This window comes from Aethalodelphis obliquidens, unplaced genomic scaffold, assembly GCF_003676395.1.
Source record: "Aethalodelphis obliquidens isolate GAN/ISIS:26980383/991018 unplaced genomic scaffold, ASM367639v1 scaffold41, whole genome shotgun sequence".
NCBI lineage: Eukaryota > Metazoa > Chordata > Mammalia > Artiodactyla > Delphinidae > Aethalodelphis > Aethalodelphis obliquidens.
This window is the reverse complement of record NW_020837985.1, coordinates 6,682,681-6,826,859: the sequence shown is the minus strand read 5'-3', so window position 1 is coordinate 6,826,859 and position 144,179 is coordinate 6,682,681. Positions and strand designations below refer to the sequence as shown.

General features: G+C 40.1%; 1 long non-coding RNA gene across 1 annotated transcript; it reads left to right on the top strand.

Annotated features, from left to right (window-relative positions):
* Window positions 1-47,103: 47,103 nt before the first annotated feature.
* LOC113633791 (uncharacterized) lies at window positions 47,104-114,743 on the top strand. Its single transcript, XR_003438337.1, has 3 exons — window positions 47,104-47,276; window positions 110,299-110,421; window positions 114,561-114,743. It is a non-coding gene; the product is annotated as an uncharacterized LOC113633791 (long non-coding RNA).
* Window positions 114,744-144,179: the final 29,436 nt, after the last annotated feature.

Here is a 144,179-nt window from a genome sequence, read left to right as displayed (position 1 = left end):
GTAAGTTCGCATAGTCTTGGGGCTGTCAGCTCAACCTTTCCTTTTATAAATTCTCTACCAGTCTAGCCATGCAGCTGCTTTTGGCTTCTTACCAAGATGGGTCGCTCACTGGCTTCTTAACAATTTCCTTTCCCTCTGAACCTCTCTAACAGAACGTTCTTTCTTACTCTGAAATGAAATACATATCCTTCATCTTATCTGGGCTCATTCCATGTTTTATATGAATAATTTGGTCATTTATATATGTTACAAAACAAATACATATTTATGTTATTATAAAAGAAATACACATCTGGAAAATACTGGAAAATGATGAAGAGCATAAAAGATAATAACCAGTAATCCCTCTATTGGGAAATAACCATTTAATAACCTGTTACCATGGATATTTCTTTTCTATCTTTTTCTTTGCATATATAGTAATAACAATGATAAAGATGATAGCTGGTTTATTTAGTGCTCATAATGTTCTGGGAACTGTGCTAAGTGGTTTTTTTTAAAAAATAAATTTATTTATTTGTTTTTATTTTTGGCTGTGTTGGGTCTTCGTTGCTTTGTGTGGGCTTTCTCTAGTTGTGGCGAGTGGGGGCTACACTTCGTTGCGGTGCGTGGGCTTCTCATTGCAACGGCTTCTCTTGTTGCAGAGCATGGGCTCTAGGCATGCGGGCTTCAGTAGTTGTGGCAGGCGGGCTCAGTAGCTGTGGCTCACGGGCTTTAGAGCACAGGCTCAGTAGTTGTGGTGCACGGGTTTAGTTGCTCCGTGACATGTGGGATCCTCCCGGGCCAGGGATCAAACCCATGTCCCCTGCATTGGCACGTGAATTCTTAACCACTGCACCACCAGGGAAGCCCCTGTGTTAAGTGTTTTAAATGAATTATTGCACTCAGGAGATAGACGGATATAATTAGAGAGATATGGATATATAACACATGCATAAGTGTTAAGATTGTAATGTATATCCAGTTTTTTTTCTTTGTGTCACTTAATACTATATCATGAGCACTTGTAAAAATGAGAGGATTTAAAACAAAATGTAGTTACCACATGGACAGATAATGAAGAAGGGTCACTTCATTCCTTTTGCAGAGAGTGTCAAGATGTGTGACCTTGGGTAGGTCATTTTTCCTCTTAAATCTTCAGTTTCTGCATTTGTAAAATGTATATAATATAATATCTACCCTGCCTACTTTACAGGATTATAGGGTCAACGATAACATCAGCAATAATAAATTGCTGCCCATGAAACTCTGCTGTGTTTCTGACTCACACACATTTTGTCATGATTATGATTTTACCAATCCCATAAAGTGGGTGAAGTCTTGTTTTCCAGAAGGGGGACTAGAACCTTAAAGATATTATGTGGCTTTTCCAAGGTTACATGCATGGTCAGCTGGGTGATAATCATGGAGCCCATGTCCTTCCACTGCACTGTGCTGTACCAAGCCTGTGGGATTCCGAACATGAGAGAGCTGCCCGCCCTTCACAGGGCTATAGTGTCTTAGCAGCAAACGTTTGCTCCTGTCATTTTCCAGGATTAACTTTCCACAATTTTAGTTCTTCAGAAGACCCCTTCTTGTTCATGTTGTTTGGTTCTGTAATATATGTCACCCACTGCAAGAACTCTGGAGCTCCATTGAAGCAGCATCCAGAGAGAGATGAACTCATTAAAATGGACCTGCAACCATTTAGGATTTCCAACTTTTAAAAGGCTGAGGAAGGGAAAGAATACATTTTAACATTTGCCTGAGCTTCACTTATTTAATCTGTGCCACAACCTCAATTTCCTTGATATGTCTCGCAAAATCCATGACAAAATATGACTTGAGCAACTAATTTTGTGAGGCTATAATGGATGCAGAGAAGTTCACTCCTCAATTTTCCCTTCTGCTTTTGCCTTCAGAAAGTGTAGAGATCCATTTTCTCTTGAAAAACTGTAACTTCATTCAATCCTTTTACTTTGTCAAGTCACTATTATGGCTTTGCTGTCTGAAGTTTTCCTGTGAGAGTGTTGCACTTTCTCACTCCCTAGGCTGGACCTAGCCTTACTTTGGGGCCAATGAAATGTGAGAAGACCAGCCCTGAGCAGAAGCTTTTAAAACCACTGCAAGTTTTTCACAGAACTAGAACAAAAAATTTCACAATTTGTATGGAAACACAAAAGACCCTGAATAGCCAAAGCAATCTTGAGAAAGAAAAACAGAGCTGGAGGAATCAGGCTCCCTGACTTCAGACTATACTACAAAGCTATAGTAATCAAGGCAGTATGGTACTGGCACAAAAACAGAAAGATAGATCAATAGAACAGGATAGAAAGCCCAGAGATAAACCCACATATGGTCACCTTATTTTTGATAAAGGAGGCAAGAATAGACAATGGAGAAAAGACAGCCTCTTCGATAAGTGGTGCTGGGAAAACTGGAAAGCTATATGTAAAAGACTGAAATTAGAATACTCCCTAATACCATACACAAAAATAAACTCAAAATGGATTAAAGGCCTAAATGTAAGGCCAGACACTATAAAATGCTTAAAGTAAAACATAAGCAGAATACTCTATGACATAAATCACAGCAAGATCCTTTTTGACCCACCTCCTAGAGAAATGGAAATAAAAACAAAAATAAACAAATGGGACCTAATGAAACTTAAAAGCTTTGCACAGCAAAGGAAACCATAAACAAGATGAAAAGACAGCCCTCAGAATGTGAGAAAATATTTGCAAATGAAGCAACTGGCAAAGGATTAATCTCCAAAATTTACAAACAGCTCATGCAGCTCAATATCAAAAAAACAAACATCCCAATCCAAAAATGGGCAAAAGACCTAAACAGACATTTCTCCAAAGAAGATATACAGATTGCCAACAAACACATGAAAGGATGTTCAACATCACTAATCATTAGAGAAATGCAAATCAAAACTACAATGAGGTATCACTTCACACCAGTCAGAATGGCCGTCATCAAAAAGTCTACAAACAATAAATGCTGGAGAGGGTGTGGAGAAAAGGGAACCCTCCTGCACTGTTGGTGGGAATGTAAATTGATACAGCCACTATGGAGAAAAATATGGAGGTTCCTTAAAAAACTAAAAACAGAACTACCATCTGACCCCACAATCCCACTACTGGGCATATACCCTGAGAAAACCATAATTCAAAAAGAGTCATGTACCACAATGTTCATTGCAGCTCTGTTTATGATAGCCAGGATGTGAAAACAACCTAAGTGTCCATCGACAGATGAATGGATAAAGAAGATGTGGCACATACATACAATGGAATATTACTCAGCCATAAAAAGAAACGAAATTGAGTTATTTGTAGAGAGGTGGATGGACCTAGAGTCTGTCATACAGAGTGAAGTAAGTCAGAAAGAGGAAAACAAATACTGTATGCTAACACATACATGTGGAATTTAAAACAACCTAGGTGCAGGACAGGAATAAAGACACAGACGTAGAGAATGGACTTGAGGACATGGGGAGGGGGAAGGGTAAGCTGGGACGAAGTGAGAGAGTGGCATGGACATGTATACACTACCAAAGGTAAAATAGATAGCTAGTGGGAAGCAGCCACATAGCACAGGGAGATCAGCTCAGTGCTCTGTGACCACCTAGAGGGCTGGGAGGGAGATGCAAGAGGGAGGAGATATAGGGATATATGTATAGCTGATTCACTTTGTTATAAAGCAGAAACTAACACAACATTGTAAAGCAATTATACTCTAATAAAGATGTTAAAAAAGAAATTAAAAAATTAAAAAATTAAAATAAATAAATAAAATCAAGGGGAAACAGATGCCAAGATGACCCAGATGTTGAAATCAGAAAATAAGGACTTTATAACAGTAATTAGAAATGTGTTTAAGGACTTAAAATTTAAAACAATGATAAGGATTAAAATCTTAGGAGAGATATAGACACTATAACAAAAAACAAATACAAATCCTAGAATTGAAAATTACAGCATATAAATTAAAAAATTTTCTGTGTCCTTAACAGCATATCGAATGGTGTAAAAGAAAAAATAAAAGCAGTGAATTTGAAGACTGGTAAATAGAAATGATCAATCTCAAGAACAGAAAGACAAAGAATTGGGAGGAAAAAAAAAGAAACAGACCTTCTGTGACCTGTGAGATAATATCAACTAAACTATCATATTTGTAAGAAGAGTCCCAAAAGGAGAGGAGAGAGGGAAGGAGCAATATACATTTTCTAAAGAAATGACAAGTGACAATTTCTCACATTAGGTAAAAAATCTACAAAATCAGTAAGTGTAACAACACCAGCAAGATGAATACACATACACCCACACTCATTCTTAGGCATATCAAAGTAAAATATATGAAAAGCAAAAATAAAGATAAAAATTTTAAAAGCACTGAGAGAAGAATAAAAATGACAAGTTACATGCAAAGGAACAAAAGAGACCGGCTGCCTTCCTTTCAGAAACAGCGGATTCTAGGAGACAAAGGAACAACAATCCAGATTACAGTATTTTGAGAAATATTCATCAAAAATATTGGTGAAATAAAGACATTTTCAAATATTTGAAAGCTGAGATATTTTGCACTCCATTTTTATTAGATTTTATGTATAACTGACATACAGCAAAATGCACATATTTCAACAGGTAAAAAAAAGAAAAAGAACCAATGCAAATCTCTGCCATATTCCATTTTCTCTGCCCCTAGGCCATCATGCCTCTGGTAGGAGATATTCCTTCAGCCTTTGTTCTGGAATGAAGAAGACAGGATCAGAGCCATAGTTCTTGAGTTTCAACATGGGTGAGAAACAAACCTTTATTGTTGCAAGCCACTGAGATGATATTGGGCTTATTTGTTACTGTTGCATGTCTTATGCATTGCTGACTGATACAGAGGGTTATGTCTTTTCTTTCACTCAATCAGTTGCTATTATTGAAGTCCTTAGAATACTTGTGACTGTGCACTGTGTGGTGCTCTATGCTATAGCAATGGTTTGTAACCTTGGCTACCCATTAGAATAATCCAAGGAAGTTCTGTCGGTTTGGTTTATGACGAATCCCTGGGCTACATTCTGGATTAATTGAATTAGAATCCCTGGGTGTAGGTCGAAGCATTGGTATTTTAAGAAGCTCTTTAAGAGTTTGTAAAGTGCAACCAGGGGTGACAACCACTGCTTTAGAGGGAAAGAATTTTGAATTCTTCAGGAATAAGGGTGGTCACTGAGATAGATGATCTACTTGCAGAAAAAGGGTAAAGGAAGAAATTTCCAGGGAAAAGAAAAAACAAAAATACTGAATCACTGTGCTGTACACCTGAAACTAATATAATATTGTAAATCAACTATACTTAAATTAGAAAAACAAAAGAAAAAGACTGCCATCACAGCTGAAGAAAGAAGAAGAGAGTCCCTGTCTTTAAGTCAGTTTCACAGCAAAGAGACAGTCTGAATTTAGCTGAGGCAGTTGGCATGTAGTAAGGAAGGTGATGAATTTCAGGTAAAAGGGAAGTAGAGTCCCTCAGAAAACCATCCTAATCTGATTATTAAGGATCCCCATGAGATCAAGAAAGACCAAAAGAAAAGATTTTCTATATGCTTAACCATTATAGTACAGCTAGGATATACCCACAGGAAACTGGTAACACAGAGGAGAAAAGTAGGTTTTCAGCTTCATATACCAGCCATTATGTCAGTATTATTTTATGTTAAAGATTAATTATATAATTTTGGATAAAACTATATGGTGTATATTTCCAGTGTTTCCAACAGTGTTGAGGAAGAGGTGAGTGGAGTATTCCAACTTATAATTTTCTATGAATATTTTTATTTTGGGAAATAAATATAGAAATACACTAACATTAGTATATTAGTATTATCAGGTTTTTGAGACCAAGGAATTGTAACATATATCGTGGCTATAAAATTCAATCTGTCCTTACAAAGAGGATAGTAATAAAGTTGGGAAGAAAAGATGGCCCTAGCAGATAATGCCATTTCACCTTTTTCTCTTGAGTAAATTATATTCATCCATCCATCCATTCATCCATTCATCCATCCATCCATCCACAATCATTCCAACGTTTATTGAGCACTTAATATTCATTCATTTCATTCATTCAGTCAACATTTATCGAGGGTGTACCACACTCCAGGCACTAATGCCAGGTTAAAAAAGTCCCAATATGCTTGTCCCTGGAGACATTGTGAAATCAAATAAGCTAATGTAGATAGAAAGGATATATGTATACTTTGACATGCTATTAAAACATGAAGGCTTATTATTATCCAGTCTTTAATATCACTGCTGTGTAATCCAATGTGGTAATATTTTTCAGTCCATTGACAGGCACAAATATTTCCCAGGGCTCCACAAACTTGCAATTAAGAAACTGGAAACATTCATAAATATACAGGTTGACTAATTAGTCACTAATTAGTTAGAAGACTGGGTATTGTAATCACCCTAATATATATTGGTTAATGTCATGGAATGGAAAGAAGAGTTTTGCTACATTATATTATGTCAAAATTTGCATAAAGATTTCACTAAAATACTTAATGGGACCTGCCAGTCCTGAGCCATGGCCAGCCAGCCAGTCATTTATGACATCTTATTGGTCTCTGGCAATTTGGGCATCATATTAACAAGTGATCTTTCAATTCTGTCAAAGAAAACTGGAACATTTTCAACACCTATAATATTTCAAGATTTTTATTGACCGCTCAATGGCAATATATAAACATTATTAGTTTGTCTTGCATTTGAAGAGACTAAAGCACAGAGAGGCCAAGAAACGAGCCCAAGATCATTCAGATGGACCTTAGGTTGACTGGATTGTGCTTGGCTTTCAAACTTCATTTCTAACCTCTGCTTCACCCCAGCCACCTGACAAATGCCAAGAATTAGATAGTAGTTCTACTGTCATTTTCACTTTTACTGTATTATGATAGATTTAGGTGCTCTTACATTTGTTTGTTTTAATGCAAAGTCTCTGTGGCTTCCCAACCAGTGTCAGAGAAAGTCTAAAAGAGAAGTTAATGGTTTCCGCATAGATACTTCTCAATTTCTTGAGAGAGACTTAGTTGTTCTTCCCTTTGAACCCACGTATTTATTGGTTCATTCCTCTCTGATAGTATCTCAAGATATTGGAAAGAAACGTTGATATCCTAAGTAAGTGGAAGCCCAATGATGCTTTGTTTTTAGCTTCTATTGCCCCATGAAGCTTGAATCATCACTGGCTCAGCATAACTCCTCCCAAAGAAAAACCTTGTCCTTGTAATTTGTTATGAAATGTCGATAGAGCTGCTGCCTGAGGACCCTGGCTTCCAAGGTGGCAGCACCAGTGTGTTGTTTATGTCCTTGTTCAAGATTCTGGTTCCTGGGTTTTCAGATTTGGAATTTGGTTTGTTTATGATATGCACCCATGCTACCCATATTAGAAGAGAGCACTGCAAACCCTGGGATGTCTATTTATTAATTGAAACAATTGTCATGATAGTATAAGACTCTTGAGTCTTCTGGTGAACATGTTTCTTGCTGAAACAGCAAGCCACAACAAATCTGGGGTTCCCTTAACATGCTTAGGCATCTTAATGGCTCTTAGCATCAAGGTACATACATTGTATATAACCCTCTTTAAAATATTAGAAAGATACCTATTAAAGGGGCTGAATATTTAACCTTCTGATCAAAAGTCCCTTCATTTGGACAGTGCTGGAAACTCTCAGTTGTTGCTATCGGCCTTTTGTGACCCTGTATTGACCCTGTTCTGGTGATGGTAAGGAAGTTCAAACTAGGACAGTCTTGAATTACTTCTACATCTCCCTCCTTATCAGGTCTGCTTTCCTGTAGACCCTTGCTTTTTCACTTCCGCTTTAGTTCATTAATACTTTACCTGCTATTGGACTTTGATCTTGGATTTCTCAGATCTACTCTTGGTTCTCTCTAGGACTGTGTCTTGGACATACAATTTCAGTCTATCTTTCTGGCCTTGAGGACCCAACTTCCCCCCAGTGGCCCAGTTAACTGGTGCTACTCCTGATTTGTACCAGTGAAGCACCCAAAGAGGAGGCAGACATTCGTTGACTTTCCTCTCCCAAGATTCCTCTCATACCAGACCCATTTTATTTAAGCAGTCTTCTTCATATACATTCAGAACTTTGACTTTCACTAGATTTTCTTACAATTAAGAGGACAGTAGATTAGATTACCAAGATCTTCTTCCTTCTGTCTTTTCCCTGAGAGATGAGTCAGTTGCATATAGTCTTCTGAAAATGTCTTATTCATTATATGCTGATTTTACTTAACTGTATCTCAGAGTTTAGGAATGTCTTATTTTTGCCCTTATGCCATTGAATAACTAGAACATTACCTTTGGGGACATTCCTTTGCACTTTAAAGTGTTTTCATGCCCTTTTTCCCATCTCCTTCCAACAGTCCTATGAGGTGGAGGTTACCATGGAGGAAATACCTCGTTTTGGCAAATTTTTGGATTTCCCCTTACATCTGTGCTTTTGATCACGGCTGGAAAAATCAGAGCAACTGACGGAGGCCAGCTAATGTCTCTAGACAAGGATATTGGGGAAAGCAAAAGAAACATAAAAACAAAGTTGACAACAACAAAAGCCTAATTTACAGAAGGATGAAAAATGGGCGGGTAGCAGGGCCCTGCACATGTTGCATCAGCCTCAGAAAGAGAGCCTCTTGGCCAAAGCACTTGGAGTCAGAACCTTTGCCAAGGGGCCACTCAAATGAGGCTTTGGATACACAAACAGCATTGCTGGTGAGCTATTGGCACATCGCTGTGTTTTCTGGGCCCATGGAAATTCTTTCTCAGACCTGTTCCTCGAAAGAAAGTTGAATTATTCTTCAACAGCCAAGGCCTGACTTTGATGTAACTGCTGTGAGCAGGCCTAGCCTCAGGGGCTGTGCAGAAACACTCTCACCTGCCCCTACCACTCAGGCATCACACCTGGGCCCCCATCGGGCGACTGTTGTATCCTCCTCCTCTCACTGCTTCTTTCACTCCAGGTGGCATTTACTCCAATTTGTGCCCCCAGCTGAGCTGGAGCAGTTGACAGTGACTTTTGGGGATATGTGTTTAGAGAATCTTGCTGCCTCTCAAAGAGAGCCAGTACTCCATCCTTCTCTAAAGCTCTGTATGGCTGGCTGGTCTCTCTGCCTTTAGTTTTCTTTCTCCCTTATTCACAAACACACTGCTTAAAAAATTTAACAACCAACATCCTTGTTCATACCATGTCCCTGTTCTTAAATCTCCCGTGGCTTTCCGTTATATGTAGGTGCCAGACTGAGAGCCCTGGGCATGGCATTCTCATGATCTAGCAATGAGCTCCCATAGCATGTGGCCTGAGGGTCTCTTTTGGGAAATATTATTCCTTGTTATGTGTGGTGCTACTTGTGTGTGAGCATCTTCTCTCTTGCCCAACTTTAAGCCTCTTGATGATTAGGTCCACATCTGCCTGTCTAACTGAATCTGATGCCTCTCAGAGTACCAACCAGAGCACCTGACTCAGAGCAGATGCTCAGAGAATATTTGCTGCATGTGATAAATAATGAATGAGTTTCATGAGTAACATTTTCCGTCCGAGCAAAGCAGCCAATCTGGTGTTGAATGAATGGCCTGGATGACTGCTTTTTTCTTGTATATGCTTTTATTTGGAGAATTTTTTAAAAAGAAGAAAAGTATGAAGAATAATAAAAAACAGAGTATCATGCACCCATTATCCCAATGAACCATTGGTACCATTTTTTTTTCATATTTGCTTCAGAGTTTTAATGAAAGAAACAAAACATACTAGATTCATGTGACCCTTTGTCTTATATCTCATTCCCATTCTGCTTTATCTCTTCTCAGAAACGAGTACTATTATGAATCTTTTGTGAATGCCTTTTATGTTTTCTTATACTTTTACATACAAATATATGCATCAACTGATATATAGCAGGAGTTAACAAACTGTGGTCCATGGGACAAATCCAACCATAGCCTGTTTCTCTAAAGACTGCAAACTAAGAATGGATTTTCCATTTTAAAGAGTTGTTAAAAAAAGACAACAACAAAAAAGAATAATATGTGACAGATGGCATATATGACATGCAAACCCTAAAATATTTACTATTTGTCTTTTGCAGAAAAAGTTTGCCAACCCCTGGTATATAATATTGACTTCGTTTTAAAAGGATCTTGTATCCTACAGTCATTCTGAAACTTGCTTGAATATTCAGCCCTATTCTTGAATTCTATGTTCGTTGACATATGTATCTACTTTAGTCCTTTTAATGGCTGCATGGTATTCCATCATATTAATATAGTACACTTTTCCTATTCATCCCCATGCTAGATGGACAGTGACATTGTTTACACCTTTTCACTATTAAAAAAAAGTCAAGAAACATTATGTACTTTGTGTAAATGAGAGTTGCTCAAGGGTTACATTCCTGGAAGTGTAATCACTGGTTTATAGGGAATGTGCATTCTTAAGAGTTGGAATAGAACCAAACTATTCTTGGCAGTAGTTGTAAATATTTCAACACTTACCTTCACTTTGAGATATATTCCTAATTGCTGCAAGCTTCAGCTCTCCCACTGTCCCAGCAAATGGAAAAGACAGCCCCTGCCGTAACAGCCTTCAGTGTTCTATTGCCTTCATGTATCAGACAAAACAGTGGAAGTAAAAGCCCTTTCAAAAGCTGTAAGGTGCTGTGACTTTAAAGAGGTTACCTACAAGGACATCAAGAAAGACTCTTGGCAGACTGAATGGAAATGACACAGGCAGAAGGCACTCTCTGGGGAGACTTTGTCAAAAGGATGCTGAATAGCATTCCACTTCAAACAACGTCTGGTGACAGGTGTTCTGCTCTGTGGCAACTTAGTCCACCGCACACCCCCAGGTGCTCTCAGTGAACACTGTGGTCGGGACCACTTCCCTCTAGGTCTACAACTCCAGGAACAAAGACTGACAGACAGAACCCCATGAGGCCAGTTGTGATTGCCCTGAAGAAGCATGTATGGAGCACTCACTGTGCGACTCACCCTGAGCCAGAGGCTGAGACCAAGGCAAGGGAAAGGAACACACAAGAAGGATAAACAAATGAGGGAGGGTCCTTGTTTCCAGTTGCTAGTGGCCTAATGACTCCCTGGCTTGAGAACCAATAGGTGCTTAGTTCTTTCAGGATCATCTTGATCCATTGAAGAGATAATTATGTATGATCTAAACACAGAGGGGAATGAACCCACACGACTCAGTCCAAGCTGTGGGACCGTTGCTATATTCCTTAGGTACTCTAGACATTAGTCCTCACTTGCAAAATGAAGGGATTGCACAAAATTGTTTTCCCTAGTATATAAATATATCCCTAATTTTGTACTCTCCACCCCTGCCACTGCTGCAAATTAGGGTCCATCACCACTCACCTAGACTAATACAATAGGCAGCTAGATGTCTCTCTGGCTCCAGTCTCTCCCTGGTCTACACTGCTGCCAGAGAGAAATATCTTGTGCGTCAAGTTGACCCTTTAAGAAGCCCACTATCTCCAGCTGAAGTCCAACAATGTAATACAGAGAACAGGGCTTTGATCCTCTCCTTCCTGACTGTCTAGACTCAACTCCAACACTTCTCAAACTCCTGGATTGTTTGTAGTTCCTGGAAGGGACCACACTGTTTCGTATGTTCCTGAGTCTTGTCACACTCCCTCTGAAAGAAACTTGAGATCCTATCAGGGACTATCTCATATGCATTCTTATAATCCAAGTATCGAGGACAACATTTGACGCCTAGTGGATCCACAAAACGTGTTTTTAAAATTAATGAATGCATGAATGACATAGTGTAACTACTCATCTTCATAGTTGGTTGCTTCTTCTTAGAGGAAAGGCTTTCTGTTTCCTCAAATGAACATGGAAATGAACTTGCAAAGTGCATAGCAACAGAGTGACAAGTTCAAAGCTCAATTTCCAGTTCTAACTTCTACTAAACAGCTGTGTGGCTTGGAGCACACCATTTAACCTCTTTGAGTCTCAGTGTCTCCTCTGTAACATGGGGTTAAACACTACCTACTTCACAAGTTTATTTGGACAATCAATTCACTGTATGGGAAACATCTGGTGAATGGCTGGCAGATAATAGACTCTCAAGTGTGCCTGAGTCTGCTAAAGTCTTGGTTGGGGGAAATCTTCTATGTCAGGGGAATTCTCTTGTGGTCCAGTGGTTAGGAGTCGGTGCTTTCACTGCCGGGGCCCGGGTGTGATCCCTTGGTCCAGCAACTAAGAACCCCTATGCTGCATGGTGTGGCCAAAAAAAAAAAGAAAAACGTTTTCTATGTCAGGTCAGGGTGTTAGGGTCTGCTCTTGTTTCCCGGACTTCTCCTTTACGAAACCTTGTTTCCTCCCAGCGTGTGTGTGCACGCATGCGCCCTAGGCTCACAAACACTAGTGACTGTTCGTGTGAACATGAACTAATCAGCTTTCTCTCTGGACCTAAGCTCAGTCATCTGTTAGTTAAAGGAGCGGGATCAGATCAGGATGGACAAGTCTATGGCACACATGTCCTCGCTCCCTTCTCCCTTGTCCTTGACAGACATTATTAATTGATGTTGGTCCTGTTTCACTGAGAATCCTTCCAGGAAGCCACTACCAGTTGATCAGAGATGGCTCCTGAGTTGATCTTATCCAAGATTTCTTATAGCTCTGCCACCCTGTACATCTCAAGAAAAATAAGGGAAGTATTTGTGATGGAGAAGTTGCCCTGATTCTCTTACCTTTCTTTGCTAGCATGGTGAGTTTTCTACGACATGTTACTCAAGCCCCAGACCAGAGTGACAGAGGAGGGGCAGCCAGCAACACCACCAGGGACTTGTGGGTGTCTTTGCCATTAGTTGAGATTCTTGATCTGACTTCAGTTGGCACGCAGCACTGATAGCTTATTCAGTAATCACCCCAATAGCCAGCAGTTGTTAAAAAAAACCAAATAACACAACACAAACCAGCAAAACAAAACTAAAGTCAAAACAATAAAAATGCAGAATTAATTCCCTTTAAAGAGGTAATCAGCTAAAAATTTGACATTTTAACTAGAGCTAATACACGAGGGGAAAAGACACCTTGTAGATTTTATCAGCATTAATATGAAGTAATAGGGTTGCTCACCATAATTTTATTTCTCTTTGGGGCTTTTGCATCTAGTATATAGCCCATCATCTGCTCTGAGAAATGTTAATTCATCATGAAGCTGCAAAGAGTAGAGGTCACAGAGACCAGGCCAGTGTTCTAATTCAGATTCAACTTTCGCATGGCAACAGTGCCTCCCAGGAAAGCACTAGAGTCTTTCCAACACTTTCACAAGTAATTGACCCCCATAATTATTGAAGAATTCAGAGTGAAGAGATGGTGTCCATGTTAGAAAAAAACAGTTCTCTATTCATTCAGGAAAATTGTTGAGGACTTAACTATGTGTTGGGCTTGGGGAACACACATATGAACCAGAAAAAAGCCCAATGACCACAGTCCCGTAGGGAGAAGAAGAGTTGAAGATCAGTTGGCATGCACTGGTATGATTGTGTTGGTTGCTTCCAGCCAACATCAGTTAGGACCAGTTAGAATTTCTGCCACACCAGCTAGTTAAGTCTTTTCAATATTCCGCCTGCCTATTTGCTGGCCATAGTTGCTTAACCAAATAACAAGAACTATCAAAGAGGTAAGAACGATGTATTCTGAGAACAGGATGCTCAATTCTGGCAATTTCTAGAGGAAATGAGGCAGAGTGGGATTGTGGAGGGTGAGAAGGGATTCATCAGCTTGTAGTGATGGAAGGGTATTCTGAAAAAAGAAAATAGGATGTTTAAAGGCTGTGTGTAGGATCTCATAGCACTTTTGGTGACCTGCGTGGAATTTATCATGACTATATTACATGGATTTTTTTGTGTCAGCAAATAATTGTCATGAGGGAGGGACCATGCCTCTTTTGTTGCACGAGCACTTCATACTATGCCTGGAATATAGATGCCACCGACTAAATCTTTGTTGAGTGGATGATTGAATGAATGAGGGTGTGGTGGGGAGATGCAGCCAGGGAAGCTTGGGCACCAGCTAATGAAGGACTCCATTTGCCATTTTAAAGAACTTTTAAAATACTTCATCCTGCAGGTAACAGAGAGCATTTGAAAGTTATTTGTGGGTTTGTGAAACTGGAGGTAGTGAACGATGAGGGCATGGATACAGGGATTCATCAGCCTGTCAATTATGAGAAGAGACAATAGGATGCACAGCTGGCAGTGACAGTGACATAACCTCCAGCACCAGCTACCTCTTCACGTCCTTGGCTTCTGTCTTAGCTTAGTTTGAATTCCAAGACATTCCCAGCTGGTCCTTGTCCCCATTCTATAACCGTTTACTTTCTTCTCACTGACACCTTCTCCCCATCCTCCCGTTCTCATCAATGTGAACTTCTTACTTGTCTCTCACAACTGAGCTCAAATCTCTTGTCTCCTCGTAAGGCATTTATGAACCGTTGTCTCTCTTCTCAGCCCAACATTCCTGGTAGAATTAGAATTTCCTTGAGTCCTCATGATGCCCAATACAGCTTTCTTCCCTGGCATCGACTCAAGGCCATTATTCATTTTTCTGGATTCTTCATTTCATTACAAGCCTTAGAAGCCAGGCACGATGTCATACCCAAATTTGTAACCAATCTCAGTACAAAGCACAGGGCTTGGCTTTAGCAAGGACTCAGAAATAAGCCATACATTAAAAAAATTAGTTGAATTGTAAAGAAAGAACTAACAAATTGGCAAATGGGACATTTTCATGGGAGGTTGCCTGTGAAAGGGCTTACTAGCTGCTAATGGTGGAGCCAGAAAGCAGTGGATGGCTGCAATCTGTCTTAGTTAAAATTTGTAATAAACTGAGTAGACTTAGGAAAGGGCACCTCTTTCTTACGCTGGAATCTAAACTATTAGCCCGCATTATATGTGCCATCAAAAGACACTTCTTTTGGACTGAGAGCGCCTTTTGAAAAGAAGCTGCGAGCCCAGAGATCTTGCAGAGTGTTAGAAGAGCCCAGCATGGATTTTTGTTGCTCAGTTCAAAAGACATTAGAATGGACTGTCTGTGTCAATTCAGAATTCCTTCTCCTTGCCATATAGGAAGGAGTGACTCACGAGGACCAAGAAGAGAGATTGCACACACCTTGATTCTTTTTTATCTCATGGTCCTTCTCACACGTCCATTCTCCTTTGTATTTCTCTTGTACCCCAAAGATTGGAGGACATTTTATAATATTCTTCTCTTTCAAAAAGGGATGGGAAGGCAAGGCATGAGGTGTGCCTTTCCCTTGACATTGTGTAGACAGCGCTAACTGATGATAGAAATCTTTCCTTTTGAATCTGAATGGAATCTAAAAATCTTTCCTGGCAACCATTATCCATCAGAGGTTGCATAAAAACTATTTTCATTCTGTGTTCTATAGCCTATAGGCTATAAGAGATCCCTGCTAAATATTAGATTGAATCCTGGGAAATTGCCATTTTTTGTAATGACTAAAAATGGTCAAATATTGGGGATTTCATACATTTCCACCTGGAGAAATTTGATAGCTTTGACGTCATGTCCCAGAGTTCTCTGAGTAGATGTGCAGATCACATCTCTTGCAATGATTCTTTGATATACGTGAGTGTCACACTTGACTTATGGCTTCAAAAGCTGATCTGAATAACCCTCTTTCTTTATGGTGCATGTAACTTCATAAGCCAATGTTTCTCAAAGCCTGGTCTGCCATTACTTTGCAAAAGGTACCAAGTCGGGTTTATTTTCGGGGGGTCAGGCAGATAACTCTGTGGTATCATTGGAAGAGTTCCAAGGAATCCTACCATTAGAAATGCATTCCTTCATGCTAGGGCATTGTGTCTCCAAAAAAGTCCTCTCTGCCAATCAAATATCTCTGAAGAATTGACATGTCAACATTAACTATTGACACTTACCACACATTTATGTTACGTAAGATGGATCATTGTTTCTCAGCGAGGGTGGTATTTCCCCCCAAGGGCTATTTAACAATGACTGGAGACATTTTTGACGGGGTTGCTACTGGTATTTAGTGCTTCTATACATCTTGCAGGGCATAGGGCAGCCCTCTATAACAAAGAATTATCCAGTCCAAAATACCAGTAGTATGAAGATGGAGAAACTCTGAAATGGTTAGTTTTTAGAGTGAGCACTATGGAATTTAGCATGAGACAGACAGTTGGCATTTGTTATTAGAATGAGGCAGAGACATAAATCTGGAGATTGGGACATTGTACAAGGTATGCATATCTGGGTGTATCTGGGTACCCTGGGTTAAGGGCCTGTCATAGGTTTAGCTCTCCTGCAAGCAAATTGTTTGATGTCAATCAGTGGGCAGGAGGTTAATTAGTGAGTTCCCCTGGAATCATCAGCTTACCTGGGTGGAGAGAGAAGCAGAGCTTCGTTGCAGTCTCAGTAGAGGTCTAAGGCAACCGCCCAGAGAGCCCTGAAGATGGAATGACCACCTCGTCCTCCACAAGCCCTGATTAAAGGCAGAGCTGACTTCTTCATCATGTGACCCAGGGACTTTCCTGTATCTTTTGCCTTATATTTCCACAAACATTTTCAACTAGCAAATTACACTGGTTACTCTTACTGACACCACTGTTTTATGTATGAGGAAACAGCAGCGTAGGAAGTTAATTTGTCCAAAGGTCACACAGAAAGTGCTGAGCAGAACTGTTCATGGAACCCAGATCTCTGACTCCACGTCGCTTCCATTCCACCACCCTTGTTCTTAATATCTTTCTTAAAACTTCTAATTTGACATTGGAGTGTAGTTGATTAACGATGTTGTGGTAGTTTCAGGTGCACAGCAAAGTCTTGTCCTTACTGTCTTAAGAAAGGTTCTTGTACTGAGGTCCACCCCTGCTCTGATTTGTATTTCATTCTTGTTTTCTTCACGTGTTCCTTTTCTCCTTTTAGAGGGCTGGGGGTCAGGAGCTGTATTATACTGGACCTTTGCCCCATGACTTGGAGCAGAGCCCCTCACATTTCCTGTTTATGTTCTGGGTAATAGCAGTAATTCCACTCAGTTGTCCAACCCAGAGAAACTTCTGAGTCATCCTGAACCCCTTTTTCTACCTCACTCCACACACAGTCAAGGCCTCTTTCCTACTCATCTCTTGTCCTCACTATTACCACAACTTCTCATATTCGGCATTTGTAGAACCTTGTAACTGCCTTGAATGTCTCTAGATGCACCTCCCTTTGGTTCATTTTTTGTTTGTTTTGTTTTGTATTTTTGCGGTACGCGGGCCTCTCACTGTTGCGGCCTCTACCGTTGCAGAGCACAGCCTCCGATGCTCAGACTCAGCGGCCATGGCTCACGGGCCCAGCAGCTCCACGGCATGTGGGATCTTCCCGGACCGGGGCACGAACCCGTGTCCCCTGCATTGGCAGGCGGACTCTCAACCACTGCACCACCAGGGAAGCCCCCTTTGGTTCATTTTCGCACAGTCACCGGAACATCTTTCAAAAAAGACAGAGCTGGGTTGCATCTCTGTTTCTTAAAGTTCTTCAGGCTTTTTATCAGCTATGGGATAAAGTCCAAATGCCTTATCATGGCCCCCTGAACACTTCTTCATCCTGGATTGCTTGCTTGGTCTGCCTGGTACCCCTCACTCCCCCCAGTGGTAGGCTAAGCTCCAGTCTCTCCATTCATTAAGCACAAGAAACATATTTGGGGCTCTGATCTTTTGCTCTACCTATTCCTAGATTTAGAATATCCTCTCCCTTAGCTTGAAATTCTTTTCAACCTTTAAGACCCAAATGTGAATTTTTATGTGAAAGTTTCCCCATTTCCTCAGCTTCCAATATAGTTGTCATTAAACTCCTGTGTACTTTATAGTTAGTTGGAGCTGTCTCTCTCTCTCTCTCCCTCTCTGGACTTGAATAGCCGTCACTGGTAGAGGCCAGGTCTCATTTAGCTTGGTAGGTCCAGAGACTAGGACTGGAATGTGTAAGTACTTACTAAATGCTTGTTAGGAGAATGGCTTTGTGGCAAATATAACCACGTATGAGCATCCCTTCCATTTTCCTCTAGAAAGGCATCAGTGATCTGTTCTCATTCTTTTGCTGTAATGGCAAATACGAACATGCATTGAGAGGGATACCCCAGAAAACATCAAGAGACATTCCTCAGGCCTGTCACAGCTGTCTTTTCTGAATGAGGTGGCTCCACATATAATTAAAATGCCTTTTGTTGTTCCTTTGCATACATGAGAAATACAGGTCATTTCATTACATTAAGGCAGAAGAGACCATTCAGCTTATAAAAGCTGGGCAGTCATCTAAACATCTACTACTGTATCTTCCATTTTCCATCCAGCCAGGGAAAAACTTCATAATCCTTTGAGTTGGGTTCATGTTAGAATTCCATAAGTTTTTGTGCATTTGTGTGTGTGCGTATGCATGCTATATCTCAGTAAATTTCTGCTTTAGAAAATTCCAGGAGATTTCATTTAAAAATTATAATATTCAGGTGCTATCTGGGTGTTGTGGAGGTCCAGTGAAGGTGAAGACATAGACCTTGCCTCCCAAGAGGCCTCAACACCAAGACAAAGCCAGAAATGATCATAGGAACTCATAAATTGTGTTTCCTACGGAGTTTGGTCCTCCTATCCTAGCTTACAAAAGATGGCTCTCCTAAGACCGTCAAGGAAGTCGATCCATTTCCTCTGCCAAGTAGAGTCCAGAGTTTGAAATGACAAGTCTTGAGTTCAAGTTTTGGACCAACTACTTAATATCTGTATAATCCAGAGCAATATGTATAACTGGGCTCTGCCTTACTTTACTCACTGTCAGCCTGTAATAATAAAAACTTCCTTCATAAGGCTGATGTAAGGTTTCAATGAGAAAATATGTAAAATTCACCTAGAATGGTGATCGGCTTATGGTAAGTGTGCTACAAGTTGTGTCCTTTACAGATACAGAGTTTTTGATAAGTTTGCAATATTTTGTGAAACTTAAAGTACTCTGCAAACACTGGTTATTATTGATACCTATTTGATGTAAAGGGACAAGGTTGACTCCTCAGGTATGCTTTAAATAAAACCAAGCGCATGAATAGGTCTTTATAGAGTTGGTACGCAGTTTAATAGTTTAACAAGAGGGAGTGCAGAATAGATCCCTGGAAATCTTTTCCTTGTTTTTGCCCAGTTATAATGTTATGTCTGATAGCTCTGTTCATTTTAGAGCTATCGAGGATGACTGCCAATACTGAAGCATAAAGAGAGAGAAACTGCAAAATTTTACCTTAAAGCATTAGGAATTTAATTAGGTGTGATTTGGTGCTTTAAAATGGCACTCATTAGTTAGGGTCAATACATACACTAATAAGGAACTGAATCAAAGCAGGTAACTGTTTTATAGGGTAAGATATGAAATGCAGAATTCTAACCCTAAAATATAAGAGTAAAGCAGGTCAGCTGATGTATTATAATAAGCAGGCATGTGGTTTTCGATTCTGTCATGTGTTATGGAGGATGCTTTCATTTTACCACACTTAATCTTCACAGCAGTCCTATGAGGTAGGTGTTAGTATCTCAATTTTGGAAGAGCATTAGGGAGATGAATTGCTTTTTAAAAATTCATGTAATTAGTGAGAGAGAAACTACAATGTAACCTCAGTTCCTCTGAATTTGGAGGGACTTAAATCAAGATTTCAGTTAGTGATGCTCTATGTAGGAGAGGAAGTCCCTGCCTCATGCCTGTCCAGATTAACTCAGAACACAGCGAATCCTAGAGTCAAATCTAGGACCGTCAAGGAAATCGATCCATTTCTTCTGCCAAATAGAGTCCAGAGTTTGAAATGACAAGTCTTGAGTCACTTAACACAAAAGTGCTTTCACATCTAAACATTTCCCGGTAATTACTTTTATGATGAATAATCAAATTTGGACTATGAAGCCCCATTTACATTTCTTCTCCTCACTTGATTCTCATCTGAAACTCTGAAGCAGCAGAGTATGTGTTGAGGGGGGAGAAGAGGGAAGTGGTGTGTACCTGTGTGTACACGTGTGTTCATGCGTGCACATATGTGTGTTTTGAGGGTGATGTTAGAGTTGTGTGTGTGTGTTTCATGGCATGAAGTTGAGTTGGGGGGACAAGGAGTAGGCGAGAGAGGTTTGTGTTCGCATGAGTGGCAGAAATTTTGTTCCTGATGTGGGAACTCCAAGACATTGTCTGTGCCTCACCCACCCCCACTCTACCACCTGTTCAAAAAATCTTAATGACCCCCTCATCTGAGGAGTTGTAACTGAGAACCTTTAAGTCTGAGAAATTCTAGTGAACTTATAGGGCTTCTGAGAGGTAAAATGAGTAAACATGATGTCACTTTTTGATCCCTGCAACTGAGATGTAAGACTTGGGAAACTTAGCCGTAGAAAATCTGAAAGGAGGGGAACATTCCATTTAATATTCAACAAAAGAATGCAGGACTGGCATCTCCCAACCCAAGAAGCCTTTCTTCACTGAAAATTGTCATCTTTCAGAGTCAACAGATTTGCTAAGACCAGTTGTATTAGTTTTCTCTGCTGTGTAACTAATCACTGCAAATCTGTAGGCTTAAAACAACACCCATTTATTATCCATGGTTTCTGTGGGTCAGGGGTCCAGGCATCACTTAACCTGGTCCTCTGTGCAGCATCTCACAAGACTTCAATGAAGGTGTTGTCTGGGCTATGTTCTCATCTGGATGTTGGGGTCCTCTTCTAAGCTCATACAGGTTACTGACAGATTTCCATTCCTTGTGGTAGTAGGAGTGATGTTCTCAGCTCCTATCCTAGACACCATCCATTTTCACAGGTAACTCACAACCTGGCTGTTTGCTTCTTCAAAGTCAGTAGGAGATGGTCTCTCCTGCTTTGAGTTTGTTCTTCTGGGAAGACCTGGTCCTTCTTTTAAAAAGCTCATGTGATGTCCTGGTAGGGCTACCCAAGATAGTCTCCTCTTCGATTAACTCAAAGTCAGCTGATTAGAGACCTTAATTCCATCTGCAAAATTCCATCTGCTTTACCACATTCTATTACTGTGAAGTGAACCATAGACTCTGCCCTCATTTGAAGGGAGGAAATTGCATATGAGTATAGATATCAGGGGATGGAGACCTTAGAATTCTGCCAGTGGACTCCAAAACAAGGTGTAAGTGTTCAAGCTGCACATGACCCATCAGGTGTAGGGGACAAATGTTAGGACCCCAATTTATAATTACTTTTTATTTCGTCCATTGTAATTTAAATTTTTGTGTGATTTATGATGAATACAACCTATTAGAAAAGTAGTAGGTGTATATAATTTATAACTATATCTTTTGCAAGGTATTTTTTTTCTGATGGAGGAAACAATGAAAAATTTTAGAGACTGCTGACTTAAATAGATGTCCTGACAAGCCCAGTGTGACATTGTTTTTGAGTTTTGAAAAGTGACAGGTCGAACCAGATACGTCTATGTTAAAGGCATCACAAATCATTAGTTGTTTCTTTTCTTGACTTTTAGTATGCCTTGTAAATTTGTGTTGCAAACCAGACATGATGTATTGGGCAACAGGTCTTCAGTGTGAAGTTCTGTGTTAATCTGGTGAGAAGCTGAGCTGTGTGTGATATTTGGTGTAGCCGCAAGTGTTAGAGACTTCCAGTTCCTAAAAAAAGTCCTTGTTTTGTCACCTTTGTTGTCTTTGGGCTTCCCTAAGAACCCCTCGTCTGATAGAATCTGATTCTTGCAGCTCTTTCAGCTGTAATTTGCAGTTCTTTTGCTGGAGCCCTGTTGTTATGGGGGTGAGGTGTGTGAAGTAGAGTGCTGTGTAATCTTATGATTAAAGATCAGTCTTGCGGACAGCCTGTTCCTCCAGGCTGTGACCTTAGCTTCCTTCTCCCCACACTTAGATGACACAGGAAGTCTAGAGGAGGCTGAAGGCAGAGAAATGACTTCCTCCAGGAGGGTTAAGCCTCTGGTAAAGTCTTTTTTTTTTTTTTTTTTTAACATCTTTATTGGAGTATAATTGCTTTACAATGGTGTGTTAGTTTCTGCTTTATAACAAAGTGAATCAGTTATACACATACATATGTTCCCATATCTCTTCCCTCTTGTGTCTCCCTCCCTCCCACCCTCCCTATCCCACCCCTCTAGGTGGTGGTAAATTCTTTTCCCTAGGAGAGGAGGCTTTTGTTATGGAGAAGTTTCTGAGCATACATCACAATGTTTACTCTTCACTCTGCCAGAGATTCTTCACCATGAGAATGAACCTGGGGTGTTTCCTAGAGATAAAGCCCATAAATATATGGGCCTCTCTAAGACTGTGGTCCCCAGGAATTTCTCACTATTGAAATAATCACAGTAGTGATTCATCAGAACTACCACTTAGATGTTCCTACCAGTTTATTGTCCTATGAGCTTCTGCTTCAGGTAAGGAGATCTTGTCTGTGACTCTAGATCCGCCTGTCTCTCCAGATTTTGGGGGTGGCAGTTTGCCCTATGACCTCAATCCCCTGATGGGTCCAAGAAAAGTCATAGATTTTCAGTTTGTTCAGCTTTTTCTTGCTGTAAAGGATGGGAGTGATGGAGTGGAAACCATTAATTTTGTTTCTTTTCTTTTGTGTTTTTCTTATTGAATATGGAAACAAATCTGGAATCATAGAGATCTAGGTTTGACTTCCGTCCCCACCTCTTATTTACTCTGTGAGGTTGAAAAGTAATGCCATTCTTAGGACTGTGTGAGGATTACATACAGATACATAGGTGAGCACGTGGCCTAGGATCTGGAACCGAATGCTTGCTCAGTGACTGCTGCAAGGGACCTCAAGGCTCATCAACTCCAAATCTCTACCTCATGTATTTTCCCAACTAAGAGGCTGTCTAGCCTCCGCTTGAAAAATCTTCCATGACATGGAATTCTCTAGCTTTCAAAGAACCTCTGGATAGTGCATGAGATAGTGCACAAGGACTAGGGTACATCACAGTGCCGTGTGAGATCTGCAGACAGTGTTCCCAGGGCTGGAAGGGCGCATGCTGGGGAATAAGATGCTTTTCACTAGGCAGGTTGGGGGAGGTTTCATAATGAATTTAAGCTGCATTTTGGGAGAGGGAGAGATAATCTTCTAACCTTTCCTCATAAGGCTAAAGGCATTTTGGGAGAAGTACCAGAATGATAGAAAAGAACCTAGAAGTGAAACCAGAGTTGAGGAAGAGGGAGGAAGAGTCCTAACTGCTGAGGGAGGAATGACTATAGGATTATGTAAATTCTTGGTTCCCAACGAGAAGACCTGAGGAGAGGTTGTTCTGACATTCTTTCCCACCAGTTAGTGTGAAATTAGAAATATTTATTCTTGGTGTGGTCTCAAAATATTCTGTGTTGCTACCACACCCTTGTGGCAGATGCACTGTTAGTTGATTACTCAGTACCTGTGATCTCCTTTTTTTTTTTTTTTTTTTACCAGAAAGATGATTTTATTTATTTACAGAATTATTAAATAATCTTTTAGAGTCTTTTTTCAAAGAAAATCAAAGGAAAAAAGTATTGAGGAAATATAAATGTGAATTGCACTATAACCAAGGAGGTAAGCTGATGAACCATCTGTGATCTTCTTTCTTGCTAACAAAACTGTGGTTTTATATGGAGTAGCGATTGTTCCAAGCCATCAGTGAATCATAACTGGTCCAAGGCTAAGCCATTCATGAAGATCCTGAATTCCCAGTGTTCCCAGTGACCCTTGCAGTTAGAGATTCCACGGGAAGCAGTCTGGCAGGAGGTGGAAGGGGAAGCTGACCTCAAGAAAGCTTCTGATTTCCAGATAAATAGTATACATGTTCCTGTCATCGTTCTTCTGCCACTTCTCTCTGCCTAGGAGGATCTGATGCTTGGACCAGCAGTAATCACCTTACAACTGTCTGCTTCCCAAATGCTTGTTAAGTGAGAAAATAAGACTGTAATTAAAGTCACTCTTACTAAGGTATTTTGCTTGTATCTAAGAGCATTTCTAACTAATATCTCATAATTCATATTTAAAATTTTCCTCCTTGCCTCATTCTGTACCATCTCCAATTTTTTTTCCTGAAACGTTGCCCATTTAGACATTTGACATGGGCCACTCTGACATGGAGAGCAACAGCAGGAGAGAGTGTATCTGAAGACTCTCATTTCTGCATGTTGGTGGGGATACACATGTTACCTTAGAGTAAAAACAGTAAGTTTCCTTCTGTGATGTGCTAAATGGTGTTTAATAGGAGGGGTGTTTAATAGGAGGGGTGTTTAATAGAGGGCAAGCTACTGACACTCTATTGGGAAGCAGGACTTCAAAGACAACAACAGCTAAAGATTCCAGTGCAGAGTTCACAGCTAGGGTGGTACCGATTTCTAAGCCTTTCTAAAACATCATGATATAAGACTTTTGAAAGAATCACGATAAGGCTCTGCAACTCAGAAATTAGCTGGAGCCCCCCTATTTCTTGCACTATATAGATAAGATTGCACAGTGCTGGCTACATCACCCCTTGGATTCCTGAGGGGCAGAAGTTCTCCAGAAAGTCATTTCTGGCTTGGAATTCTTGCTGCTTCTGAAGTTGTTTACTTTAGAAATTCTGCTGCCTTCACGAAGGTGTTGCCTCTCTTTCCATTGACAAATAACTGTAGAAAGAAACCTCTGTCCATGATTTTCAGAAATAAAACAGGAAGAAAAAAATAACAGAATTTATCCAAAGCATTTGAGTATCTGGCTTTAGTGGCAGATTGGGGAGCCTGAGGTGTTTACCTCTGCAACATATATGACATCAGATGAAGAGAAATATTTAATTTGGGGATAAGTATTAGGTGATGAGGGAAGCCTGGGATTTTGGAGGTCTTGTGGGAGCTGAGAACAATGGGATATAAAAAAGAAAGAGTTAATCTTGAGGATCTCTTAGGGGTGGTAGAAAAAAGAGTGCAGAATGCTATGGTAGCGTTAAATTAATCTCTGAAATTCTGCTGTGAACAGTATGGGCTGCAGTTACGGGGGACTGTTCAGTCAGTTGGGGAGCCCTGTGGTCCCCCCATAAATGACGGTGAAGGGATAGTCAAGGTTGAGGATATGGCATTTCCTTAAATTTGGGAGTGGGAAAATCCTTAAATTATTCTTATCACCCATCAAGTTGCTCTGTTCTCCTTTACCTCTCCTCTCTCCTCATTTTTCCCTCGGAGGAAAAAAAAAATCCTCCCATTTTCTCTGGAACTCCTCAGCTTTGGTGTCCTTTCATATCTATGTTGACATAGGTAAGGGGCTACCAGATCAAGTTTTTGGGTTTTTTTTCCGGTAATGCCTTTATTGAGATTTCACGTACCATACAATTCTCCTATTGAAAGTACACAATTCATTACATATTTTAGTATATTTACAGAGTTGTACACCATCATTACAGTCTAATTTTTAGAACACCTATATAATGTGTCATCTTCATTCCCATTTTCTATTTGCTGTTGGGAAAAGGGATGTAGGATGTTAGGCACAATTACATATGATAAGAGTTATTGCACTATATATATGTATATATACATATTATATATATATATATATAATATATAGTTGTTCTTAGAACACTTTATTTTCTGTTAGCAAATTGGTCTTGAAGGAAGGAAGAAAAGAAGGAAGGAAAAAAGAAAAGAAAGGAAGAAAATAAATGAATCGATTGAGGTAGAATTTTTTACGTTGAAGGTTTATAATTTCTAAAAGTCTTGGAAAACATCTTGGCGTTTTCTGAGGAAGGCAACGGTGTGATTTGACCTTGGACAGATTGCACAATATGTTTTTGTTTGATGACAATTTACATAAAAATATTGAATGGCGATTAGGTTGGTAGTAGGTTTTACATAAATCATAATTTTCCTTTCCCATGTCACCCTGGTAAAATATTTTTCAATGGTGACTGGAGCTCATTCTTTAGCTCCCATGAGCTAAATTTCACAAGTGAAATGAATAGGTTAGTGAATTGTGCATGGTATTTAGCTGTTGGAGGCCTACAGCGCCCTAGTGCAGAAAGTACTGCTCAGGTTTTGCACGCAGCAGATGCAGAAGACAAGGCTGCTTTTGACTTCATTTTGAGCAAATGTACAAGTACTCAGGATGCCATGAAGCTGAATGGGCTTTTTGTCACCTTTCAGAAACAGGGGAGGATGAAAGGAAAATAGAACTCATATCAAGTGTCCCGAGGACAGGAGTTTCAGAGCCACTGCCAAGTTCAGATCTTCAAACGTATTATACAAGCCCTGGACCTCAGCAACAGTTGGCCAGAGAGCAGCCCGCCAGAACCTCTGATCCTGCTTCCTCTCACCTCTTTCTCTTTCCTAATATTCTGATAGAAAGAACCAATCTTGTTAGCCAGATTCTGGCTCCATCACCAACAAGCTTTGCAATCCTGCACAACCTATGAGCTTGAGAGCTTGTTTATGCAACAGAAAATGGGAATAATAATTAGATATCTAAGAGCATTACTGCAAAGATTGTAGGTACTATACCTGGAGTATCTGTATATCACACACAATACACAATAGCCTTAGATCTTTTTTCATTTCGACAGTAAGCCAATACGTAATAACCAGTTTGTTCACTAGTCAAAAGTAGCTGGTGTTCAGACAGGTTAAATTGTGGCTTCTTGTACAGCAAAAAGGGACGTTGTATGTGTTTTTTTAAGAATTATGTCCATTAAGGTATAAAAGAAATCTATAACTTGGCGCTCTGGACTGGTTCATTTGCCCAAAGGTCAGAATAATAAAACTTTTTTGGGGGGGTGGGGGGAGGAGGCAGAAGGATGGGGACCAAAGATTAAAAACTAAGGGGAAAAAAACCCAGCATGTTTAACAACCTAATTAATGGACAGTTTCCAGTTCAGTGAATTCCATCATTTAAGTAAAGCGCTCTAATTACTTCATGTTGAAAGTCATATTTTCTCACATGGGTTGAGGTTTTGAAAGTGTTTATTTACAATTGGTCATGAATTTTTATTTTTTCCAGTTATTCTGTGCAGCTCTTTAGTGAGCACCTGCCTCGTACCTCTACCTCTACCTAGAGTTTATGATTCTTTTGGGAAAAAAAATTTTAAGTAAGAGATGTGCCTAAAACAAAGATATCAGAAAACTTGACTTGATGCTATCTCATTCAATAATCCAAGCCTCAGTGCACCTTCTGATATGGTGACAAGACAATATCCTTTGATGGTAACATCAGCGAGTCCTCCTGCATGTGTGGAATGAAAAGCTCTTGAAAACAAAGAACTGAGCCTGATGTGTTGCTTGGTCCCTGTCATGTAACTTCTCAGAGTATAATCAAAGGGGATATCTGATCATTAACAGAAATAGCAAGAATGGGGGAACCCAAGCCAGATGGAATATGCAGAGCTTCTGCGAGTGTGTGTGTATGTCTGTGATCTCGCACCTGTTAGGTAAGCCACCACCTACCCCAGCCAGATGGAACCTCCTGTTAACAGACTTCGTTAGCCACAGAGAGGTGCCAGGGTCTCCCTTGGGTTGTTTCTCATTCTGTGTCTCCATTCTTGAACACTTAAAAAATATTAGGGTATTTTTGGCCTGTAAGACACCTGCTACAGTTGCATAAATGAGTAGTTATGGGACTTTTAATGGAAGGTGGAGGAGGAAAGTGAGTGTACTTAATTTTGGAGCACAGAACCCAATGTTATTTTTTGTTCTATTTTGTTTAAGCAAGGCCTGAGGAGAAAAGACATAGTCATGCAGATGGAACCAGACCATCCAGAAATTCCAGATAGAAAGGTAAAGCTAATCACCCCCAAAGCTGTAAAAATATTCACTTCTCAATCGCTCCTCCAACTTTCTGAATCAGGACTCACCATTTTGTAACTCACGCCCAACCTAAATTAAATTTAAATGAATCTCTTGAAAAGAAGAGGAGGGGAGGGGGAGGGGAAGGAGGAAAAGGAGTAGAATCCAGTTTCTTATTTGAGGACGCTAGTGATTGTTGCCAGTTGTCATGGTAACTTTCCTCACCATGATCAGTCAGCCAGAATCACTTATTTATTTATTTTTTAATTTTATTCCAACAAAAACAGGTCTCCTTCAGTCAAGCACAAGCCAGATAAATGCTTTTTTTCTCAGTGTAAATGGATGGCCAGTTGTTTCCATCATTCAGAGGCTTCCTCTGTTTAAACATTCTCCTCTGCATTTGTTTGTTCACTGTAAGAACCATGGCGACCACATCTAGAATTTATTTTCCTATTTTCAGAGTGATATTGAACTGTTAAAAGATCAGGAATCACTAGAAATAAAGGATCAGTTTAGAGCCAAGTCTTAACTCCATGTCAAGAAGATGAAGTCCGACCAGGCAGTTGAATAGTAAGTTGCAGAGAACACAGCAGAGCAGGATCGTTCCTCTCTTCCTAGCACTGTTCCCGGTTGTGTGTTATTGGGCCAGGCCACGTCCCTTCCTGGGGCTCAGTTTGCTAATCAGTAAAATAGGAAGGCTGGACTAGATGGGTTCAAGAGCCTTCTGGTGTTTCAGAAGAAGGAGGCAGTGATGAAGGTGTATACACAGGTTCTGGAAGGCAGCTGAGAAAAACAGGTGGGTAGCAGACCTCTGAACATCATCTTGGGAGAACATAAGACAGTGAGCATAGGTTTTGTTTTAAGTGTTATCTTCTTGCAAATTATGGTACTCATGGTAATACAAAGAGATGGTGGATTTTAACATCTATTACATTTTAGAGAGTTTGTCTCCTACCTATTCACTGAAGAGTGAGATATTACTTTAGACTAGCAAGATGTTTAGGAGACACAGCAATGCTCCCTCCATGTTAACTTTTTCCTTCTCTTTTCTTAAATCCCTCCTTCTCAGTATTATGGGAGCATAGAGGGCACATAAATAATGGCCCTGGCCTCCCTGGAGGAACCTGCTAAACAGAACGCTGCTCTTGGAGAATTTGGATTGGGCCATCTTGTAGGAATTTAATTAGAATCAAGGCCTATTCATTCAAACTGTATTTTATTTCATCATGGCTTCAGCCTCCTCTTGGTCCTATTCTGTGTTGTTGTTTTTTTTTTAACATCTTTATTGGAGTATAATTGCTTTACAATGGTGTGTTAGTTTCTGCTTTATAACAAAGTGAATCAATTATACCTATACATATGTTCCCATATCTCTTCCCTCTTGCATCTCCCTCCCTCCCACCCTCCCTATCCGACCCCTCTAGGCAGTCACAAACCACCGAGCTGATCTCCCTGTGCTATGCGGCTGCTTCCCACTAGCTATCTATTTTACGTTTGGTAGTGTATATATGTCCATGCCACTCTCTCACTCTGTCACAGCTTACCCTTCCCCCTCCCCGTGTCCTCAAGTCCATTCTCTAGTAGGTCTGTGTCTTTATTCCTGTCTTACCCCTAGGTTCTTCATGACCCTTTTTTTTTTTTCTTAGATTCCATATATATGTGTTAGCATATGGTATTTGTTTTTCTCTTTCTGACTTACTTCACTCTGTATGACAGACTCTAGATCCATCCACCTCATTACAAATAGCTCAATTTCATTTCTTTTTATGGCTGAGTAATGTTACATTGCATATACGTGCCACATCTTCTTTATCCATTCATCTGTTTATGGACACTTAGGTTGCTTCCACGTCCTGGCTATTGTAAATAGAGCTGCAGTGAACATTTTGGTACATGACTCTTTTTGAATTATGGTTTTCTCAGGGTATATGCCCAGTAGTGGGATTGTGGGGTCAGATGGTAGTTCTATTTGTAGTTTTTTAAGGAACCTCCATACTGTTCTCCATAGTGGCTGTATCAATTTACATTCCCACCAACAGTGCAAGAGGGTTCCCTTTTCTCCACACCCTCTCCAGCATTTATTGTTCCTAGATTTTTTGATGATGGCCATTCGGACTGGTGTGAGATGATATCTCATTGTAGTTTTGATTTGCATTTCTCTAATGATTAATGATGTCGAGCATTCTTTCACGTGTTTGTTGGCAATCTGTATATCTTCTTTGGAGAAATGTCTATTTAGGTCTTCTGCCCATTTTTGGATTCAGTTGTTTGTTTTTTTGTTATTGAGCTGCATGAGCTGTTTGTAAATTTTGGAGATTAATCCTTTGTCAGTTGCTTCATTTGCAAATATTTTCTCCCATTCTGAGGGTTGTCCTTTGGTCTTGTTTATGTTTTCCTTTGCTGTGCAAAAGTTTTGAAGTTTCATTAGGTCCCATTTGTTTATTTTTGTTTTTATTTCCATTTCTCTAGGAGGTGGGTCAAAAAGGATCTTGCTGTGATTTATGTCATAGAGTATTCTGCCTATGTTTTCCTCTACCTATTCTGTTCTTGCTTGGGGCCTCCTTTCAAAATGAACTAAGGATATACAAACTCTTTAAGAAAAAAAATTGTTTTTTTAGGTAATACACTTAGGACATTTTACTATCCTCAGTCTTTAGGGAGTCTTTGAGTGATGTAACTTGCTGCGTTAAAGGTTCACATTTATTCTTGTTTTACCCAACCACTTACCTTGTTTCTATGAGGCAGAAGCTGGACTTTGCAAGAAGTGAATTGTATTCAAACTAGTCTAGAGCAAAGCCAGATACCATAGTGATGAACTCAGAGAGACCCAAGAACTGAAATGTTAAAGCCTGGTGACATTTTTCCAGTCATACCCCAGTTGAAGCTGCAATTTCTCCGTCTGTAACATAAGCAGACTGTGCTATATGCTCTGTCAGCTCCCACCTAGTTCTGACCTTCTGTGGAGTTTTTTTTTTTTTTTTTTAAGTAAGATACATTAAGAAAAGCAACATAATTTAAGATTATATTTAGTTTTGTTGTCTTTTAAATGATCAGTCTAGTTATCTCTAGCATGTTTTGAACCTCCAAATACATTGTCTCAAAGTGTTATTTTTTTCTTAGTTCACCAAGACTAGGGAGTGTACTTGGAGTGTTCTGAACACTGACACGTTGTAAAATTACAGGGCGATCATCAAAGGTGTTTGTTGGATATTTGGGGTATCCTTACTTACTACTGTATTCCTGGATTCTGGTAGAGAATACATAGTCCCACAAAGGCAAAAGGGAATGAAACAATCTGCTTAGTGAAGGTGGCAACAATTACTCTGAATGTTCAAGCCTTTTCAGTAAAGCTTGTGACTGACGACCAAACCCAAAGCTGGCTTTCCTATTTTGTTGTCTAAATATAAACTTTAGAATCTGACTTCAGAACACATGGATCTGAAAAATAGAGTCTGTGTGTTACTCAGTCAGCCCTCATGGAGGAACTGTGGCATGGCTTATACTCACAGTCTTTGACAGAATGAAGTATATAAGAGCAAGGGCTACGTGAACTTTTCAGTAAAGTTACCCTACCTTCCTTTAAAGAATGGTTCAATGGATTTTAGACTTTCCCCATGTAAATTAGCTGCTCCTTTTCCTGTAATGAATAATGAATGTGGGGCAGGGGGAAAGACTAGGGTGAAACAGGAATAATGCACCCTTCTCTATGGCAATGGGCCAAGGAGGGATGGGAGTCCCCCCACCCCCAAATTATAGGCTTGGAATTTGACAAACCTGGGCTTGAGTCCCTATTCCATCATGTATTAATTGTGCACATGGAAAAATGTCCTCTTTTTGTGTTAATTCCCAAGGTCTAATTTTTCCACATCTGTAATTTGAAGAAAATATTGCCTATCTTGTAAAGTTCTAGTGAAAATTAAATAAGATCATGTATATGAACTGCTCAGTTAAGCAACAGGCATAAGGTATTTTCTCAACACACAATAACACAAAAACACAATGGTGTTTTTATCACTATTTAGCAAGGCATGTCACTGCTCAGGGTCTCAATAATCTCACCTAAAAATGAGACGATTCAGTATTCACTCAGGTCCTTCCTAAATCTGTGGTAGAATTTCCCACATTTATTTGGCCACAGAAACTTTAAAAAAGATAAAGTACTAATAGAACCAACAGTCATTCCTGAGGACATAAATGGTGAATAAGAAGCACTGAATCATGTTCAAGCATGTTCATACCTGTGCTCATCACACATATGGTGTATATTCATTCACTCATCATTGCCTCTGGTGATTTCCCACGTCACCCAGCCAAGGATCTCTGGCAGTTTCTTTGTATTCCCCGAGAGAGCAAACCATTTCTTATAGTATATTGTCCATTTTAATTACATACATGCATTTAGGTGTTTGCATTCTTGAAAATACAGTTAAGTTATATTTTAGAAGATAAACTTAACTTCAGTTGTTTTTGGTGTGAAACATCTATTAACAGTGTTCATCAGTAACTAACTGGCCAAGCTCCACATCCTGTTTCAGCTAAAGCAGGGTTTTTCAAACTTTTGTGGCAGAGACTCACAGCAGGAAATACATTGTGCCTTGCAAGTGCACACACGCATACAAATGTATATAACTGGAATAAAGTATTTGATGATATAATGATCTCTTCTACAGCTAAACACTCTATTTTTGCATTCTATTCTATTCTATTTTTTCTATATCATATTTAAAGCACTGCTGATCAAAGCCCACTGCTTTGATTTCCAGACCCACTAATGGGCAGCGCTCTCCGTTTGAAAAAGACCTAGGGATTAATCTAGGAAATGCATGGTGTATGTGGCTCTCCTTTACCCAGGCAGGGGTACTTCTTATGTTACACTTCAAGTGTATTTGAAATGGAACCTTCTCTAACCTCCAAAAAGCCTATGGAGGGGGCATTACCTAGGACGGGTCATATTGCCCAGCTGATGAGAGGCAGCTGCAGACTCCCAGGCTTAGAGAAGAGGGGACTATAAGAGAGCCCACAGTTGCCTTGGAGAAAAGCCCAAGGGTAATACTGGGAAGAGGGTTTGGAGGTTCTGCCCATGCCCTTGGGGCTCAGGAGGACCGCTGGGGGATGTCCCCTTCCTCACGACTCACAAGACTGCCAAAGTTTGCATCCCTGCCACCCAGGCTTGTCCCACCTGCTCTGCTCCCGGCAATCAGCCTGCAGCTTTCCTTTGCCCCAAATTTCCACATGCTCACGCCTGAGCTTGAAAACCTTCCTCTGTCTGTTCCTTCCCCTTCTTATGTCAAAAGCCTGCTTCCTATTGATCTGTCATATCTGCCCTTGAAACTTTCCTTACCAGTCCCCAATACCAACCTCACCCACCATCCCCAGGACTGAAACAGAGACTTCATTTTTACCCAAGGCATCCTTTTTATAAACTCTCCCCATTATAACACATGTTGCATTGTATATAATTATTTTTCTTTTCCACTAAACTGTAGACTCCTCCCAGAGGGCAGGGACCTATCTCTTTGTTTATTGTTTTATCACCACGTCCTAGTACACGTCCTTCGCCTATTATCATGGCCAAAATATTTGCTGAAGAAGTAAAGTCACGAGTAAAACATACTCATTTTATAAACTGCTTACCATGGGCTATGTTGCTTACTAGGAGCCATCTGCGTTCAAGTACATCACCTCATTCAAACATTGTAACAAAACTGTGAGGTGCAGAGGGAAGATAGAACGATTCGCTGCTTGTAGATTAAAAAGCTGAGGTTCAGAGAGGTGAGGAGGTTTTCTGAGGTTGCACAGCTGGCTAGTGGAGAAGGGCAAGCATTGATGCACAGCACAGTTCACACACACAGATCCATTCTCACACATGACCTTCAAAGTTGCAAACAAAAGTCTCACTGACCTGTCCTCATTGTCGGAGTTTTCTGTGAGATGAATGAGCAAAAGGGTGGATACAGACACAAAAGCTTGGGTTCAAGATTGGGCCCATTTTACTGATAATGGAAATTACATCCCCTGAGGATTCTAGAAGACGTTGACCATAGCAGAGAACAGAATTTCTCCTTCCAATTTGGTTAACCCTGACACCTGATTGCATAGAATTTGGAGCAAGAGTTACCTGCAAACATTAAGGAGACGAAGTGTGTCTGTGTTGACACGCATCCTGCATCTGAAAAGTTCAGATACATAAAGAGATGCTTTTGTATAATTCATGTTATTTACTAGAACGATTTTACTGGCCCTCTGAATATCATTGTGTTCTCTGCTATAAATATGCATTTAGACCCTTTCCAAACCACTAGTCATTTGCCCAGCAGGCCATAAAAGCAATGTATCATGTAACCATGTATTGGGATGAAATTTCAAAAGCTCTCCATTTAGGCAGCAGGCCTTAGTGGGTTTGGGGAGCTGTAACATTATCCATTTAATTATACATTTGAACTCACTGAAAAAAAAAAAACCTGTATTATTTACACAATTGCCTATAATATTCTCTCCCAGCTGTTAGACCTGAGTCAGAAACCATTAGAATGCTAATTGAGAGAAGACTATGAAATATATTTCCTTGGTGTAACTGCAGCAAATTTGTAGACCCTTTTATTTGAGCCACAAGGTTTTTTTTTTGTCCCCTCAGACCTCTGTCTGAAGGGGGCTCCCATAGCCATGGTTGGGGTACTACCTACACAGCTAATTTGGGAACATAACGTAATCTGCCAATATTGACTGTATTTCTCAAAGACAATGTCTTGCACGAGGCATGGTGCCTTATACTTGAGAAGAAGCAAATTGTTGGAATGGGCAAGTTGCTTTCTTTGGGGGGAAAAAAGTTGCTCAAGGAGATGATCCTGCCAGGGATAGACATTGCATTCACTATTCTCATTTAGATGAACTACTTGAGAGACACAGAGAACGTCTCTTCCTGGATCCCAGGCATTCTAGAGCGTGGTGGAGCAGACTCAGGTGTGTGGAAGGAAGCCCCAAGGTCTGTATTTCTTTCCCAATAATTGAGCAGCTACACAGTTCCCTGTCCTCTACGCATGCTGGCAACACAGAGGCAAACAGAAATAGTTCTTGTCTTAGGGGACTACAGTCTTCAGACAGGAGGCAGATAGCAAAGCAGAAAATTATGCTCGTTGACGAAGGCTCTGACAGAAGAACCAAGACACTTTTGGCATTGCGCAAGCCCAGAGGTTTTCAGATGCCCCAGGTTCTGGTTTTCTTTTTGCCCGAGGATGTGCTCAGGGCCTCGCAAGTAAGCTTCCTGTCTCTCTTGTCTTCATCCTGCCCACCCCAGCTGGTCATTATCTTGCATTTATCCCTCAGATTTTGGTCATGGGCCTCCCCTTTGCTCAGGTATGTATACACAGCTGTGCACATAGCTTCAGTTTTCCCCTGACTCTTCCTCACTATGAGTACTCAACTTTGGCTTTTCTATACTCCGCCTGTAAAAGACTCTTAAGCTTGTAGGGGCTTGATGCTTCCAGACACATACATAGTTTAATATCATGTGAGACCAGAGAACTCAGAAACCTCCGCGTCTAGCATCTGATTTATCTCCTCTAAGCAATGATAACTTTGAATGACTTTGTATCCATTTGCATCATGGATAGACTATCCTCTTCTTTGTTGTCCCTGCTCACTGCTTTATGTTGTTATACGATATAGCTGATGGTTCCCATATTCTCCTGATACAGAACAGTTCCACTGATGTGTAACATTTAGGTAGCTTGTTTCATCAAAGCACGATGACCTTCTGTGGAAATCCTCGGAAAACAAAAGGAGACCTGGGCCTTCACCATGATGGTATCAGAAACCCTTCTTCCCACCTCTCCTCATACTTGAATTGTCATGGGGCTGAGAGACACAGCAATAGTCCTTTCAGCAAAAATGCACTGAACTTACCAAAATGGAAAATGTTGGCTCACGATGGGTTAGAAAGAGGTCATAGGATTTGGTGCGGGGTGCGGGGGGATATGCTATACATTTTATTCAGTTTAACATAAGTAAAGAGATTTGCTGTATTACATCAAATGTAGGTGAGATCTGGATAGATCATGGATCTGTCCTTCCTGGAAACTGCTTTGAACTTAAGTAGTTTCTTGCCAACGCTGAAATTTACATTGGTGGGTATTTTAGGGCTCTGAAAATCAATCCATGGACCGTTAAATGAATCCTTCATTTCTACTACAAAATAGATCCTACCATTCGATGACCGTATGATATAACGGAAATAATTTAAGAACTTCTCGAAGATTCAGTTTACTCCTTTGCATCATAGGAATAGTAATAACCACCTTGTGAGGCAGAATTAATTGAGATGACTTCTGTGAAGCGCCAAGTCCAGTTCTTGTATAAAGTAGGCGTTATATATATGTCATTTATTTATTTATTTAAATTGACTTATTTTTGGCTGGGTTGGATCTTCATTGCTGTGCGTGGGCTTTCTCTAGTTGCAGTGAGTGGGGGCTACTCTTCGTTGCGGCAAGTGGGCTTCTCATTGTGGTGGCTTTTCATTGCAAAGCACGGGCTCTAGGCGTGTGGGCTTCAGTAGTTGTGGCACGTGGGCTCAGTAGTTGTGGCTCATGGGCTCTAGAGCGCAGGCTCAGTAGTGTGGCGCACGGGCTTAGTTGCTCTGCGGCATGTGGGATCTTCCGGGACCAGGGCTCAAACCTGTGTCCCCTGCATTGGCAGGTGGATTCTTAACCACTGCGCCACCAGGGAAGCCCCTATGGCTTTGTTATAATATGCTTAGCTCATCAGGTAGAGTGCTAGGCTCATGAAATTTCATTGCCAACTGTAGAAGTTGATTTTGCTTTCCAGTATTTTTCTTTTAACTCCACTCCAAAGAAAAGAAGGGAGGAAGGGAGGAAGGGAAAAAAAGATGTTAGACAACAATAATAACAGAGAGAGTATTTCAAAGTGTGTGAAAGGTCACATTTCTTTGGGCAGAAATCTGTTCCTCCTATCCCTTGGGCTTGCAGGCCGGGCTGGCTACGCTGCAGAGATCAGAACCCCAGTGTTTATTTGTGCAATCCTCACTTTCGCTGGCAGCTGCTCCAGTCCAGGAATTTTATGGCAGGAAATATAAAGTGCTGTTGGATTCGGGTGCTCTAGAGTCCTGGGTAGCACTGTCCTTTCTTAAGAAAAAAAAAAGAGAAAGAAAAAAGTAAGAGGGTGACAATCAGCTAAGGTCTATTAAGCTTCACGGCCTTGATCTTATCGTATTGCATCTACTCTTACCAGTTCTTAATGACTACAGTGTAATAACATCTTTAAAATTTATTGAGACAATTAGAAGCAAACAGTTCTTTTGACCCCCAGCTCTTTCGAAGTCACATGATGCTACAAGAGAAAGTGGAGCCATGAGACAAAAGTCCTTTTCAAGGTGTTCATAGTTTAATGTGCATTTTAGATTCCAAAGTGCCATGAAGAAAAGGGAGCTGGACTGTACAATGAAGACACCAGAATTCTGGTCTCAGCTTTTCCTTTAATTTGTGAGCTGATCTTGGGTTGACCTTAATATACTCATATGTAAAATGGGAATGGATCCAAGGTCACTTCCATGTCTAAAATCCTTTTTTGTTAAAAAAAAAAAAAAAGAAGAAGAAGGAACTCTATCGGGTGATTGAAAACCAGTGCTTTACTTCAGGTCACCGCCTACACTGTCAACCTCATCATTTACAGGACACTGCTGTGTCCACAGCACTGGTTAGATTGGCAGTGGAACATGTGACTTCTCTCTTATGTCCAAGCCACAGCCTACCGGACAACAAGGCTGAGCATCCCATTGAAAAGCAGATCAGGAGGCCAGTGACCTTGAGCCTTCATGAGGGAGCCCATGATCAGGAAAATGATAGGCAGGAATGACTCACTTGGAAGCTGAACCCAAAAGCCATGAGGTCAATTCAGGATTGAGGCATAGAGTGTGGTTTCCAAATACACGGCAGTTATGGCAGAGCTGGCTGTAGTGAGGGTCTAACAGAGCAGACAGGAAAAAGCCAGGAGAGATGTTACGATTGGGACTTTGTGAGAACCTTGAGACACATGCATGTGCGAGTATATGAGTGCACGCACACGCATGTACACACACATACACACAGAATAATTATTTTAGGGCCCAGTTCCAGGCCATTTAGAGCACAGGGTTTAGGCATGAGGGCTCTGAAGTCATGCTAACTGAATTTAAATTCTAGCTGTGTGACCTTGGGTAAGTCATTTAATCTCTCTGGGCCTCAGTTTTCCCACAAGTGGTATGTAGTGGGAGCTAATAGTACCACTGATTTTGTGGGATTGTAGATAAAGTTCTTAGCATAATTCATGAATCATAATAATAGCTTGATAATTTTGTGCCTATTATTATTATTGTTTTATTCATTACATTTATATATACCCCTACAATAAACACCTTTTCCTTGAGGTAATACAAATAGGTCTTTCCTTCCTTGCAACTAGCAAGTCTTAACTAAGGTAAACTCCCATTCTGCCAGTGTGAAGAATTTTATGGCAGGAAATACAATCTTTGTCTCTGTCTGTCTGTCTGTCTCTGTCTGTCTGTCTCTCTCTCTAACTTCGAAACTGTTCAGTCAAAAGAAATGATCCTTATACTTCAAGGCTGATCTCTATCTCTCGTTCTCCATGAGACTTTCATTGATTATCATAATCTGATTTTCATCTCTGTTGAATTTTGTCGGCATCCACATAACACTTTGTAGAACTGTATCTGAGAACTTTTCCCACCACCATAGCACATAATTGTATGCCGTTTTGATTGTGGTGCTCATGATATTTCATGCTTAAATCTTCTCTCTCCCAGCAAAGTATAAGCTTTTTGAGGGTAAGAGCTATGCTTGGCATTTATTTATTTCCCAAAGTGTCTAATATAATGCTGGAATTACCATAGGAATTTAAGACATTTACATTATTGGATAAATGTGGGTAAACCATGAAGACTTCCTCCACAGAGCTGTCCTTCCATTCCTGATTTCACCTTTGGCTAGCCCATTCGGCAATTTTGCAATATTTATTTAATAGTGGAAGACTTGAAAGTAAACAAGTTTAAAGAAGTCCAGTGCATCCGGTTCTCCTGTTATATGTGCAGCTAATAAACTGGGCAATCATATCTACTTTCTGAAGCTCAATTTCAACATGGGCTAATGGAAGCTGATAAATGTTTTGACCTCTAATTTTTCCGCCATATTGTTCTAGTATCCATGAAAGATTATGACTGATTTCTTTGTATTTATTCTTTTGTAAACCTCTTTAACGGGGTTTATTTGTGCTTGGAAGCTTCGAGTGGTCCCAGAGGCAATGTAGCATGGTGGTTAAGATGAGGGCTTTAGAGTCTCAGACCTGGGTTTGAATTCCAGCTCTGCTTACCTACGAGGTGATTTTCAGCAAGTCACTGAACCTCTGATCCTCAGGAATAAGACCTATCTCTGATCGCTGCCATGAGGACCTGGGATGAAGATGTATATTAAGCAAAATCGTTTAGAATATGATGGTAAAGGACAGAGCTTGGACTCTAACTATTTATCTCTAAAACCCACATGGCTGAGCATCAGCTGTCCCTCACTGGGCACCGTGTGTTAGGGAAGATTTTTCTTTTCGTCTGGTTGCACTGGTGGAGGAGAGATATAGCTGATCCTTAGAATGGTTTTGCTTGTTGACTGAGGAATAGGAGATGCTGTGGATGCAGTAGTCGGGGGAGGGGGAAGCTCCGGCTGAGACTTAGATACAGAAAAATAGTAAGACGTCACCAGCAGCCTTGATCTTTGTATTCAGACTTTACTGCATGTACTGCCTCTATTGTATTACCATCTAAGACCTTGGAAATGACTCTCAAAGGATCTTTCCTCTTTCGGAACTTAGCTTATGCAAACGAATGGGCTATAGACCAACTCTGCGACCTTAGTAGATTTTCCCCCACATCTACAATCCTCTGTTTCCTTACATATAGAATGAGGATGATAATAATTACCTGCCTCTTAGGAGCTTAAGTAATACAATGCATGTGGCTCCTAGTAAGAGCTCAGAAAATACTATCTTTTCGTCTTATCATTATCCATGTAGGATGACAGCTGTGAATGAAGAGGGCTGAGTAACACCAGTGGAGTCACAGGGAGGAGCTGGCTGGATGCGCTGGAGGCCAGATGCCTGTGAAAAGCCTTCCTGGGTAGGGATAACAGCACGTGCAGAGTTTGGAGTGATGGAAGAGCAGAGTGTGTCACGGGATCTCTAAGTATGTCAAATGCTGGAGCTTAGGCTGGGCATGTGCTGACGACATGGGGGGAAAAAGAGGCAGAAAACGTAGGGCAGGATCACACCAGGCTTTGTTTGACAAATTTTCAGGACACATCTGTTCCTTCTGTTTATTGGCTAAACCAGGAGGCGTTTCCAGACTTCAAGTTCTCAAGCCTCCCCTGACCTGTGCTCCAGTGTTCCATGGGTCACTGAATCTCTCTGAGGCTCAGTCCACTCGATGGTAACACGTTCTGCTTCTTTTTTTTTTCTCTTTAAAAAATTTTAATTTTATTATTACACATTTAACTTTACAGAAAAACAATATCACATACTTTAATTTACAGAAGGATAGAGTGGCATAGAGGAAAGAGCCTTAGAGCTTTAATCTCGGCTCTTCCACTGCAGTGGATCTATCATTTAACCCACTCTGCTTCCCCTTAATGTGGAGGATTATAATTCTTCATGCTATTCAGTCTGGGTTTACATTCTGCTTCTTTATGGGGCTGTTGGCCCCAAACTGCATGGTAAGAGTACATGTGGATTGTAGGTGCTATGCAAGTCAAATTTTTTTGTTTTGGCCGCACCGTGTGGCATGTGGGATCTTAATTCCCCGACCAGGGATGGAACCTGCGCCCCTGCAGTAGGAGCGCGGAGTCTTAATCACTGGACTGCCAGCGAATTCCCTAAATATTTTAAATTAAATGTTGCTTCATGACATCACATATTATATTAAAAATAAAATGCATCCTATTGGGCTTCCCTGGTGGCGCAGTGGTTGAGAGTCCGCCTGCCGATGCAGGGGACGCGGGTTCGTGCCCCGGTCCGGGAAGATCCCACATGCCGCGGAGCGGCTGTGCCCGTGAGCCATGGCGGCTGAGCCTGCGCGTCCGGAGCCTGTGCTCCGCAACGGGAGAGGCCACAACAGTGAGAGGCCCGTGTACTGCAAAAAAAAAAAAAAAAAATGCATCCTATCATCTAGATATTTGATCAGTATAATAGATACAGATATTTGAAATGTAGCAGTAATAATATGCTACTCTAATAGCAATCATCTTTTTTAGCATTTGCCACTGAAATAAGCCCTTTATAAATATGGCCCCATTTAATTTTCACAATAACTCTATTAGATAAATAATAGTATTCCCACTTTACAGATGAGATAATTGAGCCTCAGAATAGTTAAGAAAACTGCCTACAGTCCGGCAATTCACAACTTCACAAATAATGCAGTTGGGATTTGAATCTGGGTCAACCCGAGTCTCTTGGTTGAGTCATGCAAAGGAAGCAACAAGATTGGGAACCTGGATGTGCTGAAAAAAAGATGTGGAAAATATCTATGTAAATATAAGGAGAGGCATAATGCCAGAGGGGCAGGTACATTCAGTCCAACAACCAGATACCTGTAAAATGAGTGATTAATAACTGCTAGCTTGCTTCAGTTCCACCTTGTTTACTTTTCTCTTATCCTTCACCCCTTCATAGCTTCATATTGGCTTTAATATATAACCATAGAAATAAGAAAAGAGAGAGATACTGTTGTATTCCCAGTAACCATTTAAGTAGATGCACATGTTACCAAGGAGAAAATGGAATTTAGAATAGGAACTTCTCAAGGTCACCTGGTTGGCCAGTGACTGACCTAGGATTTGAACCCTGATTCCGAGCCTCTTTCCACTACAGCATGCAATTTCCTCAAGCCATCTTTATCACAAACAGCCCCATTCTCGTGGCTAAGCACCTCTGTTTCTCCAATTCCCAAAGTTTCATTTGAAAACAATACTGTCTCCACTAAACTGAAAGCTGAAACCACCATTTTCCAAATGGGAGAGTTAAATTCATTACTAATGCTTAAAACTCAATTCAGGTATGCTCAGCTACCAACCCAGGTGCTGGCGTGAGAGGCCTATAATCATGTCTTTATTGTTTGCTAATTTTATGGGGCCCTAGGGCCCCCCCCCCCCCCCCCGCCTCCCATCAGGAATTCACATCCCGGAGGCTCCTTTGTGGCAGCATGGGCAAGCATCTCAACTTCCAAACATCTGGCTGGCTTCAATCAATGAGGCTCTAAACTCAGCACTCCTGGGGCTGCAGGGGTACTGGTGGGGATAGCTGGATTCAGGATGCACAGCCAGCAATAAGCAACCAGAGGGCCTCTGCATCCTTTTGTTCATGAAAACCTTGGTTGACGCTCCCAAAGCTGGGCTGGACAGAGGGAAACATGAAAACAAAGCCTTACTCAGCAACAGGGCCAACAAGCAAGCTTAGTATAGGGCAGGAAAGTCTGCTACTTCCCTCAAAACCAAAATTCTAGTTAGCCACTGCAAGAGAACAGAATCCAAACAGATTTGCAGAGCAATCAGGGCAAGAATTGGATGTCCAAAGCAGGGGAGGAAATCTCTTTTCTAAAAGAGAGGATAACAATAAGAAGTTTTTTGCTTTGAATAGTGCTTTATCATCAACAAAATGTAATCTCACGGACTCTCTGGCCAAACTGCTGTGTTCCAATCCAGCTCTTCCCAGTTATAAGCTGAGTGAGCCCGGGCAAGACAAACTTTTGGTGTCTTACTTTCCTGGGGTTCATAAACCCTACTACTACCTTCCTATTAGGACTTTTGTGAGGATTAAATAAGATCATGCATATGAAGTATTGAGAGCATGCCTGCTACAGGGAAATGCTACATACATGTGTTTGCTATTATTTCATTTGTTCTTTACAAACGGCCTGCAAAGAAAATAGAATAGATATTACTGAAACTGTGGGTAATTAGCCAAATCCATTTCACCTGCCTTCACTCATCAACGTCGTCTACAAAAGACATACATACCTTTCAAGCAGCACGTAGCCTAAACAATAAGATGTTTGCCCCAGTTTTCCAGGAACTTGGAGTCAGCTGTGTCTAGTTCGAGCTCAGCTCGTTAAGACCGGGCATGCGCAATTGTCAGCTGCTGACCTTTTGACGTCAGAGGGCGTCAGGTCACGCTAAGGGCCTCCATTCCTTAAAGGTGCAGACGCCGGTAGCTTAGTTAGAGAACAACAATTACCGCACCTTTTCGCAACTGCATTTCCCCGTGCTCCCCACGCCTTGGGCCGTCCTGCGTCATGATTGCTTATCCCATAAATACCCCAAGCCAATTGCCTTCAGGTAAGTGGATCTGAGACTAGTTCTCCCATCTTCCTAATTGGCTGCCTCGCGAATAAAACCTCTGCTGCAAACCTCGGCATCTCAGCATTTTGGCTTGCTGTGGTTCGGGCAAAAGGAACCTGGTTCAGTAATATTATCTCCGTCGGAAGGATGGAAGCTACGAGTGGTTAAGAAGTTTAAAAGTGTACCAGTAATAAGTTGTAGAGGTAAGGTTAAAACCTAGCTCCAGTGCTTTTCTTTTTTCTTTCCTATTTTCTTTCGGTCCGCCATGCGGCTTGCGGTATTTTAGTTCCCCAACCAGCGATTGAACCTGGGCCACAGCAGTGAAAACACCGAGTCCTAGCCACTGGACTGCCAGGGAATTCCCCAGTGCTTTTCTTTTTTCTTTTTTTTCTTTTTCTTTTTGCGGTACGCGGGCCTCTCACTGTTGCGGTCTCTCCCGTTGCGGAGCACAGGCTCCGGACGCGCAGGCTCAGCGGCCATGGCTCACGGGCCCAGCCGCTCCGCGGCTTGTGGGATCTTACCGGACCGGGGCACGAACCCGCGTCCCCTGCATCGGCAGGCGGACTCTCAACCACTGCGCCACCAGGGAAGCCCCCCAGTGCTTTTCTTTAGTAATTCATTAATCCATTTTTTAAAAAAATAATTAATTTATTTTTGGCTGTGTTGGGTCTTCGTTTCTGTGCGAGGGCTTTCTCTAGTTGCGGTGAGCGGGGGCCACTGTTCATTGCAGTCCGCGGGCCTTTCACTGCCGCGGCCTCGCTTGTTGCGGGGCACAGGCTCCAGACGTGCAGGCTCAGTAGTCGTGGCTCACGGGCCCAGTTGCTCCGCGGCATGGGGGATCCTCCCAGACGGGGTCTCGAACCCGTGTACCCTGCATTGGCAGGCAGATTCTCAACCACTGTGCTACCAGGGAAGCCCAAATCCTTTTTTTAAAATTCCTTCATTCGATGTGAGTTGAGCCCTTGCTATGTACGAGCCACACTGTTAGGGACACAGAGATATATCTTGACACAGGTGTTTCCTGAAAGATATCAGAAGGTCATGGTTAGTGCCTGATAAAAGCATTGGTTTGAGGAAAGCTGGAAGTGATTTGGTGGTGTGCATGAGGTAAGTTTTCCGCTAATACCAGGCTTTCATTACTAAGCCAAGGTTTCTCAAGGTTTAAGTGGTGGAACGAGTAGAAGTCATGAAGTTTTGCTGTTCTTTGGGAAACATCATGAACTACTGATCTGCTCCGTTAACGAAAGAGACACTATCCAATTCGTATTATACTTGGAAAGTTTAGCGGTAAAATTTCAGGCTCAGGAGGAGTTGAACTCTCCTGATTCGAAGCCCATTTCATCTCTTACTGGCTGTGTGACTTGGAGTCGATTAATGAACCTCTCTGAGTCTCTGTTTGCTGCTCTTTGAAATGGGGATATCAGTCAGCCCTCCCCCTGAAGGATAACAAGATGATGCAGCACTTCCCAATCTTATTTGAGCATTGTATACTTTTTCCTTGGCATCCTGACTGACGTCCTGCAGGTAGCCTGCAAGACACCAACATAGAAAATGACCCTGTTTTATTGATTTTTTTTTTTAATTGCATTAGTTTTTTCTTCATGGCTGTGCCTGAGGAAGGAGGGTAGACAATGATGTAGTGCATGATTGGGGCTGCAACTCTACCCTGCTCAGTCATGGGTAGAAACAATCTGGTGTTTATCAATCTTTGAGGCCTTTTACTGTGCGTGTATTCTAAAATCAGTTGTCTGATGAAATTTTTTTTTTTTTTTTTGCGGTACGCGGGCCTCTCACTGTTGTGGCCTCTCCCGTTGCGGAGCACAGGCTCCGGACGCGCAGGCTCAGCGGCCATGGCTCACGGGCCCAGCCGCTCCGCGGCATGTGGGATCTTCCCGGACCGGGCCACAAACCCGTGTCCCCTGCATCGGCAGGCGGACTCTCAACCGCTGCGCCACCAGGGAAGCCCTATCTGATGAAATTTTAAAAAGTGTTCATCTAATGCTTACTGTGTGTTAAATACTGTTCTAGTCATTGAGGAAACGAGATTAAGCCCCATAAGGCTCACCCTCTCATAGAACTTATATTTTAGGGGAGTGACAGATAACAAACCCAAAAACAAACAGTAATTTAAAGCAGTAATATATACTAGGAAGGTTGGCAAATAATGGCACTGCTACAGTTCCTACTACTAAAATGGTAATAATAGTGATAATTATAGCCAGCAGGAGAGAGCTAAGTATATCATAGGCAGCAGTCTGATCTCTATTCATTCACTTATCACCAGTCTTTTTTTTTTTAATGGAGTAACTTTTAGCATCTCTTAGACTAGTTTTATGGGGTTATGGTTTGGAAAACATAGCTATTCATTTCAAGCAAACAATCTTCAAGTACAGCTTTCAGCATGCCCGCCCCGAACATTTGCAGGGCCCAGGACAAGAGTACAAATAGCGGCCCACATACCATGTGTCTAAATATTTAAGGGTTACAAATCAAGCGAATAAACTTTCAAATCTATCCTCCTGGCTTGACAAATATAACGTCATAACAACGGGGAAGGCCAGGTTTGGATTTAGAACTCTCAGAGCCTTGGATTTTTGTGCTGGAAGATGGTGGCCTGGGAAGAACTGGCTCCTGGGAACCACATTCCTTCTTGACCCACCATCAGTAAGAGGCTTTGCTCGAAAGATGTGGACCCCAGTCCCGTCCCACAAACAGTCATCACTTGGGTACCTCTTGGAATGGATCTTAGAAAGTATGGACCAGAGATTCCAGAGTTCTGGGTATCCAGCAAACAAAGAAACGTAAAGTACAGATAGAATGACTAAGTTACTTCCAACCCTGACATTTCATGATTCGGTTTTTAGTGCTGGAATTTGCATGATCTTAAACCTGCAAAATGTTGATACTATGCTCTGTGTGTACAAGATGTTTTGTCTGGCAAGAAGTGTGCCTTGTGGAAAATTCTAAACAATGGCCTAGGAAACAGAATTGGGAATTATTATATAGACATGTCTTGACAATAATGTTATTAATTGATCACACAAGGCCCTAGAATCCAAAGAAATGTCAAATCTCAGAGCAAGTAAGAGTAACTTAAGTTCAGAATTATGGGCAAAACATTTCCCTTTCTTGGACTTCAGTTTCCCATGTGAAAACACTAAGTTTTGGATTCTGAGTTCCTTCTAGCACATTTTTATGATTTTTATGATGTGATCTGCAAGAGCTTTTCCCTTGAATAGAAAGCAAGGGTATTTAGTAAGGGGAAGGGTCTGAACAGAGAGATGTTTAACAAGAGCAATAATTACATATTATGTTCCAGTCTTTTATAGCTTATGTAAAAGGTTTTTGAATGCATTATCTCATTGGATTTTCATCCCCTGCCTGTGATGCTGGTGTCTTTTCCTCCATTTGCCACTAAAGAACATCAAGCCTAGAAGAGATGAGTGAATTACCCACAATCTCTCAACCTCTGAGTGACACTAGAGCCAGCTCTCAAATCCATATACAGCCTTTAAAGTGGGTGTTTCCAAACCTTTGGTTTCCAAACCTTTGCATTCGGGAAAGATGGTCTTGCAGGTGTGAAATCCATTCTTTCTGAAGGAAGAGGGGGGTAAACAGCAGCAAGTATAAGCATGTCTCTTATGACTCGTTAGTCAACTTAAGGCAGACCTTTATTTCAGACGGGAAATCATTATTGCAGCTGCTACTAGGCCGACACATACGGACGTACACACCCTCCTCGCAGCAGCATTGTCTCACTTTGCCCTGGACACCCAGGCTCCGGAATAATGCAGCCAGTGGGACACTTTCCTGGCGCATACATTGTAAAATGCATAATGGCTGAGGGCATGTTTCGGAGCACTGCATCTCTTTCCATCCCTTAAACAGATTGTGTGTGCAGCCTGGCCGGTTGCCCGCAGCATTCTACCTGCCGCATCGGGAAAGGCTGAACCTCGATGGAGAAGAAAAGGAGACTCCACTGTACGGAACGCTCTCCTGTGCGCATGCTCCGAGAGATTTCATGCCAGGCGGAAGGCACAAGATACTCCGATAATTAAGTATCAAAGGTGAGTGGTAAAAATGAAAGAGGGGAGGAGGTGTATGAAAAAGTAAACATGCAAAGCCTTACAAAAAAGCACACACCTAAATGTAGTCACTGGAACGAATCAAATGAAAGTAAGTCAAAGCAAGAGATGAGTGCTAAATTCGCCAAATGGAAACACATTTTAGGGACGAAATCTTGCTTGTATTAACACACAAACCGTGGTTGGCAATGATGTATCTGGCCCCCAACACTCTGTTCCTGGGTGGTCAACTCACGTGGAGTCGGATTTCAATCTCTGCTCCTTTCCTTAATATCTGTATGAATGTGGGTCGGTTAATTAAACTTTTGAGTCTTAGTTTCTTTGTTTGGAAAGTGGGGATGAGTTATACCTACCACTCAGTTTTGTGTGTGTGTGTGTGTGTGTGACAAATGTGTTATATATTCTATCCAAACTGGCTTAGGTCAGCGTTTGGAAAATAGATGTTTATCTGGCCTGTGGTAGCTGCCGGATAACCAGAATCACCATCTTCATTAATTTATATTTCCATCTTCCATGCTTAACACTGGATCTTCATTAAATGTTGAATGCACTTGTTAAAAAAATTTTAAATCAAATTTAATGGGGCAGAATTTACATACAATAAAACACTCAGTTCAAGTGTAAAGTTCAATGACTTCTGATAATTCTATACCTTCATGTAATCACCACTACCACCAAAATAGGGAAAAATTCTCGTAGCCTGAACTGCTCTCTGCTGTCCCTTTGTGATCAATGACCCTCAACTTCCAGCCCAAGCAACTACTGATCTACTTTCTGTCACTACGCGTATTGCACACTATTTATTTCCTTCCTTTTCACGTACTTTGGGTTTAATTTGCTCTTCTATATCCAGCTTTTCAATGTGTGAATTTAGATAATTGACTTTAGTGCTTTCTTTTCCCGCGTTAGCCACATCTCAAAAATTGATACGTTTTAATTTTCTTCCAGTTTAAAATACCTTATAGTTTCCCATCTTATTTCCTCTTCAATCCATGGTTTATTTAGTAATGCACTGTTGATGTCATAACCATGTAGGGAATTTTGAGTTATCCTTCAATCTGCTGGTACTTTCAATTTTAATTCTGTTATGGTCAGAGAGCATGCCCAGCTTTATTTCAGTTGTTTAAAATTTGAGACTTCTTTTATGGCTAAGAACATCATGGTGAAAGTGTATATTCTTTTAAAAAATTTTGTTGAGATGGTAGATTTCATGTTAACTATTCTTACCACAATAAACTTAAAAAATTTAGAAAATTGTCCTTTACATTTACCCTATATTTATATTTATATTACCCTGTACCCTATATTTACCATATATTCACCACATTTAGCACTCTGCATTCTTACGTGTTGATTCAGCTTTCCTTTTGGTATCATTTCCGTTCTTCCTTTAATTCCTTTAAATTTTATTTTTTGTGGGCCATATCTGTTAGCAGTAAACTCTTGCAGGCTTTGTTTGTCTAAAAACGTCTTTATTTTTACCTAAGTTTTCAGAAGTGTTTTTTCTGGTTATAGAACTACTGGTTGCCTGTGTTTTTCTTTCAGCGCTTTAAAGGCTGTAAGCCATCTTCTGTGGTTTACGTAGTGTTAACCATTCTCATCTCTTATCTCTGTTCCTCTGTAAATAATAACTTTTTTCTATAGAAGATTTTGAGATTATATTACTGGTTTTTACAATTTGATTATGGTTTGTCATGGTGTCATTTTCCTTTTATTGTCTGTCTTGGCAATTGCAGACCTCCTTTTTATTTATTTATTTATTTATTTTTGGCCGTGTTGGGTCTTCATTGCTGCATGCAGGCTTTCTCTAGTTGTGTTGAGCAGGGGCTACTCTTCGTTGCGGTGCGCAGGCTTCTCATTGCAGTGGCTTCTCTTGTTGCGAAGCACGGGCTCTAGGTGCGCGGGCTTCAGTAACTGCAGCACGCAGGCTCAGTAGTTGCAGCACGTGGGCCATAGAGCATGAAGGCTTCAGTAGTCGTGGCTCGTGGGCTCTAGAGTGCATGCTCAGTAGCTGTGGTGCATGGGCTTAGTTGCTCCACGGCATGTGGGATCTTCCCGGGCCAGGGCTTGAATGCATGTCCCCTGCATTGGCAGGCAGATTCTTAACCACTGCAACACCAGGGAAGTCCCATTGCAGACTTTCTTAAATCTGGTTTTAGATTTTTCAACAAATTTGAAAAAAGTTCAGCCGTTTTTTCCTCAAGTGCTCTATCTGTTCCATACCCTCGTGCTCTTGTCTATTATGCTGTGGTGTTTTATATTCTCCCACAAATCGCTGAAGCCCTGTTGATTTGTTTTTCAATAATTTTTTTCTCTGTATTACATTATGAATAGTATGTGGCTGTATCGTCAATTTAACTGACATTTTGTTCTTCAGTGTCTAATCTGCCATCTCATTCAGTGAAATTTGCTTTCCAAATGTTACCTTTTTCATTTTCCAAAGTTTCACTTTTTTTTTTATATCTTCCATTTTTTCTTCATTGCGTTTATATTTTTCAAATCCTTGTGCATATTGAGTGTATTTGTAGTGGTTACTTAAGGTTCTTTGTTGTTAATTCCATCATCTGTCTTTTGAGTCTGTCTCTACTGATTTTTTTTTTTTTTTAATATGGGTCCGTTTTCTTCTTGGCATGTCTGACAGTTTTTGTATACTGAATATCATATTTTTTGTGGTCTTGAGCACGGAATTTTTTGTTGTCTTCTCTTAAAGAGTGTTCAATTTTGTTCTGCCAGGTGTGGCTAAGTTACTTGGGGATCAACTTGATCCTTTTATACCTTGTTTGTAAGTTTCATTATAAAATGCCCTTTATTCAGTGCTACTAAATAGATCCTTCTGTGATACTTCCTAATGCCCCTGGTTTTCCTGGAGAACTCTCCATGATGACTGGTTAGAACCTGAGCATATCCTATCCTTGTGTGATATTAGTCAGCTTACAGTTTCCTAGTCATTCTTTGTCTGGCTTCTTGGAACCTTACTGGACGCACACATGCTTTTGTGCTTAGAAATAGACTTGAAAGAGCCTTTACAGACATGTCTGATGCTTAAGAAATTCTTTTCCACCTCTCTGGTTACCTGTTTTACTAATTTCAGCCGTGCTACCCTCTTTGAACTCCAGTATCAGTCTCTTCAGTTCAGCGAGAATGCCGTATTCTCTTTGGGCGCCTTCCCTTACACTGCAGTCTGGAAAGTACATCCAAGTAGAAATTTAGGGCAATTGTAGGGCTCATATATTTTGTTTCCCTCCTCATAGGGATCACAGTCCAGTGTAAAATGTTGGAAGATATTTGCTTCACATATTTTTCTGGTGTTTGTTTGTTTGTTTGTTATTTAGGGTAGGAGGGTAAGTCTGGTCCCAGTTATCCATCATGGTTGGGTGAGAAAGTTGATGTATTTCTTTTTTACAAAGGTTGATAGCATTATTAAAACCAAATGATTCAATTAGGGGCTAAAATGACAGCATCAGCTAATGGTCAAGGGCTTTCTATTTCTGCCTCTGTCACAAGTCAAAGTTTCACGCCACACCAGGGCTTTGCAGTGGTATTCTCCCTTAGTTCCTGTCATGAGGTCAAGCCTGTGGACAGTTGTCAATTGAATTGATACTACTTTTCTTTCCAGATTGGTCAATTTTAAGCTTTTTGTCCTTTGGACTCATGCCTACTTCCTCCATCAGCAAGTGAATTTAAGGAAAGTTTCTTCCCCAAACATTCTGTTATCACTAGCTCAATATTAGAGTTTTCTGCCTGTTTTCTTTTTTTTTTTTTTTTTTTTTTTTTTTTTTAATTTTTTTATTTATTAATTTATTTTGGGCTGTGTTGGGTCTTCGTTTCTGCGCGAGGGCTTTCTCCAGTTGCGGCAAGCGGGGGCCACTCTTCATCGCGATGCGCGGGCCTCTCACTATCATGGCCTCTCTTGTTGCCGAGCACAGGCTCCAGACGCGCAGGCTCAGTAGTTGTGGCTCACGGGCCTAGTTGCTCCGCGGCATGTGGGATCTTCCCAGACCAGGGTTCGAACCCGTGTCCCCTGCATTAGCAGGCAGATTCTCAACCACTGCGCCACCAGGGAAGCCCCTGCCTGTTTTCTTATTTCTGCGGCCAAGCTGTAATTTCATTGAGAACAGTCCAAAGGTTTGTATTTATAGCATTTGGCATAGTACCTGACTCATAATATATCTTCTAATATCAGTTGGATAAAAAAGAGGAATTCAAATTATGTCAAATCATCTCCCTTAAACTTTGCTTTAATTCTTCCAGCTAACTGTGAAAAGTGCAGATCTTTTTAGCTATCTCCATATATTAATCTTCATATTTTACCAACTCTAGTTGCTCCAAAATTATATAATTACAATATAAGTTTTAGGTATTTAAAATTCAAATTTCATTCTGTACACTATCTTTGGGAAATCTTTTCCAAGCCTACACTGTACAATGATGAATTCTAAATATCCTCTCCGTCTTTCTTCTCTCTCTTGAACTCCAAACTGGGTGTTTGCACTTGAATATCCCACAGGGCTCTTAATCTTAATTATGTCCAAAATAGAACTCATCATTTTTCCTTAATTCTGTCCTCTTTTTCTGTGTTTTCTCTCATGGCTTTTGGATAAACAAAGTCCAAAATCCTTCGCATAGCATACAAGATCTTTCCACATCGAATCCCTGGTGACTTCAACTTTTTTGCTCATAACTCCTCTGCCCTGAATGTGCTCTTATACCTCCCAACTCTCCATAACATTTTACAATGTTATTTATTCTATTAATTCACTTTTTTCACTGACTTATCCTTTCAGCCTACTGCAGTGGAAGTTTTCTGGCTTCTCCAGATATATTCTCCATTCTTTTCACCTGCTCTGGGCCTGAGCATTCTTCTGTATGGGCTATGTGAATGGGGTTCTTTGCCTCTGATATCTGGTGGGGTTTGGTCTAAGAAAATCCAGCGAAGAGATCAAGAATAGGAGATGCTATGGACTGAATGTGTCTCCCCAAATTTATTTATTTATTTATTTATTTATTTATTTAGTCTCCCCAAATTTATACTTTGAAGCCCAAACTCTTTTTTTTTTTTTAACATCTTTATTGGGGTATAATTGCTTTACAATGGTGTGTTAGTTTCTGCTTTATAACAAAGTGAATCAGTTATACATATACATATGTTCCCATATCTCTTCCCTCTTGCGTCTCCCTCCCTCCCACCCTCCCTATCCCACCCCTCCAGGCTGTCACAAAGCACCGAGCCAATATCCCTGTGCCATGCGGCTGCTTCCCACTAGCTATCTACCTTACTACGTTTGTTAGTGTGTATATGTCCATGACTCTCTCTCGCTTAACGTGATTGTATTTGAAGATAGGACTTTTAGAGAGTAATTAAGGCTAAATGATGTCATAAGGGTGGGGTCCTAATTAGACGGAAATAGTGGCCATATAAGAAGAAGAGAGTTTGCTCTCTCCATGAGCATGCACAAAGAAAAGCCTTTGTGGGGACACGGTAAGAAGAAGGTGGCCATCTGCAAACTAAGGAGAGAGCTCTCACCAGACACTAACGCTGCTGACACCTTGATCTTGGACTTGCAGTATCCAGAACTTTGAGAAAATAGATTTCAGTTGTTACTGGTCTACCCCCTAAGCAACCACCATTCTACCCTCTGTTTAAATTCAGCTTTTTTATGATTCCACATGTAAATGAGATCATGCATTATATGTCCTTCTCTCTCTGACTTATTTCACTTAGCATAATGCCCTCAAGGTCCATCCATGTTGCTGCAAATGACATGATGTCTTTCTGTCTCGTGTCTGAATAATATTCCATTGTATATAAAATATACTGCATTTTCTTTATCCATTCAGCTATTGATGGACACTTAGGTTGTTTCCATGTCTTGGCTGTTGGGAAGAATACTGCTATGAACATGGGAGTGCAGCCAGCAATCCCACTTCTGAGTATATATCCAAAGGAAATGAAATCACTACTTTGAAGAACTGTCTGCACCTGCATGTTTATTTCAGCATTATTCACATCTATTGCATCTTGAATTTCACTAGAAAAGTGGTGCTTTATCCGAGTGAATAGATAAAAGCAGTGGGTTCTAATGAACATGAGTCTGAGGGCAGAAAATCCTGTTAACATCATCAGTGCCTACTTCATCCAGAGCAGACTCTCAAAGCTTGCTTGAAACTGGACAGCAAGGATTTGTCCTTCTCTCTAAGCACTTAATGTTTGTTTGTGGTCTTATTCCTATGTGTGGCTGTGTCTACCCTCATTTTGTCCCATCTCCCTATTATATCCTTGTTAGTTTCTCCCTCTACCATTCCCAGTCAGTATCTCAATTTGCCCTGATGTGCTTTGCACTTGGCATGAGTCTAGGTCCTGAACCCTGCTTGGAGTAACACTGATTCGACATGCCCTTCAAATATGTAGGCAAAGGCATATCATAAAACTCTCAGGAAATCAAAAACTTTCTGAAGTCAGTGGGATTTTGTTCAGCTTTGTTCAGGTTTGAGGGTTGAAACGTGTGTGTAAGCAAAAGAAGGTATATTAGCAGGGAGGCATTAAAAAAAATCCCTTAGTGGCGAAATCTGGTAAAAATTAAGTGATGGGATCGTACCCTTTCAGGCATTTAAGGAACTTGTCTTATAAAAAATGATGCTTTTTGGAGATGACATTAAATACACTTTGTTCCCTGGTTAATGCTGCTCTGTTTTGAAATTTTCTTCTCAAAGTTTGACACCAAGACAACTACTTAGGTAAGGGTGAGGTATGACAAATCACCCCTAGCTTGTGATTCCATTGTTCACACCAATGGCTGTTAGAGCCCAGGGGCAATGCACCCTATTGGGAAGCAGTTCAAAGGCAAGATACTTATGACCAATATGAAGAAGATGATGATATGATGAAAGGAAAGGAGCAGAAGGGAGAAGAGCGGAAGGCAGGGCAGAGGAGAGGGGAGGAGGTGAAAGAATGGGAGGCAAGGGAGGGAGAAGAGAGAGGAAGAGAGGGGAATGGAAATGCCCTAGTTAGGTTGTTGAAGGGAATTTCGATGGAAGATACTAAAACATTATAAGCCTGAATACTTCATGTTATAGAAAGTGTTCCTCCTTTCTTTCTCTAAAAAGAAAATGGCTTCCTTTTTGATATGGAAGTGTTCAAAAGAAAAGAGAAAGAATTTTCAAAAATTTAAAAGTTGTTTTTAAAATAAAAAACAGAAGAAAATGAATGAACTAGGCCTCCTAGTTCTGCTGACCTGAGACAGCCATTGCTCAGTCTTCTGGTGCCCTGTGCATCTCTTCAGATTGTGTTCACCGAGCTGTAGGCACCATGAGTCCGGGACCATGTTTTAGCATCAGTGGTTAGAATAGTGTCTTGCACAAAATAGATGATACAATTTTTGCTGTTGAATGAGAGAATGAAAATATGCATATGTAAATTGTATTTTAAAAAATGAGATCACGTTATACCTAGAATATTGCAACCTAACATTTTTCACTTAATAATCTATCGTATACGTTTTTGCCATATCAACATATGAACATTTACCTCATTTTATAGGTACTCCAGAGTAGTCTACATTTTGCCTCCATGGATAATACTGCATTAAAACAATTTTCATAGATATATAATAAAGTTTCCACTTTTCATTATTATAAACAATATTGCAAGAAATATTAAAAAAATATTTTTGCTACTATCTGATTATTTTTCTTGGGGTAAATTCCTAGAAGTGGAATTGCAGGATATAAATCACATGTTCTTACGGTGTTTAATTCATATTGCCAAATAGCCTTTCAAAAAGATTTGACCAATTTACCTTTCTACCAGCTGTATATGAAAATACATTTCAACAGTTTTGATAAAAAATTAGGCATTGCCAATCTTTTAAAATATGCATTTCTATGACTACTGTTAATACTGAACTTTCTAATCTGTTGTCCTTTAGTCTTTTCTTCCTTCTTGCTATTTGCATTTCTTCCTTTTGTGATTATTTTTGTATCCTTTGACCTTTTAAAATCTACCCCTATGTCTTTCCTTACTGATTTTTAAGAGCTCTCTGTATACTGGGAACATTAATCTTCATGGTATCTTATACATTGCAAATATTTCCCCTTCTTTCTGCCATTTGCTTTTTAGTTCTGTTTATAACGGTGGTAACGGTGATAGTGATGCTGTTAGTGGTGTTAGTTTTGTTGTTTGATGGTGGTGGTGGTTTTGAGTAGTGATGATGGTGTTGTGTCATTTTACCTTACAGAAGTTTACATTCTACCTGTATTTACTGTTATAGTTTCTGCCTTTGGTGCCATTCCAGAAAAAAGTAATAATAAAAGACCATTGCTATGGCAAAACTATATATTTTTTAAAGTGTATATTTTGTCCTAATGCTCTTATGATCATATACATACAATGCACTCACATGCATTTTAATCTTAATCTATCTGGAATTAACTTGAGGTAAAGTGCGTAGCAGAGTCAAAGGATGAGGGGCCCGTCACTCATTATCTCAGATTAAAAGACAAAACTGATGATACTCTTCCCAATGAGGGAGAGCTATGCTGCTGAGGCATGGTGCCCTGCAGTGAGATCAGAGCAGGCGGCAGATCTCACAGGGGGCTGGGGAAGTGTGGAAGTCAGAGATGGGGCGTTTTAGGGGTATAAGTGATCTGGCATCTGCATAAGGGAGGTTCTTTGGGGGAAACTGCTGTTGATTGACTCTCAGAGGTGTGTTTCCTAGAGTGAATCAGTTCCTGGTCAGCTGTCTTTCCAGAGCCAGGGACTGTCACTGTTTGAAAGGCTTGAATAAGGAAGTTCACTGAGGGGAGTTGTTGTTGATCAATTCAACAGGTTTAAAGGCAGTTCTGGTGGTTACCTGTTACCATGGCTACAGACAAATCAGCCTTTTCCTACAATTGCAGGAACTTTTACAATTCTCAGTGGGGATCTATTTTTTTTTTCCCCTAAGTGATGTGAAGGGAAGGGGAGATTTTGATTTTGTTTTCATGCGTATTTCTTTGTACAATGTGCTTTCCTTGAGGTTAGGAAGTGTGCTTCCCTTTCCCTTTACCCCTAGTCCCAAACAGAGGGCTACAACGTGAAAACGTTCAGTACGTTGAATTCTGGGAGCCAGGCTGTCAAGCACCAGCCCAGGCTATGGCCATAAACAACCATTTAGATGATCATGAACTCATGGATTTGAATTTTGGCTCTGGGAAGGTCCTTCAAAAAGCAACCACTGCTTCATATTCCCAGTAACACTCATATTTATATTTGAGAAGGCAGGCATAAAGGATAAGAATGAGAAACATTCATAATAATACTTTCTATCATGATAACACCCAATATTATTTAGTACTTAGCACATCAGTCAGTGTTAAGTCCTTCATACGGACTGCTTCATGAGAGCTTCACAATAATCCTTTGAAGTACTTCCTATTGCCTCCATTTTATAGACAAGGGAGTCGAGGTTCAGAGAAGTAATCAATGAATTACATGGGGGCTGGGGTGAGGGATGGGTGGAACTAGTATTCATTTAGTGAACATTATATTACACAGTTTTTCAAAATATGCAGACCGATTTTTCAACCTGGATTATCTCCTATTGACCGATAAGTGAGAAGGATTTAATTTTAGAGAAGGCCAGGGAACTAATGCTCACTGGCACTATGTTCCATTCATAACATAATTTAGTCTTCACCATAGCCCTGTGAAGTGGCTATTATCACCTTCTACCTTCTATAAATATGGAACTTGAGACCCAGAGAAGTTAAGTACATTGCCAAAGTCACACAGTTGGTAAGTGGCTGAACCAGGATTTTAAACACAAAAATGCTGTTTGTTTATTTCCAGTGACTAGAATACGTTGTCCATCCCTCCTATTCCCGTGTCTGAAACAAAGTGATTCAGCGTACTCTGATTTTTGATGAGCTGACTTAATTATGAGCTTAGTTAAGGGAATTACAGGAATGGGTCCTAAAATCTTATTCTCTTTCTTTTCAGAACTTTAACCTGTATTCTGAATTTGGCTATTTCAGCAAGTTCTGTGACTAATCTGAAATCCATTTCTGTGCAACCTGATCCCTCATGTTGTTGCTTTGATTCCTATAAGGAGAGAGAGATGGCTTTCCCAATTCAATGTTATATTATTTTCTGATTCATTCACAGTCTTGGGGGTAATTAATCACTGAATGTTAAAGTAGAAAGAAGGTGTGATGAGTCTTCATGATTAAGCTAAGGAGGATGGGACCAATGCCATTAACAGAGTTCTTCCCATGGGAAGAAGCAGAGAGCCTTGTGGCTCTGGGAGTTTTCCATGTTCTCGTTTTAGTCCTCTAAGTAATCTCCAATTGACTCTTGATGACCGTAGAGCTTATTCCAGTAAATGCAGTATTTGCCAGATGGCATATTGCAATCAAGAAAGTGACACTAGAAAGTAGTTCAATAACATCATGGTGGTCACTAATTTCAGCTAGAAAGTTTTTACTAAGGAGCACCTATGCTTTGTGGGATTTCAGTCACTCTTTTGGCAAAATTAAGTCTTATTCTCTTGAGGTCTTTTAGAAGAAGGGTGATAGTTAAGTTCAAGGGGACAAAAAGTGAAAATATCATTAGTGGTAAGTATAGTCTCTCTATCTCAAAGTCATTACAGATGGCTTTGATTCTCCACTGAGACTACATCACCTAGAATGAGGAAACTCAAATATTTGTTGAATGAAAGAATTAGGGTAAAGTGGTCTGAGTCCTGTGTAGTAAGGTCTCTTCATCTGTGTAGGTACTTGGCATTTTCATCTGGAAAAAGAAGACGTTGGTTAACACTTATTCAATATTTATTAAGTGCTACCATCTTTTTTTTTTTTCCAGATATTGCAAGGTGAAGGGAAACAAAGATGAAAAGAACAGATTTCTTTTCTTTTTTTTTTAACATCTATATTAGAGTATAATTGCTTTACAATGGTGTGTTAGTTTCTGCTGTATAACAAAGTGAATCAGCTATACATATACATACATCCCCATATGTCTTCCCTCTTGCGTCTTCCTCCACCCTCCCTATCCCACCCCTCTAGGTGGACACAAAGCACCAAGCTGATCTCCCTGTGCTGTGTGACTGCTTCCTAGGGGGCTATCTATTTTACATTTGGTAGTGTATATATGTCCATGCCACTCTCTCACTTCGTCCCAGTTTACCCTTCCCCCTCCCTGTGTCCTCAAGTCCATTCTCTATGTGTGCGTCTTTATTCCTGTCCTGCACCTAGGTTCTTCAGAACCTTTTTTTTTTTTTTTTACATTCCATATATATGTGTTAGCATACGGTATTTGTTTTTCTCTTTCTGACTTACTTCACTCTGTATGACAGACTCTAGGTCCATCCACCTCACTACAGATAACTCAGTTTCATTTCTTTTTATGGCTGAGTAATATTCCATTGTATATATGTGCCACATCTTCTTTTCCATTCATCTGTCGATGGACACTTAGGTTGCTTTCATGTCCTGGCTATTATAAATGGAGCTGCAATGAACATTGTGGTACATGACTCTTTTTGAATTATGGTTTTCTCAGGGTGTATGCCCAGTAGTGGGATTGCTGGGTCCTATGGTAGTTCTATTTTTAGTTTTTTAAGGAACCTCCATACTGTTCTCCATAGTGGCTGTATCAATTTACATTCCCACCAACAGTGCAAGAGGGTTCCCCTTTCTCCACACCCTCTCCAGCATTTATTGTTTGTAGATTTTTTGATGATGGCCGTTCTGACCAGTGAAAAGAACAGATTTCTGTACTCACAGGCCTCAGTTTAGTTGAGACAGACATGTAGACAAGCAAATAAAGCAGTATAGTAATTCCTTTGGTAGACATATAAACAAGTTGCAGGGTGCAGGAAGTACCTCACTGCCTGAGGACTAGGTCAGAGAACCTCCTTGCAGGAGGTGATGTTTAACTATTATAAGAAGAACTGAAATGCGATGGTTCTTCAAGCCAAGGATGGGTACTGGAAATAAGGATAAGAATTAGGAGAACGTATAAAGAAGCAAAAAGGAAAGAGAATACAAGTATGGTTTTGGTGGAGGGAGAAAGGCTTTATAGAAAGTCAGTAAACGGTGTCATATATCTTTAACATGCAAGTCATTCATATTTATTGAATATCAGTATATGTGAGTCATTCTGCTAAGCACCAAAGATGTTGAAAATTAAAGAGATCTATCTGGTCTCTGCAATTACAAAGATTCCTAATAGTCCAGGGTGAATAGACAACAAATTAAATAATTAATTCCAATTGACTGTGGTGTGGATCATTGTGGAGAAGTACAGGGGGCTTTGTGAACACACAGCCTAGGAAACCTAACCAGTTTGTAGGGGAAAAAGGGTTAAAAAGGTAAAAAGCTGGGACTTGAAGGACGATTAGGAACCAGCTGAGCAGAAGGGACAGCATAGAGTGAGAAAAAATGCTTAAGAATGTTCAAGATACTGGAAGATAGGTCAACTAGATCTTAGAATTTAAAGCAGGGTGTGTGAGAGAGCAAGCTCAGGAGGTGAGATGGTCAGATAATAAAAGGTATTACTAGCCACATACTGACTAACAGTGAACATTACCACAAAGAGCTCTAGATATCCAGGAAGCTATTTGAGGGCATTGATCGGGGAAAGGCAAAAAATTGCACCCTCGTATTTTAGAGTGGCTGAAGATTTATATCTAGCTTCAAGAACTAAGAAATAGAACAGGTTACGGGACACAAATTCTGGCCTTGGAGGGTCAGGAACCCTAGTGTCACTAACCACATTGCAACAGATGTCATCTTTCCTGCTTTCATAATGCTGTCACATTCGTGATCTTTTGCAGTTCTTTGAGGAAGTGAAGAGAGAGCATTATTATCCCATTGAGCTGACAAAGAGGCTGCATCTCTGGCTGGTTCAGACATTTGGCCAAGGTTAATTAAGTGCTGTGTTGCTTTTATAGCTGAGGCAGCCCCAGACCTCTGGCCTTCTGTTGTGGTACATTGCCTTTTCCACTACATTTACTGTGTGGGTTTTCAAAGGCCCATGCAAAGCCAAGTATTTCCATGAAAAATTGATTCCTTTCTCTATTGCAGTCCTCAAAATGACACAATCCCTCATCCCCAACTGCCCAGGCTGTTCTTAATAATACTTCCACCATGTTACCAATTACAGCAACTTGTGGATGAGAAGCCTTGCCTACATGGTGTGATGTAAAGGGACTCTGAAAAGACACTACTGTCCTTTGAAGTCTTCCCAAATTTGCCTCCCATAATTACAAAGCATTTTGCCTTAACATTTTTATTTGTTTGAATGAAAAAGCGGTATCTACAAGACGAGTCAGATCTCAGCTTTCATCACCTACCATCCAAACTGGGGATGCTTGTTCTACCCATGGCAGGAGCTCAATGATCCAAGACTTGCAGACAATCACAGTTTGCAGGAGGTGATGTTTAACTATTATAAGAAGAACTGAAATGCAGTGGTTCTTCAAGCCAAGGATGGGTACTGGAAATAAGGATAAGAATTAGGAGAACGTATAAAGAAGCAAAAAGGAAAGAGAATACAAGTATGGTTTTGGTGGAGGGAGAAAGGCTTTATAGAAAGTCAATAAATGGTGTCATATATCTTTAACGTGCAAGTCATTCATATTTCTTGAACGCCAGTATATGTGAGTCATTCTGCTAAGTCGTTCTGGGAGGGCTGGAAAGAACCCTAGGTATCTTGTTAGATTTCCCCATTTTATGGGTAGAGAAATTGAAAGTCTGAAAGAGATTGTGACAGGTCTAAGGTGACATTGGTTGCTGGAGCCTCTGGGTAATGACTACACTCCTGGTGTCCTGTCCCCCAATCCTGATTATCCCGAACACCATGCTAAGCTTATAGCACAGCTAGCACCCAATATGTGCCAGGCACTGTCCTGAGTGTTTAGATACAGTAAATACTCATAAGAACACAATGAGGGAGGTACTATTATTATTTTATGGATGAGGCACAAACATATTGAATTTCAGAAACCTACAGAGCTGGCAAATGTCAGCGCTTGGATATGACCCTGGGCAGGCCAAGCTCTCAACTACCGTAGCATACTATCTTTGAGGAGAAGCTCGGCAGCTATGTTAAGGTAGAAGAGATGCAGAAGGTCCAAAAGCAGGAAAAGGGAAAGGAGTGTCCGAAATACAATCTAGGATGATTTTCTGATTTTGTAAAAAGGCTCTATTCTTTCCAAACGCTTGAGTGACCACGAGCCCTCTGGTTCTCAGTATAGCCCAGCTTATGCCTTGGAGAAAGAGCAAAGCTCACAGATTGACCACAGGACTAAACACAAGCCAAATGAGTACCACAGGTGCTGAAAAAACAATTAAAGCACATGCTTAGGCAAAATTAATAGAGATGGAGCGCACAGGTCAAGGGAGGTGATAACTCCAGGCATTTTCTCTGACACAGCCCACGTTAGAGGTGCTGTTTCAAGTGTAGGTGGCTTATTTTATTTTTTTATGTTTTATTTTTTTTGCGGTACACGGGCCTCTCACTGTTGTGGCCTCTCCCGTTGCGGAGCACAGGCTCCGGACGCGCAGGCTCAGCGGCCATGGCTCACGGGCCCAGCCGCTCCGCGGCATGTGGGATCTTCCCGGACCGGGGCACAAACCCGCGTCCCCTGCATCGGCAGGCGGACTCTCAACCACTGCGCCACCAGGGAAGCCCTCGGTGGCTTATTTTAAAGTGTGCATTGGTCAAGTGGTACCGCTTTGGGACGCAGAAGCAAGATGGGGGAATGATCTGAGATTTATGTCCAGCCAGGAATGGGGGAGGAATTATCTATGCTTAACGTGGGGGAAAGAAGGCTAAGAAGATGTGTGAGGCTCCTTGAAGAACAGCTGTACAAAGAACAAATCCTTCTTGCCTTGCTCCAGCTGGGCTAAGGCAGCATGTTTCATGCCAATAACTGCAACTGTTACACAAAATAGAGCGGGCCGAATCATAGAACAATCAAGTAGTAAAGTTCCGTGTGTATTGGTGTATTCAGCAGAAGTTAGGTAAAAATCTAACAAGAATTGTTTTAAGGGTGGGGGCTGGTGAGATGGGGGAGATAAAAAATAACTTTGGCTAACATGATCACCTCGTTTCCTTGAAATTTTAAGAATTTAGGAAATCTTTTGCAAATGTGATACATTCAAAATGGCTTCCCAGTTATTGACTGTATATTACTGTGAACCAAAGATACCTAATAAAGAGGAGCTTTGCTTTCCAGGATGGAAAGCATGACGCCTAGCTTCATATGATCCAGTTAATTAACCACCACTAATTCGTAGACATAGGACAGCTTCTGCAGATGATTGGGTTTCACTTTTGTGGGTGGCAAAAAAAAAAAAAAAAAGAAAAACTAGCGTAAAGCAAAATACATGTGGTGGCAACTAATGGAATTACTGTTTTGCTGCACTGGTGTCTTGGGAGTGGAAGTATCTCTTGTCTATTCTGGTGAATAGAAGCAGAAATGAGTTGTTATTATAGTCTCTGCCTCATAATTTCTGTGTCACCAAGATGTGCTCTGTTTATTACTGCACTTAGAAAGCTTTGGAATAGTAGCCACATAAAGTCTCTCTCCATGGATTCTATTACCACACCCTTCAGTTGTTCCAGAAAACTGAAGCTGTAGAATTACACTTCTGGGGAGACCTGGCTCTCAGCCTTGTTTCTTCCTGGTTGTGCAGTCCATGGGGAAAATTTTGTGATCGATCGTTAAAGCAGGAATAATCCCCAGAATCTTCTGGTTTCTCCCTGTGCCTCCTTGCACATTTGAGGAATTGAGACCCAGGGAGCTGAGAGGACTAGTATAAAATCATAGAAGATATTAAAGATTTGGACTTCTAATCTCATTTATTCCCAGATGAGTGGATATACTCTTCTGGGATCCAACTGACCTCCTTTAGAAGTTCTAAACATGTATAAGATGGGTGAAGGAAATAGGTGGTGACCAGTTTACCTGCTGTGCCAATCTCTTGACGCATGGAATGCCCCAGTTTCCACAGGGTGGAGATAGTGAAGGTACCTTGGGGATTTAAAAATGAAAGACAGGGTAAGAATAGTTCTAATTCTATCAAAGCTCCTTGAGGATGCTCTGGCTTCTAAACTGTCCCTGAGTAAGGAAGACAAACAGAAGGTCTTCCCACAGTAAGCACATCAAACTTCAGTTTCCTCACTGTAAGAATGGGACTGGCCTAGGGACTGTTGTTAAGGGTAAAATGAGACCAGATATGTAGAGCACCCAGCACTGCTCCCAGTATAGGGGGGTCCTTTGTACCCTCCCTTCTTCCTGTCTTATTTAAAGATGGGAAGGTGTATCTCCAAGCATTGGTTGCGGTACTCTGGTCTCTGCATAGTGGTGGGGCTGGAGTTAGGGACAGGTTTTTGGAATATGGGGAACATACCCTGATTCTCATCTCTTCATTAAGATTTTTAAAAAGCTCCCGAAGGACAGGGATCAAATGAAATCCCTTATTTCCCTTACAGTGGATTTGCACAGCACTGAAATTAAAGTCAAAATCCTATCTAGGGCCCAGAGGCCTTATGTGTCCAGAGCCTTGGTTCCCCCTCTCATCATGCTTCTCTTTCTCTACTTCTTTTGCTGCCTGGAGTGAGAACAAAAAGTTATCTCCACACTCCCTATGTGGGCTTAATTAGTACTAGTGGAGTAGTTCATTAAAGTTAAAATTCTCCTGATTGTTTGTGTACCTGCTAAATAATTCAACAGTTAAAAAAACCGTAGCACCCAATGCTGGCAAGTCTCCGTGAAATTAATACACTGATGTAATACTGGTTGGTGTACAACTGGTAATTGTTTTGTGATTGCAATTGCCAGTATGCGTCAAGAACCACAGTAAAGGGGCTTCCCTGGTGGTGCAGTGGTTAAGAATCCACCTGCCAATGTAGGGGACATGGGTTCAAGCCCTGGTCTGGGAAGATCCCACATGCCACGGAGCAACTAAGCCGGTGCACCACAACTACTGAGCCTGCGCTCTAGAACCTGCGAGCCACAACTACTGAGCCCACGTGCCACAACTACTGAAGCCCGCGCGCCTAGAGCCTGTGCTTTGCAACAAGAGAAGCTACCACAATGAGAAGCCTGCGCGCCGCAACAAAGAGTAGCCCCCGCTCACTGCAACTTGAGAAAGCCCACGTGCAGCAACGAAGACCCAATGCAGCCAAAAATAAATTAATTAATTAATTAAGTTAAAAAAAGAAGCAGCACAGTGAAGATCATGTCCTTTGATCTAGTTATGTCACTCATCAGAATTTATCCTGAAGAAAGAAGCTAATTGAAATAAAAAGGCCACATTACTAGAGATTATCTTTGTAAATTTATGTATCTTTGTAAATTTACGTCTTCATAAACATTGAAACACTTGAGTGGTCCTACTCAGTAAGTTATGATTTCTCCATTCAATAAAGTGTTATGAATAATTAAATATAATAATTATAAAGATAATGATAAAACATTTGCAAAATAATGTTAAAATATCAAATAGTATATACACTGTGATAATAATTGTAGAAATGTGAATTTGTGTGGACAAGAATAGTAGGGACATGGAAAACGAAAATTCTTGTATTAGGTTATGGAATTTTCCTAGTTTAAAATCAAGTGTATGCTCATAACTTTTATCCAAGGTAAATATATTTTTTAAAAAGAAATGAGCCATAAATTAATAAGAAAATGTTATTGATTAGAAACACATTTTTAAAGTATTTTTAAAAATTTTCTGATTTCTATTTGGAAAAAAATCTTGCTTTTTCCTATTGACATGTGAAAGTGAGAGACACTTTTACTGTTCTTTATATGGGAGATAAAGTTTCATTTATTTTAGTTTTCTCTGTACCTTTCTCTATACTTTCCTTTCAATCAAAACTATCCTCTCCCCAAACTTCACTTCTAATTACTCATCCTTTATTGTTTTCTTCAAATGCCTGTCCTCCAAGAAGCATCCCGAAGGCCTTCTCAGTTACTATTCCATTGATTTATTCACAGGAGATAAATTTTTAAAAAATCTTGAATACTCATCTATCCATCCACCCAGTCAACAAAGAGACTAGGCTTCCCTAATCTCTCAATTGTCATTTGGAATTTAAGGTATTAATTTTGAGACCAAGTCTGTTTTTCAGAGACATTGGCAAGAAGGAAAATGACAGAAATCTGTTTTTTCTTTATATATTTTTCTTTTTTGGAAATGATAATTTGTGTTGGCCACAGTTCTGGTGGAGCATTCGTCTAATTTAACTATATTTCTCATAATACTCTAAGTCAATGGCTAAACGAGTTGCCTTTATTGCACTGGAGTTGAGCTTTAGCATTTTTCCAATATCTGGTGAAAATATCCATTCACATAAACAAAAACTCCATAATAGCTACATGTGGAAGTTCTGAGGTAATGTCTCCTTTTCTCAAAAAAGCTTCATTTTGGAATTTTCCAGAGTGACCCATGAAGCAGTTTGAGATTCTCCATTCCCATTGGGTCAGATGAACTTAGTGAGAACAGACAGGGGAGATGTTGAATGACTGCCATATTACAATCAGTGCAAGATTTCTAGTCTCTGGTTCACAAAAGGATTCCTAGTCACACATGGAAAAGAAAATAACAAGTGCCCTAGGGTAAGTGGGTAGGGAAGAAAAAAGTGGAATAGCATTTCTTGAGTGTCTACAATGTGCCAGTTCTATGCACGTGGCTTTTAATATCATATTTCGTTCTCAGAAGAGCTAGGTGATTTCTCATGGGCTATTAGCCCGTTTTATAGGAGAGCCCTGGGACCAGGAAGGGTACTTATCCAGGGAGTGTTAACCTGGGGTACAAGCAAGCCATGATGTGTCCTGTCCTGAAAACATGGCCATATCCCATCAGTTGTCCTCTCTTTGGAATTTGAAATAGGCAACAAGGAGGGGATAAGAGAGATAGCAGGAACAACTAAAGTTTTGAAAATGATGTGTAGAGAGAGGCCATGAAGTAGAATCATGTTGGAGATATATTGGGATGGAGGATAGGGTGTGGGTACAGAATTATGAGAGGATAAGAAGTTATGAGTAAGCTGAAGCCTTGAAACTATGAGTGAGTATAAGCTTTGAGACAGAGAATAGATGTAAAAAAATTGCAACCCAAAGATCTTACTAAAACAACAAGACTGTCTCCGTGGCAAACCGAGACTGCCCTGAGGACACTTGTGTCTTATTCTTTGTTGTAACACTACAGCTAAATGTTGTTCAGTGTTATCCAGTAGAACTTGATTAACACTTATTAATTAAATCAGCGCATTTGCTTTTTCATCCCATTGGAACATCTTTCCACTGACTTTGGTTGCTATGCAATTCCTATATTGTTATATATAGTTCTTCATGAGTTTGTGCCTCAACTCCACAGTTGTATTAGAAGATCTACATGCCAGAAACAGTGATGGAAGTATCTCTGTACGCCTCTTTTCACAAAGTCCAATGTCGTCATTAAGTGCCAAATGAATATTTGCTGATTGACGCATCAGTACATTAAAAAATACTGATTTGCAAGAGGGCCTTCTAGTGTTTATGTTAGCACAGTATCTTCAGTAGAGTATAGGACCCTTTATCCATCCCTATCTAACTTCTTACCTCCACTGAACCTTCCCTAAAGATGTTATCCATGTACAGTATTTTGTGACTTTGCTCATCATTTTTCATCTCCCTGGTGAATTATTTTCATCTTTGAAGTTCCATAATTTGTCCCTGGACACAGTCTTGGACAATTACATTCACTTTAATTCTCAGCACTAGTAATACAAAAAGATCTCTAAAAACATTGCATCATTCCATGAAATAATAGGTCATTTGTCAGGCAGAAGTAAAATGTTTGCTCTTAGGAATCAATACCTACAACAATGATTTTCAACATGATGGACACTTCTATTATTTGACATGTACCTTCTAAAAATGATTTACCTTTAGGCAATACCATTCTCGACTGTTTCAGTATTATGGTCCAACAGTATTCTTAGGGCAAAATGGTGTGATAGAAGATCTGTGAGATGCTCTCAGATGGCAGAATCAATCCGCGAGAAGACTCACATTTATATCTTTGAGCTATTTTGACCACAGTTTGGGAGTGTGAGGACTTTTCTGGTAGCCATCTCTTTTGTAAGTTCCTGCAGAACTTGGTTTTGCAAGTGCCAGGGAATGCCACTGCTCCCTTCTGCTTGATCTCATTGTTTCCAGCTAATACAGTCAGATGGCTTTTGGGCACATGCAGTAAAAAGCCAACCACAAAAATGAACAGTTGCTGCTTATAAAACCCCCACGTTGTTATATAATCCAGATGACAGCACAAGTGTGAAATGCTGTTAATATTCAGCTTCAACCACAGTTTTAACACTTGTAGACAGCAAATGTGTTGCTGAGGTATCCAGTTTTACATTAGGAAAAGTCCTGGTAGAAATGGAAACTTTATGAGCTGGGTCTATTGCACTGAAATTTTACTCTGCCTGTTACATGCTGAGGTACCAAGGGGCAGTGAATTAGATACACATAAAGAACCAGAGTGAATTTCCCACAAAGCCTCTGGTTGGTTGTGCCATCCTTCAGTGCTCTGAGGTATGTAGCTGTGTGCTTATTATGGTGCAGTTTTAGCCTGAAAATATGAAGCTGAATAGATGTGTTATTGGGTCGTTTATAGAACTGACTTTGTCTTGCAAGGAACGTATCACTATACTTAGAAATGCCATTTAAATATGTCAGGAAAAACAAATAATAACATGCATTAAACAGCAAAATAACCATAAATCCTTTGCTTTTGTTTACTTATGAAGTCTCGTAATACTAATACCTCTACCTCTGTGTTTATCCATAGCTTATATAGTTTTATCAGGTAGCAATGTCTTTGGATCCAAGTAGCAGGAAATTTAACTAAGAGTGGGTGTCTCCTGTAACAAGAAACTTAGAGGTAGTGCTGGTTCAATGGCTCAGTTATGTTGAGGTTCAACTATGATTTACTTGGCTTTTCTCTAATGGGCTCAGGTGGTTACTGTACCTCCAGACATCATTCCCATATTCAAGTTAAGATGGTGGGAAGGAACAATCATGACTTTCTTTTTTTAAATCAGGAAAACACAGTCTTCTTTTGGAAGCCCCAGAAAGCTTCTTAAATTTCATAGGCTAAAATTTGAACCACAGCTACCCTGATGTCAAGAAAAATAGAGCATAAGATGATAATGATTGGCTTTAACCAATGACGGTTCATCACCCAGGAATGAGCACATCATGATTCAGAACAAAATCTAGGTCCTTTTGGCAAAGAAGGAAGGTGTTCTGGGCATAGGGTAGACATGCGACAGTGTTTGCCAAAATACCCTGCAGGTCCAGCTCAAGTCTCTCTTCCTCTATCCCGTTGGTTTTCCCCATCTTTGCTTCTCCTTCTTGCTCTTTCCTATCTGACCTGGGCCAATCAGTTTCTCAGTGAATCTGGAAGTGGTGTCCAAGCCATAAAGTTAATACTGAATTATTTATAAAAATTATACACATTTAAGGATGGGAGAGGAAGGCAGTAAAACGAAGTGAATTTAAAAGCAGGGGCTTTGGAGTTAGGTAGAATAATTTTTAAGTCCTGGTGTGGGAGATTTAGCTTCCTTAAATGTCAATTTTACCATGAAAGCATGAATAATAATGCTCAATTGAGAAAGTGGTATTGAAGATTAAATGCATGTAAAATACTTGTAAAACTGCCTGGCCCGTGGTAAAGCACTCAGTAAATGTTAGCTCTAGTGGAATTGTCATTGTTTAAGACTTGAAGACTATTTTGATGTCATATGATTTTATACAAATTTTAAGAAATATTTAGAGTTGTGTATGTTAGTTTAGAGCTCTAGTAAATGTTTTGCTGTGCTTCAGATAGATGTATTAGTTTATTGGCAACATACATGCTGGGCATCACAGAAGCCTAAGGTCAGGTGTTGGAGATTCAAAGATGAAATGGTTGATAAGTTTAACAGTTTGAAAAAATACATATAAATAACTCTTACATACAGAGAAACATACATATTGATACATAAGGGGGTTCGTTTGGATGTTCATCACATTAGAGTGGTTCAATGTGATTTGAGGTAGAAAGATTGGTTCTGTTTAAAACCCAATTGTTGCACAGATAAATATAAAAGAACCATTTGGAATATATGCCTGACCAATTAAAAGTGTTACCTAGGGCTGCCCTGGCGGCGCAGTGGTTGGGAGTCCGCCTGCTGATGCAGGGGGCGCGGGTTCGTGCCCCGGTCCGGGAAGATCCCACATGCCGCGGAGCGGCTGGGCCCGTGAGCCATGGCCGCTGAGCGTCCGGAGCCTGTGCTCCGCGACAGGAGAGGCCACAGCGGTGAGAGGCCTGCGTACTGCAAAAAAAAAAAAAAAAAAAAAGTTACCTAATATTATTTTTTTCTACTTTATTTTCTATTTGTATAGACTGCAAATGTTTAATCTCCATGTATATATGTTTGGTGCAATAGAATTACAGAATATTAACTCCAGAGGATAATAACAGATGTCAGAAACCCTTCGTATAAGGAACTAATACAAGTAAGATGATAAAAATGATAAGTGGCCAACGTTTATTAAGCGAATATGCTACTTTCAAAAGTTCTTTATATGTGCAAAGATCTTTACATGCATTATTTCATTGAATGCTGATGTCAGCTGTATGAATTCTAGTATTCTCCCATTTCAGATGTGAGAAAAAACAATATTTAGAAAGAATATATAATTTGTTCAAGGTTACACATCTAGTAAATACTGTAACTAAAATGCAAACCCAGGTCTATGTCAAGTGAGCATTCAAGGTCTTATCTCCAATGATATTCTGACTACACTTGTCATTGTTTACTAATTACTTCAAGTATTAATATTTGTTCAGTAAATAAATACATAAAATAAAACCTAGAGACTTTCTAATGGAAGATGTTCCCTACTGGTCACTATTTTATTAAAGCCATGGTACCATGTTGCTTTTATTTTTATAAGATTCAAGAGGGCTGACATAAATGAGCACTTCGCTAATGAGATCATTTATTTTCTAGAGTGGACTTGATGCTCCCACTGACCTTTAATCTCCCCCATTTAAATTTTGCAATATAAGTAAGAGGTGTTCTTATTAATATTATGAAAAAATTAGGTTTAAAGAAAGGAAACTGTGTCCTGCACATTGATCAGCTCTCTCTGGGACTTTCTGATTTTTGAATGCTTCCTTGTCCACCTCACTTAAAATGTCCATTCATCCACCTTAAGGGAAAGGAGAGGACTAATCATGACGGCAAGACAAATGATATTCCAGTTTTTATCAGTTGTGCTTTCTTAGAGGTGTAACCAGCTTCAGTTACTGAAGGAAGAATTAAGAAACAAATGTTAAGAAATTTGTGATGCTGAGAAGGTATCCACGTTTTGGCATTTATGATCCATAAAAACCAGGTTGCAGAGTCACACCTGTTCTACCAAATAAAACAGCTCCCTCCTCTGTATATCTATTTCGTTTTCCCATGAATACCTAAAACCCAACATGTCCCAAACCAAACCCATCACCTTCCACCTCCTCCCCACACCACCCGCAAGCAGATGATCTCCTTCTCCAGGGTACTCTGCTCATTGATTGGCATTTCTACCCAACCCATTTCCCAAGCCAGATATCTGAAAGTTGCCCTTGACTCCATTTTCCCTCGCTTCCTACATCTAACCAAGTCGTGAAAAATCTAAAATTACTAATTTGCAAATCTCTGTTCTTGCCATCCACCTGGCACTGCCTTAGTTCAGACCACCATCCTTTGTCAACTTCACTTGAATTACTGCGATGGGGTATTGTCTCCAGTGACCAGTGGCTCCTTTCAAGCCATTCTGTAAACTCTAGCATGGTGATCTTTGGTTTAAGCAAGGCTGATAGTGTTGCTTTTCTGCTTGTCAATCCTCAAGGATTTCCCTTGACTTCAGGAAGAATTCCAGATTCGTTAGGAGGATTTCACTCTACCAGTGGTCTCTGCTGATCTCTTCAGTTCCTCTTCTCACTACCTCCCCCGAGCTGCTCCACCCCCACTCCCCCCTCCCCCGCTGCCCCAGGCATGCTTCCATCAAGATGAATGCTGTTTGGTTTTTCCAGAGGATTCTGGCCTCCATCACTCTCTGTAGTCTGCACAGGTATTCTTGCTTCCTGGAAACATTTGCTTCTCTTTACATCCATTTGAGTGAGTAATTTTTCAGATTTCAGCTTAAAAACTACTTGCTCTTAGAAGCCTTTTCCTGATTTCTAGGACTGGACTTTCCTTTATCTCAGGGCTTACCCTACTATTCAATGACCTTGTTGAAGAACTGTGGGTTTTTTTTGTTTGATTTTTTGCGGTGGCCTCTCCCGTTGCAGAGCACAGGCTCCGAATGCGCAGGCTCAGCGGCCATGGCTCACGGGCCCAGCCGCTCCACGGCATGTGGGATCTTCCCAGACCGGGGCACGAACCCGTGTGCCCTGCATCGGCAGGCGGACTCTTAACCACTGTGCCACCAGGGAAGCCCAGAAATGTGTTTTTGTTATGAAGATTACATCCTGCAGTCTGTCCTAGAGCCCAGCATACAGTAAATGTTCAATAAATACTTACTGAAGATATGGCATGCTGATGGGAAAAAGGAAATTGGGGGTATTTGCTGAATTACTTCAGCAAAGTACTTTGCCTCAATTATTCGATATTTTGAGATAAAGCCAGGGGGTAGGGAGAGAGAGTGTGTGTGTGCATGTGCATATATGTTTAACTTGAGTGTTAGAGTTATTACTGTCAGTCTTTCCTTATCTAAGCTTGGATGCATAAACAAGTCTTGCTCAGAGGCCAGAGGACTTAGAGCAACTTCTGGCTTTTGAGGTATTCAGTTTTCTATTGCTATGTGACAGATTACCACAAAATCAGCAGCTTAACACAATACCCATTAATTAGCTCACAGTTCTGTAGGTCAGAAGTCCAGCATGACACGACTGGGTTCTCTGCCCAGGGTACTGCAAGTTTGAAATTAAGATGTCAGCTAGATTGAATTTTCATCTTCAGGCTCTAGGAAAAGAAAAAAAATCCCTCTTCCAATCTTATTCTTGTTGTTGGCAGAATTCAGTTCTTTATGATTGTAGAACTCATGTTCTTATTTCCTTGATGGCTGTCAGCTCTCAGCTTGGAGAAGCCATTCGCATTCTTTGCTCTGTAGCTACTTCCATCTTCAAGCCAGTAATGGTGTGTCAAGTTATTTGCATGCTTTGAATCGCTGGCTTTTCTACTACCAGCTGGAGAAAACTCTCTGCTTTTAAAACTCTCTGCTCATGTGTTGAGGTCAGGCTCACCCTCATACTCTTTTTTTTTTTAATTTTTATTGCAGTATAGTTGATTTACAATGTTGTGTTAGTTTCTGCTGTACAGCAAAGTGAATCAGTTATACACATACGTATGTTCACTCTTTTTTAGATTCTTTTCCCATATAGGTCATTACAGAGTATTGAGTAGAGTTCCTTGTGCTCTACAGTAGGTCCTTATTATCTATTCTATGTATAGTAGTGTGTATATGTCAATCCCAATCTCCCAATTTATACCCCCCCCCCTTTTCCCCCTTGGCAACCATAAGTTTGTTTTCTATTTGTCTTAAGGTCAGTTGATATGGGATCTTTATTACCTCTGCAAAACCCTTTCACAGCAGTACCTGTGTTAGTGTTTGATTGAATAAATAAGAAGTATGAGTACACCAGGGTCCAGGAGTCTTGTGGGCCATTTCAGAATTCTGCCTGCCACATCAACAAATTGTACAAAAAATGAAAACACGTGAAAACCAAATAGAAAAACTACAACAAAATTTGGTGCTGAGAATTAGGTTTGGGTGGAGGGAGACATGTCCTAATTTTGAAGGGAAATTTGGTTTCCTGATATCACTCTTGATGTTATATAATGAGAAACTTGTCCAATGCAAACATCAGTTGACGTAAGTTAGAGGCTGTGTTTTAGGTTCAGCTCCATGTTTCACGGCTTCCTCATTCTCCCTGATTGACCCTGGACACGTTTTCCCAAATTCTTCATCTTTTTTCATTCATCATTTTTATCATTGTTATCATCATTTTTATTGCTACTATGCATTGAATATTTATTCTGTACCAATGTGCTATGTATCTTATGTCATTTAATTCCTTCGACAGCTGTTACCTAGTTATTACTGTGCCCATTTCATAAATTCACTTAAGACCATTCAGCATGTAAGTAGCTGAGGCTCTAGCTGCCTGACTCTAAAGTCCAGTATTCTAAGTATTTGTACCTGTGTCTTTTGAGACTGTGATAAACCAGATTCATTCAGGAGCATGTATTGGAAACATAAGGATCAGAACTCAGCATCTCAGAACTTCTAAACATATCCTCCAAACCCTTCATATGTAGTCAGTAGCTGAAGAGACATCCCACCTGCCTTCTGAGAAAGTCGCCCTTGTGGGCATACAACACATTCCACATTTATTTCCTCTGTCATGATCAGTTAATTGTGAACTAAGTGACCAAATCATCTTAATAAAATTGGCCTCTAAATGCTGAATTGTAAACTTGCATGAATCAGGATCATGTGTCCTGTAAGATTTTTTCTTTCTTTTTAAATTGAGTTTCACTTTAATATTCTCAGTAAAATGCAACAATAGGATGTTCTGTTTCAAGAGTTAGACCCAGCTGCTATGAAAATAATATGTTTGAGAAAATTGACTTGACATTTGATGGCCTTACGATTCTTCTGACAGGATATAATCAACTCATTAGGGAGAAACAGAAGCCTTCCTTGTATTGCTATGTAATTCTGGGCATGACCGCATTCACTCAAAGTTGGGTGGGTGAGCTTTTAGGGCAAACTAGGGCTCCATTGCCTTGGGGCCAGCAGTCAAAGTGACTGAATTTACTTTCTTTTCCTCTGTCCACTGCCCTTGATCTGATGAATGGGAAACTTTAGTCTCTTAAGCCAACAGTTTTCTTTTTCTTCTGCTTCTTTTCCTCCCCTGAAGTCTAAATTTATAACAAGGGCTTGGATTTTAAAAGATTCTCTCAGCCTTCCTTCTACTCGGGAACAGCTGGGACAGCTCTCTTGGGAAAGTGATTAGAAGCAGGAAGTGACAATTGGGATGCTTCATTTCAGTTCCCAGGCCTATCCTGAATCCTCTGTGGGACTCTGAAGGACTCATCTTAACCTCTTTGCTTAGTTCCCTGCTATAAAATTCCAGCTTCCCACTCCCTGCTGCTTTGCCCGTGCTATTCCCCAAACAGGCAGTATGGAGGAAGGGCAAGACAACCATCTTTGGAGTCTACATCTCAACTCCCTAAGACCTAGGAAGAGATGAAATGTCTTTAGGCCACATTTTCACATTTGTAAAATGGAACCAATAATAACCACCTTGAAAAGCTACTGTGTCAGATGAGGTCACTTACAGAAAATACCTAGCAGAGTTCTTGGCATGTGTCTTAAATTCTACACTAGATTTGTTTTCCTGGAACTTTCAGCCATTTAAGTCTTTCTGTTCAGTCAGTCAGTAAATATGTGCTTGACATTATGTTAAAAAAATGCATTATAATAAAATAATCATACTGAATATGAAATTGAATCATCACAATGATGGTGATTTATATGGATTTCATGATTTTCAGCTTAGAAAGCTTATTATTATGGCTATTCTCAATTATACAGTGTTCTGATTCACTGTATTATAATATCCACCAGAAGAGGAACTATGTCTTTCTTGTCATCACTGTATCTTGAGTATCTAGAAGAGTTCCCAGCACATAGAAGGCATTCCTTGGAGATGTGCTGAGTGAATTGACAAATTAATTAAATGTACTTCAGATATTTTCCGATCTCTATGCCTGACTTCCTCCTGTATACTTTATACCAGGGATCAGCAAACTACAGCCTCGGGACCAAATACTGCCTGCTCTCTGTTTTTGTAAATAAAGCTTTATTTAAGCACAGCCATGCCTATCCATTACGTATTGTCTATGGCTGATTTTGCACTACAACAGAGGATTAAATAGCTGTGATAGAGACTGTATGGATTGCAGAATGCAAAATATTTCCTATCCAACACTTTGAAAAAATGTTTTCAGAACTCTGCATTTACCAGACAGAGTGATATTTCCAAAGTGCAAATCTAATTATTTCACTATCCTTGCTTAAAACTCTCAATGACTCCCAGTTGCCCTTATGAAGAAGTCTAAGATTCTTCTGTAATCAGATTCATGACCTGAATCCTGTCAAACTCCACAGACTCATCACTTGCTGCTCTCCTCTCAAACCATGTGTTCCCTCAGTCTGTCAAAGGTACCAGGCTTTTGTATAAGCTACTGCCTGTGTTTAAAACATTGTTTCTTTCAATTTTTGCTTGGTAACCTCTACTCATCCTTCTTGAATTTGTTTATATGACATCCTTTCTGGAAGGCCTTCTGAAGTTTCCTAGCTAGGAACTGCTTGTCCATGGGTCTAGTTGCTTCTTGTACTTTTCTTGTCGTGGCACTGATCAGCACTTTGCAAATGATGAAAGCCAGATTCTTAGGGATTGTTTGATTTGTCCACAGTCACAGTAGTAAGTAGAGAGATTGGATTTGCACTGAGATAAGTCTGAATCCAATGGTTACTTTCTTTCTATTATACCTTGCTTCTGATTAATTATATACAAAATAATACAGCACTTGGGGCCTCTGCAGGCTGGTGTGCAGAGACTACAATGAAGCATGACCTTGGGACTTTTCTATAAATTCACAGTCCCAGCCACAGACAATAGTGAAACTGGTAGCAGCAAAAGGCATATAACAGTTGATTTAGGTGGAAAGTACTGAGAGTTATAAATGTATAAGTTATCTACACTATAAGTTCTAAGTATATAAGTTAAGAACAAACCATCTACTGTGTAAGTTATCTACTGCTTCATAACAAATTACCCCAATTTGTAGTGACTTAAAACAGCAAACATTTGTCATTTCAAAGTTTTGTGGATCAGAAATCTGGGCATCGTTTATTTGGGCATCTCTGGCTCAGTCTAAGTTAAGTTGCAGTCAAGTTGTTGACCAAAGCTGTGGTCTCACGTAAAAGCCTGACTGGGGAGAGATCTGCTTCCAAGCTCACTCCCATGCTGGCAGACCCCATTCCCTTGGCATGTGGTCCTCTCCTCAAAGCTCCCTCATATCATGGCATCTGGGCTTTCACCAACACAAGTGATCTAAGAGAGGGATAGAGAGTCCCCAACATGGAAGTGACAATCTTTTTATAATCTAATCTCAAAAGTGACATCGCATCATTTTTGCCATCCTCTGTTCATTAGAGGTGAGTCAATAAGCCTGGCCCAAACCCAAGGGGAAAGAATTATACAAGGGTATAAATACTGGGAAGGGGAGGTCATCGGTGGCCATCTTAGATCCTGCTTACCGTGCTGCCACTGCTCTGCATTCCACAGTTGAACTTTTACATTGTAAATATTCCTTCTAGTTTGATTCAAATTATAGTTTGATTCCTTTCTTTAAAGGAAGCTATAATGTATTTGTATATTGACATTTTAAACTGAATAATTCTTTGTTTTTGTGGGCTATTTTGTGTATTATAGTATATTCAAAAGCGTCCCTGGCCCACTAGATGCCAGTAGCACCCCCTCTCCCCAGTTTTAACAATCAAAAAAGTCCCTAGACGTTAACATTGACTTAATCAGGCATCACCCTTAGGACTGAGACTGACATAGTGAAGAACGTTGAAAACCACAACAAAATCAGGCTTCTGCTAGGAGTAATAGATATTGGGAGAGTTATAGTAGTGTAGCAGTAGTGTCTCTTAAAGCAATCTAAATCCTAACTTATATAGTTCAGGTAACTGGATAGTAGAGTAAGGATGTGAAATAGCACTCTGTAATGCTAGGAGGGCTCAGGTGATCTAAAAAGTGATGGAGAAGGCACAGAGTTATGAGATATTTTGAGTCCATATAATAAATATGTCCAAATCTTTCAACAATAGAAAGAAGTTCAGACTTAGGAAAACTAAGGTTATCAATGTTTAAAACTTAATTTTCTCTATTTATATCCATTACATGTTGATGTTCCTTAAGAATTTTGAATTCGAGTTTTTTTTTTTTTTTTCCAGCATGTAGCCCACCACCTCATTACACATTCTATGAATGAATAAGTGACTCTTTTCCACTCCCTTGGCTTTTACTTTCTATATGCAAACAGAAGATAGTGGAACATAAATATCCCACCCAGAGAGCTTTCTCATGCTCCAGACTGATTCATCTTCCAATTATCTACTCAGTCTACATATGGAGTTTCCATACACCTTTCAAACTGATTAATTTTTAAAAGTAAACTGATCATCTCTTCCTTAGAATCTTCTCATATTTCTGAATTTCCTCTCAGTGATTTCCAAAGTAGAAACATCAAAGTCATCTTTGATTCACCTTTTTCCTCACCTCACTTCCCAATATGTCCTACAAATACAATTACCTAAATATTCATTGAATAAGGACATTTATTCACTCTGCAGTTATTCATTGAACCCCTGGTATGTATTAGGTACTGTGGCACTTCTCTCCACTACTTCTGACACTGTCTTCATTTATGCTCTCATTACATTTTACCTGGATTAGTAGTAGTATTTTTGAGTGACTGGAGCTATTTAAAGGTGAGAGAGTGGCATGGACATATATACACTACCAAACATAAAATAGATAGCTAATGGGAAACAGCCACATAGCACAGGGAGGTGAGCTCGGTGCTTTGTGACCACCTAGAGGGGTGGGATAGGGAGGGTGGGAGGGAGGGAAACGCAAGAGGGAAGAGATGGGGACATTATGTATATGTATAACTGATTCACTTTGTTATAAAGCAGAAACTAACACACCATTGTAAAGCAATTATACTCCAATAAAGATCTTTAAAAAAAAAAAAAAAGGCTCAGACTAGATAACTAAGGATTATTTGACAAGAAAACCAATCAGAGTAGATCAAACTGTTCGTTCTTTTATCATAAGTTGACATCTTTGATTTATAATTAGAACCACATTTGATTCTAGTCTTTTTATATGGAATCCATGGTGAGGAAAAAATATCACACAAACGATGAGCTAAAGAAAAAGTTAGAATACAGCCAGTTGCTTTACAGTAATTGGAATGAGACAGTTACCCCAAGTATTTTCTACTAGTTACAAGCACCAAAACAGCCAGAAGAATTGGTAGAGATTTCCATCTATCCAGTCCTAAAACATCCATTCTGTTGATTGCAGTAGATCAATGCTGGGGTCATTCTTTCCTTTAAACTGTGAAGGAAACTCATATCTATTCTTTCCAGGCTTATGTTACTGTCTAAAAATAAGGTAGGTGCTCAGGGACCTTATGTCAACAGTAATAGTGACTTGAAATAGCCCACTCTTGTGAATTAGGCGTATGATATAGTAGTAGGTTGCCTCTCTCTGAGTAACAAGACCCATTACCATCTTTTGGTGGTTAGTGCATGACCAGCAGCAAGTCACTTAAGCTCTCTGAGCCTCAGTTCTGCCCTCTGTTAACTGAGAATAACTGCCTGACTTCTTTTTAATATGATTCCTAGGATTATATAAAAATATTCTATGTGAAAACATTTGAAGGTTATAAGCACTTTACATGAAAAGTTATGTCTTTTCTTATTGCTCTAATTAAGTGTAAATTTAAGCCTCTGGTTACTCAGCCTCTCACATGATGTTTCCCCATTCTATTTAACAGTAATAATAATATATCAAAAATCTGCAATGACGATTATATGTGAAGCTCAATAACTGTTAGTCCCTCAATATTCTCTACTTCTCTTATAAGATGTATCCTTATGAATGTGACTGATCAAAATATCAAGTGCAATTTTTAGTATTGCTTCTATTCTGTTAGCCCACATAATCTAAATCTGAATTTAAACAAAGCTAGCATTATTAGAAGGAATTGTAGTTCTGGTTGCTGTATTGGCTCTGCAAGACGTGTATAATTGAAGAGGTCATTAATTAATAACTATTTTCCATTTGATTTTGGAGTCGATTGAGAGGTGGACACAAGAGTTAAGATATAGAAAATGAACTGTCAACTTTATTATTGATAGATCTATTGACTTAGGTACATGAGCAAGTAACTTTGATATTCCACCCTTGAAATGGGATTACTCAGTCAGATTCTACATCTAAAGACTGTCCCATATGTAGGAACTTCCCAAGTAAACTTAGGGTACAAAGAGTGATGCAAAACATGTTTTTCCTTGTGCACAGATGGCTTCCAATAAAAGAGAGGTGAGATCAAGTGTGTGAAACGTATATAACCAATCATTTATCTCAAAATTTATCTAGATTAAATGCCTTATAGTAAAAATCCCATCACACATTCTTGTAGAAATTGACAAGATGATTCTAAAATGTACAGAGAACTCTAAAGACTTAAAATTGCCAAGAAAACTTTGGAAAAGAATAAAGTTGGAGGACTTACACTACCTGATTTCAAGATTCACTATAAAGCTACAATAATTCTGAGACTGTGGTACTGGTGACATAAGGATAGACTTTTACATGAATAGTCAATAAACTTATGACAGAGATATGAATGCAATTCCGTTGAGAAAGGAAAGCCGTATGGAACCATGAGAGACCCCGAATTTCCAAAACAATCTGGAGAAAAAAGAACAAAGCTGGCAGTATCATCCTCCCAGACTTCACACTATACTACAAACCTATAATAGTCAAAACAGCGTGGTACTGGCACAAAAACAGACATATAGATCAATGGAACAGAATAGAGAGTCCAGAAATAAAACCATGCATCTTTGTTCAATTAAGCCATGACAAAGGAGGCAAGAGTATACAATGGAGAAAAGACAGTCTCTTTATTTTTATTTTATTTTATTTTTATTTTATTTTTTATTTTGACAGTCTCTTTATTAAGTGATGCTGGGAAAACTGGACAGCTACAGGTGAAACAACTTAGAACATTTTCTCACATCATATACAAAAATAAACTCAAAATGAATAAAGACCTAAATGTAACTTTTATGTCTTACATAAAACTCCTAGAAGAGAACATAGGTGGAACACTCTTTGACATAAATTGTAGCAATTTTTTTTTGATCTGTCTCCTAAGGCAAAAGAAATAAAAGCAAAAATGAACAAATTGGATCTAACTAAACTCAAAAGATGTTGCACAGCAAAGGAAACCGTGGACAAAACGAAAAGACAGCCCATGAAATGGGAGAAAATATTTGCAAATGATAAAACCAACAAGGGGTTAATATTGAAAAAATATAAACAGCTCATGCAACTCAATATTGGAAAAAAAAATCAACCCAATCAAAAAATGGGCAGAAGACTGAGTAGACATTTTTCCAAAGAAGACACACAGATGGCTAGCAGGCATATGAAAAGATGGTCAACACTGCTAATCATCAGAGAAATGCAAATCAAAACCACAATGAGATATCACCTCACACCTGTCAGAATGGCTATCATCATAAAGTCTACAAATAACAAATGTTGGTGAGGAAGTGGAGAAAAGGAAACCCTGGTACAATGTTGATGGGAATGTAAATTGGTACAGCCACTATGGAAAACAGTATGGAGTTTCCTCAGGAAACTAAAAACAGAACCACTGTATGATTCAGCAATTCCACTCCTGGGTATATAGAAAAAATGAAAACACTGATTTGAGAAGATATATGTACCCCAGTGTTTATTTAACAATAGTAAAGATATGGAAGCAACCCATGGCCATCAACAGATGAATTGATAAAGAATATATATATATTCTTATATATATATATATATACACATATATAAGGATATATATGTATATATATAAGAATATATATATGTATATATAGACACATATACATACAATGGAATATTAGCCATAAAAAAGGATGAAATTCTGCCATTTGTAGCAGTTTGGATGGATCTAGAGAAGATTATGTTTAGTGAAATAAGACAGACAGAGAAAGACAAATACTGTATGATATCACCTATTTGTGGAATCTAAAAAAAAGATCTTGTTTATTTTTTAAGGTGTGAAATATTTCACATGGCACCATGGGCCCATTACTTGATTTTTATCAAGTTTAACATTATGCTATATTTGTTCCTCATATGTTAAAATAAATTTAAAATTTAGGTGTATCTTTCTATAATTTGTTTCACTCAGTGTTTTTGATAGTTATCTATGGTGACAGATATTCCTCCATTTCATTGATTTTATCTGCTGTATAGTGATCCATTTGTATCACAATTTATGTATTCATTCTTCTATTGATGAACATTGAGTTTTTACTTTTTTATCTCATTCCTATTCCTTTTGCAAATATATAAGGTTTTCCCTTGAGTATATATCTAGAAATGGAATTGTTGGGTTATAAGGTATAAATATCCTCAATTTACTTGATGGTACATTTTCCTTCTGTCTGTATCAGTGAGAAAATATGAACTGCAGTAATGACCTCAGAAATGCAGTGATTTAACACATAACGTGCTTCTCCTCCTTTTGCTGATCATCTTCTTCTGTATCTCGGTTCTCAAAGGAGAAGATAGCTGTCCCTCAGCACTTTATTTCAAATGAAAGAAGCCACCCACAAAGGACCACATATTGCATGTTCTCATTTATGTGAAATAGCAAGAACAAGTCTATAAAGACAGAAAGTAGATTAGTTGTTTCCTAGTGATAGGGACCAGGGTTCTTGGCCTTCCCCAATCAATAGAAATCGGCTAGAGGCCAGACAAAAATTCAGGTAAGGCTTTACTGGGGCCCCTGCTACCCCAGGAGGGAATGAAAAGAAGTAACAAGTTCCCCTCCTCGCTCCCTGAAGTGGGGCGAGCTTGTTCCTTGTGTGAGGTGAGGGTAGGGCTATGTCCAGGGGTTGGGCCAGAGGGGGTGGCTTAGGTGTTTTGCCCACCCCTTTGTGGTATTGAACGCAGGGGGCATGCTCAGTACCCTACTTTTGCTTCTGACACCGGTTTTTGCTCCTGGCTCTTCAGAAGTGGCAGTTGGAGTTTTTGGTCTTTTTGTATCTTTTTTGCTCATAATTTGCCCCAATTGTGTTATTTTTGGTCCCATATAGCTTCTTTGTATTTTGTTGCTGGAGGAGACGTGTGTCCAGGTGCCAGCACTGCAGCAGTGCAGCAAAGGGTCCCAAGTCCCCGCTTGTCTCACTAGGGCTGAGAGGAGGAATGACTACTGATGATCATAGTGTTTCTTGTTGGGGTGACAAAATGTTATAAAATTAGTTTGTAGTGATGGCTGCACAACTTGGTGAATATACTAAGAACTCATTGAATTTTACACTTTAAATGAATTTAATGTATGGTGTGTAAATTATATCTCAACAAAGCTTCTAAAAATCAACACTGAGGAAGAGATTATTCTTCATATCATTTTACAGATAAGGAAAGTAAGTCCACATAAAGTTCAGTTTCTTGAGCCAGGATTCCAATCAGCCCCTAGCTGATTTCAGATCCCATGTTTGCCACCATACATCCCATCTCAGGTGATGGATCTCATGCATAGCCCATCGCTTAACGTTGACAGAGAAGCACGGCAGAATCCAGAATGGTGAGCGCTGGCCTGCAAGACAGCCACAGTGTGTGTCTCGGCGCACTGAATCTTCAGCACTTTCATGAGAAACCACGGAATGGAAGAAGGAAGTTCAGAAAGGGAATAATAATGTTTATAGTCTTCTTCTTAAGGAGGTGTGAGGATAATGAGCCTGCATTATATCCCCAGTTGAGAAATAAGGAACCAGAATCTCAGAGAGGTTTTCTTCCAGTCGCAGAGTTAGCAAGTGGATGGACATCATCCATTGAAAACTATAGTTTGGGGGTTTTCTCATTTTCTCTCTGCAACAAATTATATGGAAAAGCATGCTTTTTACCGTGGCAAGGTTTACTCATATTTCTTACGATTAACTACTTAACTGAAAAAATAACTCTCAGCCTTTTTGCATCTAGCTGTTTCTTGGACTAAGACACGATACATCATGTTTTGTTTTCTTAGAGAAGGTCGGCCTTCAAATGTTGCAAGTGACTATCTAAATATGTGAATATTATAAGGACAGTAAACACAGGTGCAGTGTTTCATGACACAGACCCTGTAACAACTCTCTTCATCAGGAATGTGTTCCACATTCACAGTCTTACTGTCCTTTAGTTTTGAGTATGTGTGTTTAAAAATAGATCCTCGTTAAGTCTGTAAAGACTCGCCCTTCCAGTATTCAGGTCTCAGATGTTCTTGGCACATACTGTCCTGGTGATGTAGACAAGAGAGTTATGTGTTGCAGGCAGGGCAGCCAGTGGACGGTTCTGGCAGGCTGGTTGCCCCCAGTCAATGACCTGAGAGAAGGGGATTGGTGTCAGGAGCCTGCAGATAGGATTTATGATTTTAGAGCAATTGCTGTGCCTGCTGAAGCCTTCAGAAGAGGAGCCAGTGCTTAGAGGGGTCGTTTTCACTTCTCAGGCTCACTTGAGCCTGGTAAATGTGGAGAGGCATATTGCTGTCTTCGCTTTAAAGACAAATAAACTGAAAGCCAGTGAGGTTACAGAGCCTGGGCAATCTCACAGAGATATCAGCAGCAGAACTGGCATTTGAACCCAAGTCTGTCTAAAGCTGAAGACAGTGTCCTTAACGGCTCCAACCCAGGGCCTCCCCACTGCTGTGACCTCAGCTGTGTCCTGGGTACTAACACTCTGAACAGCATCACCAGTTTGAAATGGAAAAAACTGTGTATCAGTATCTAGACATCTTTCATCTTGATGTCTCAGACAACATGTCTTCAAAAGGAAACAGCCTTGAGAAGGAAGGAAACAGATGAGGTCCTGTCACTGCCGCTAACCTTATGTGACCTTGGGAAAGAAAGTCACTCCAGATCTCTGAGCTTTGATCATTTCGTCTTCTGATGTGGGTCTACTAGTCTTCCCATGCTAATGTCACAGGGTTATTGTGAGTACTAAATAGAGTCTCAGATCTGGAAGGATGGTAAAAACACGGGATATCCTTGATTCATTCAGGACCGTGACTCGGCAGTGACTCAGAAAAATCTAGGGGGTGGTGAAGATCATCTCTCTGATCCCCTCTCTGTGCTTTATTTCCACTCTGTGATCACACTTCTGCCCTATGACCACCACATGGCAAGTGCTTTCAACCGTATCCCCAGTTGCTACATCAGGGTACAGATATCCAACTAGCAGCGTCAGAAGCTGACAGATAAATTCTAGGACATTAGTAATTGACAATCCAAACCTTACCGGTGCTTTTGCATTTAAATGTCTTTTATAAAACAGTAGAACTACCATATGACCCAGCAATCCCACTACTGGGCATATACCCTGAGAAAACCATAATTCAAAAAGAGTCATGTACCAAAATGTTCATTGCAGCACTATTTACCATAGCCCGGAGATGGAAACAACCTAAGTGTCCATCATTGGATGAATGGATAAAGAAGATGTGGCACATATATACAATGGAATATCACTCAGCCATAAAAAGAAATGAGCTGGGCTTCCCTGGTGGCGCAGTGGTTGAGAGTCCGCCTGCCGATGCAGGGGACGCGGGTTCGTGCCCAGGTCTGGGAAGATCCCACATGCCGCGGAGCGGCTGGGCCCGTGAGCCATGGCTGCTGAGCCTGCGTGTCCGGAGCCTGTGCTCCACAACGGGAGAGGCCACAACAGTGAGAGGCCCGAGTACCGCAAAAAAAAAAAAAAAAAAAAAAAAAAAGAAATGAGCTATTTGTAATGAGGTGGATGGACCTAGAGTCTGTCATACAGAGTGAAGTAAGTCAGAAAGAGAAAGACAAATACCATATGCTAACACATATATATGGCATTTAAGAAAAAAAAATGTCATGAAGAACCTAGGGGTAAGACAGGAATAAAGACACAGACCTACTAGAGAATGGACTTGAGGATACGGGGAGTGGGAAGGGTAAGCTGTGACAAAGTGAGCGAGAGGCAGGGACATATATACACTACCAAACGTAAGGTAGATAGCCTAGTGGGAAGCAGCCTCACAGCACAGGGAGATCAGCTTAGTGCTTTGTGACCACCTAGAGGGGTGGGATAGGGAGGGTGGGAGGCAGGGAGACACAAGAGGGAAGAGATATGGGAACATATGTATATGTATAACTGATTCACTTTGTTATAAAGCAGAAACTAACACACCATTGTAAAGCAATTATACTCCAATAAAGATGTAAAAAAAAAAACCCAAAAACCAGGGGTTCGTAATCTGGAGTGCCATTCATCTGTAGGCTTCGGGGAGCTCGTAAAGCTTCTGAATTGTAGAAACAATTGTATATGTCCATCTGTGACTTTTTCTGAGTAGAGGCTTAAGTTTCTGACAGATTCTTAAAAGATGCAGTGAATCTCAATAGTTAAGCATTTGTTCTAGGAGATACAGTTTCATGACCACGTGGCAGCCACCTAAATTAGAATCTCCATCACCTTCAGCTGTTGCTGTTCTGTCATAACCAATATCCAGTGTATCATTGAGTCCTACCTTCTGATATGTCCTAAAGTCTAATTTTCCTTCAAGCCTGCTTTCATCGTTGAGACTTTCATCGTCTATTGTCAGGAGTATTGAATTCTTTGAAATGGTCTTCTTGTCTCTACTCTTGCTACCTCTGAGCTATCTTCTTCAGTCCTGTCACAGGGACCTTTCCAAAACACCCACATAACCTGTTGCTACCCTGCTTCAGCTGACTTCCTAGCATCTTCAGTGCAAAGCCCAACCTCCTTACGCTTCATCATGGCCTTCAAGACCCCTGACTGCCTCGCTCCATTCCTGCTTTTTAGCCATATCTCTCCCCAGCTCCCTTCTGTGAGCCCTTTGCACTCTGTGCCAGGTGATCACACACTGTTATGCTTTGATTTTGCTCCTTCCTCTGTCTGGAATACCCTTTACCTTATACAGCTAATAAACTCATTCTCAAGCTTCAGGGCCCAACATCATAATGTCATGTCCATCATGAAGCCTTCTCCTTATCCCCATAACTTCCCCCCTAGAAGAGCGAGTCACTCCTTCCTTTACATTCCAAATCTTACCTCTTACATGATTGTTTCTGCCAAGTTGTGTTTTCTTAATTCTGTAGATATCTCCTTCCCCTACAGTACTCTGACCTTCATATTGTCCGAGGTGACCAGTCATTGGCAATAAAAAGCTCACAGTGTAATAGTTTATAAATGAAAGTTTGTCAACTAAAAAGATCAATAGTTTAATAAATAATGCTGAAGAAGTAGGCAACACTGCAGACAACAGGGTGTGGGGCCTGGGGTCAGTGTGAAGTTTTCACCATGCTTGACAAATCACACCTCGCGTTGGTGTCAACTGAAAAATTATTCACAACCTAAAAGTTGAGAGTTGTGTTTTACTCGGTGGATATTTTTAGGCCTTCAGGCCCAGGAGGCAGCATCTCAAGTAACCCTGCGAGAACTCAGAGGAGGCTAGGGAGGGAGCTAGCATATACAGGAGTTTTGCAACAAAGGGCAGGTAGTCTGAACATCAAAAGATTACTGTTAATTAGAGAAAATCAGATATCTCAAGTTAAGAAATGTAGTGCTCTTCTGTGTATGAGAAGATGCAAGAGTCTGGGCTCACTGAAATCATTCCTTTGATATGCACCTTAGCTGTCTGGCGCCAGTATCCTGTGTTTTCACAGCCTGAGTTTCTTCAGGGCTCACCTAGGAAATGGCTGCAGTCTGATGGCTGCTAGGTGGCAGGTATTCTCTTTCCTTCCTGAGTTCCCTCAGGGTTCACCAGCTCACCAGTGGCTGAAGTAGGCAGGTGGCTGCCATCACTGATGACTGTGACATCTTTTGTTTACTGATATGACAGGCAATATTCCATTTCTCATTGCTTGCTGCTTTGATCTATAAAATGGGAGCAGAAGGTCAATAATTGTATGTTGGAAATGATTGGGTCAATGGATACAGGCTAGCATATTGGAAAGAGCATTGAATTAGGAGTTAGGAACCCTAGATCTTAATATTAACCCTGCTATCAATTCCTTAGATGGCATTGGCCAAATTGGTTCTTTCTAAGGGTCTGTGTTCTTAGCAAGATAATATTGACCCAGAATATGTCTCAGATCGCTTCTAGCACTAACATTTTATGAGTCTAAGAAAACAAACTATAACCCCACATTCTGGGCTGGTTTCCTGACCCTGTTTGTCAAAGAGAAATGGAGATATGAAAACTACCACAACTCAATAAAAAATATATCTTAATTCTAGGGCCTTTAGTCAGGAGGCAGTGGGGAAGTAACATTTTGGTGGTATTGATCTGGGATTCTGTAAAGATACCTCAATTGTGTAAAACTCTGGCATTACTGTCTAATTTCCCAGAAGAGCCTTTATGAGGCTGTCCTGAGTCAAAGATCTCCTGGAAGACCATCCAGAATTATGACTCAAGCTTGGTAAGTTAATAGGAGGGTCAAGAAGCTCAAAGGCCATGGCAAGAATCAAGATCTTAAATCTAGACCACACTCCAAATCTGGCTGGGGTCCTTGGAACACATAAGCATGAATCAAATGTCCTCTTAAAAAGAATGGGCAGAGTGAAATATTTACCTATGTGTGCTGGAATATTTCTTTCATGATGATAAAACATTTTAATACTAATGGTTTAGTAAGAGGATACTAGACCTGTTTCAACTAGCTGTGTCAGTTCTCTTTGGATAGTCATGTCATCTCCCTGGGCCTTAGTTTCCCCATCTGTGTAATGGGAACAGCTTTCCTTCTTTATGTTGTTGGGAGAAACAGCTGAGGCTTTGTACGTGAAAGCACTTTGTAGATTGTGAGATGAGAGTACCTTTGGAAGGGCTGGTGAGAGTAGGATAAACATAAAAGAAAATCATATCCTTTCCCTAACTCATGGTTTATTATATCCCGAAATGGGACTGGCTTTTCTCCTGGAGGTGACCAATTTAGAACTTACGCTTGAGTTGTTTGGTCTCCGAAGAAGGAGGCACAGAGTGCTAGAACCCAGAATTTTTGGACCCGCAGTTATAGTGACTACTAAGCATCAACACATAACAGGAGAAAGGAGAAGTGGTAAAGTCGATCAGCCAGTACATTTTACTTTCCATCAGACACTGACTCCAGAAGAATGTAAAAATAAATATTTCTCCACCTTTGGTTTGAGTTGTATGTTTCAATCCATCTCAAGTCACCAGTCAAAGGGACTTGGGACTGGCCCCTCTAGTCACTTCAGCTTCCGTCCCAAATCCTCACCTGGCATTACTACTTTTCTTCTAGTATGTGCCTGTATTAGTTTTCTAGGGCTGCTGTAAAAACGTTACACAGACTAAGGACTTAAACAACAGAACTTTCTTATCTCACAGTTCTGGAGGCCAGAAGTCCAAGATCAGGTGTTGGCAGGGCCAGACTCCCTCTGAAGGTTCTAGGGAATGGTATGCACAGGCCTGTCTCCTGGCTTTTGGTAGTTCCTTGGTTTGTGGCAGCATAACTCGAATCTTCATGTGGTGTTCTTCTCCCAAGATGCGTGTCTACGTTTAGATTTCCCCTTTGGTAAGGACAGTAGTCTTTTTGGGGTAGAGGCCCATCCTACTTCAATATGTCCTCATCTTAACTAATTACATCTGTAATAACCCTGTTACCAAGTAAGGTTACATTCTGAAGTGCTGGGGATTAGGACTTTAACATATGAAATATTTTTTGGAGTGGGGGACACAATTCAACCCATAATGCCACCCTTCTCTGTCAAAAGAGAAACATTTTTTCTTTGGACTCTCTCATCTCCACCTCCCGCCAACTTGGTTGTGTGGTCCCTTTTACCCATTTGATCTCTCTCCTGCTTTCCCTTCTCCTCTCTGGCTTTGGGCTTGGAGTATTAGTTCACTGGAGTTTATGTTAAATAGGGTGGGCAATGTGTCATGGATCCTATAAATGGAGAGATGAAGAGAATGAAGAGTTATTTGAGGTGGACAGGCATCAGGATGGAGGACACGCAGTTGCAGTATTGACTTTCTACCAGGGCATTTCCAATGATTTAATATGATAAAGTGTCTTTATTCTTTCTCTTTCTTGATTTACATGGCTCCCTTCTATAAATCTCCTTTGGGCAGGGGGAGAGGGGTAGACAACTTTTCTTACAACATTCCCACTGTACCTTGGTACTTCTCCAACTTCATCATGGGGCTGACCTGCCTTTGGATGAAGCTGGACCCACAGAGATGAGAGGAGAACAATGCATACGCACATGCATGCACAGACACGTAGATGAACATACAACACAAACAAGTCCTTGGTGATATTGTTAAATCTCTCAGTCAAACCCACCCCGAATCTACCTTCTTTCTGGACTTTTAACTATGTAAGTAAAATACAATTTCCTGTATCTTATAAGATTTGGGTTTTCTCTTATTTGAAACAAAATGAGTCCAGCACAATACAATTAGAAAGTTGGAAACACAAAACACAGGCCAAGAAACAAGCCTCACTTTAGGTGTTTTATAAGTGAACCCCACCTCTACAATATTGTTAATGCTATCATTTCCAGAATACCACATTGAGACAGTATCTGAGTTGGTAACCTGGATATTCAGTAAGATGAAATAATAGTCATGACCTTGACACAAAGTCCACTTTCAATATCTTGTTTCCATTTTTCTGCCTTCTCTATAATTTGAAATATTTGAGAGATAGACCTGGTTGAGTAAAGGCAAGAGAGAGAATAATTCTTAGGCATCTACATGTCCATAAAAGGTACTTTAATCCCATCTTATTTTATTCTACAATAATCCTCTATAGTGGTGATTAAAACCTCTGTTTCATAAATATGAAAACAGTGGCTCAAATAAATTATATAATTTGTTCAAAATCCGAGATTGGACTCGAGTTCCTCCTTGTACCATAATCAGCGTTTCCTTGTTTCTCATATTGTTTCAATTAAGAGGGAAACAGTTAAAGTATCAGTAGCGTTCCGAGAAAGTAATTATATTCCTTTTGTGTTTGTATATTATCCAGAATGTGACTGCAAGAAGGATGCTAGGAATATCAAGTGAATCTACCTACGTAATTAGCCTGAAGTAATTTCTAATCCCTGTATAATTTGCTCCTCTTTAAATTGTTACTTTTGGTATTTTTAAAAGCAGTTTGGTCTTTAAACAGAATATAAACACTTAAAATGAACTCATGGAGACCTGTATTATAATTCCAGCTCTGACACTTACTAGTTGGTTATTTTAGCCAAGTCCCCTACCCTCACTGGGTTTCCAATTTCCCTACATTGTAAAAATCAGAATAATAATACGAACCTTATTGTGAAAGGTAATAAAAATCATTTGAATGTACCTAGCACAGGGCTTGGCATATGGAAAGTTATCAGTGAATATGTAAATGAGCTATAAAAATAGTAGTGGAGAATAAAATAATGAATTTTTATTGTGTAAAAGAGGTGAGCCTCAGTCTCCTCATCGTATATTTTAATCTAACTACTTTACATGATCATTATTGCACGAGGTAATTTGAGATTCTGTAGGAAACAAAGGTTCCATGGAAACTTCCAGTGTCCTAATAACTTCATAATATTGCAACTTAAAATATGAAACCAGTTGGAATGGATGGAAAGTTCCTTGGAAATCTAGTGTCTTTTTTTCATTTTTGAGTTCATTTGCTTTAAACAAAGCATGAACCGTATGCCTGAAATACTATTTCTGTCTCCCTCTATTTATCTGAAGCATGATATTCTTTAGAAACTTTTTGAATTTTAGTAGCTTTTTGAATGTATAATTTCTTTCTTTGATCTATTGTTTGTGGTGTCTAAAATGCTCATTTAATCATGCCTGCCATGTATTATTATATAAATGTCTCATGCTTTTATCCAATCACTTTGCTATCTAAGAGATATTGATTGAATACTCAATTCTGCAGAGTACTCTGAAGGGGAAAAAAAGGTGAACCACGAATGATACCTGCTTGTATGGATGTTATTTCTGCTTACTCCATTTGAGATATCTGCAGCCACTCTGTAACCACAACAGATATTAGCCTGAAGCCAGCACACGGGGGGATTCCAAGCCAAGAGAATTGTTGAGAAGTGCAATCAAAGCCATTGTATTACACCAACTCTGAAGCCTACCTTATCTCTGGATTTCTATTCCCGAGAGCTTTATGAACTATTTCCATGTTATGTAGGCTAAGCTCAGTTTGACTTTCTGTTGTTTACAGCCTATGATATTTCAGTTGGTATACCTACTCTTTTATCTCTTGTGTGAGACCCTAAGTTCCTGAAGAGTGGGGAATGGTTTATGAGTTCCTTCATTGATTGACACAGTTTTGAACCTAGGGTGGGTACCCAGAATTTGAATTCAGATATTTATGATTCCATAGACCATGATAACGCATATTAAAAATAATGATTCTTAGTGTTTTTAGGGTCATGTTCCTTTCAACAGCTGATAAAAAAGTATTGGCTATATCCACGAGAAATATAAATATATACACTTCTGTGTGCAACAAACAAAATATTTACATGCAATTTCAGGGTTTTATAAGCCTCTAAAGCCATTCATGCACTCAAGGACCACTGCTAAGAATTCCATTCTAGGTGATGACTTTTGTCTAGAAATTTACATTTCCCCATCCTCCACACTCTTCTTCGAAATCCACCTAAAATGAAATGTGACCTTCCAAACCTATGTAGAAAGGGCACTTGTTTTTTTACTTACCAGTTAATGTCAACGTTATCTACGCACATTCTCTGCTATTAATTTGAGAGACATTAATTTAGTGCCCGATACTAATGGAATAATTTCTGTAGTGAAGGAAGGAAATCTTCAAAATTTGAAATGACCATGATTTTAAAGTACTTTATTTTTTCATAAATCCTGATATTAATAACAGCAGTAATGAGTATTTGTATAGCGGGTTTCAGTCTTCACAGTTTTTGTCTGTAATTTATTCCACTCTCAACAACCTTGTGAGGTGGTAAGAGTGGACATTTGTTGATTTATGACTGTCCAGCATCCATTAATTTGAGGGACCTAGGTGGCCCCCACTTTGTACAATCTCAGTGGGACTATAAGTCAACGTCCACTGCCCTCCTAATAGAGGACTAGAGGCCCCTGGAGGCGGTGCGTACCTTTCCCTCCAGACTTTCACTCACTGGTTCAAAGAAGCCGATGGGTTTGTAATCTACACTTAGTTGATTAGACTCTTTTCCCCACTACTTTGTATGTTGTGTCAAGTGACTCACAGCGGGGAAAAAAATGGCCCAAATCCTTCATTCCAGGCGTGGCACTCTGCTGAGATGGTAGGATGCTCTTGTTACCTTGATCTTATTCTGATTTTTCATTCTGGTTTTTGCCTTATTTCTCAGCCTGGACACTACTAGCCTATCAATTTACTTTGTGACATCTTTGACAACATTCCAATACATTCCCTTTTCAAGTTAACTAGATTTAGACTGAGCTGCTGCCAGGAAAGAACTTTAACGATGAAGAAAACATAGTAGACGTTTAAATCTTGGTATTACGTACGAGAATGTAGAGTTGCAATTAGACAGTAAGAAGTGAAGCCAGACCTTTAATTTAAGACTCAGAGGGTTCTGCTCTTTCTGCTGCTCTTTTAGGTACCTCCTTGTTTGTTTGTTTATATATATATATATATATATATATATATATATATATATATAATCATTTGGGTGTGTGTATATAAGGTATATATATAATATATATAGTCATTTCTGTGTTCTTTGTGTGGAAGCGAGGACTGAACAGAGTTCCACCTTGAACTTTGTATGCGTTAAAATGAACTTCAGCTGAATTAACAAAAAAAATCCAAAATAAGAATGTTTTAAACAAGACCATTCCCCCCCCACCCCTCTTTCTCAGGTAAACTAAATCTAGAGGAAAGGGCTAGTTTAGCAGTTGTGAAAAGTTGTCAGGCAGAGTCAAAGCTTCTTCTAGCTAATCTCTCAAATATCCCTAGGATGTAGCTCTTGTCCTCATGATCAAAGATAGCCTATACATCATCTGTGTTCCCAGGTCTAGGGTTGAAGAGGGGAGGAACATGTCCATATCCCTTTAAGAGACTTATTGGCAATATCTCTCCACATATGTGTTTATACTTCATTGGCCAGAACTCAGTCATATCACTCCCTAGCTGCACAGGAGTCCTAGAACATATTTTTTAGCTGGACAAAAATAGGCCCAGATAAATGAAGATTTTTAAAGTTTAATTTTCGTTGATGATTTTATATATATAATATGTATTTCATATTTATATATATTTTTATGATAAATATATCATAAACATATACCCTGATAAATTTTCTCAAACTAAATATATTTCTGTAAGCACCATCCAAATAATTAAACACAACATTATCAGCACCTAAAATGAGAATTCTTTTCATAAAGAAAAGGAGGGAATAGGTACTTCGGGGCAACTGGTAGTCTCTGGCATAAACCCCAAACCACACTGAACCACAGTAATTTGCTGGATATTTGATGTAAGCAACCGTTTCTTGTTCTAACTGAATCACCATCCAATCAGTATTTTCATCACAGCATCCCCAGTAGCAAGCCCGGTGACCAGCACAGAAAAGTTGCTCAGTAAGTTAAACGTATGTGGAATCACCGATTGAGCAAATGAACGTCTCAGACTCCCCCCAAAGCTGAATTACTGAATTAACTAATTTGTACCTGAATTTACAGAGAATGTTTCATAAAATGTTTGAACTTGTACAGGAAGGGAAGGTTGGAAGTTACATCAAATTTGCTAATGGCTATTTCCTTGTGGTTACTGCTGAGTAGTTAGTTACTAAGTTTCAGGCACTAGGCATCTTACATGAAGTGTCTTGTTTAATTTGCACAGCAAGTTAGGTAGTATTATCCATGTTAAAAACTAAGGCTCAGAGGGATTAAGTCGTTGGTTCAAAGTTACCTGATTAGTAACATTTTCCTAAAATTCCTGTTCCTGTGTCACTTTTCTATGTAAAAAAAATAAATCTCTTTCCTTTGCCTTCTTCCTATAAGGACTCTCTCTCCAGGTCCATTTCATTTTTCTCTGATCCCCCAAATACTCTCTATGTTCTGGGTCTTTTAATCAACTCTTTCTAATCTCATTTTACCTTTCCACACAGGCACACAGTATTTCAATTTGCTAATTTACTTGGCCTTCGGGCCTTAGTTTAGATGTTACTTCCTCTAGGAATTCTGGCCTATCCCTCTGTGTCAATTTTCTCCCTTTTGTAGTCTCACCTGATGTCACCTCTCATCAGAGCACGTCTCAGCCTTATTGTGATGCTAGCTTTCTTGTTCCATGACCCCTGGGTGACAAGCTTGAGAAGAGGACCATATCGCGTCCACTGCTTTATACTCAAGCACACAATAGTCACTTAGAAGTAACTGTTGGATGATTGAATGAATCAATGAATGAATGAAGTAGTGGAGCCATGGTTCAAAGCCACGTCTAGGCAATCCCACATCTTGTGTGTCTATCTAACCGTATGATGTGCAGCATCACTTTAGAGTTCCTTGTCAGCAAGAGAAAGACCTGTCATCGCATATAGAATCCAAGATGGGCTTTATCTTCTCCAGAACAGCACTCACCCATAGAACGTGGCTTTCCTCTGTGCTATAAAACACTTTCCTGCACACTGCGTCTCTCATCTTGACACGAACGGCCATAAAACGTTTCTTTGTGTAACTTTTACCGTGATGCTGGCTTTCCATTGCATTCCACTTACAAGTGTTCCTTTTTGAGGCACCAGAACTCTAATTGGTGAGACCCAATCAGCCCTAGTGGGGTATGTCACCGTAGAACACCGATTGCCTCATCACTCCACGTGTTGGAGATCTGGACATTGATGCATGTGCTGTGGGGGAAGGTCCAGGACTAGCTCCCGGGAGAGGATCACTCGTCCACGGAAGCATCTCCATCTTTAGCTCTTTGGATTCCGTGAGCTGCATGGGTTGGGGTTTGATTTGCCGTTAAGGGTAGGTGACCTCAACAAATAAGGACGATTTTCCACTCTTACTGTCTCATTTCCAGCGCAGCCCCGGTCCAGACATGCCAGAAGCCATTTATTGTGGACGCAGAGCTGTGGCTCGGGCAGCCTGAACCGCCTGATACACATGCTCCGTCTGGGCTTTTATAGGGCAGCTGTTTCTCTGAGGATCAAACTCAGGTATCAGGAGTGTGAATTATGAGTCCTAATCAACTTGGTCATGCTTTGTGGCCTGGGAAAAGCCAGAGTGTTTCCCTTTTATGATTTGAGGGTGCACTTTTTTGCAGCCTGTGGAGCAATTAGCCAGTCTTTGAAATGGATACCCTGTAAATGCGGTGTGTCCTTGGAGAGCCACCATGACAGGTTACTCTGGGAGGGGAAGCCGTGTGGTGGTCCCACAACTGCTTTAGTGCTCGCTAAGTGGCCTGCAAGTCAGGGGAAACACTGACTGTAAGAGAAAGAAGGTAAAACTTCCAGACAGACAGGAACGTCAGCACATTCATGGCTGTCCCTCCCCCAACAGGATCATCAAAGTGTTGAAGAGTTTCCACTAAAGGTTCAGAAGGATCATGCTATTTCCTTTATTGTGAAAGTTCACCTGTTTCTCTGATTGTAACATTGATTTTGTCAGGGCCCAACATCACGTTTGTGTAAAGGAAGAGAGGATCTCCTGAAACGGTTGAGAAAGACCAGGAATCAAATATCCCCCAAGTTTAAGTGAGAATCTGAACCAGGGGGAAGTGGGACCTCTGTCCTTGGTGTGATTATTTCTCCCCTGTACATTTTATAAAAAGTTATTGAGATGAAATTCGTTTAACATAAAATTAACCATTGTAAAGTGAACAATTCATTGCTATTTAGTACATTCACACTGTTGTGCAACCACCACCTCTACCTAGTTGCAAAATGTTTTCATCACTTCCAAGTAAAACTCTAAAGCCATCAGGCAGTTCCTCCCCGTCTTCCCCTCCCCCCAGCTCCTGGCAAGCAACGATCCGCTTTCTGTTTTTTTATGGACTTACCTATTCTGAATATTTCATATATAAATGGAATCACACAATGGGACCTTTTGTGTCTGACTTCCTCCCTTGTACATATTTAAGGAACCAGTATTAAATTAGATGACTTCATGTCAGGCAAAAAGATAACTTAGTTCCAGAGCTCTGGTTCTAGTAAGCTGCAAATTATCATTTATTTGATATGGGTACTGAAAATACGAAAAAACAAAAATCATGAAAAATGAATTTTTACTGTCCTCAATAAATAGGACCATTATCTACCCAATTTCCAAGCTTCCAACTTAAATATCAGCCTTGATTCCTCCCTTTCCTTACGCATCAACCTTCAATCAACTAGCAGTTCTTCTTTCCAAGTACTCAGAGATTCTTTAATGTACTAATGTTTCTCTAATATACTGCCATTTTTTAAAAAAATTCAAGCCTCTTATCATTTCCTTTCTGGACTACCAAAAGAGCTTTCTAGTTGGTTTCTAACTTCAGTCTTCACTCCCTCTAACGCATTTTCCAAGCAGTAGCTTTTGGGGTACTCTTTATTTTATTATTATTTTTACCCTATTAAAAACCTTCAAAGTTTTTGCTGCCTTCAAAATAAATCTGAACTGTGTAATGTAGCCAGCATGTAACTAGATTTAGCCGCTCTGTTCTCAATCTTCCGTCTTCCCTGCTATGTTCCATCTATTCTGAACTCCCTTAAGGTCCTGACTGCACCCCTTTTTTTGGTCCTCCATAGGCCTTTGTTTTTACTACTTCCTTTCCTGGAATGCCCCCTTCCTTCACCCTTCTTCGCCTGCATATCCCCTGCGTTTCATTTCAGGACCTAGCTTAGATGCTTCTTCTAGGAAGTATTCCCTCCACCGCCCACCTCCCCAGCACCTGCAATTTGTCACCCTCCTCAGCTCACATCAGTCCCTTGGAATCAGACTTTTAATTGCTTAGTTTGGTACTTTTCTCTTCCCTAAACTGTACAACGTTTGAAGACAAGGATCATGGCTCATTTATTATTGATCCCCCAGTGCCTAATGTAAGACCTGGTACTAATTTATTGATGGATCATGGAATATTGGGAAAGCTTAACTGACTGGTCCCGAGAGACCAGAGACCAAAGGTTCACTATATAAGGCCATGTCATATTATATTAGTTTTGATGAGTTGGATGAAATGATGCCCATCTAGAGTTAAAAGACTAAATGTCAGAAATCCCTTGCTCAGCTGCAAGGGAAGAAGCAGTCTGAGCAGTAAAGTTTCTGTCATTGTCTCCCTGAACCCTGAAATCTGGCCCCATATACAAACAATGACCTTTCCTCCTTGTGAAGAATTTGTAAGTCTTAAGAGTTGACTTAGTCACATTCTGGACTTGCTTCCTGACCTCAGTTTATGAAATGGAGGAAGAAAACTGAATGCAATAGCCCTGAAGGAAACTTACCCAGTGAAACCAAGCTTGAGCCAGAACGGGCCGGCAGTTAAATATGTCTGTGTGTCTGTGTGGTCGCTGAATCAGCCACTGGTCATTGAGTCGGGGTTTGGAAGACCATCTTACAGGACTGAGGCTGATTGATTTTACTGACCATCCAAGCAGCCTCAAACGTTTGCTGGGTTTGTTTTCACAATTTTTGCCCCCCATGCAGAACTGGTCACTCCCACATTTGTTCTAACATAGCACATAGTGCAGGCAACCGCTATGGCGTTACCAAGGTCTGTAATTATTTAGGGACATATCTGTCTCTCTTTGAGGATAGGGATTGCTTCTCAAATTCTTCTTTCTATCTCTTTTTTTTTTTTTTTTTTTGCGGTACGTGGGCCTCTCACTGTTGTGGCCTCTCCCGTTGCGGAGCACAGGCTCCAGACGCGCAGGCTCAGCGGCCATGGCTCACGGGCCCAGCTGCTCCGCGGCATGTGGGATCTTCCCGGACCGGGGCACGAACCCGTGTCCCCTGCATCGACAGGCAGACTCTCAGCCACTGTGCCACAAGGGAAGCCCCTTTCTATCTCTTGTATGTATCACAGAACCTGTACAGATGAAGTACTTAAATTGATAAATTTAATAGCTCTGAATAGTCAGATATTTCATAAGAGTGAAATTGTGTCTGATTCTTTTCTCTAGTACTACTATAGTTTCATAAAACCCTCTCAATTATTCTTGGTATTATTGATATTATATAAATTAATAAATTCACCTTAATCGAGAAGTATAATAGTATTACTGATTATACACTGTCTTCCAGACTCTGAGAGTTTAATGGTGCTCCTGTATCAGAGATGGTCCTGGGACCAACGGGCATGGTTCTACTTGTTAGTATTCTGTGTTCTCAAAACCACACTAGGGAATATATGTTATTAGGAACAACTCAATATAAAACACAAATTTATTGTGAAATTATATGTGTCTCATATATCAAATTTTAGTTGAGGCTGATAAAAATGGTTTGAAATGAAATTAAAGGCTGTCTACCCTAGTAATGACCAGAATGCAATGTGTCTGGTCTACTTGACCACAGCCAGACCTGGAATCTGTGGGCCTCCTTTGCAGGGGACATTGTCTTGACTCAGTCGTGCCTGTCGGTAAAGACCACTTTTTGGTTTTGGTGATTACATTTTCTTGGAAAAGATAAAGATGCCTCCCAGCTCAGAGTTCAATAGTTGAGACACAAGGAGCTTTATTCTCCTTGTGGGAATCTGAGAATGTCAATCAGAGAACCGCCCAGTCAGTTCGGAGGAAGGGGAAGATCTTCCCACATTCTTTTCTCTGACTCAGTTTCCCAGAGGATGTGTCCAGTTATTTTAGTGAGTCATGAAAAATCCCTAGAGGTGTCATACTTTTCTGAGTTTTGTGCTTTTTTGTTCCCCTCCGGAGAAAATTAAGGTGGAGGGTGGAGAAATAGTGATGATGATTTAAAAAGAGGAGAGGGTTCTAAGACAAAAGTGGCAAAAGACTTAGTCATGCAGTCATGAAACTGTGTAACTCTGTGGCCTTGGGCAAATCATCTAACCTCTACCCGCCTTAGTTTCTTCAGTAAACTCAGAAAAATAGTGTGCGATTTTTTTTCTCCTGAAGGCTCAGAATGAGAAATAGGGATGCTGTTTACTAAAAGATGCATTATTAATAATGTATTTTGTATTTATTTTAAATGATACAATTTTGTAAGATCGCTTGCACAGAAACTAGTTCACCTCTGCAGTGTACTTATCTTAATGGAACCATTGAACCTGTGCAGACAGGGGCTATCAGTTTAGCTGAGCTTCTTGATTCTGATTTGATGGGTGGTCTTACTAAAGAAGTGCTTGAGGAGGAGTGTGATGGACTGAATGCTTGGGTCTCCCCCAAATTCATACGTTGAGGTCCTAACTCCCAATGTGATGGTATCAGGGGGTAGATTAGGTCATGAGGGTGGGGCCTCTGTGATTGGATTCGTACCCTTATGAAAAAGACCTCAGAGAGCTCCCAATCTCTTCTGCCATGTGAGGACATAGCAAAAAGAAGGCTATCTGTGAACGAGGAAGCAGGGGCCTTCACCAGACATGAGATCTGCCAGAATCTTCTGGCACATTGATCTTGGATGTTCTCCCCTCCAGAACTATGGGGAAAAATTTCCGTTGTTAATAAGCTACTCAGTCTATGACATTTTGTTATACCAGCCTGAATGGGCGAAAACAAGGAGCTAGTCCTGCTATCTTCTACCTCCTTCTCGATTCCAGATGGGCAATTACAAAAAAATACCCATGCCATTTTAATGGGTTTCATCATATATCTTGTTGTCAGTTTTATACAGGCCATGACTTCACTTTTATATTAGTGAGAGAACTCTTTAATTTTGGAAGATAGAGACTCTACGTGTGTCTCTGTGCCTTAGTTTCTTTACTTATCAGATTGGGCCCAAAATTCTCATCCTCCTTACCTTAAAGGGAAGTTGTGATGTCACATAGTAAAGATGCTTTGAGAAATGGGAAGCAGTAATTCAATGTGAATTGTTTCTCTTTTAACTTCTCTTTTGGCATATAGCACTGTGCTGGGCAACTATGAGACATGCAGTAAGTAATCATTGAATGATTTAAATGATTCAGATTTCAAATGTTAGATTTGAATGGCCATTGTGACTCTTTACAGATAAACAGTGCTGATTGGTTTATTTATTGAAAAGTTTAGAGAAGGAAAGCCACATAAGTGCATATGTCTTACCCTTGGATGAGACCACTGCTTTCTCTTAAATTAGTAACAGTCTTCTGGATTACACAGGCTAATGGCCACCATTTTAGTTTCAGTAGATGTATAGCAGGTTATTCACCCTGGCACTACTGACATTTTGGGCTATATACATCTTTGCTGTGGGGCTGTCTTGTAGGTTGCTTAGCAACGTCTCTGGCCTCCACCCACTAGATGCCAGTAGCAATTTGCCCAAGTTTTAAAAACCAAAAATGTCTCTGGACATTGGCGAATCTCTGCTAGGGACAAAATTGTTCTTGCTAGCCAATCTTACATAGTTCTTTAATTGGAAGAGTGAGTAAACGAATGAATGGATAAATGAATGAATGAGTGTAAAGAAAGGAAACAGAAAACAGACTTAGAAGGGTTGTTATACTTCATCAAACTAACAGTCCCTTATAGTCTCTGTTTTTCTCATACTCTAACAACAGAAATAGAAAAAATACAGATATGTGTGTGTACGTCTATGTGCATTCCTCACCCAGACACAGCATACTTAGCAGAGCTGTAATTTTTAGTATCCCTAATTTCAGGCCTGGGAATATAGGTTGAGATGCTAAAGTAGTAGAGAAATCAACTGTTGGCTATTCGTTGGTTGATTGAGTCACTCATGTAACAACTATCTATGGATCATGTACTAGGTGTCAAGGTCTGTATTAGGCATAGTCTAGTGGATTGAAACACATGAATAGCTATCTATAATATCAGGTAATGCAATACACACTGCTACAGTAGAATTAAGAACATATTGCTATGAGAACACAGACTATCTTAGGGTGTGGGTAGTTTCGGAAGGGTTCTCTGAGGAACATGGGAAGTATCCTACGATTAATAATTTGCACAAGTTTTCCCAGCTGTGTGTACCCCTAAACAATCAATCAGTTGTTTATGTTATTCTATAAATTTTTAAGTGCTGAGCCTTTTCCATTTGGGTAGCTCTCTTTGTGGATAGGAATGAGCTTGGTGTGTTTGAGAAGTGGCAGGAAGGCTGTTTGAAAGGCGTTGTGTTTGGTGTGCCATATGCTATGACAATGAACAAAACACACACTTGTGGCCTTCCACAACCTAGTAAAGCAAAATTCTACACTTTTGTCCTTCACTCACTTCATGTACATCCTTAGGTAAGTAACCTTCTCTCTCTAAACCTCTGTTTCCCAAGGTGTAAAATTAGGAGCTAGGATGAGATGATTTCAGCGTGTCACCGTTTGACCTTCTAGTATTCCACATTATTATATCTCTCACAGCCATTAAGTTCTCAACAAAAGTCAATTGCTGTTTGGTTTAAGGAAATAAAATGGATGGAAAATGCATCTTGTTAAAGATTCAGGGTTTTTTTTTTTCCCCACTTTTTTTTTTCACGTCTTTATTGGAGTATAATTGCTTTACAAAGGTGTGTTAGTTTCTGCTTTATAACAAAGTAAATCAGTTATACATATACATATGTCCCCATATCTCTTCCCTCTTGCGTCTCCCTCCCTCCCACCCTCCCTATCCCACCCCTCTAGGTGGTCGCAAAGCACCGAGCTGATCTCCCTGTGCTATGCGGCTGCTTCCCACTAGCTATCTATTTTACGTTTGGTAGTGTATATATGTCCATGCCACTCTCTCACTTTGTCACAGCTTACCCTTCCCCCTCCCCATATCCTCAAGTCCATTCTCTCGTAGGTCTGCGTCTTTATTCCCGTCTTGCCCCTAGGTTCTTCATGACCATTTTTTTGTTTGTTTTTTAGATTCCATATATGTGTGTTAGCATATGGTATTTATTTTTCTCTTTCTGACTTACTTCACTCTGTATGACAGAGTCTAGGTCTATCCATCTCATTACAAATAGCTCAATTTCGCTTCTTTTTATGGCTGAGTAATATTCCATTGTATATATGTGCCACATCTTCTGTATCCATTCATCTGATGATGGACACTTAGGTTGCTTCCATGTCCTGGCTATTGTAAATAGAGCTGCAGTGAACACTGTGGTACACGACCCCGAGGCTCAGATTTTTGAGAAGTGGCACCACCTTCTTGGGGAAGACATCTTTGCCTCATTGGATATATTCACTAGAAAAGCAAGGGAACTGAGAGGAAATGAGAAATAAGGAATGTCAACGTCAAGTTCTGAAAATACCTGTATGAGTGCAGAGGCTCACATCTGGGAACATTATTTCGGTCTTACAAGACTTCCTTTTTTTTGTGTAGGATGTGTAACTAAAAGTTCTTTATCTCACGGATATGAACTAAAGATATCACGCTCATAGGTGATTTATTCCTAACCTGTTTTTCTACCCAGCATATATTACACTTATATAAGTTATCTATAATAGTTATAAACCATAGTTACAATTCTTCACCTGGACACTGTATGAATTCTCAAGCTTCTGCCTATGTAGTATCTAATTTGTTCCTCCCAACAACAATATGATATAGGTTGGGTGAGGGTCATTCTTCCCGTTTTATAGATAGGGAATTCACGTTCAGAGAGCTTATTAACTCACCTGAATTCTCACAGGTAAGAAACTGCGGAGGCATGATTCCACTTCATTTGTTTCCAGAGCAATATTCAGAAATGAATAAGACTCAAACCAAAGGCAAGCTGCAGAGCAAGAGAAGATATTTGCACCACATATGCCAACCAAAGGACTCTGCAAAATATATAAAGAACTTCACAAGTCAATAAGTAAAAGATAGACAATTCAACAGTAAACCATGGGCAAAAAACTTGAACAGGAATTTCATTAAAAGAGTATATCCAAGTGACGAATAAACTTATGAAAGGCTGTTCACCTTTATTAGTCATCAGGGAAGTGAAAATTACAATCACAAAGCAATATCACTGTACATTAACCAGAATGGTTCAAATGTAAAAGATGGAACATGTCAAAACATGTTGAACGATAGGTACATTAGTTAATAGGAACCAACCGATAGGGAACAGTGATAATAATTAATAGCAAGAATAGCTAGTGAATGTATTGAGTAACAGGAACTCTATACCCTGTTGGTGGGAGTATACATTGTTGCAGCCACTTTGGAAAAGTGGCCATATTGACTTGGATAAAGTTGGATATTTTCATACTCTGTGACCCAGTAATTCTAGTCCTAGGTATCCAAAAGTGTACCTCTGTTGACAAAAAATCATGTGCAAGAATGTTTATAGCAGCACTCTTTGTCAGTGTCCAGAACTGAAGTAATCTAAGTATTCATCCACAGAGAGATGAATAAACAATTGATATATTCACACAATGGAATAGTATACAGCAATGACAAGTAACACTGAAGCTAACATTAATTTATCCTATAAACATGGAGTTTAATGAAAGAAGCCCTAAGCAAAAGAGTGCCTACAATGCTCTTATTGGTATTAGAAATAAGGATAGTAGTTAGCTTTTGGTTGTGGAAGAGGATGCAGGGGATTTTGGGATGTGGAAGGTGTTCAGTTTCATGATATAAATATTGGTTACACAGGGCTCTCAGTTCGTGAAGATCCATTAAGCTATCCATTTATGATGTTATTCCTCAATAACATTTTACTAAGTCAAACAGATAAAGAACTGGAGTTATTAGGACACAGTGAGTATCTCTGTATGCCAAGAAGAAAGATGACTCCATGGAAAAATTAACAAATCTGGAGGTAGGTTATTTAAGAAAGTATAAGTGAGGAAATGAAGAAGAATGAAAATTAGAATATTAGTGTGTGAATAGACCACTGGCCACCTGCTCAGATGAAGAAAAACAGCTTCATGTGCATTAAGTAAATTGCTGAAGGTCCAACAGGTCGTGCGTGGTTCAGCTGGAATTCTAATCAAAGTCTTTTTACTCCATAGCTCATGCTCCTTCAACTGTACCATCTCAGCAGGCAATATTTTACTTCAACCCTGAAACAATAAAGAATAGGAAAAACAGAAGGAGCTAAAAGCATAGACGTCATCAAGAAACAATTTAAAATATTGCTTTAAAGTCTGCCTTTCACCATAAGCTCTAGATCCTTATCTACCCTGTTAGGTACTCTTTATCCGAAAAAAGTTCTTTAATTGAAAGAATGAGTGAATGAATGAATGGAGAGGAAAAAGAAAACAGCCTTGGGATGGATGCCACACTCCATCAAACTAATACAGTCTCTAATGGCCTTTGGTTTTCGTATTCTAAGTGAAGAAGCAAATAGAAAAAAAATACACACACACACACACACACACACACACACACACACAGACAACACACTTACTTGGCCTACAGCATCAGGGATCTCAATATCCTTAATTACAGCTTATATTGCAGGCTACACAGAAGCACTGCTGATTCCAGTCCTGGCATGACTCCTGTTCAAACATACTTCCCAGAAATCTTAGGCAGCTTGCCATGGTAAGGAAACAATTTACGTCAGATTTTGAGCAGGGGACTCCGTCGAGGGTGGGGAGGAAGGCGGGGGCGAGTCGTTAAAGGTGGTAAGAGTAAGGCTTTTCATGGAGGCTACAGCTGATCAGTATTTCCCTGGTCCAGGATGAGGACAAAGCCCTCATTATTCCTCTTCGGCTCACCATTGCCCCAGCAGCTCCGTTCTGAAAGTCAATGGCTGCCTGAAGATTCCTTTGGGGATACAGAATGAGTCTGGCTATGGTGCTAAAGAATTTTCCTCTCTTTTGCTGGCTCTCTTGATGTTTTGCCATAGTTACAAGATTTCTTTTTATTAATTATAGACAGTCCTTAATGTTCCCTTTAGTTCATGGACTGGTATTGAAATGACCTCAGAAATTATTTTGTCAAACTTCTTCCCATTGTAAGAATTATTTGTGTAGCAAAAAATCATTCTCCATTCGATAACTATTTATTCATTGTGACAGTTATTTTTAATATTCTACCTAGTGTTCAACTACTCTTCCCTGCTTGCTAACAGCACTCTCATGGAGTTTTTTTTTTTTTTTTTGAGTGGAAGCATTATGTCCACAGCCAAGCAATAAATTTTTTTGGTGTAAGTCAATCATGATAATCTCATTCTCATTCTTTCAGCATTCTTGGAAGCCTTCGTATACCTTAGTTTTGTCCAAAGAGACCTAGGAAAATGAAGTTTTCCTGCAGAATTCTTAAAGAGGTTTTGATTTTCTGATAAAAAGGGACAGACACACTGCCATGTCCTTTCTCATTCTGGCCTTGACTGTGAATATGACAGTTGCTACCTTGTGACCATGAGGGTAATGGCAAGCAAACCACAGACTTCATTGATCTATTGAACCCACATAAGTTACTCTTCTTATATACCTGTTGGTAGGAATGTAAACTGGTACAGTCACTGTGGAAAACAGCATGGAGGTTCCTCATAAAATTAAAATAGAACTAACATATGATCCAGCAATTCCACATTCCACTCCTTGGTGTTTATCCAAAGAAAATGAAAACATCCATCTGAAAGGATATATTACCTTCAATGTTCATAGCAGCATTATTTATTACAGCCAAGATATGGAAGCAACCTAAGTGTCCAGGGACAGGTGAATGGACAAAGAAGCTCTCTATCTATCTGTCTGTCTATCTGTCTATCTATCTATCTGTCTGTCTCACAAACACTGTATGTTTTCATTTGTATATAGAATCTAAAAAAACAAAGCAAACAAACATATAACAAAACAGATACAGATTCACAGATACAGAGAACAAACTAGTGGTTATCAGAAAGGATGTGGGGTGAGGGATGGGTGGAATACGTGAAAAGGATTAAGAGTTACCAACTACCAGTTATAAATCACAGGGATGTAATGTTCAGCATAGGCAATATAGTCAATAACAGTAATAACGTTGTATGGTGTGCATAATCTATAAAAATATCAAATTGCTATATTGGAAACCTGAAACAAATATAATATTATAAGTCAACTATACTTCAATTAAAATTAAAAAAAAAAACAATGTCACTAAGGTCAGGTTTTCTGTTTCTTGCAAATACATGTACATATGTACTATATTCGAGGCACTGTGTGTGTGACAGCCTTCAGCCATCGGCTCCATTAGATTTCAGTGTCGACCTCAGCTACCCAGAACTACCTAACTTGGGGTCTCACCCTTCCTTGGAAGCCTATATCTTGTGCCTAAGTGAGATGGGGGTGTAAAGACTCAGTCATTTGGGGCCAATGTGGGATGCTCTGACAGGCAATACCTAGTCCAGAGCTCCCCACTAGGTTGACTGAGGGTTTGTTAAGCTAGCATTGCATTAATGTCCTTGAAAGGCAGTAGCAAGGAAAAATACTCTTAATGGGTAGAGTTTTGGGCATTGCATCTGGTTATCTATTTTGTGTGAAAACATAATTGGCCAAGGAAGAGAGAAGGGGTGATGTAGGGGTAGAGGACTAAGAAGTACAAACTAGGTATAAAATAAGCTACAGGGATATATTGTACACCATGGGGAATATAGCCAATATTTTATAATAACTATAAATGGAGTATAACCTTTAAAATTTATGAATTACTATATTGTACACCTGTAACTTACATAATATTGTACATCAGCTATACTTCAATAAAAAAAATTCACCATGATAAAAAGATAAGGGTCAAAAAGGGAGGGACAATAAAGAGATGAATGTGAGAAAGAATGAAGCAGAAGAAAAATGGGGCAAGACAGAGAGAGAGTGGGGATGAGAGAGAGATACGAGTAAAAGAAAATACTTCTCTATGGTAAAAAAAAAAATTACACATTTTAAGGTGCAAATGAAAGATGAAGTAAATACTGGCAGCACACATTAAAAAGTTTCAAAATCCATTAACACAGAGAGTTCCAACACATAAATAAAGGAAATTGATTGGGTTGACCTTTTTATTTCTTATGAAAGTAGTAGGTAAGTTGTTTGATTAATGATTTAAAAGAAGACATCAAGGAGAGAGAGGCATTCTGGATGTGCTGTTCATGCTGGCAGAACGGCACATCGAGGGGCCAGGTCTGGGCCTTTGGGTGCCCTGTCTGGTCAGTCCTTCAAGAAGCAATTCCAATCTTGGTGAGTAACCAGTATCATCAGGTACTGATTATTAGTCCAGACTCCATTTTATGAATGAAATATAGAGAATATAGCTCTAATGAGGACTAAGGAGTTCTTGTTTGTCATCACATTGTTCCCCAGTGGCGAAGTTCCCAAGGAAAGTGAAGTCAGTATCAGTAGCTTATTGAACAAAGGCAGTAGACCCACAGCATCTTTTAAAAGCTGTTTTCGGAACCCGTAGAGAACAGTTGAAAGAGCCCAGGTTTGGGGGGATAGAAAGATCGGGATCTGATTCTCAGTTGTAGCAGTAATTAGAGCAATTTTCTTATTCTCTCTGGACCTCAGTGTTTTATCTCATTTCAAAGACGTAATGATTTTAAGGATTGTTGTGGGAGATTAAGTGGGAATTCCTGGCACTCTAAATGCAGGCGTCCCCATTTCCAGGACATCAAAGCCTGAGACTGGCTAATCAGAGCTGCTGCTTCTTCCTTGTACTGTGCCACTGACCTTGACCCAATTTCCATCACCATGCAAACCACGTGGATCTATTAACATATCTTCCCTCAGAATGTCCAGTTGTAATTCAGTAGATGAACTAACAACTGTTTGGGTCACATCTGAGATCTGAGGGTGTACACAGTTACTCTGGTTGAATTTGGGTGATTTCCAAGTTTCCTGCGGACCACGTTTACAATGTCATGTCTTAGGAAGGGCTACTCTGGAAAGTACTGTTTATTACTCACAGATTGTTTTTAGTCTCTGCCAGCGGCCTTTTCTCACCTTTTTCCAATTTTTATTTATTCAACACATTCTTTTAGAATATCTATGACGTGCCAAGCACTGTGTGAAGCGTTGGGATACACATCTTAGTAAGATCTGGTTCTGGAGATGAAGTGTGAGGAATATAGACATTTCACTAAAATAAAAATGTGCTCAGTGCTAAGACAGAATTATATCTAACATTTTTATGTCATTCTCTGAATCATAGTATCTTCTTGAGATACTGTTAGGGGAAAGTCCAATTTCCTAGTAGCATGTTTCCAGGAAGAAACTTCCACTCCCAGGAGAGCAATGAATTAGGACAGGAACATTTTTGCCTTTTTGAGCCACTGAACTGACAAGACTAGTGCCAGATCTGGGTGTGAAGTTTGTACACAGGTTTAGCTTTCTTTTCTTCCTCCTTGTTGGAACAGGCCTAAAATTGTCCGGTTTCTACAGGGAGAAAAGTTTAATATGATGAAAGCAGTGGTGGTGGAAGGAGTAGTTGGAAGCCTTATTCTGACAAAAGGTTAAAGCACATCCTCTAATTCACCTTCAGCAGTCATGAAACTTTGTTTTGTATTCATTCTTCTGATCCTCCTGTTGGTCATTCTGTTCTGCAGTTAATGTGTGCATTGTTCTCTATGTGTCAGGTTGTGTTTGTTTTTCATATTAGTCAAATATCCTACATCCTTGCTCATTTTGTATCTGCTTATTTGATCAGAACTTGATCGAGGGATGCATGAATTTCTGCCAAACGACTGTGACTTTATTTCTCTTTTTAGTCCTATTAGTACTTGCTTTATGTACTTTAAAGCTATGTTATTAGATGTAAATTTAGATTTGGTACATTTTCTCATAGGTTGATCCTTTTATTATAAAAAAAATTGCACCTTTTAATCTGTAGTAATGTTTCTTGCTTTAAAATAACTGTCAAATATTAGTATATATCAAACTTCTTTTATTAATGTTCGCATTGTATAAATATTTCCTACCTTTTTTTTTTTTTTTTTTTTTGGCCGAACGCGGGCCTCTCACTGTTGTGGCCTCTCCCATTGTGGAGCGCAGGCTCAGCGACCATGGCTCCCGGGCCCAGCCGCTCCGCGGCATGTGGGATCTTCCCGGACCGGGGCACGAACCCGCGTCCCCCACATCGGCAGGCGGACTCTCAACCACTGAGCCACCAGGGAAGCCCTTCACTTTTATTTTTGAAGGATATTTTCACCGAGTATAGAAGTCTAGGGTGGTCATTATTTTCTTCAACACTTTGAATATGTCATTTCAGTTTTTTCTGGCTCCTGTCTTTTCTCTTATGTAGTCAACGATCACTACTGCTGGTGCTGATGTCCATTTGAAATATCTGTCTCCCCACCTATTTATTTATCTGTCTGTCCTTCTCCCACTGCACTTGGGCTGAGGGACAAACACATGCCTCCCACCCTAGGGTAGGCAAAGGGTGATGGCTCAACACCCTATGACAGTGCAATTAAACTCTCATTCTGCCATTTTCACCTCAACCCTTTCACATCCTCAAGTGAGACCTCCCGCCCTCTTTAGTTGGTCTCTCCTGACTATATGTAGATTTACAATATGCCAACAAAAGATATTTTGGAGAAACTACATAATTAATGTTAAAAGACAGCCTATGGGTTTAGACTTACTGAGTAATTGTTATTTAATTTTCTGTAGTTTCCTCTTTTTTCCCAAAAGTTGTACGATGAACATTTGTTACGTTTACAACAGAATTTTGAGTTTTTTTTTTTAAATGGAGTTAAAGTTATTACCTTGAAATGTATCCTGAAAGACTGTTTGATGATGGAGTGCCTGAATTGTAGTTAAATACCAAAATTATTTTGTTTTAAAAAAAAATAACTAATCAGTCCTCTTCCTCGTCACTTCTTAGTTTTCTGAAGCATCTCAATTGAAATGTTATGGTTTCTATGTATTTAAATCAGATGTGAAGTCTTTTAAGGACCCACTGAATTAATCACAAGATGTATCACTTTAGGCATCCTTAGGATATACAGAACTTGTTTATTTTAAGTGAGGTCACTGAATAATGCCCATCTGTTTTTGCCTTTCTTCTCCTCCTTCAGGTTGATGGAGCGCCATGGAAATTCACCGAAGGCTGCTAGCCAGGAGGCTCAAGAAGGAATTGTCAAAAAGGAGAACTATCCAGACATTGTCTTTGCAGCCTAAACAGGAAAGAAAACTCATAGGTAAGTAATAATAGGTGCTCTGTGTGCTCGAGCACTCTAAGAAGGGTATTGTCTGGACTGGGGAGCTGCGGCTTTGGCTACACATTCAATGAACCAAGGTCTATGAGGTTCAAGTTCAGAGAAATGGATTTCTGCCACTGCAGACTCATTAGGGCTGATGCTATCACAGTGCTAAAAGGAAAACCTTATGTTCACCTCAGGGCTGCCAACTGTCCAGCTGCCATCTGCATCAGCAATGGCAAGGAATGCTCTGAATTTGGACTAGAGAAAACATAGCCAGAGCCAGGCTAGTCAATGAGCCTAATTATAATAATGCTAATAATAGCAAACCTTTATTGAGCCCTTACTGTGAGCCAGCACTGCTGAGAGCAGTCTGTGTGCGTTACCCCGTGTAATCCTCACTACTCCAGTCATGAAGCTGGAGCTCTTATGAGGACAGTTTCGCATCTAAGAAATGAGGCTCAGACAGGTTAAGTAATTTGTCTGTGATCACTCAGCTGGAGCGGAGTAGAGCTGGGTTTTGCACTCTGGTCTGTCTAATACTGTTGCCCAGAATCCCACCACTTGGTTTTTCTAACTCTGAAGTCCAGTCTCTCGGCAGGGCACTCTGGTCCTCCAGGATGTGACTCAGAGCATCCTGCCCCTTTCCCCACCCCCAGACCCCAGGGTCTCCCCTGCCTACCACCCAGTGCCTCTTTTCTCTGGCCCAGTCGTAGACTCCACGCCCTGCGCACATCTCGCGTTTCTAAGGTCCTTTGCTTTTGCTCATTACTTGTGCCTTAAAGGTACATTCCCTTTTCCCTGCCAAACCAGCTCTATCATCCATTAATTCTCTGTGCAAAGGTCACTTCCTCTGTGAATCCTGTCTCAGCATACGCCTCCCAACTCTTGGCCTCCTTAACTGCTCCTTTGGTACCAAGTTCATATTTAAGCACAGAGGTCAGCAAACTATGGCCTGAGGGCCAAATCTGGCCTGCTGCCTGGTTTTGTATGGCCCACGAGCTAAAGATAGTATTGTGTTTTTATATATTTGGAGGAAGAAATCAAAAGAAAGATATATTGTGGCACATGAAAATTATATGGAGTACAAATTTCAGTGGACACGAAGCAAGTTTTATTGGTACATAGCCATACTCACTTGTGGACATATCGTCTGTAGCTGCTTGTGTCCTACAATGGAAGACTTGAGTAGTTGCAACAAATACATAGGGCCCAGTGTCTAAAATATTGGTTGTTTGGCTCTTTCTACAGAAACAATTTGCTAACTCCTGCATTGGAGTGCTATCAAGTGGTGTTTTGGAATAATGAGCACCCATGTGTTACTGATTATTATATTGCCTGTGCCCAGTACGGGGCCTTTCTCTTAGTAGACAATAATTTAATGAGCATATGATTGAAAGTTAAGTGAGTATGAAGGACAGATTCTACACCAAGAACCAGCAGTCTTGGACTCCAGTATCATTTCTGTCACTTACCGTTATCTGGCAGAACACTCAAAGTAGGATAATTTGATAAACATTTTTCACAAAGGGACAGTGCAGTAATTCAGAGCTGGTAGCAGCAAACACGTTACCATCTGTCAACTGGAAGGGTCCAGAGGTGGGAGCAGTTTCAGGATTCCGGAAAGATAAAGTCACGTAGAGTTAGCCTACGTGAGCACCTATAGCTTCTGTAGAGATACACAGCAGCTGAGAGGGTCCTCTCGGGGAAGAAGCCAAGAAAAGAAATGCCCTGACCCCATTCTCCTCTCCCTTCCCACCTTCTGCTGGGTCTCCCTATTGGGGGACTCATGCAGGCACGGGAGCCTTGTCAGTGTCGTGCATGAAGATTGGCTCCTGGAAAGCAGAGGAGGATGGAGAAGATAGCAATCTGGAAGGGCAAAGGAAGACATCCCACACACAAACTTAGTGACAATCATCTATTCCTCAGGCTTTAATTTCTTTACCTATAAAATGGGCGAGTTGGATTATCAGATATTTACAGTAATAATAACTGAAACAACAACACTGATAGAGGTTATTTGTTGAGACCTTATTCTGAACCATACATTCATTTTGTCAAATAGCCTTCAGAATAAATATTATCCCCATCATACAAGTGAGAAAACTGAGGCTCAGAGAGATAATGCAGGATACTCATTCACATCGTTGTTAAGTTGACCCCTCCCCCTTGAAAATATACTTTCCTGAAGTCCCTCCCTCACTTTCACTTACCCTAACCCTAACCCTAACCCTAACCCTAACCCTAACCCTAACCCCAATCCGGTTGCACTGTTTGGGGCAGTAGCTGTTTGGGGTTTCTGCTGTCTTTGTTTTATTTATGATTCTTATTACTTTTTAACATCTTTATTGGAGTATAACTGCTCTACAATGGTGTGTTAGTTTCTGCTTTATAACAAAGTATCCCGTATCTCCTCCCTCTTGCGTCTCCCTCCCTCCCACCCTCCCTATCCCACCCCTCTAGGTGGTCACAAAGCACCGAGCTGATCTCCCTGTGCTATGCGGCTGCTTCCCACTAGCTATCTATTTTACATTTGGTAGTATATATATGTCCATGCCACTCTCTCACTTTGTCCCAGCTTACTCCTCCCCCTCCCTGTGTCCTCAAGTCCATTCTCTACGTCTGCTTCTTTATTCCTGTCCTGCCCCTAGGTTTGTCAGAACCATTTTTTTTTTTTTGGATTCCATAATGTGTTAGCATATGGTATTTGTTTTGCTCTTTCTGACTTACTTCACTCTGTATGACAGTCTCTAGGTCCATCCACCCCACTAAAAATAACTCAATTTCGTTTCTTTTTATGGCTGAGTAATATTCCATTGTATATATGTGCCACATCTTCTTTATCCATTCATCTGTCAATGGACACTTAGGTTGCTTCCATGTCCTGGCTACTGTAAATAGTGATGCAATGAACACTGTGGTACATGACTCTTTGAATTATGGTTTTCTGCCATCTTTAAAATTAAGCTCAACACTAACTAGTCAGCCTTGGGGTTACTTGATCAGCCCTTCTGGATTCACTAAGTTCACACAGCCCTCTCTGATCTCACACCTGGTTTCCCATGGACACCAGTTTCAGCCAGGGTCCTCCCTGAAAGATCAGAACTTCCAAAGAAACATGCACTCACCCCCACTCCATCCCCTGACCTCTTTCTTGTTACTATCAAAACATAAAACTTGGGCAGGACTCCTGGTAACACAGATCTCATCAATAGAATTAGCCTGATGACAGATGTACCAAGTTTTTCCAAGAAACATGTTTGAAGGCTGAATGTTATAGGTCTGAACCCTGGTATGTTTCTTTATTTATTCTGGGCAATTTGCTCAACATTGGAACCCTTGTACATCATAGCATGGATGTGATCTCTTAATTATTCATGCCATTAATAATTGACACCATTAATAACACTGTAATACCATTAATAATTGAGTACATAAAATGGAATTCTCTGGAATTAATTTATTATTATTAATTTTCTGTGCCAGCTAGCAGGCCTCATTAAAATGGTGGTCAGGGTCTGTGCATCAAATTATTTTAACTAGTAATCTCCAGGTTTAAAAGGCCAAGGAATTGTGGAATTCACTTCAGCCACTTCCTTTCCTTGCCATTAACAGTGCCTCCTTTCTCCCTCTAGGAAAGGGGGAAAGCTTCTTGTGAACAATTCTATAGAATTCAGCACATCTCACTGCTGGCTTATAAAATGGGGCCTAACAAAAGGGGAAAGAAAGCTACCTTTGGGAGTACAAATTCTTGCATCAAACCTGCCCTCAGGGCTACCAGTCCTCCCAGGCCAGGTCCAGGCATCAGCCCCTTTCCTGCCGTAGACCCCAAGGGCTGTGACCACTCCCTTTCCCTAATTAAAGCTTTGGCCCCTATTCTCTCCTCCAGGATCCCTCTTTCTTAAACTGACCAAAGACAAATATTCCTGACTCCCCCCATCTCCCCTTGATGCTATTCCTGAGACAAGCCCCTTGTCCCTTCTCGTAGTTTCAGAGCCAACTTTAATAGAGACACTGAAAGGAGAGAACAAGAATGATCTACATGAGTCGTGTACACAGGCTCAATTCTTTGATTTTACAGAGGTCCAATTCTCATGCAAGTCACTGGAATTCACCCAGCCTAATTTCCTTATCTACAGAATGGTGGAGTGCCTACAGCAAAGGTAAGAGTGGTAACCATGGAGAAGCACTGCTCCAGATGCTCATTCTAGGAAGGAGCTGATACCCAGGTGAAGAGGGGCTTCAGCAGACAGACTCCAGCTGTCGGTGCCTTCAGGGTCTGCTCAGGTGTGGAGAACTGCCTTGCCCGATATCACAGCCTTCTCAGGTAGGATGACCAGCTCACTTGGTTTCTTGGTACTAAAAAGTCTGGCACCATAGGATGGGTCTCTGGGCTGGAGTCTGACCCCATGGGCACATCCTTACAAGCAGAGGCATTTGCCCTCAGTGTCGGACGAGGACGATGGTTTGTGAAGTTTTGGGTGCATTGTCTGGAACAATGGACCACAGTGATTCCACTCTTCCACCCCTCCCCCATGCCAGCTGAGCTGAGTACAGCTGCCACTAAGCCCACTGGGATCTTTGACAGGAAAATTAATGTGATATATTCCTCCCATGAAGTCCCATAACACTCCGTAACTTTCTAATGGTGCTCTCCACAAGCCAGCTTTTATTATAGCTATTGCTGGAACCTGTCTTCCTCTCTCTCCTGGACCTGTGAGCCTCAGACCCCTTGCCAGCGACTGGCATGTTTGTGTGTGAAGAAATGAGCAAATGGGTGGTACCTTGCAACCTATACTTCCCTCTCTTATATGCCTATTAAAGTTTAAGAGGGCTCCCAACTGGGAGGGGTTCAACATATGTGAAAACCTGTGACATCAAAAATCGACATTCTTCTCCCACCTCCACCTGAATTCCTAAGACTCATTTTGCTTAGCTCTTAGGTTTGTCTGTGCATGAATAAATATGTTAAATAATAGATGCAAGGTCATTTTAGGAATTATTTATATGAGAGATTAAGCCTAGAAATACTCTGTGTCTCTGTTTAAACATAGTTTAATCCAGTCTTTGATATAAAGCAAAATGTGTCAAATTGCTATTCTAAATTGTACTGAGGTTTTCTGATAAAAAGAAATAACCTAATGTTGTCTAGTAGCAGGTTCTTATCACTAATCTTCTCTTAGTGGATTGAATGGTTCAGTTAGTTTTTTAGGATCTTTGAAAATCTTATCTGTGCATTCCAGAGTCTTTTTCTCTCGTGTCCCTGGAGGTATGTATAAATAGATTCCATCATGTGCTCTAGAATGCAAATTGTGGCAGTTTTTCCATCTCTCTGACCTTGTTTAACCCTCCTTCTGGATTTAGTCTTCCTGATTAACCAGAGGGGGAAAAATTCATAGTATCACTTGGACACTTTGATGAAGGATACTGAACCCCTGTGATAGAAATCGTCTTCTCCCTGATGAAACTTATCAACTATTAATTAGTTCCCTCAGCTGACCAGGGATCCATCTGCATCAGATGATATTAAATGTTATAGGAAAAGGAAACATCTGGGACTCAGAGGCCCATGAATTTGAAACTCTTTGCCTTCCTGCCACTGGGGTTTGAAATTGAGTACTGCTCTAAGTTAAGTTTAAAACTCAGCTCCAGCGAAAAATGTTAGATCTTATATTAGCAGGTATGGTCATCTGGCCTATTAAATGTTGACTCGTTTATGTGTTTATTGTCTATCTCCCTCCGATATACATAAGTTCTATGTGGGTAGGGATTTTTGTGATCGGGACCTAGGACAGAAATTTTTTATTTCTTGGGTGAATGAATCGTGAATTTCTGAATGTTCAAACTCATAAGATCTCAAGTGTAAGGGATTCTCAAAGCCATCTAGTCTAACGCGCACTCCATACCCATCTTAACAGTCATCCCCTTGAATATATGCCATTCCAGGAAAAGGGGCTTGTCATTTTCCAGAAAGGCCACCCAATTATTTTGCTTCGCGGCATAGAATAAATTTACTCACAGGGAACTTTGTCTATAAAGTCATAGCTGTTTTTGTACTTGTTACAATGGAACGAGCCTTACAACTCCCCCATAGGGTTAGTACTTTTCATAAAGTCAAATGCGATTTTTTACAAACATTTATTAAATCCCTTCTCTACTCTAGGTGCTTTGCTTACAGTAATTCACATAATAGGGCAACGAGGTAATCTTTAGTGTACCCATTATCCAGATGAGCCAGGTGAGCTTCAGAGAGGGTCTTACGAAGGCATTCAGCTAAAAAGTGTCGGAGAGTTCAGTTCTGAATTCAGGTCTTAGTGTTATCATGCCCATTGCTCAAATAATGAGTAATACTTGCAGAACACTTGCACAGCTCACCAAATGCTCCAAGATATCTGTATTACTTGAAATTTATTAGCATCCCATAAGTAAGGAAGGCATTAATCACTCTGAAACTAGAGGTCGAGAGGCCATAAATAGTGGAGTTGAGTTAAAAACAAGTCAACTAAGAGCAAATTTCATAGTTTTTACACTAATACCATATTACTACAAAAAATTATCTGATCCTCACACTGCTTCAAAAAATTGATATTTATTTCAATCACCTAATAAACACATTATTAATAAACACATTTTCTTTTTTTTTTGCGGTACACGAGCCTCTCACTGTTGCGGCCTCTCCCGTTGCGGAGCACAGGCTCTGGACGTGCAGGCTCAGCGGCCATGGCTCACGGGCCCAGCCGCTCTGCGGCATGTGGGATCCTCCCGGACCGGGGCACAAACCCGTGTCCCCTGCATCGGCAGGCGGACTCTCAACCACTGCGCCACCAGGGAAGCCCTAATAAACACATTATTAATAAACACAAATGCATTCCAATTATAAGCCATGGCTGGAACTGAAGGGGAAAAGATGACCCAAGCATAGACCCTGTATGGTATGGGTTCACAATCTTGTTGGAGAGATAGGGACAGTCATAGAAAGGTTTAGGAACATCATGGAAGGAAGTAAGAGTTAGGTGTCAAGCTTGCTTTGGGAAACCAGGGCAGGGCAGGTGTTTCATCCTGCTAGTCTTTGCAGTTAGTTGTGAACACATCATTTTCCCCTAGAAGATTGTTAATATCTGGAGGGCAGATATGGTGTCTGGGACATTTTGACGTCCTCTTAGCATATGGCACAGAACTTTGCCCAAAGTCTGTGCCAGTGATAGTGTATGATACAAGCAGCTTTTAGACCATGGCATAACCACTCAGATGCTCAAATAAATCAATAACCCTACATGTAATAGGTTGGGCTGTTTTGGAAGTGTCTCCCCACGAGAGGACTGTTGGAAGTGGCTAAGTGACTCATCAGAGAGGTGGACCACCAAATCAGGGGCTGGAACTTGGAGGGAAAAGGTGTGGTGAGAGACAGGCCAGGTAATTGGAGCTCCCATGGAATTTCTGATGAACTTAGGGAAGCTCTTCAAGGAGAGGTTATCCATATTGGGAATCTGCCACCCCAGAGGGCACAATGATCAGATGATGTCCAAGCCTGTCTCAGCTCTGGGGCAGCCTGAGATAGCCTGTGAGGGAGAAAAAGAGAGGAAAAGAAAGGAGAGAAAAGAAGCTGACTGGGTATATGTGCCTTATTGAAGGCCCTGAGGCATGAAGCAGGACCCCAAGTTGGCATAGAAGTGAAATCTTAAATTGTATTAGTGGGTGGTGTTATATACTGATGGATAATTTATTATTGAAATGAGACTGTTTTCACACCTGAAGGTGACTAGAGGGTATTTTGTGTGTGTGTGTGTGTGTGTGTGTGTGTGTGTGTGTGTGTGTGTGTGTGTGTGTATAAAAATCAGAGATGGCCTGGAAAAGTTAAAGGCCTATCTCTATAAGTCTGTTGTACAGATTTAAAGGGACAGCTGAAAGAAAGAAGAAAGCTACTTGCTGTTTGTACACTGTGGAGTCCATCATGATCAACCAAACTTGCTTATGTTGATGGATAGACTGTTCAAGGTGCCCACTGCCTCTATAAAGCCTCGCTGCAAAGCAAGTACTGAACGCTATTTTTGCTTTTCACCTATTTTCATAAAAGTGAAAATCCTCTTCGAATTTCTTGTGGTTAGTGGAAACAGGTACTAAAGTAGGTCTTTAGTAAAAGTGAAGTGGTGTAAAGCTGACTTCCCAACAGTGGGGATACCTGTGATGCGGGTTCCAGGATTTCGAATCTTGCATTGTTATTTAAAGTTATAACATGAGCACTTCTTCATACTCAAAAAAGTTTACATAACTGCTTCATGGCTGCATAATGATCCATTCAATGCATGTGCTTCCCCAGTGATTTTGGGGATGTTTGGGTTGTTTCAAGTAATTTACATTTTACCCTCAGATTACACTTACATTTTACATTTACATTTTATACACTTTACACTTATTACTCCATGTATAACCATATAAGGCAGCTGGAACAAGTGAAGTTGAGTTCTAATTCTTTTTTCATAAAGCATTGAATTAAGTGAATTACTACTGCTCACCCAGGGGAATGGACCTGAAAATTAGATTTTCAGGAAGTTTGGGCTTCTTTCAGACAATGGGCTGATTGTCCCACTTGAATTAACTTCTTGAGAATGATGCTAGACAGCAAACAGGAGGAGGCAGTGTCCTGCTCAGAGCAGGGCTCTCAGCTCTCCAGTTAGCTCTGCTACAGCTCCCGTAGAAGATATTACAGATTCTGAGGATTTAACAGTGAACAAATCCTCTGATTATTTTGACACTGGGATTGATAGTGCACGCGACCTAAGAAAATCCCTTTCCCCCAGAAGTCATTGGACATATCCTGCATCATTGAGCCCCAGCACCCTCATTATTTCATTAGGGCTAAAAAATAACCTTGACTTGTGAGCAAGACAGACTCATTAACTCATTTAGTATATGAGGAAATTGAGGCTCAGAACTTTTCCAAACTCAATCTACTATTGAGGACCAGAACCTAGGCCTTCTCTCTCCTAGTTCCCTCTATATATTCATATATATGATTTCATATATATATAATTCATATGTATTTTATGTATATATAATCTTAACACTATTTGCAATAATCTGATATTTATATATACAGATATAAAACCTTGACACTATTAGTGATAATCTGGGATTGGAATAGTTTGCTTGGATAATGAAGGCCCTGGAATGTGATGTGGTCTGATTTCACTGGTGCAGTGCGTGTTCGACAATTCTTCAAATTCTTGAATTTCAAGCCAGAGCCATGCATTTAGCAATTAGGAAAACTCAGTGAAGTATGGCCTCACAGAGGGAGAAAGCTTTATTCAAAGTGCTTTTCAGAAAATATAGCATTTCCTTCCCTTGATGAATACAGTGATCTAAGCGTTCCATTATTCAAACACGGGGTGAATAATAATATGGCACTGGTTGAAACTATTAAGGAGGGAAAAATACTTGGAGGGATTTATAAGTCTTTGTATTTAAACTTATTCGACCTCTTCTCTTGGAGAAAACATTCCCATGACTCAGTTTGACTCCTTTGCTGAATGTTATTTTATTTTCTGTTCAGGTCAGAGTTGCTAAGAAATCCTGGCTGTTTCCAGTGTAAGAGGCAATGGGTTATAGAATCATCAGAAGTAGAGTTGGGGAATAGCTGCAAAGCTATTGCCTTCGTCCTGTGGGGACGAATGCTGGATTCCACCCTATAATATGTTCCTCGTGTGGTGTAGCTGAATCTGATTTCAGTGGTGGGTGTAACCAGAGACCTTTGCCCCCAAATTCATTGCAAGCGGCTGTGGACAACAAAGGCCACTAGAGGACTGACAAGGGGTCCTCTTGGAATGAACGTCATCCAAAACCCAGCACAGAGTTTTATTAGAACCAGGGAAGGCGACAGAACTATTGGTCGTGACTCCAAAGAAGCTAAAGAAAACCCACACGATTCAGAGACTAATGCAAAGTTATTTCCAGAGCCAAAGGCTTATATCAAATAGTTTTCCTCTTTGACTGAGGGCAGAAGAAAGTACTCATATTGTTGAATTTGGGCCACTTATTTTAGCTCTTTCTTTTTCAACTTTTCTGGAAAATGTGACCATAAACCTCTCTAAAACAGCATCTTCTGTTGGTTAAAATTGGACACACATCACCCGATATAACCAAGGTGCTTACGAGTGCTCAGTAGAACTTAGCCTTAGCTTAGCTTGTTTCTTTCTTGGCAATATCCACTTATTTTTTTATTTTATTTTATTTTTTTGCTGTACGCGGGCCTCTCACTGTTGTGGCCTCTCCCGTTGCGGAGCACAGGCTCCAGACGCGCAGGCTCAGCGACCATGGCTCACGGGCCCAGCCGCTCAGCGGCATGTGGGATCTTCCCGGACCAGGGCACGAACCCGTGTCCCCTGCATCGGCAGGCGGACTCTCAACCACTGCGCCACCAGGGAAGCCCTATCCACTTACTTTTATGATTTTTGTAAGGGAGAAGACATTCCTTAATTAATGGAAAGAGTTGTAGACAGAAAACTAGCTTTTATCAGTTATTAGTATGTTACTCCAGGAGAAATTCTAAACTTCCCTGAGCCTTAGAGATAGCTAGCATTTTCATAAACAGTCCGATGACTTGGGGCGCATCATTGCCATTTTACAGACGAGAAAAATGTTACCGAGAGAAATTCCATAGTCACACCAAAAACAGAGTTAGTAGGTACAGAGCTAGACTCTGAAAGCTCATTGCTAAAACTCAGTGACTATGCTGAGTCCACTTTACAGTGTATTTTCTCTAGATGGTACTATTCATCGGGCATCTGTCTGTCAGTCCTTCTCTAATCATGTACTTCATCAAATTTGGGACCAGCATGGACATAAACTTTTTCTTGATAGAAAAACAACCCGGTTTAATTCTGAACTCCAGTTTGCTTTCAGTCTTCTCCCCTGTATTTCTTGATCTGGTCTGGCATTACATAGTCTCTGTGAACCGTGGATGGAGGAATTGTTTGATGTTTAGAATGTGAGAGCACTCATAATATTGTTTCCAGAAACATGCTACTTTTTGACCCATCCCAAATAACCCGTCACCCACCCACGGAGGCTTAGAATCATTCTGTTATGCATGCATGACACTCTAATATAGTTTTTACTTTACCAAAGAAGGTTTTTATTTTATAGTCAAATCGACTAGATTTTGAACTCAAAAGAGGTCAGATGCTGGGTTTTCTAAACTTGTTGGTTGAATTCAGTTAGGCACATAGATTGATTGTAGGGCTTTCTTTCCAGACCCAAGTAAATAAAAATTCACCTGGATACATACACACAAAGCCACCTAAACAGACTCATTCTCACACTTAAAGAAATTTAATGAGCCCCTCTTGCATACAGGCCACTATACTAGACAGAGAACCATGCATATGCAGGCCCTGCCCTCATGAAGCTTTCTGGCTAGCTGGGAAGACATGTTTGTACAAATAATGGCAAGTGCACTGAGGTTAACGAAGTATAGTGTGTGCTATGTGGGCATGTCTTTAATTAGTGTGGGCAGAGATTGCTAAGAAGGCTTTCTGAGGAGTGTAGCATTTGAGCTGAAATATAAAGGATGATCAGAATTAATTAGGTAAACTTGGGGTGGGGAGAAAGATCCGTGTAAACAAGTAGCCAGCATGATGAGACAGTCCATGACACCTTTACGAAGACAACAGAAGCTCAGCATGGCTCAAATCTGGAGATGAAGTCATTGTGGTGGGCTGTGATGAGAGGCTTAAGTGATGGATCAAGAATTTGGATTTACCAAAGGCTGAGGGTATGAAGGGTATTAATACACTTTAAATTTTGAAGTGACCATATCAGATTTGCGCTTAAAAAGAACATTACAATTCTATGTGAAGAATGCATTTGAAGGGCAGAAGAATGGATTTGAAAAGACTAGTAAGAATGCAATTATAATACAGCCACATATGCTGATGGCCTTGACTAGGATGAGGAGGGAAGAGCAAAAGAGGATGGAGACAAGTGGATGGATTTGAAAAATATTTAAGGAGTATAATTTATCAGCTATTGGTGATTTGTTCCATGTGGGATGATGGAAAAAAAAAAAAGATTCAGGATTAGGCTGCAAGTTTCTGGTTTTAACAGCTGTTGGATGGTGGGGAAACTACCTGTTATCCATATGAAAACCTAGGGTGAGATGGTCATAAATGCTATACTTCCTGGCATTTATTGCACATTTACTATGGACCAGTGACCATTCTGAGTGTTTCACATACATCTACTCATTTAATTTTTTGGCAACTCTGAAGTATATGCAGTTATGAATAGTTTATATAATTCACTCATGGTCCTGTAGCTGGTACATGGTAGTACTGATATTTCAACACAAATGGTCTGATCTCAGAAGCCTTGAGTTTACTTCTTACCCTATTTGAGGGTCCTTGTAGAAAGGCTGAATAGAAAACCAAATGAACAGTTCTGAAGCTCAGAAGCAACGTCTGAGCAAGAGATAAATTAGGGAGTCACTGCAGTAGTCATGATAGGCTATAAAATCTCAAAAGTTTAACACAATAAATGTTTATTTTTGTTCACACAAAGCCCAGTGTGGATGGTGGTCTGTTGGTTCTCGTAGGCAGTTCCACTCTTAAGTGTTAACTCAGGGATCTAAGGCTTCTTCCAGCGTGTGGCTCCGCCACTGCCCGGGGCCACCTTGGAGTCCTTGGCCTGTTCCTGTGCCTTTAACTAGCTGATGAGCTAATGGGAAGAGAGTGGAGGATTTCTCAGGATGATTTTAGAGGCCAGATCTGGAAGTAGTGCTCATCATTTCTATCCAGATTATAGTGGCCAGAACAATCCATGTGGCCACAACTAGCCACTTACATTTAGCTGTGTGCTCTGAGGAGCATGAAGAGATTTTTCGGAAAATATATAGACGGTGATTGAGCCCAAAGGAGTGAATAGGCTCACCTAGTGAATGACTATAGAATTAGAAAGATGGCCTATGTCAGGTATCTGACAAGCTCTCTATGATAATGATGATGATTAATAATAGCTAAAACTTTGAAAGCACTTTACTGTGTTCTAAGAACATTTACATATATTAATTCATGCACTCCTTACAAAAGTCCTTTTATGTAATGCCATTATATATATACACACACACACACATATAGACACACACACACACACAAAGCTGCAAAGATAGTAAATAACTCTCTCAAGGTCACAGAGCTCATAAGTGACAGAACAAGAATTTGAATGCAGGCAGTCTGCTTCCAGAGTCTGTGAGTTTAACCTGTGTCATATGCTACATAATTACTATCTTCAAATACTTGAAAAATGTCACATTAATATGTAAGTATCTTTGCTGTGGATTCCCGAGGGATAGGACTATAACTAACAAATGGAATTTAAATGATGATAGATTCAGCCCAGAAGAAGCCAGCTCTTTCTAACAGAGCTGTCTGGAAGGAAGGAAACTGCACCCTGAGGTAGTGAGACCAGTGGAGGTACTCAAGCACAAGAAGAACAAACCCCTGGCAAGGAAATCAGAGAGGACTCAGGCATCACATGAGTGCTTGGGAAAGGTAACATTTATGTTCTCCTCCCACCAACGAAACTTATAAGAATTTGTAAGTATACATTTGACAGTTTCTCCTTGTGAATGTGTATAACCCTTGCCCCGGTGCCTCTAAGTTCTGAGTTAACTACTTAAAGTAAATTTCAGTGCCTGGCTCTCCTAAGTATTGGACTGAACTCTGAAAGTAGGAGAAGAAAGGAAAGAGCACATAAAAGAAGAATCAGCCCTTAAAATTCTTACAATTTACTTAGATAAGACATACACATGGGTATCATTCTTGTGAATTACCAGCGAGCAATCTACTTAGAATCTAGCCTGGAAGGGACCGAGAAGTGACTTACAGATGACAGAGCCTCTCAGGATTGGCTCAGGTGTATGCGTCTCTGCTCCAAAGTCCCTTTTGCTTTTCACTTTCAAGGTAGTTGATACTTTAGCATGTATCTGAATCACCGGGAGAGCTTGTTAAACCAACCTCAGCTTTCTGATTCAGTCTGTTGGGTTGGGCCCACACATTTGCATTTCTAACACGTTCCCAGGTGATGCTGATGTTGGTCAGGTGATCACACTTTGGGAATCACTGCTCTAATGTGAGACTTAGTGCTCAAAACCATGATCCTCTATTTATGTGTCTAGTTCTCCTTCAGACTGTGAACTCCTGAAACAGGACTGTCTTGTTTGTCTTTGTATTTCCAGGGTCTAATCCACTGTTTGTCTCTCAATTAACTCGTGTTGACTAAATAATTGGAAAGAAATGTGTGGTTTTCTAGAAATACAAAGAGGGAAAGAAACTATCTATGGGAGTCAGTTGGGGGAGGAATCCAAGGGCCTCTCCTCCCACAGATTCGGAAACATGATTCAGGCAACGAGGTGCCTGAACTGAAAAGCAGCTATCCATACACAAGCTACCCCGTTTCACAGTTATGCACATTGGGACTCCCGTCCTCAGATGAGCATCAGAATCTTTTTTTGTCACCTCTCTTCCTTGTCATGTTTCTTCCTCTTCTCTCAAGCTACTTCATGGAAGGAAAGTATTCTCATACATTGAGTTTAATTTTCCTCTTCCTCAAGTCCATTCCCTTTGGACTGGCTTTGGCTGAACTTTGCAATCTTCACTGAAGAGGGAACCCTTTCCCACTGTTCTCCGGGAGAGCAGCCCCTTTGAAGTCACAGCTGGCTTGACTAAACTCATTTCCTCTCTGCACAATGTGCGTCTGATGCAATGCTGGCTGACGCTCCCTCTTGCCGGCTCCCGCTATTGAACCGGACCCAAGTGCAATGTTTAATGTGAGTGTTTGGCTTGGCTTAAATTTGGCCAAATCATCTGTACTTTGTTTCATTTGAAAGCCCTACTTCTCTCTCTCTCAGTCTCTCTCCCTCTCCCTCAACTAGTTCATTCCAGATGTTTTTGATTTGTCCTTTTGTGGTCTGCTCCACCCAGTTCCTAAATCAGTAAATCATTTTCATGCTTCTTCCAAAATCTAAGGAAAGAAAGTGCTCAATTAGAGAGAGAAACTGATTATAGGTTTCCTAGAGCTTACACTTAGGGATGGCTGCTCCCCTCAGGAAATACCTTTGAAAGGTAAGAGAAAAAGTCTCATAATTGGGAACACTTGAATTTGGCTTTTTAACTCCGGCATCTCGAATAAGAGTAGACAATGTTGATGTGCTAATATTATAGATATTAATATTTATAATATTAAACTAATCCCTTGTTTTGAGACCTGATGTAGTTGCTATTCTTGTTTGAAGTCCTTCTGTTACTTAAGTAAAATAGAGATTCCCATTCTGTGAACCTATATGTGAGCAATAAGACACAGTAATATATTGAATATAATAGTTATGGCCTTTTTCCCTCTCCTGTCATCTCTTACACTTCTCAGCATGTTGATTGTAGTGATGAGGGTCAGGGTAGACAGGATGCAAGAAGGGAGAAATGTTTGCCTTATTATCATTATGAAGAGTAAAGAACTTCCCCCTGGCGGGAACCGTAGATCTAGTAGGCTAGCAAGGGAACTTAGAAAAGTCAGTAAACTCCTTGAGTTTGGAAAGAGAGTTTTGGGTGTTTTTGAGAGTAGAGAGAAAATATTGAGGACCTCTGACTATATGAGATATTAGAAGAAAAATGAAAGATTTTAAGAAATTTTATGTGTGTTAAGAATGTAATTTCTCTTTGGCGTCTTTTAAAGTGATGTTAGTCTAGTCAGCACTTACAGTTCTTCCCAAGACTTTTTTGGAGGGGATATGGGTTTTCTGTTGGATTTGACACTAATATGAGGCCTACCTTTCAGGCTACACCTGTTAAAAATTGTGCAACTTATTTCGTTATTTCCTCCTGCCATTCGTCTGTATTATCTGACACCACGAAACAGCAGAAGGAGAATGACCTTTGGAGCCACACAGACGCTCTTGTTTTTTTTGGGGGGGTGGGGGGGAGTAGGAGGGTTCTTTTTTAGTTACTCACGGTATAATGTATGTAGTTAGGTTAGTGACTTCTCCGAACCGTTTCTGAAAAGTGAGTGTATTACTATCCAACTTGTGCGGCCATGATAAGAATTAAATGAGATCCTTTAAACTGCCTGTCACTTAGTAAAATTTGTAACCGGTGTGTTTAACAACCAGGACTCATGGACTGTAATCAAAGCACAGCTTCAATTTTGTATTCAACTCTATTATTTAATTATTGGGGACAGTTATACAGGCCAGTGGTTGAAAATTTTGGCAGATTACATCATTTTTTGGACATTTTTGGATAATAGAAAATCAATCGTGTTCTGTATCAAAAACAGATGAGTCAGAAATGTTCAATGAATAATTGACATGATAATCTCCAAATTAATACCTAAGTCTTCATTCAACAATAAGACCTCGACCCCTTAATCCACTAAAGTGGGGCAGCTCCAATAGGCCAGTCTATGTGGAAGGAAGGGAAGTCCCTTTCGGTAAGATTCCTGTATTTAAATGGCTGATCTTTCCAATGAGATTCCATTTCAGGAGATTGCAAGAAAATGGTTTTAATTAAATCGAATTCCTCAGGTTTGCCTAATTAACATATATATAGAGATGTATGGTTGAGTGTTCTATAAATATTCGCTGAATTAAAGAGAATGAGTTACCATGAACTCCGACTTTGCTACTAATTGGCTGTGTTATCTCAGGTGAAGCATCCCCTCAAAAGTCAATTTCTTATTTATCAAAGGGTTATTTTGCTGATATCACCTCTAAGCCCTTTTAGCGTTCAAAGCCCCACAATTTTGTAATTCTACACAAGGATTTTTCTCATTATAATTGCTTTACATGTGTACCTTCTCTGGTCAAGCAGATGGCAAGGGGAATGTGGGTCTGGACTGTGTTATCTGTGTGTTTATAGGTGTTAGAGTTAATAAAATTGGTTTCACTTCCAACTTCTGTAAAGAACCCAAGTGTTCTGAATAAGAGAGGCTATGATGGATCAACGGCAATGGCAAGGATGCTACTATTGGGTAACCTTTCTAATTGTTGGTGTTTTGGGGGATTAAGAATCAGTCAAAGGACATATTGTCCCTACAGTGTGTTTTTTCAGAGTCTGTTCTTTGGTTTTTCTTCTAGAGATTATAGTCTTTGTGTAATTTTTGTAGGTGTATAGACAGGGTTAGGTAACTGACAAGTCTCATATGGAAGAGCCATCCGTGAAAGCTCAAATGAGGGAGTGACCACTCTACCTGTGGGGTTCAGGGAAGCTTCCACAGAAGAGAGGAACTTAGCAGAGTCTCAGAAAATGACTACAGATTTATGAGGCTGAAAGAGGAGAAAGAACGATTACCTTAGGTAGAGAGAGGAGGAATCATTAATCATCTCCCCTCTCCTATGGGATCTACCATAACTAAGAATCAGAGATCCAAATAACAGCTTTAGCAATATCTAGGAACAGTAAAAATGCACTTACCTTAGGATGCAGTAATTCTCCTCTGAGATACATACCCTAGAGAAGCTCTCACATATGTTTATAAGGAAACATATCACAGAATATTCATAGTAATGCACCTATAATAATGAAATATGGGAAACTACCTACATATCCATCACCATATATATATATATATACGCGGTATACTAATCCTTGGGAATACTACAATCAGGATGAATGTGCTAGCAATACATCTATTAACATGAGTAAACCCTGACAACATAATATTGAGTAAAATATTTTACTCAGGTAAAAAAAAAAAAGGAACTTTTTATATGAACATGTTAATATTGATACTATTCATATATAAAGTATACAAATAAGCAGAATGAAATTTGATATTGTTAAGGAACACATAAGTAGTATAAATATAAAAACACTCAGGGAAATGATAAACCCAACGTTCAGTAGTGGTTCTCTCTGCAATAGGAAACGTGTGGAAGAAGAAAGGGAACAAGAAAGGATATACAAAGAACTGAAATTGTATGGACAATGTTTAGCTCTTAAGCCGAGTGGTAGGAGTATTTATTCTTTGTTCTCTAGCATTATCTGAACTTGTTGGATATCTGGAATATATGTCCAATATACATACACACACATAACACTTTTTCTCATAAACTTTATGGTTGGCAAATGTACATTGGGATGTATGCCTCGGGCCCAAGACCCAAATGGGCTTCCAGTGTTTCCTCCTGAACTGACTTCGTCCACCTGGCGCAGAGCAAAGAATCCCTGCTCCAGTGACCTTATCACAAGCCAGCAGCCACAGAGAAAAGAGGCTGAGCTACTTGTTCACCTGGCCATTAATCTTCCCTGGACAGAGGCATGTGTGAAATGGGGAGAGAAGGTTACAAGCTTTTCCTCAACATTTCTAAGTGGGCAGGAGTTCCTATTATATGGCCCAGCCCTTCCCATTTTAATAACTAGAACCTTCAGTTTCTACTTATGCTATTTAGTAAAAAGAGTTTTGTTAATATCAAAATGCATCCAAATTATCCACAGCTACCCTACGTCTGTAAACTATGGCTTTGGGTAACATAGTCAGACTTATAAAGAGTTCCATGACTCTTATTTGGACGGATAAAGGCAGCAGATACCCTTTGAGCGCCCATGACGTGCAGTCTTTTGCAACCTCAGGAACTTACGATGCTCTGAAGAAGCATCTCCAATTGCAAACAGACCGTGAGACGACAGAGCCTGATCAGACTGTCCCAGGTCTGTCTGGGGAACCAGTGCACCGTAGCTTTCTTGAGAAAGACTGATGGAGAGTCAAGAAAAACCTGGCAAGGCTAGCAATTTGCTAGTTCTTTCAGGCATTGTTTCCCTCTAAGACTTTCAACACGCAACATATTTCCCCTAAATTCCGATACCTGTAGAACACGTTGGGAGGCTATATGTGAAAAAATGGCAAGTTTGGCTGGAGAGTAGAGTCTGAAGGGGAGTGGGCATTGGGAGGTGGAAGCTGGTTTCCAGAATGTGGTTCTATTAGGTTCTGATGTCAAGAGCACAGGGCCAGTTAACAGGGACAGGCTGTTGGTTGAAATCAGGTGTGAACTGCCTGGTTACCAGGATGTACCTTGAACAGGTACCTGAGGGCAGTAAGTACGGTTGAAGCCAGGGATCGTGCCCATTAACTGACCTCCAAAATTTTCAGGAGGGACAAATTAGGGCAGCAAGATAAATGATAAAATGGTTGTGTGAAATACAATGGATCACTTTTAGTTCCATCTGATTTATGATAGGATAAAGTCGCAATTTTTTTCATCAAGATAGACTAAAAGAAAAGAGAAGATTACACATGCTTTATTTGGGAAAAGCCTGCCATGACTAATTTAAGTAATCTATAAGCCCCTTCCCAAGTATTTTAGTCTAGAAGCAACATGAAGAAAGCCAACCAGTCAGATTAGAAGAGGCATGCCACAGAAGCTGGGCGTTAGACAGTGAGGACTCCAATTGGCCCCAACCAAAAAGCTGTTTGCCTTTAGGGGGGGAGTTGCTTAGTGTGTGTAAGCCTTATTTTGTAATGCTGCTGATAGTAAAGGTGTTAAGTGAGATAAGACATGTGTATAAGAAAGGATAGAATGGATCACCCCCAATTGGGCTTCATCTTTTCCCCACAAGTGGTACTCCTAGACTTCAAAGCTGAGTCAGATTTCCGCAGTCACCCAGCACCGTCTGAGAATTCTAGTCATGTGTACCCAGAGAGCGTTTTTTCATGGCATTTCTGTATTCCTGTTGCCAGTCTTGACTAGGAGCCAGGGGGAGAAATCATTACAATATTTCAGAAATCCTTATTCAGTTTTACTTTTCTTTTAGTGGTGGGTGGACTTGGGTTATTCCTCTGAACACATCTGCCCTGAATTTGCATGTATGATGAAAATGATTCTTAGTTAAAATGTTTTTGTTGTGTTTAAACTTTTATTTCAAAATATTTTGTTGTAGTTGTGTTTAAATTTTTATTTCAACATATTTTGTTGTGGTCAGGATACATGCTTTCCTAAAAGGAACTCCCCTATGAAAATATGTGGATAACCCAAAGTGGGTGGTTGCTAAGGGAAACCAGCAGTAGACTAGAAACACTACTGTATACATAATGCTAGAAATTTCCCGCTGTTGGGAGGAAAGGGCCAATTGTCATTTAAACAGAATGTTTATTGAGGTGTAGATACATACACAGATCTTAAGCGTACAAATCAAGGATGTTTACATGCATATGGAAATATAGATACATGTATATATATACTATATATATAATATTTTCAACACTCCAGAGGGATCCCTCATGCTCTTTTCTAGGTTCATACCTGCACTGTTCGTCTCTCACCCCAAGATCAGGTAACCCCAAATCTGACTTTTATCATCACGTTTTAGTTTCTCCTGTTAGTGAATTTCATATAATTGAATCATGTGGTGTTTACTCATTTGTGGCTAGCTTCTTTCACTCATGCGTTGCTATGTCTGTGAGATTCAACTGTGATATTGCTGGTAGCAGATGTTCTCTCTTATTGTTGCATAGTATTCCATTTTATTAATACTCTGCAGTTTATCCACTCTAGATGGACATTTGTGTTGTGCTAGGTTTCAGCAATTATGAATAAAACTGCTGTGAAATTCTTGTCCTTCTCATTTGGTAGACAAATATATTCATTTATCTGTCCCAAGGAATGGAACTGCAGGGTCATAGGGTAGACATGTATTTAGCTTTAAAAGTTGATAGCTTTAAAAGTTGATGGTTTCAGAAGTCTTTCCAAAGTCATCACTTTCTTGTAAGAGAAAAAAGTAGCCTTTTCTTTTCTTTTCTTTTCTTTCTTTTTTTTTTCTGAGAAGGGCAGAGGGAGATAGAGAGATAGAGATAGATACTGGACCATACCTTTCTAGGATGCATATGAAACTGTTTCTCAGATTTTCTTCTTTGTAAGGTGAAAAAGATGGAGGGAATTTTTGTTCTTAAGGAAAAGCAGCTGGGGGAGAAATACTAAGTCTTTCTCTTCCCTTTGCTGCACAGATCACAGCCTACAGATGGGAGATTAAAATGAAGATGTCAGGTGAAATCACAGAGGCAAGCTGAAAGGAACCCTGAATCAAACGGCAAAAAGAGTCAGTGGTACTTTTTCTTAGATATACTGTGGAAAAGAAGGAAAAGAACAATACTAATAACAGAAATTAGTGAATACACTGCATAATTATGCCTTTGTGTCACTTTCTCTAAAAGCTTAGAATGTATTATGTTAAATACAGCTCTAGCAATAATGAGTAACTACTTTAGAAGAAAAACTGTTTCTTGAGGATTCAACTTCCAAAACTATATCACTAAAGTGATAACAAACTCTACAGTTTACTGTCTTGAATTTCTTGTTGCCTTGTAAAAGGAAAAACAGCTTCAGTTAGCCTCTTATTAGGAGCCAGGTTATCTATTACCATGATACTACAAATCACCACCTTGTTAATTATTCACATATGTTCTTGTTCAAGGCTTGATGAGTTTGTATCATGAATATTTATATGTGGCGGTCCATCCCAGTCATTCCAAATTTCTCTTAGGATCAGCAATATGAGTACATTGTCAGCTGCAAGCTTTAGAAGGCATCTAACTATTATGTGGGGGCTTTGGGGTATTTTTAAATTATTTGATTCTATGCCCAAGTTAAGTGGGGATCTGTCAACAACCTGGCTTGTGATCAGTGCAAGCATATCAGACAGATAATTCAGGTCCCTACAGGAAAAGCTACATGAAACATTTTGTAATGTGAACGCAGGCATGTCACTCTTCCTCTCTGATGCTCAGCCTCTTCATCTGCCAGAAGTGCGGGTTAGAGGAGGTAATCTCTGAAGGCATCTGCCAGCTCTAATGTTCGATGACTTTATAATTTTCATTTAGCAGTGTGGTTATTTTATCAGTGGATCTCAGAGACCCAAATCATCAATATTGATCAAAGGAAGCTAATCAGTTCAATTAAACAAATATTGAGGGACTTCTCTGGTGGTCCAGTGGATAAGACTCCAATGCTCCCAATGCAGGAGGCCTGTGTTCGATCCCTCGTCGGGGAACTAGATCCCACATGCATGCTGCAACTAGGAGTGCGCACGCCGCAACTAAGAAGTCTGCGTCGCCACAGCTAAAGATCCCACATGCCGTAATGAAGACCCGGCACAGCCAAAACAAACAAACAGTTAAAACCAGACAAACAAAAAACAAACAAAACCCAAATATTGAATGATCACTCTTGAGCTGGCACTGTCCAAAGAAGTCAGTGACAAGTTGTTGGATAAATGAATGATTGAATAAATAAATGAATGCCTAGCTGAAGAAGGCACTTCCTGCACACCAAACAGATGCATTTCTTTTAAATAATGACAGTATGCATAGCTGGATGAAATAGTTATAACAAAGACATAAACTAAAACCATGTCTCAGCAAATATCTGAGTAACTTTCCTAAAAGGTCAGATGCCATCTGATTACAATAATCACGGTAGCAGAGTGGGAGAGAGCACAGGACCAGAAGGGCTAAGACACACCCAGACCCTTTCACCGAGCAGCTTTGTGACATTGGGAAAATCACACGCACTTTCTGAATCTGACTCTTTAACTATCAAGGTGTTAGTGGAACTTCACAGCTTAAGTATCAAGAACACTATTTCTTTGTGTCAATCTAAGAATTAATGACATTGTGAAGATAAAGTTACTTTACAGACTGAGAAGAACTATTCAAGTGTTTATTGCTGTTATTATTAATAAGCAACAAGTTGTAAAGACACAGGGAAATTGGCACTTAATCAGGACAGGAAGACGTCAGAGAAGGCTTGACGAATGTGCCATTTAACACAACGGGCGCTTTCAGTCCCTTCCATTTTCTGGGATGCATCAGGCACATATTCAGGAGATCAACACAAATTGAGCATTTATTATATGCCAGAACGTTGTAGGTTTTAAAGGTGCACAAATACTTACAAAGTGGTTCTTGACCTTGAGAAGCTCACACTCCTGTGGGATTCCTAAATATTTACTGAAACTTTCTGTGCCAGGCATTGTTAGGTGCCAACAATCATAGTGGTGAGCATGGAAGGCACTGATTTTGTCTTGATAGAGCTTACATCTAGGCAAGAAAGGGAGACCTTTAATCATACGGTTTCAACACAGTGCCCTACACGTGTGATGAGGGGCTTGTGAATTGCTGTGGGAATACATACGAGGGATGCTCACTTGAGACTAATGGGGAGGGATGGGGGAGTATTTAGGTGTAGTGTGGACCACTACACACTACAAGCCCTTTTGAGGACTTCTCAAAAGCTGAAATGTTTAAGAATCCCCTGTGGAGGGCTTCGCTGGTGGCGCAGTGGTTGAAAGTCCGCCTGCCGATGCAGGGGACACGGGTTCGTGCCCCGGTCCGGGAAGATCCCACGTGCCGCGGAGCGGCTGGGCCCGTGAGCCATGGCCGCTGAGCCCGTGCGTCCGGAGCCTGTGCTCCGCAACAGGAAGAATCCCCTGTGGATCTGGTTAAAACACAAGCTCTGCACCAATAGGAAGGGGTGGGGTCTGAGAGTCTGCATTTCTAACAAGCTCCAGCTGGTGCAGCTCACCAATGGCCCTCACTTTGAGTAGGACAGGGTGTAATAGTATTAGATACAGCATTATGTATAGGAAATACAGTGAGTGGAATGAGTTTAAAAGTAGATCATTCATTTGATTTCTGTGATATGATTTAACCCGGTTGATCTTTCTTCTCAGGGAGACAACAACAGTGACATCAACAATAAAACAAAATGATAAAACAACCTTCTTACTTCCCTTTCAGTGATTCTCAAAGGCTGTCAAGAGGCAGGCCCCTTAGGGAGGCATGTGTAAACCACCAAAGACTTTAAGAAAATGCCATCCCGTTGGTGATCTCTTTTCCTGAGAATCAGTGCCACAGCAAAGCCCCTTTAAGTAATAGATTTAATAATAGTTTAGATAGTAGTTGGCACTTCGTGTCTTTTCTATAGACATGTTGGGATTGAAAGCCACTACTCGCCTCTATAACCTGGCACAGATATGTAGTATTGGACAATCTCCCTGAAATCTGTTGATGGTCTTCTCTCTAATTCCTCTGGCTTTCAAATCTCATTACGGAAATAATTTAAAACATGCCTCTTGCCTGCCTTCTCAGGGTGTAGTGTGGGTAAGTGAGTTGGGTGTCAGGTTGAATAATACACATTGATACCAATTACATTGGATCCAGCGAACATCATAGGTGGGCAAGGTTCCAGGCAGACCTGGATATAGATGCTGGGCACCCTACTCTCTCTTTGTCTGACTTTAATAAAATTCTCAATTTCTCTGAGTCCTAATGGCTCCCCTTTCAAATGGAGCCAATAGTATGTGGCTCAAGAGTAGTTCAGAATTCAGTGAGGTGATGGGGTGCAGCAGCTGGCATATGATAGGTGTTCCCTCAGTGTTCGTGTTCTCTATCTTCCCTGCTGTATATGGAATGAGAGGAGTGTTGATTCTGTGTTCTCCTCCCACTACTTTCTGAGAAACTCTTCTTTCTCAAATAGTGGGTCTGACCGGAAAACACCTGCATATTTTCCTCCCCCTTGCAAAGGTCAAGGCCAAGGCAATAAGGAAGGTCAGCTAGTATGCTCACAATTCAAATGTTATCAAGTTAGAACATAACTAACATAAGTTAGTTTTGTTAGTTAACTAACATAAGTTAACATAACATAGTTAAACAATGTTATCTCTATGTTTCCTGAGTTAGGACTCATGATCGAGTTCCATGCTTTGTAATGATATCTGTCCATAAAATAGACCAGAATATGTCCATGATTGGGAGAGTCAAGAAGACCAATAGGTATTTAATTTTTAGAAGATTTTAGCAATCAGAGTTGTGCTACAATAATATGGGCTATAACAGGAACTGGTGGATATTCCTTTTTGTTTTTTTAAAGCACTTATTTATTTATTTATTTGTCTGCGCCGGGTCTTCGTTGTGGGATGTGAGATCTTTTTTTGTTTTTAGTTTTGGCATGCAAAACTCTTAGTTGCGGCACGTGGGGTCTAGTTCCCGGACCAGGGATCGAACCTGGGCCCCCTGCAGTGGGAGCGCAGAGTCTTAGCCACTGGACCATCAGGGAAGTCCTGCTAGTGGATATTCTAACACTGAAGGGCGAACAGATACTGAATATTGATTGTTTAATTAACTAATTCATCAAATCCCTCTTGGATACCTTCTAGGTATCAGGCACTGTGCTCAGTGTTAGGGGTGAAGGTTAGGACTGCACACGTGGTCTCACATATGGCTAGACTGAGAAGTGGAAAGGACTCATGTAGGCAATAACTTGAAGCCCCTTCAAAAGACATTTTAAATTTTTTAAAAATGTTTACTGAGTAGGTTGGGGAGAAACTTACTTTCTATAGATAAAACTTTTATAACATTTTGTTAATATAAGAGACTTGTTAAATGTCTGGATGTAAAATATTTTTACTTATGTGCAATGTTTTTGGGATTGTAATTTTCTGGGCCAGGCAACTTCTTGGTTGTCATATTTAAAGTGTTTACATGGTAGACGCTCTGATAAAGACACGGGTCTTAGTCAATAGAATGAAGTTGTGCATTGCTTGGTTTGGGGATTGTAGTTGATTTTGCTGACACCAGATAGTGCTCACTGGCTGGTCATGGGGTTGGTGGTGAGGCCAGAGCTGCACACTGCAATTTACACATGTCTGCAATAAACTGTGCAAGAGACAGAGACTGAGGCTGCTGAGGCGTCAGTCTCAGGCATTTCTGCTCAGGTATGTCATCTCCCTCTAAGGCAGTGGGCCAGTTTCCCTTTTGCTTGTTATATAAGAATTGAGTGAACAAATATAATCCATTGGGTTCCATATTTCTGATTTGTTCCAGCTTTGTTTTAAAATTCCTTATAGTTTACAGATCCCAAGTAGCTGCCTGGTTGGTCAGCCCCTTAATCCAGCATTGCCTCTTGTTCCCGAGTAGTCTAATGATTCATTAAAAATGGACAACTGGACTTCCCTGGTAGTCCAGTGGTTAAGAATCTGCCTGCCAAAGCAGGGGACACGGGTTCGATCCCTGGTCCGGGAAGATCCCACATGCCGCGGAGCAACTAAGCCCATGTGCCACAACTACTGAGCCGACGCACCGCAACTGCTGAGCCCACACTCTAGAGCCCGCAAGCCGCAACTACTGAGCCCGCGTGCCACAACTACTGAGCCCACGCGCTGCCACTACTGAAGCCTGTGTGCTGCAGCTACTGAAGTCCGTGTGCCTAGAGTCCGTGCTCTGCAACAAGAGAAGCCACCGCAATGAGAAGCCCGCGCACCACAACGAAGAATAGCCCTGCTCGCCACAACTAGAGAAAGCCCGCACGCAGCAACGAAGACCCAACGTGGCCAAAAATAGATAAATAAATAAGCAAACAAATAAAAATAAAACAAAAATGGATAACCAGCAAGGGCCTACTGTATAGCACAGGGAACTCTGCTCAATATTACGTGACCACCTAAATGGGAAAAGGATTTGAAAAAGAATTGACATATGTACATGTATAACTGAATTACTCTGCTGTTCACCTGAAACCGACACAACACTGTTAATCAGCTATACTCCAGTATAAAATAAAAAGTTAAAAAAAGGGCATGAAAACAAATAATTACAACCTGTTATGATAAATGTCATGTTAATTATTTCTGGTTGGCACCTAGCAGTGGATAAAGAGAAACAAGGTGAGGCCCAAGGGAGAGGTCATTTTGGTCACCGAGGCTCTATGGCAGCTGGGTTCGATTTGAAGGGAGTTCTAACAACAGATGGCAAATGTCTCAAACGTGTCAAGTATGAGAAAAGCTGTTGTTCTGTATTACTGTTGACTTCCTTTTTAGCCATGTTATCTTCGGCTATGGTTTTATAGACTGTGCCTGTAGAGCGGGAAAGCTACTGATAAAATTCTGAAAAGGAAGTCATGTACTGCTTTCCTCCAGAGAATCTATTGATTTTTTAAAAAGGGGAGCCATATTCTGCCGCTTGAAATGTAATAGCTGTTCTCCTGGGTGTTGTTAAAGTTCAGAATAAGATTCACTTGGAATCTTTCGTCTATATATCTGTGTTAGATTATGTGAGAATGCTTCCCCTGTTCTTATTTACCTAGTTGACTTGGCCTGTGATGAGTACATAGACCGAATATTCCCAAATACCTAGAAAGAAGGAGGATGTGGGTGGTTTTTGAAGTAGCAAGTCTTAGTGAGTGTCTGTAACGTACCTCACATTATGACCAGTACCATAGAAGATTCTCATCACTTCAAGCTCACTTCACCTCCTCCAATCCTCTCTCAGTGAATGGTACCTCCTCCTGTATACTCACCTGAACCAGAAATCCAGGACACACAATCTCACTGCTCCCTCTCTCTTGCCTTCTGTGTTAAGGTCAGTATGGCCGATTGGCTGGCCATTCCTGTCCACTTTTCGATTAATGTTGCACTACCCCCATGCCACCTTCCTCTCTCACTGGAGTACTAAAATTACTTTTTTAATTATAAAAGATTTGAATATACAGAAAATTATAGTGTCTATGACAAATATTTGTATACTTCTCATCCCATTATTAACAAATCTTAACATTTTTATACATGCTTCAGACTTTGACGAAGAAGAATATAAATTTAGTTGAAATTCCATTCAAGTTCTCTTTGTTTCCTTTCCTTTTCTTCCTTCCTTCATCAGAGGCAAGAAGCCACGCAGTTGTTCATTCTTCCAATTTATGCTTTTAAAACTATTTATTATACACGCAGGTATTTACACATGGCATTTGAAATTCTATGTATTAAAAATATACACATATGACATCAAACTGTACACACCACTTGTATTCTTTTATCTTTTATTGTTTCTGCTGTTACATACAGATCCATGGTTCCCTTTGTAATAGCTATTGTATTCTATCTGAAAAGCCACAGTGTATATGTTCCTTTGTTGATGGACTTTTAGGTTGTCTTTTTTCCTCTCCTTTTTTCTTTTTGTTGGTACAAACGGTGCTACAGTAAACAATTTTCTGTGTATCTCCTTTAGTTGCTGTCTGAGAATTTCTCTAGATTATATCCCTAAATGTGGAATGCCTGAATTATCAACATATACATTTCTAGCCTGACCAAATTGTTTATCTTTATAGAAATATATATGTATACCCTTACATATATAAATATATATTATAATATATGTATATCATAACATTATAAATATATATAATGTAGGAATATACATATATTCTATCGATTGATGGATCAAGATAGATATTTTAAGGAATTGGCTCGTGTGATTGTAGGCACTGACAAATCTGAAATCCATACAGCAAGCTGGCAGGCTGGAGAGTCAGGTACGAAATGATCTTGCAGTCTTAAATTCAAAGGTTAGAAACTGAGGGAGAATTTCTATGTAGCAATCTGGAGGCAGAATTCTTTCTTCCTTGATAAAACTCAGTCTTTGCTGTTAAACCTTCAGTTGATTGGATGAGGCCCACCCACACCATGGAGGGTCATCTGCTTTACTCAAGGTTTACTGATTTAAACATTAATCACATCTAAAAAATGCCTTCACAACAGCAGTTAGACTGGCATTTAACTGGGAACTATAATCTAGCCAAGTTAAGACATAAAATTAAACCATTACAACATTCTTTGCTATTTTTCTGTTGATTTGTTTGTTCTTGTCTTTCTTTTTCAAAAAAATTATAATTTTATTTAAAAGAAAAACAGAATTGTAGAATAAATTGTAGAATAAAGTTTGTAACAGAATTATTTTTGTTAAAAATAAAGGTCGAATTTGAATATGACTTTCCTGAGGGGAATAATACTAGGGACTTTATAATCTTTCATTTATTAAACAAACACTTTATCCTAATTTATTGAAAAAGTGAACATTTTTGTTCATTTCTAGTGGGTTTAAGGGGATTCTTTAAATATTTTGAAACCTAATCCTTTATTTGTTTTATAGGTTTCAAATATTATCAGTCAGTGTTTAGCTTGTGTTAACATTTGTTTATGGGGATTTCTCATTCAAAATTTTAAAATTTTGATGTAGTAATTTTATCAGTGTTTTCTTTTATGACTTGTATTTTAAATGTCTTGTTCAGGAAATCCTTTCCTCTCCCAATTTCATATAGGAATTATCCTGTGTTTTCTTACAAAAATTTAAAAGTATACTTTTCACATTTGGGTCTTTAATTACATCTTCCATTAGTATGATACATTTGTTATAATTAAGAAGCCAGTACTGACCCATTATTATTTAACTAAAGTCCATACTTCATACAGTTTTTCCTTACTTTTTACCTAATGTCCTTTGTCTACAAGTCATTTATAATGTAGATGTTGTGCAAATGCTTTTTGTCACTCTATGGCTTGTCTTTTCACATTCCCCCTCTCTTACCTCTGTATCTTTACACCTGCTTGTGCTTCTGTCTGGAATGGTATCTTAGTAGTTCTGGCTGCTATAACAGAATACCATAAACTGAGTGGCTTTATTAACAGTCATTTATTTCTCATAGTCAGGAGGCTGGAATACTCACGTTCAGGTGACAGCAAGATTGGGTTCTTGGTGAGGGCCCTCTTCCTGGTTTACAGAAGGCACCTTTCTTGCTGTGTCCTCACATGGCAGAGAGAGAGAACTAAGAAGCCAGCTCTCCTATCTCTGGGCACTAATCCCATTCATAAGAGTTCCATCCTCATGACCTTATGACCTCTCAAAGGCCCCGCCTCCTAATTCTGTCACATTGAGGTCTAGGATTTCAAGATAAGAATTGGGGGGTGGGCACAAGTATGAAGTCCATAACAAATGGCTTTGCCTCACTAAATTCTTACCTGCAACCATAGGTTTTGTGCCTAGATGTTGCTTTCTCCATAAAGTCTTTCCGGGCCTCCCTAGACGATAATAGTTTCCCCTCCTTTCTGCCACTGAGTCGTCCTCCCAAAGCCTCTATCGGTCTGTATTATTATTGTCTATTTACTGACTCTTCTTCTACTCCGCTTGATCTTCAGATGCTTCGACTGTGCCTCTTCTCCTTGTAGCTCTGGTCTTAGTATAGTGTCTGGCACATAATACGTGCTCATCAGATGTTGGCTGAAACAATCGTTATATGAGTGGTTCTTGCCCTGAGAAAACAAACGTAATTCATTTGGATCATTCAAAGCACAGTTGAACTTGAGCTTCTGCAATACTGACTATCTAGGCAAAGGGACTTAGAATAGGTTGACGTTAACTCTGAAGTTATATAGTAACAGCATCGATATGAGGGGGTACACTTGAGTGAGAGATTTTGGCATATTCGTATGTGTAAAATAATTGAGAATCTGGTTTAGGACAGCAACTTGAAAATCGAAAGGAAGGGGAGAAATGTAGCAGCATTTTACAATAAGAAACAGCTGGGCCTAATGACAGATTTGTTTCAGTGAAAAAGGAAAGAGAAGATAAAGATAATTTAATAATAATGCTGGTATTATCGAGTGCTTGCCAAGATGCTATCAAACATAAACCTCTCACATTGCTGGTGGGAGCATAAATTGCTACCAACTTTCTGTGAAATACTTGGGCATTATTTCTCAAAAGCCTTCACATTCTAACACCATTTTACCCACTACTTCTATTTCTAGGAATGCATCTCAAGGAAATAATCAGAAATGGTAATAAATATTTATGAACAAATATGTGCATTATTTATGAGAGCAAGAAACTGGAAAGCACCTAAAAATCCAGTACTATGAAAATGAGTATGTATATCATGATATATATGTATGTGAAGGAATAGAATGCAATCATTAGTAATTATATTTATAATGCTTGTTGATGAAAATACTTATGATATAGCATTAAGTAAGGAAAGTAGATTATAAAATATAGTATCTCAATTATAAAGAGAAAAATGCTTAGTAAAAGGCTAAAAGAAAACATGTCTAAAATATTAATGATGGTTGCTTCTGTGTAGAGAGAAGAGTTGATTTTCTTCCCAGCTTCACTGAATATGTCTGTAATTTCTGAATTTTTTTACCTTAAGTATTAGTTTGATGACCCAGAGGGGATTTCGGAATCATTTTTAATGGCATATTTTGGAAGTTAAGACAGTTTTACACTCAAATCCAAATGCTCCCTCCTCCAGAAAATCTGATGTCCTCTAAATCAAAAAATAATAACCCCCTCTTCTTATACTTTCACTCATTGATTAATTTATCCATCAGCAATCTGTATATTATGCTCAGTGCTTCAAATAGGCAACATAACGCACACTCTCTGCCTTAAAAGAGCCCTGTTTATGAGACAGGTGAGCATATAATTAACAGAGTGATTTAAAAAATGCACAACACCCAGTGGATGTGTCTATACAGTGGCTTGGGACCACAGAGGAAGGAGTGATTAACTTTGCTTTCCTGAGAAGATAATATTTGAGCTGGCTTGTAAAAGTTTCAGTGGCATTCATTTGTTAAGGAATAAGTCATGGGAAGGTAGGGATTTGTAATCACAGGTAATAGGAGGTATAAAGATAGAATATGACTGGGGAGAAATTAGTCTAATTAGATTGGGGTAGGTGATTTATGGACTTGTGCTTGGGTTTTACAGTTGTGTACTGTGTTTAGGGGCCATTGAAGGTTTGATTTAGTAGGACTTGACATGACCGCTTTCGTATTGTTTAATGTTATTTTTCCTCTCAGCACAATCCAGGGTCTGACCCATAACTGTTGAGACACTTGCTGCTCAATAAATATTGGTGGTAGAAGAGGATTCTGACTTTGGTCATGGCCAAGTGTCTGAACTGGGCAGAGATCTCTTGTAAATATTTTGGAGCTGGAAACTGGAACATGGATGATAGCTTAGTGGAGAGTTTCTCAATATTTCCTAAATATTTTTATTATTGGCCCCCAAAGGAGCCTTGTTAGACACTTTTTACTTCTAATCATCCCCATAGGATTTTTTTGCTTGTTAATTTTATTTATTTATTTTATTGTTTACATCTTTATTGGAGTCTAATTGCTTTACAATGGTGTGTTAGTTTCTGCTTTATAACAAAGTGAATCAGTTATACATATACATATGTTCCCATATCTCTTCCCTCTTGCGTCTCCCTCCCTCCCACCCTCCCTATCCCACCCCTCTAGGTGGTCACAAAGCACCGAGCTGATCTCCCTGTGCTGTGTGGCTGCTTCCCACTAGCTATCTACCTTACGTTTGGTAGTGTATATATGTGCATGCCTCTCTCTCGCTTTGTCACAGCTTACCCTTCCCCCTCCCCGTATCCTCAAGTCCATTCTCTAGTAGGTCAATGTCTTTATTCCTGTCTTACACCTAGGTTCTTCATGACATTTTTTTTTCTTAAATTCCATATATATGTGTTAGCCTACGGTATTTGTCTTTCTCTTTCTGACTTACTTCACTCTGTATGACAGACTCTGGGTCCATCCACCTCATTACAAATAGCTCAATTTCGTTTCTTTTTATGGCTGAGTGATATTCCATCGTATATATGTGCCACATCTTCTTTTATCCATTCATCCGATGATGGACACTTAGGTTGTTTCCATCTCCGGGCTATTGTAAATAGAGCTGCAATGAACATTTTGGTACATGACTCTTTTTGAATTATGGTTTTCTAGGGTATATGCCCAGTAGTGGGATTTCTGGGTCATATGGTAGTTCTATTTGTAGTTTTTTAAGGAACCTCCATACTGTTCTCCATAGTGGCTGTACCAATTCATATTCCCACCAGCAGTGCAAGAGTGTTCCCTTTTCTCCACACTCTCTCCAGCATTTATTGTTTCTAGATTTTTTGATGATGTCCATTCGGACTGGTGTGAGATGATATCTCATCGTAGTTTTGATTTGCATTTCTCTAATGATTAATGATGTTGAGCATTCTTTTATGTGTTTGTTGGCAGTCTGTATATCTTCTTTGGAGAAATGTCTATTTAGGTCTTCTGCCCATTTTTGGATTGGGTTGTTTGTTTTTTTGTTATTGAGCTGCATGAGCTGCTTATACATTTTGGAGATTAATCCTTTGTCACTTGCTTCATTTGCAAATATTTTCTCCCATTCTGAGGATTGTCTTTTGGTCTTGTTTATGGTTTCCTTTGCTGTGCAAAAGCTTTGAAGTTTCATTAGGTCCCATTTGTTTATTTTTGTTTTTATTTCCATTTCTCTAGGAGGTGGGTCAAAAAGGATCTTGCTGTGATTTATGTCATAGGGTGTTCTGCCTGTGTTTTCCTCTAAGAGTTTGATAGTTTCTGGCCTTACCTTTAGGTCTTTAATCCATTTGGAGCTTATTTTTGTGTATGGTGTTAGGGAGTGATCTAATCTCATACTTTTACATGTACCTGTCCAGTTTTCCCAGCACCACTTATTGAAGAGACTGTCCTTTCTCCACTATACGTTCCTGCCTCCTTTATCAAAGATAAGGTGACCATATGTGCGTGGGTTTATCTTTGGACTTTCTATCCTGTTCCATTGGTCTATATTTCTGGTTTTGTGCCAGTACCATACTGTCTTGATTACTGTAGCTTTGTAATGTAGTCTGAAGTCAGGGAGCCTGATTCCTCCAGCTCCAGTTTTCATTCTCAAGATTGCTTTGGCTCTTCGGGGTCTTTTGTGTTTCCATACAAATTGTGAAATTTTTTGTTCTAGTTCTTTGAAAAATGCCAGTGGTAGTTGGATAGGGATTGCATTGAATCTGTAGATTGCTTTGGGTAGTAGAGTCATTTTCACAATGTTGATTCTTCCAATCCAAGAACATGGTATATCTCTCCATCTATTTG